Genomic DNA, 136,498 nt, shown 5'->3' with positions numbered 1-136,498 from the left:
AGACCAATGGCAGATATTCCAGAACACTCAGTAAAATTTTATTCCAGTCAAAAAGAAGGACTCAATGAGAAGGATGAACTAACCATGGTTAACAAAGATGGTCAAGGGCAGTATCCAAACATAAACTAAATTCTAAGTGGCAAAAACTTGTGATGAACCAGAAGATTGGGAATATTTTTCAGAACCAGCAGTGGTTGACTGAAGAGCGAATAATAAGGGAGAAAATTGATTATGGAAGTAAATTGGCAAGCAATATAAAAATAAACAGCAAGAGCTTCGGGGACTAAATAAATAGAAAAAGGAGGGCTCAGAGGCTACAACTGAGGAAGTAATAATGGGGAACAGGAAAATGACAGACAGCTAAACCAATATTTTGCACTGGTGTTCATACTAGAAAAACTATTAATACCTCAAATGAAGCAAGGTATTAATGTGAGGAAAGATCTTGGGTGGAATCTTATTGGGGCATGAATGTGATAAGCTATGGTTAGAAATGTGGCAAAAATGCATGAGAAGTCTAGCAAGGCTGAAGGTATTAAACAACTCACTGCATCTTTAAGTTAAGTTCCAGGCATCAAAGTGAGATTCCTGCTAAGCAGTGATGAGTTGTCCAGAAAGGGACATTATTGCTTGTGAATGGCCTTAATAACTGCATAATCACCTTATTAACATACAGCTTCCTGTCCTACCACTGACTGTGAACAACACCAAGTGTTTACCTGGTGACTTCAGCTTACCACTGGCTGCGAAGGGCCTCCATGTTTGTCATCAAGCAACAGCATTTCAGGACACAATCCATGGGCACCAGCCACACACATTATTCATCCAAGTGCATTCATCCAGTTGCCAGGGTACTGGTCCCTGCATGATTTAAGTGAAGCCCCAGCCAAGGGACTGCTCGGTCTCTCTTGTTCTATAGCTATAGTTCTTTCTTACATTCTGATGTATTAACAAGGGCATTGTCATTTGTTAGTTGCCAACACTTCAACATCCTGTTGGCATCTCTCACAGCCACCTGCAGATCATTTAGAAAGCACAGACCTTCATTCAAAGGGATATCAGTAATGAGCATGGAAAGGCTGTGATAGGGACACTTTGCACACAGCAGCAGACATCCAGGTTAGGGATTGAACCTGCCATTTTCAGTTTTACTCTCATTGACCCTTACAGTTTCTCTCCAAAAACTAAATTGTTGCAAATGAGAAATTCATGCTGGCTCTTCCTAAACATCCCTTTTTTTTTCCCCATGTGGCTTCTAATTCTTTCTTAAATAATTGTTTCGCCCAACCATTGACGCTACTCTGACTGGTTTGAAATTACCCTTACAACTTCTTTTGATCAAGGATGTAATGTCTGCATTTTTTAGTTCTCTAATATCTCCCTTGAATCGAGGGAACCCTCAAGGATTATATCCATTGCCTTTGCAATTTCCAGTGTCACCTCCTTCAATATCCTTGAATTCATTTCATCTGGTCCTGATTTCTTGTCAGCTTTATTTATCAATACCTCATCCTCCTTAACAAGTCTGGACCCTTCCAGTAACAGAGCGTCCTCTTCTGTTACCATTGCCTGGGCAGTATTTACTTCCTTGCTAAAGACAAATGCAAAGCATTCATTTAACATCCCAGCCATGTCTCTTACCCACAAGTGTAAATCTCTTTTTGGTCTTTAATCTACTGTCTCCTCATTTTACTACTCCTTATTTCCCTATTAATGTGCATACAGAAGATTAAGGTCAAGGGGCAAAACAAATTGTGGCTCTTGGGGAACTCAAATCCAGAGGCTGCAAAATATGTACATTTTTAATTTGTAACAAGTTTCAATGAAGAAGATTGCAGGTTAGTCATTGCTGTTTTCAATGAAAATCCAACATGACTATATCCGATGCGCGGGTATTTTTAAACAGACACAATTGATTTGTGAGTCATAAAATTCCTACAGTGGAAACAGGTCATTTGGCCCATTGAGCCCACACCAATACTCCAAACAGCAACCCACCCAGACCTACACACCTACCCTATATTTCCCATGGCTGCACATCTCTGGACACAATGGGCAACTTAGCATGTCCAATCACTTGGCCTACACACCTTTGGACAGTGGGAGGAAATCAGAGCACCTGGAGGAAAGCCACACAGACGCAGGGAGAATGTGCAAACTCCACACAGACAGTCATCTGAGGTTGGAATTGAGCCAAGGTCCCTGGCGTTGTGAGGCAGCAATGCTAACAGCTGAGCCACCGTGCCTTGCAGCAGTTGACAAAGTTAACATTTGAAGGCAGCAGCAGAGGAATTGGGAGTAAACTTGAAAGTAGGGACAAAGAGGGCAGAGGTTTTTGAAGTATTGGCTCAGCATTCAAACATTAAGGAGGAACACTGACTTAATTGAGAGTGTAAGAGAGCATGTCAAGCACAGCACCAGGGATATTTGAAAATGAAGTGTCAACCTAGTAAAGCTACCACACAGAATTATTTGCATGCCAAGCAGTATAACCAGTATGCAAATATCAGAACTGAGTGATCAGACAGCCAATGGACCAGATCTAAGCTCTGCAATTGTGTCATATCTGATTGTGAATGGTGGTGGACAATTAAAGAATTCACTGGAAGAGGAGGAGCCACAAATATCCCCAACCTTAATGATGTGGAAGCCGAGCACATCAGTCCAAGAGACAAGGCTGAAAAATAAATTCTCACTCAACTGCCTCTTCACGATGGCTCAGTGGTCAGCACTACTGCCTCACAGTACCGATGTCCCAGGTTTGATTCCAGCCTCGGGTGACTGTCTGTGTGGAGTCATTTATGGGAATCCTCATTGAATCACAATGGCATATTTGCATGGCTCAAATCTAGCTTCATGATTAACAGGTCCTCTGCAGTTTTGCATACAAGTCCTCGATGTGATGGATCAATTATTTATCTGGCTTCAAATATTGTGTCATCTTTTCTTTAAAATTTCCACAAAGGTGAAGAGACCAATAATGTGTATGAACAATGGTGCTCCGAAGGTAAACTATAGTTGTTTGATGATCGCTTAGCTTTCCAGGCTCTTAATTTGTGCCTCTATTTTTCTACAAGGCAAATGGCCTGCTTTCACACTGTAGAGGTTCTGTCAACCCCTGGGACTCTCTGTTCGAAAACACTTCATGGGCCTACCATTAAATGTGAAGGTATTGCCATGTTCCTTTTACCAAAATGCAAAACTTTGTATTTATCAAAATTAAACTTCACCTGCCACTCCTCACAAACCACAAACCAAAATTCTTGACATAAATGACAAATGGCATTGGACCAGTAGCAGATCCTGTACTTGTCATGTGCCTCCAGTTTGAAAAACGACCCTTACTGCTTACAATAGACTTTCCCAGAACAAGCACAGCACCATGACATACACTCTGTACTTTCAAACCAGAAACTAAAGCTGCTTTCACTTTGTTGCACAAACAAAACTATTTATGGGCGGCATGGTGGCTCAGTGGCTAGCACTGCAGCCTCAGAGCACCAGGATCCCAGGTTTGGTTCCAGCCTTGGGTGACTGTCTGTGTGCAGTTTGCATGTTCTCCCTGTGTCTATGAGGGATTTCCTCCCCCAGGCCAGGTGAATTGGTCATGCTAAATTGCCCACAGTGGTAGGTGCATCAGTCAGAGGGAAAGGGGTCTAGGTGGGTTACTCTTCAGAGGGTTGGGTCAAATGGCCTGTTTCCACACTGTAGGGGATGTAATCTTCAGGACAGATTAATTCTAGGTGTAATGATTGTTTCTCTTCTGTTAAATATTCAAATTGTAACATTTAATAATTTTCATTGTACTTTTTTAACTTATTTATTTAAATAATTGACATTATTACTTAATTCTAATTGTAACAAACTGAAACGTACTTGTGTTTATACATTGGATTACATTACCTACAGTGTGGAAATAGGCCCTTCAGCCCAGCAAGTCCATACCAACTCTCCAAAGAATTACCCACCTAGACCCCATTCCCCTGACTAATAGACCTAAACTACGGGCAATCTAGCATAGCTAATTCACCTGGCCTGCACATTTTGGATTGTGGGAGGAAACCTGAGCACCCAGAGGAAACCCACGCAGACACAGGGAGAATGTGCAAACTCCACACAGGCAATGGCCCAAGGTAGGAATCAAACCCAGGTCCCTGGCACTGTGAGGCAGCAGTGCTGACCACTGAGCCACCACTTGTATGTAGGAAAGAGCAGATCTTTTTTTTGATCATGAGGGATATTTTTGAATCTCTTAATTACTTTGTGTTATGGTCCTTATTAATTGTAATATTGATCACTACATTTGACCACACACTATGTTTTGTTGCACTCAACTAAATTTATTTTTGTACTATTTATTTACGCCATTATTTAAATGTGCACTGTCCCATTTCAGATTTCCTGCCTATTTGCACTTTATGCTATGCACCAATAGTTTTCTTACACTATTTAAATTTTTACTACTCTGATGCCCAAATAAAAATTTTGCAGTTGTCTTTGTAAAGTTGCGTGGAAAATTTTGCTCAAATAGAAGTAATGGCAATGACATACAAAGTCTTAAATACTTTACAGCATTTTGATGAATACCTGGAGTCTTGGTGTAATACAACAGTGCATCTTGCAGGTGGTACTCAGAGCTATTACAGTGAAGGGATTGGATATTGAATGTAGTGAATGGGGGCAAATCAAGCAGATTGCTTTCTCCTGAATGGCGTCGAGCTTAACGAGTGTTGTTGGAGCTACACTCATACAGGCAACTTTCTTTTTACTTTGTATTTTCATGGAATATGGCTTTGCTTGCTGGTGCAGTACTCATTGCCCATCCCCAGTTGATGAGCTACAATCTGTCTCATAGAGTCATAGAGATGTACAGCATGGAAACAGATCCTTCGGTCCAACCCAGTCATGCCGACCAGATATTCCAACCCAATCTAGTCCCACCTGCCAGCACCTGGCCCTTATCCCTCCAAACCCTTCCTATTCATATACCCATCCAAACGTTGCAATTGTACCAGCCTCCACCACATCCTCTGGCTGCTCATTCCATATGCGTACCACCCTCTGCGTGAAAAGGTTTCCCGTAGGTCTCTTTTATATCTTTCACCTCTCACCGTAAACCTATGCCCCCTGATTCTGGACTCACTGACCCCAGGGAAAAGACTTTGCCTATTTACGCTACACATGGCCCTCATAATTTTGTAAACCACTATAAGATCACCCCTATGCCTCCGACACTCGAGGGAAAACAGCCCCAGCCTGTTCAGCTTCTCCCTTTAGCTCAAATCCTCCAACCCTGGCAACATCCTTGTAAATCTTTTCTGAACCCTTTCAAGTTTCACAACATCTTTCTGATAGGAAGGAGACCAGAATTGCGTGCAATATTCCAACAGTGGCCTAACCAATGTCCTGTACAGCTGCAACATGACCTCCCAACTCCTGTACTCAGTACTCTGACCAATAAAGGAAAGCATACCAAACGCCTTCTTCACTATCCTATCTACCTGTGACTCCACTTTCAAGGAGCTATGAACCTGCATTCCAAGGTCTCTTTGTTCAACAACAGTTGCTAGGACCTTACCATTAAGTGTATATGTCCTGCTAAGATTTGCTTTCCCAAAATGCAGCACCTCGCATTTATCTGATTTAAACTCCATCTGTCACTTCTCAGCCCATTGGCCCATCTGGTCAAGATCCTGTTGTAATCTGAGGTAGCCCTCTTCGTTGTCCACTACACCTCCAATTTTAGTGTCATCTGCAAACTTACTAATTGTACCTCTTATGCTCGCATCCAAATCATTTATGTAAATGACAAAAAGTAGAGGACCCAGCACCGATCCTTGTAGCATTCCACTGGTCACAGGCCTCCAGTCTGAAAAACAACCTTCCACCACCACACTCTGTCTTCCACCTTTGAGCTAGTTCTGTATCCAAATGGCCAGTTCTCCCTGTATTCCATGAGATCTAACCTTGCTAATCAGTCTCCCATGGGGAACCTTGTCGAATGCCTTACTGAAGTCCTGCCCTCATCAATCCTCTTTGTTACTTGCTCAAAAACTCAATCAAGTTTGTGAGACATGATTTCCCACGCACAAAACCATGTTGACTATCCCTAAACAGTCCTTGCCTTTCCAAATACATGTACACCCTGCCCCTCAGGATTCCCTCCAACAACTTGCCCACTACCAACATCAGGCTCACTGGTCTATAGTTCCCCGACTTGTCCTTACCACCCTTCTTAAACAGTGGCACCACGTTAGCCAACCTCCAGTCTTCAGGCACCTCACCTGTGACTATCAATGATAGAAATATCTCAGCAAGAGGCCCAGCAATCACTTCTCTAGCTTCCCACAGAGTTCTAGGGTACACCTGATCAGGTCCTGGAGGGTTATCCACCTTTATGCAGTTCAAGACATCCAGCACTTCCTCCTCTGTAATATGTACATTTTGCAAGATGTCACCATCTATTTCCCTACAGTCCATATCTTCCATATCCTTTTCCACAGTAAATACTGATGCAAAATTCTCATTTAGTATCTCCCCCATTTTCTGCAGCTCCACACAAAGGCAGCTTTGCTGATCTTTGAGGGGCCCTATTCTCTCCCTAGTTACCCTTTTGTCCTTAATATATTTGTAAAAATTGTTTGGATTCTCCTTAATTCTATTTGCCAAAGCTATCTCATGCCCCCTTTTTGCCCACCTTATTTCCCTCTTAAGTATACTCCTACATCCTTTATACTCATCTAAGGATTCACTCGATCTATCCTGTCTGTACCTGACATATGCTTCCTTCTTTTTCTCAACCAAACCCTCAATTTCTGTAGTCATCCAGTATTCCCTATACCTACCAGCCTTCCTTTCACCCTGACAGGAATATACTTTCTCTGGATTCTCGTTATCTCATTTCTGAAGACTTCCCATTTTCCAGCCACCCATTTATCTGCGAACATCTGCCCTCAATCAGCTTTCAAAAAATCTTGCCTAATACCATCAAAATTGGCCTTTCGCGAATTTAGAACTTCAACTTTTAGATCTGGTCTATCTTTTTCCATCATTATTTTAAATCTAACAGAATTATGGTTGCTAGCCCCAAAGTGCTCCTCACTGACACCTCAGTCACCTGCCCTGCCTTATTTCCCAAAAGTAGGTCAAGTTTTGCACCTTCTCTGGTAGATACAGCCACATACTGAATCAGAAAATTGTATTGTTCACACTTAACAAATTCCTCTTAATCTAAATCCTTAACACTATGGCAGTCCCAGTCTATGTTTGGAAAGTTAAAATCCCCTACCATAACCACCCTCTTATTCTTTCAGATCGCTAAGATCTCCTTACAAGTTTGTTTCTCAATTTCCCTCTGACTATTGGGGGGTCTGTAATACAATCCCAGTAAGGTTATCATCCCTTTCTTATTTCTCAGCTCCACCCAAATAACTTACCTGGATGTATTTCCGTGAATATCCTCCCTCAGTACAGCTGTAATGCTATCCCTTATCAAAAACGCCACTCCCCCTCCTCTCTTGACTCCCTTTCTATCCTTCCTGTAGCATTTGTATCCTGGACCATTCAGCTGCCAGTCCTTCCCATCCCTGAGCCATGTTTCTGTAATTGCTATGATATCCCAGTCCCATGTTCCTAGCCATGCCCTGAGTTCATCTGCCTTCCCTGTTAGGCCCCTTGCATTGAAACAAATGCTGTTTAATTTATTAGTCCTACCTTGTCCCTGCCTGTTGTGACTTTTTGATTCACTTCTGTTCTCAACTTGTACCAGTCTCAGATTGATCTCTTTCCTCACTATCTCCTTGGGTCCCAACACCACCCCCCACCTTACTAGTTTAAATCCTCCCGAGCTGGTCTAGCAAATCTCCCTGTCAGTATATTAGTCCACTTCCAATTTAGGTGCAATCCGTCCTTCTTGTACAGGTCACTTCTAACCCAAAAGAGATTCCAATGATCCAAAAATGTGAATCTTTCCTCCGTACACCAGCTCCTCAGCCATACATTCAACTGCTCTATTCTCCTATTCTTGCCCTCACTAGCTTGTAGCACCGGGAGTAATCCAGATATTACTACTCTCGAGGACCTCCTTTTTAAATTTCTGCCTAACTCTCTGTAATCTCCCTTCAGAATCTCAACCATTTCCCTTCCTATATCGTTGGTTCCAATGTGGACAATGACCTCTTGCTGCCCCCTCTCCCCCGTGAGAACATTCTGCACCCTCTCTGAAACATCCTTGATCCTGCACCAGGGAAGCAACACACCATTCCGCTTTTTTAGCTGCTGGCCACTAAAATGTTTGTCTGTACCTCGAACTCGAGAATCCTCTAGCACAATTGATCTCTTGGAATCCAACATACCCCTTGTTGCATTAGAGCCAGACTCCATACCAGAAACTTGGCTGTTCGTGGTACATTCCCCTGAGAATCCATCACCCCTACATTTTCCAAAACAGCATACCTGTTTGAAATGGGTATTTCCACAAAAGACTCCTCCACTAGCTGCCTACCTCTCTTACCTTTCCTTTAGTTAACCCATCTATGTGATTGTATCTGAAACTTACCCCCCTTCCTATAACTGCCATCCATCACATACTGCTGCTGTTGCAAATTCCTCATTGCTTCTAACTGTCTCTCCAACTGATTCATTCAATCCGATACTTTCGCAGCCAGCAGCATTTATGGCAGATATAATCCGCAGTAACCCTTAAATTCTCGTTAAATTCCCACATCTGACAAGAAGTACATATCACTCTATTAAAGGCCATTTTTGCTCCTTTACAATCTCCAGACCCAGAAAATAACACCGCCTTATTCCTCTACAAACACTGCCCCAGGTTAAAGTAATAGTTATGGCTTATATTTTAAGTTTAATCAAGAGACATATCTCCGATAACATATAATCAAGAAAGAACCTACTCTACTCACTACTGCAGATTCTCTGTTGGCCACTCTTAAAACAACAATTAACTTACCTGATTCTGTGATGTGAACTTCACCCAACAGTTCCTCCAAGATCAGGTGTGAATTTTACTGTTTGATCATTTTCCCAGATGCACTTCAATGTCCAGTGATACTCGAATTCAAACATCAAAGGCAGTAACTGTGCAGTTTTTTTTCTCTCTCTCCTGCACTGACCTCACCATGTGCTTCCTTTGTCTGTTCTTCTCCCTTTTAAAACTGCTGTTGTTTTGACTTTTTTCCCCGAAGTTCCAAAACAATGCAACAGCATATAAAACAGTAATTGCTGCTCCTGCAATTCGAGGAAATCACCTCGAGCACCTAAAATACCTAAACAAAGGAGCAGCTGTTACAGCCAGAAATTTTTCCTGTGCTCCATCTTGGATTACCCAGAATTCATTGTTGTATGTACAACCAAAGCGCCATACTGACTATGGTTTTGATGGAGCTCGTTGAAGCCATATTCTGTTCGAATGTTGTTTTAATGGGAAAAGGCAGATAGTCTCACTTCACAGCTGGAGTTCAGCTCTTTTTTTATACTTGGATCAATGTAGTAATGAGATCAGGAGCTGACTGTCCCTGGCAGAACAGAAAATGAGCATCGGTGAGTGGGTTAATTCTTTGTAAGTGCTGTTTGATAACATTGTGAATAACCCCTGCCAAGAATGAGCTGGTAGTCGTAATTGGCAGGGTTGCCCTGTAGTTTTTGAATAAAGTAATTTATTGTTAGTATATTTATGAAAACAAAGTACAATGTGTATAGGTCGCCATCACCCAGCGCTATTTTAAGTACACAAATTATTAAAGAATTGAATCATACAAAGGTAGGCCAAATTTCATTTCTGTTGTTCCATCCATGACTCCTTGTTTTCCTAAGTGGCTATGGGATGCTGCCACACTCCATAGCAGCTAAGCTGTCCCTCAGACCATAGCATCAAGGAGGAAGCACGCTGAAGCAGCCCCCACCACCAGACCCAGATAATCGCTTCTGCCAATAGTCCAGCCGCCGCCATCGCCAGAAAACTGTCCCAACTCTTGAAAACCATGGCCCATCTCGATCTCCGAGAACCAACCGACTATCCACATCAACTCCTGGAGGACCGAGAGATCATTCACTCCATCGCAATAGCCACCAAAATATCAGAGGAAAAGAACAGACCCCAATCCATCGACACTGGAACAGTTGTTCAAGCTGTAATCGCCATGGCCACAAGAAATGGACCGAATCCGTTCCCCAGCAGCTTCCCAAACCTCTCTTCACTACTGCAGCAGCAAAAGGAAGAAAGTTGCAGGGCATAAATTGGAACTTGCCACATTGTCAAGTTCAGTGTTATAGATGCACTGAAACAGTTGTCTGGAGATGCGGCTTATCTGAAGAACAAATCTTCAGTATTGTTGCTGGATTGTTGTAAGGCTCCACAGTCTTTGAAGTATCTAGTGCTTCTAATATTTGACTTGTGGAAAGTTTGCAACTTCCAGGGGCATTGATTGTACTTGCACTCCAGTGTTATTGATCCTACACATAGAATTGGTCAACCATTTTACATTCATCGGTTTTGTCATGATCCCCATGATTGTGGGTACAGGTTTATTTCAGAATTCACATAGTTACTACATTGTCTCTTGTCAATCTTAGCCAATAATGAATAGTCACTAGTTTGCTTAGGACAGATTATTTGAATATTTGCAAACACTCCAAATAGTGTGATGGCATCTATGTTTTGCATGGGAAATTGTCTCAACATGTACATCATCAGATTTTGGTTTGTCAATAATTTCATGTTCACACCTCTGGCAGGATACCTGTCAGACTTTACTTTAACTTGGAAATACTCCTTGTGCACTGTCCATAACTGATTAGCTTTTGTTCTGGTGCACTGTCTCAGTCAAAGGCCATTTCACCCACATACCACACAGAATCAATGGAAGTCTGGGCATTTCCTTGTTGCATGTGGAAGGACACATCTTGCACATATTTTGATATGTTTGTGGTTCTGGTGATTCTGTCAACTCTCAAATAGAGGTTCAGAGGTTGGGTAAACTTCGGTGACACACAATGATCACTTCTTACTTACATGCATCCTCCAGCAAATATTTCTCAAAGGTTCAAAGGGGGCAGATGTGATCACTAACTTAACAACTCTATTTGCTAACTCCACATTTGAAATATCACATAAATGAACCCCTTTACCCTGCATTTACTTATGAGGTAATCTATGGATTCTGTAGGTTTTTGTCTAACTGAAATAGAATCATAGAATTGCCACAGTGTGGAAGCAGGTCATTTGGCCTATTGGGTCCACACTAGCCCTCTGAAAAGGAGCATCCCATCCAGACCAACCTCCTGCCCTACATATCCTTGGACACTGTGGGTAATTTAACATGGCCAATCCACTTAATTTGTTTGTCTTTGGACTGTGGGAGGAAACCGGAGCACCTGGAGGAAATCTATACATACACGTGAAGAATGTGCAAACTTCACACAGACAGGTGTGGGTGGCACGGTGGCACAGTGGTTAGCACTGTTGCCTCACAGTGCCAGAGACCCAGGTTCAATTCCCACCTGTCTGTGTGGAGTTTACATATTCTCCCTGTGTCTGCATGGGTTTCCTCCCACAGTCCAAAGATGCTAAATTGCCTGTCGTGTTAGGTGTAGGGGAATGGGTCTGGGTGGGTTGCTCTTCACAGGGTTGGTGTGGACTTGTTGGGCCGAAGGGCCTGTTTCCACACTAGTAAGTAATCTAATCTTAAATAAAAAGTTGCTGGCGACTGGAATTGAACACGGTTACTGTGAGGCAGCATTGCTAACCACTGTGCCTCCCCTGTGAATGGCAGTCGATGAATATGGAAGTTTAATCTGACTCTGAGTTGGTCTTCCCATTGGTTTGAGATCTGTTTGTGTTTCAGATGTTAATCTTGGCCATTGGTACTAATTGTTAAGCAGATCTTAATTGATTGATTTTTTTTGCATCAGACACATTCAAAGCTAGAAACCATAACTCCAAATACCACTTAAACATTTAAATTCTGATAGGAGGCTTGCTGTATTTCAATTTAAACTAGGGAATTTTCTGGACCTCCTGACAATATGTCCTTGACTTTTCCTTGCGTGCTCTCATTCTGTCATATACTCCACTCACTTGTTTTTCTCAAATGAATCCAGCCTTTCAATAAGGATTTTTCAACTTACCAGCAAACTGCATTTTCAAACTTTTCCCATGTAGTAATAAACAAAGACAAGAAGGTCATGTCAAGCTCTTTAGCATAATTTATTGTCAATCATGTATTTCTCCTGTAGATAAACTGATTTGATATCTGTTCAAGCATGATAAATGTTCATTAGCACAGTATTTTCCAACAGTTTATTTAAATGTTAATCGTTTTAATAATCATTCACTCATTAGGAATTGAATGACTCAGTGAATTAGTTCATTTAAAAACAAAAAACATATGATAAGATATAAAGCAGATATCACAGTAAACCAACTGATCACTGTACATGCAACTCGCAGGTGAACAGATCACTAACCATCAGGCAAAATTGAGATTTTTCATTTACAAAAAAGTGAACTTACTTAAAGGTAAGGTACACATACAATGCCTAGGATACAGCAGGGCACCTATATTTGATTAAATCTGTATGTGTTACAAATTTCATCAAATAGTTTATTAACTTGGTCTGATGTACTTGATTTTACCAGGACAATATCTCCTAGCATTTTTCTGCTTCACCACATTACATTCCCAACTGACGGGGTTATCATCAGTAATCACTCACTAATGAGTATGATTGTCCATTTGGGAAATTCTGTGTCGTGGGTTCTGTGGGTCATTAAGTGGCTGGTGAGAGCTCCAGGAGGTGGAACTAGTTCTTGGCCTGGAGATGGGTTGGCATTCCTTTCTTTGTTGCCTTGCCCCTACTACCTCCTGCCAACCAGTGTTCTGAAGGAATCGTCTCCCTTCTTACAGAAGCTTCCAAGTTGATACTTTTCTGAATGAGAGTCTCCCAGGCATTGACATCCATGTTGTAATTCTTGAGCGATGCCTCCAGGGAGTCTCTGAAATGTTTCCCTTGTCCTTCTCTCATTTGAGTATCTTCCTTGAGCTGGATGAAGATGATTTGCCTTTGCAATTATAACTCAGGCATCCTAAACAGGTAGCTGGCCGAACAGAGCTGGTTTCAGATGATCATGGCTCAATGCTAATGCCATTAGCTGCTTTAAGGACACAGTTGTTAGTATGCCTGTCCTCCCAGCTAATGTGAATACAGGTCTAGTCAGATCTTAGAGACTAATCTGGCTTGACAGGTCATAAGGTTTATTTTTGCAGTTTGTTTATGATGATTGGTCACTGAACATATTCAAATGAGGCTGTCAGTATTCTTTTAAAAATAACACACATCCGCTAACAAAAGAAAAGCAATATTATCTACAAAAGGAAATTTAAAAATATCTTAACATAAACAGCAAAAAGAAAGATTCAACCCCTTGCAGTCATTCAAACCCAATGAAGTGTCACTCCAATCTCAAGTCTAGCTTCTTACTCAAATTACATTTTTCAGCCTTCTCCATGGACTACTGAAGTAGTTTAAGACTTCTTTTTAGCTCTGATGTTTTGAAAACTTCTTCCGACTCTGATGGCCTGGAGACTTCTTACTAATTCTGACAGCCTAGAAATTTCTAACAATTTTCTCACCACCTGACAACTTCTACAAACTCAAAAACTGCCTTTCTGCTGGTATGATCTCTTTTAAAGTCAACCTACTAGTGGTCCTCGATCATCTGCTTATGCATTACTGTATGTAACTCAGCTTTATAAATATTCAGTAATTAACCTTATAGGTGGCTGATCAAGTCATTTAACTCTTCATGCTTGCTTTGCAAAGCTATCTTTGAATTAGAGTGGTGCTGGAAAAGTACAGCAGGTCAGGCAGCTCCAAGGAGCAGAAAAGTCAACGTTTCGGGCAAAAGCCCTTCATCAATGATTGTATAAAGTATATCTACCAAACCTTCCTACAGTATCTGGGCGTATTTACACTCTGCATTAAGCAAAGTCCTGGGATATGCACGTTTTTGGGCATTCCTCTCCATTGGGCCACCTGTGAGGAAACACTAACCTAATGCAGGCAAGGCATCACATGTCAATGTCAGATCTCACCTGGATCATAGTGTGCCAATGCCTGAGAGGATGATAGCTGTTCTTCACTTCCCTTATGACTATGGCTTGGCTACATGGCCATTTCTAAGGTTGACCCATTTCTAGGAATTGATGCAAAGGTGCCAGGATGGAGGCCAGGTTATGTATGAACTTGCCATAAGATTTCACCAGCCAAAGAAAGACCAAAGTAGACGCCCATCTGGGTGCAATGCTTAAGCACTATGTCTAAGTTTTCTAAGTGCTCCTTATTAGTCTTTCTGGTTATTAACACATTGTCAGGATAAATGGCAACCTGGAGATCTTTTCCGTTTTTTCAGGTTAGGGGTTTCATCCAGAAGAAGACTATGTTTCTCACTAAGCCCTATAAGCCCGATACAGAGAGGTTGTTGCTACGTTCCACCAGCACCCTCTCGGTTAGTGCCCTCTATCACCTGCTGGGTGGCAGAGTCTGGCAAGATATTAACAGGTCTGGGAGCAAGAGCTATGAGTGGAGATCTCTTCTAAAACATGGGAGAACATGTGGGAGAATACGTGAAAGATCTCAGTCTGTAATAGGACATGTGCCACACAGTTAAAAGTTCTGCACAGGGCTCATCTGGCACTAGACCGTTTGGCCAAGTTTAAAAAAAGGGCATCTTCAGAGCGCCCCAAATATAAAATAAGTGGAGGTACTCTTACCCATTGCTTCTGGACATGCCACAGGCTCCGTGTTTATTGGAGCGCTGTGACAGGAGAGATAGGGAGGGTATTGAGGACCGAAGTTAAAGTAGACCCGATATCTCTCCTCTTAGTCTATCGAATTTACCTTGTTTAGATGGGCATGGGAAGAAACTATTTACTATTCTTACTTATTGTGCATGGAAGAATATTCTGATGAATTGGGTTTCTGAAAACCCACTGGGTTTGCTGGGATGGCGGAAATTAATTATGGAGCACATTCCCTTGCATTTTTTTTGCAAACATGGTGCACCACACAATAAACCATTTTTAAAGACAGCCCTACTTGAGTTATTTGGATATAGATTTGCCAGCTAAAATAACTAGGGTGCAATTTTAACCAGGATGGTTAAATTTGTTGAGGCCTGGGCCCTGGAGGGGGAACTCCTGAGTCAATATGGGTATATATACAACGTGCCCATTCTTTTGTTTGAGAGCATTGCACCAAGCATAGCTATTTTGTTTTTAGTTTATGTTTTCTTTTGCTTTTCTTTCTTTTTTTGATCTATTAGTCACTTACTTATTTATTGGTGTTGTTTTGCACAGCGTTAGGTTTTGTTTTGTATTATAGGGTAGGTTAGCAGTTAGTAGATAGTAGTTGTATTGTAATTTGTGTTTTTTTTCTCAATTTTACTGGTATTTGTTATTGGTTGTATTTTCAAAAACTTTATATTTTTGTAAAGTCAAAAAAAATGTTTTTTGCCAATAAATATATTTACAAAAAACATGGCAACCTGGGGTAAACCTTGCAAAATGTTCTCCACCTTCCATTCAAAATTGCACATACTGACAATACCCCAAATGACAGTCTCATATGTTGGTACAAACCATTATGGGTATTAATTGTAACATAATTTTGGGATTCCTCATCTAACTGCAATTGCAAGTATGCATGGCTTATGTCAGCTTTGTGAAGGACAGCACCCTAACAGGCAGCTTGAGGGCTCAGTGGTTAGCACTGCTGCCTCACAGCACCAGGGTCCCATGTTCGATACCAGCCTTGGGTGACTGTCTGTGTGGAGTTTGCACATTCTCCCTGTGTCTGCGTGGATTTCGTCCGGGTACTCAGGTTTCCTCCCATAGTCCAAAGATGTGTAGGTCAGGTGAGTTGGCTATGCTAAATTGTCCATAGTGTTAGAGGCATTAGTCAGAGGGAAATTGGTCTGGGTGGGTTACTCTTCAGAGGGTCGGTATACACTGGTTGGGCTGAAGGGCCTGTTTCCACACTGTAGGGAATCTAATCTAATCTAAGTTTGCGTATATGTCCTCCATACAAGGGATTAGGCATATATCCAGCTGCAAAATGTGGTTCATCATTTGTTTAAATTCCCCACAAAGACGAATCGATCCATCAGGACTTACAATTGGTATGACCGGTGCTGGCCCTTCTGCAAACTGGACTGGTCTAAATGATTCCTTCACTTTCCAGCCTCCTGATTTCTGCCCCTATTTTTGCCTATAAGGCAAATAGCTCTGAGCTGGTCTGGCAGAATCATGGAATTGCTTCCTATCAACATGCAAGATGGCCTTGACTCATCTGATGGCCCCCAGACGTTCCTGAGAAACCTCTGGGTATTTAAATAGGGCTTCACTCTGGCAGCAATTTGCGAATTGAAAAATGTTCAGTCAATCGAGGTGAATCTTTCTCACCCACTTTTGACCCATCAGGCTTGGGCCCAAGCCTTTTACCACAATCAGTGGTAACTGAACCAGCTGCTTCTCGTAAGAGACCAGAACCAAAGTTGTACCCTTAATCTGTAAAGATCTCCCTTACAGGTTCTCAGTCTAGACAAAAGATCTTGCACAAACATAAGGTTTGGAGTCCAGAGCAAATTTTGCTACAGACTATTTCTGTGATCACTGAAATGGCTGCACCAGTATTGACTTCAATTAGAACCAGGTGACCATTTAATCAGATGATTATTTTGGTTGGTTCTGATTTGGATGTTGCTCAGCGCTTTAACTGTTCCAAACCAGATGGAGGTGGACTTTCCAGGGTGTACACTCTCCTGGACACCAGCCTCTGAGTTCTCTTACTCAATTTAGGTCCAATAGGACTCTTTTGCTTCCTCAAGTCCACATACTGGCAGCAACTACAATGGTTTGCTGGCCCAGATGCTGAAGAACATTGTGACCATTTGGCCGAGGCTAGGCTTTGTTTTGAAGTTTTGTTGTGGCTGACCTAGAGTCCCTTTGTTCAGAATATGTCATGCGTATGTCTATACAATTACCTTTACTCAAGTGCTGTTACCCAAGTTCAATCGGACTGGTGAGAATGTCCACTTCCATCGGAATACCATGCAGTTCGATGGTCTACTTGTTGCATTTTCCAATGATAAAGCCAGTTGTAGTGCCTGTTTGAAGTCCAGGTGGGTTTCAGTTCTAGTCTCTTTTTCATGGTTACATCATTAATTCCACATACCAACAGTCTCTCAGCATTCAGGATTAAACTAAATTCATACACCTCTGCCAGTTGTCTTAACCTCATCAAAAATATCGATGTGGATTCTCCTGGTTCTCAAATTGCCAAATAAAAAATGACAGCGTCTCAGAATTAAAGGAGGTTTGGAGTTGTAATATTCCTGAACTAAATCCATCAACTCTCGAAAGATTTTAGTTCCTGGTGCCTCAGGGAAAGTTAGGCTCCTCATAACTGAAAAAGCTATGGGTCCACAAGCTGTCAGGAGAATTACTCATTGCTTTTCATCTGCCCCACTGTCATTTGCCTGGAAAAGATAACACATTCCTTCCACATATAGGTTGTTCTGCTACAAAGTGAGTTTTGTTAACACAAATTTGCTATAACACAATCGACGAATTGGGGATACTGTTTCAAAAGTGCAAACTTATTAAAACGTGTGTTGGCTGTAATGCGATTACATTGCCAACACTTTAAGCACTGTTTTTAAAAAAAAAGCATTATTTTTCTATAATGCGGGGGTTGCTCGAGAACACAACCAAGGCATTATGGAAGAACTACCTATACCGAGCCCAGTCCTCGATGGCAGCGTTGAATGAGTCAAGCTTCCCAAATAATGGCATGATGCCAGAAATGTTTACCACAATGCAAAGATGCCGGTCGTAAGCAAATTTCTTCAAGAATATGTTTTTCTCTTATTGCCACTGAAATAACTCCACAGAGACTGGTATTCTGCCACCAAGTTACCCTTTATTTACACGTGGCGAGTCATTGACATTAGTCCAGTTCTCAGTGTTTAGATGTCTGATACTCCTTTCTTTATCCATCGGCCAGGGCTCCCTGATTGTACCAGAGTAACAGACCCAATCAGGGAACTCATATTCTGTGATGTCCACCTGGATGATGGCATTACAATCACTACAGTTGTAGCTTGTAAGCTTATCCCATCTGATAAAACGTTATGTAAGTACTTCACTGGAAAGAGATTGGTTGTTTTAGAGGATGGGGGGGGGGGGGGGGGGTTGGACTGTCACCAGAACAAAGGGAAACAACTGGATCCATGTTTATGCTAAACAAATGCTTGGGACAACTATCCCCTTCCAGTTCCCCTCTAAGATATGTACATATCATGACGTGGACATATATCACTGTTCCTTCACGGAACTCACAAATCAAATCTATGAGTACCTAAACCACAAAATTGCAGCAGCTCAAGAAGAAACCACCCCTTCAAAGCCAATTAAGTATAGGCAAAAAAACTGGTCTAATCTGCAACACCCACATCCCAGGGATGGACATTGACAAAAAGCAGTGAGTGCAATATGTTAACTGATACTGAACAGTGTTTAGTACAGATTTTCTTTCAGACCTATTAGCATGGTTTTGAAAGCATTAGGATTTCACTCAGCATTGCCCAGGATTGTCCATGTATGGAACCTCCTTTGCCAATGAGAATCCAGAGACAAATTCTCCATTCTCTGGACTGATATATGTGTAAAAAATTAGTTGGTTGTGGTTAAAAAATTTAATTGAAGTTCATCTCAGCCTCGAGACATCAGTGCATGAGTTCTACAGGACAATGTTTGAGGTTCAACCAACTGCTTCAGCAATGATCTTCTGTCCTTCACAAGGTCATTGATGATTGCACAGTTATACTTTCCGTTCATGACTCCACAGATAAGCAGGAATGTTCATGAAGTTTATGTCCACATGCAGCAAGATGTGCTTCAGGATTTGGGCTGGTGAGTGATATTTAGCATTTGATCTAGCCAAGTATCAGGCAAAGATCATCTCCAAAATCAAAGATTCAAATTACCTCCCTTTGACATTCAAAGGGACGATCATCAATGAACCACCACTATCAACCTCCCAAGGTTCATTGTTCAACAGAAATTTAACTGCGCCCTCCAGAAAAATAAACATGTGGGTTACAAGAACAGGTCCATAATTGGGGTTTCCTTCCAGCAGCAGAGACATGGGAACAAGACAATGCCATTTAGCACATTGAGTCCATTCCACTATTCAATGTAATGATGACTGATTGATCAAAACATGATGTGATATTAGGTTAACAATGTGCTTTAATACATTTGGTTAAGAAATGCAATCTCATATTTCAAATGAACAATAAATTGAGCTTAAATTGTCATTTGGAGGATTAGAGTTTCAAACTTAAACCATTTGGTCAAATTCCTGGCTTCCCTACCTACCTACACCAATGTATCTGTACAACATGATCCGCTGTGGGCCAAAAAGGTAACTCATCACTTATTTCTCCAGAGCATTAACAAATGGACAATAAATGCTGGCCTAGCCAGTGCCATTCATTCCCATGCATGAATTTTTTAAAAAAATTAGCTTGTTGAATTGATCTCTGTGTAGTTGAGTTAGAGTTCTACCAAAAATCCTTCTTTTTAGAAAAAATTGTAACTTTTTTTTTAGAGATGTTATTGCACACCTCTGGAGCAGATGGAACTTTAAATCAGAGCTTCTAGCTCAGAAATAGCGACATTACCACTGTAGAACAAAAGCACTCTATCCTCCCTTTAATGCTGAGTCTGAAGGCCCATCTATTTACTGATGATAGAAGATAGACCACAGGGGAATTTTACTAAGAAAAGGCACTTGATTTATTACATGATAGCAAATGATACAAATTTGACTAGTTAGTGATAGTTATGCAAGACCATCAGGAATCAAGGATGATACATCTGTCTCAATTGGGACCTTGGGCTAGATTGCCTGATACTCGTCCCAAAGGTGTGACATCATCATTGGATGCAGCTTAATTGGAATTCAACATTAACTCTTGCAGAACCATTACCTTCATCAACATCTCTCCCCAAGCTTTTCTTCCCATAATTTTACACATTAATGTATATTACTATTTTTACATTTGTCACATCTCTATCTCCCACCTAGTCATCAACTTCAAAACTGTAGGGTCTCTGGAAGTTGAACATTCTTCCAAAATGCATTATCTTCTAATTTGCAAGATTGGTTGGTCTTTGACATGAGAACTATTGACATAAATTCTGATATTGACCTTTGGTCTGGGAGCAATTTCACTGCTGGAGCATCTTTTACCTCTTGGACATCCTCTGCAAAAGGATGTTCTCCTGTTAATGCCAGTTAATGGTCCATTGCCTTATCTGAAGGACTCTCAATATCAATCTGCTAAATTTCCTTTGCAAAGAATGTCTTACCTGCAAATCATGTGACATTTGGCATTTTGAGCCCTGGACAGTCCTGAATCTGAAGCAAATGCCCAATTAAATATGGCCATTCACAAATCTCCTTGTTTAAGGATGCATCATCAACTAAAAGCCAATAGAATTCCAGCCAGCCTATATCTTAGTACTGGGGTGACTATTGGAAGCTTTGAAACTCAATGTGAATTGATTTTCCATTGCATATTGATAATTTCCTTCATCCAAACTAGACTGGATGAATTTTAAAGTGTCAAACAACAGAGTAGGATGATCAGAACTAATTATTTGATTCGGAAAAGAAATTTGAATTTATGGATATTACATGCAAGGAGGAATCATTTTTGTTGACTGCCTTGAAATCAGCAGAAACTGCTTGCAGTTAGAGGGAATTCCACTGAAAATCAACGAAGCAGCTAGATGTTAAAGGTGGGATGCCTTCAACCTGTTTCAGGTTCAAATACACCCAAGGACCAATCTACTGGACATTCAATTGCAAGAAATCTTGCCACTTAGAGGTTACTTTTTGTTTTCCAAGATTTTCACTTCAAATTTAAAGCATTACTTTTATCAAAGAAGCTGGTTACGAAAATGCCAGAGCTATAGGTGGTAACTTCTTTTAAAAAAACTGTTTTCATTGCAAATTGAAAACATCTCACTAAATGAGATATAGCACTTAAAATCCAGGGTAAGGGTGTGATAACAAATCATCTTTCTGTCAAAACTGATATTTGCAGCTGGAATTATTTATTTGGCACATCCTCGGAGGGTAGAAAAACTCAAAAGCAACACATTTTTGATACTGGGGAAATCAGTAACTGGTAAAACCATTGAATTTAAGTCTTTCTTCTAGGTTGGGATCACAGACATGGCATTAGTGGACTGGTGCACTTTGGTGATAATTTAGTGGCAGCACAGTGGCTCAGTGGTTAGCACTGCTGCCTCACAGTCCCAGCTTCAATTCCAACCTTGCGTGAGTCTGTGTGGAGTTTGCACATTCTCCCTGTCTGTATTGTGTGGGTTTCCTCCCATAATCCAAAGGTGCAGGGCAGATGAATTGCCTGCCCATAGTGTTAGGTCTGTTGCTGGAAAAGCGCAGCAGGTCAGGCAGCATCCAAACAGCAGGAGTATCGACGTTTTGGGCATGAGCCCTTCTTCAGGAATCAGTCAGAGGGGAAATGGGTCTGGGCGGGTTATGCTTTGGAGGGTTGGTTTGGGCTGAAGGGCCTGTTTCCACACTGTAGGTAATCAAAAATAATGTCAAGATACACTATCAGGGCCGAAATCATTCACTTCAGCTTTGATATTCAAGATTGTATTATGCTAACCACTGAACCTGGAAGAGACTATTCACAAGAGTTTTCTGTGCTCTTCCAGTAGAGCCTGCCTTCTTCATTGCTAGAACTATTTGTGGTGCTTGTGTCCGCAAGATTAATTTTTTCGATGAGTATCCCCAGCCACAGTCTACACCTACGGTCTTTAATCTCGACCAAGCATCGGTGGGGACAGCATTGTAATGACTGAGGGTAGTTGACTCTCGGGCGATGGTGGGTGGGGCCAGTTTGTCTCCGGCTAATTGGAGCACACTGCGTTCAGCCGATTCTTTTTTTCGTTTTGTTCTGCTGTTTGGGAGATTAACTGCAACAACCCGCCACACCCTGAACCTCCAACAGCATTTCAGCTGGAACTACAGTTGTCAAGACTAATGTTAATTCTTCGCTCTTGTGCTGTTACAACCGGCGCTTCCTGAATATAAAACTAAGTCGACTGTTTGGACAGCTATCCTTACAGACATCACACAAGCTGTCTGTCCTCTCACGGATCTATTTCCACTGGTGAGTAATTGCATCTCTTATAATATTAGGATTTCCATGTATCGATTTGGAAACAGCTTAAGCTTTGTTCTAATCCACTGTTCCTTGGAACACTACAGAAAGAACAGGATTTAAAATAATACCAAACACACGGAAGATAAGTCTTCTACAACCTCAATGCTGTTTTTCAAACTTGTCTTCTTCACCAGTGTTTCTAAGCTATAATGAGTTGAAGCTGTTAGTCAAATCACAAAATAAGATTGGATGTTAAAATAATTAGAATGTTGGTTTCATGAAAAGCAACAGGGCTGGTTGGCTGGTGTGTTTATTAGTGGTTATTGGCCTTATGGATTGTGTATACACTGGACACAGACTTGAGAACTGCCAGGACCTTGGGAGTCATCTGATGTGAAAATGTGTTGCTGGAAAAGTGCAGCAGGTCAGGCAGCATCCAAGGAGCAGGAGAGTCGACATTTTGGGCATGAGCCCTTCTTCAGGAATCTCGATTCTCCTGCTCCTTGGATGCTGCCTGACCTGCTGCGCTTTTCCAGCAACATATTTTCAGCTCTGATCTCCAGTCCTCACTTTCTCCTCTTTAGTCATCTGATGTGGTCAATTTACAATCTTCTGTAAAGCTTGATGGGACGGCACACCTTTACCAAGGTCAGAATTCAAGTTCTAAAAGACTGTGGCAGAGATAAAATCCATTAATATTAATTGTCAATGGCCTCTAGTAATGAAGAATGCAGACTGGCAGTCTCCCATCAAAATTTCTTCCAGACGGGTGAATGTGCCTCTCCCTGCCGGACTCATAGGGACGGTGGAACACTTGTCTGTATGTTTGATAAGTTATAGTCTATGACTAATCTGGATGGTCATAATCTTTTCAAGGCTTTGCTCAACAGGTTCGGGACCTGTCTGTACGTGAGGACACCTGTTGAGTGTCACTCTTGTGCAGTAATTTTGCAGAGTCAAATTCTGTCCTTTTTTTTGCGGGCGGGGATGTCGGGAGATGAGTGACTCCCCATGGGATACCCAGCTCATCTACTCTTGAATTATAACGAGGGTTGAGACTGAAATAGAATAAACAATTGCAGCTGATAGAACAGGTGAATAATGTCATGCAGGATCCATTTGATTTAAATAAAAAAACAAGGCTTACAAACCGATCTGTTTCACTGCAGTTTTTTTTCCCTCGTTATAAAATATCAAACTGAAACTGAATTCTTCTAAGCCAGTTTGTGTTTGCCACCAAAAAAAATGAGCTCCAATGATGAGTGATAAACTGAAAAGTGCCAAACTTTTTCCCCCTAGATTGAGTGCCAAGGGGGAAAATGTTTGAACCAAGCAAAAATTTCAATTATAACATAATTGTATGCACGCATTAAACATGCAATTGCAGACCAACCACCTAAACCAGACCAGAGAAACTGAAACAGGTTCCAATTCAGTGAACAACATGAGACATACACAAATGAAAATGAGACAATCTTCACTTCAGGGAAAAGACTGTCTATTTACTCTGTTGAAGTTGGCTTTTATGTAGCTTCTGCCTTGACTCTTGTTCCCAACCCCACCCCTGAGGCTGCAAGTCCCTAACAGCCTACCTTCAATTCTCAACCTCTAATCTCACACTTTCACTCTTTGTGCTTATTCATCCCTCACTCCTCGTTCCTCTCAGGCACCTTCCCTGTCACACACTTAACACACAGATGAAGTGATTGCTGTGTTATTAATTTTCTTTTTCTCTTTGAAAGAAAATTTACAGCCCAGGAACAGGCTTTTCGGCCCTCCAAGCCTGAGCCGATCCAAATCTACTGTCTTAAACCTGTCGGTCAATTCCTAAGCATCCTTATCCCTCTGCTCCCCACCTACTCATGCATCTGTCCAGACGCATCTACTGTGCCTGCCTCTACCATCTCTGCTGGCAACGCATTCCAGACACCCACCATCCTCTGTGTGAAGTACTTACCGCGTATATCCCCCTTAAACTTTCCACCTTTCACTTTGAAAGCGTGACCTCTTGTTATTGAATCCTTCACCCTGGGAAAAAGCTGGTCTCTATCCACCCTGTGTATACCCTTCATGATTTTCTAAACCTCAATCAGGTCCCCCTCTCAATCTCCTTTTTTCTAATGAAAATAAACCTAACCTACTTGACCTCTCTTCATAGCTAGCACCTTCCATACCAGGCAATATCCTCGTAAACCTTCTCTGCACCCTCTCCAAAGCATCCACATTCTTTTGGCAATGTGGCGACCAGTATTCCAAATGTGGCCAAACCAATGTCTTGTATAACTTTAACATGACTTGCCAGCTCTTATACTCAATACCCCATCCAGTGAAGGCAAGCCAAATGCTGCCTTGACCACTCTATCCACCTGTGCAGCAACCTTCAAGGTACAATGGACCTGCAAACCCAGATCTCTCTGCCCATCAACTTTCCCAAGGCTCTTCCATTCACTGTATAATTCACTCTAGAATTAGACTTGCCTAAATGCATCACCTCATATTTTTCTGGATTGAAATCCATCTGCCACTTTTCCGCTCAACTCTCCAGTCTATCTATATCCTTCTGTGTTCTTTGATAGTCCCTTATTCTTTCTGCTACTCCACCAATCTTCGTGTCATCTGCAAACTTGCTGATCATACCAACATTGCTCTCTTCCAGATCATTTATGTATATCACAAACAACAGTGGCCCCAATACTGACCCCTGTGGAACACCACTGGTCACCTTTCTCCATTTCAAGAAACTCCCTTCAACTACTTCTTTGTCTCCTGTTACTCAACCAGTTCTTTATCCACCTAGCTAGAACACCCTGCACACCATGTGACTTCACTTTCTCCATTAGTCTACCATGGGGAACCTTATCAAACACGTTAAAGTCCATGTATATGACATTAACAGCCCTTCCTTCATCTATCAACTTTGTCACTTCCTCAAAGAACTCTATTAAGTTGGTAAGCCACGATCTCCCTCACACAAAACCATGTTGCCTATCACTGATAAGCCCATTCTTTTCTAAATATAAATAGATCCTATCCCTCAGTACTCCCTCCAGCAACTTTCCCACCACCGACGTCAGGCTCACTGGCCTGTAGGGATTGGCACGCAAGTTCCACTTTGCATATCTATCCCTAATACTTGAACAATTACAAAAGTGTTTTGAGTTAAATAACATAAATTGTGATGATGGCAAAGATGTAACTCCATAAGACCAAACTACATAGGAGTTAAAGTAGATTATTCAGTCCATCCAGTCCCCTCTGTCATTCAATGAATTCCTGACTAATCTGGTAATCCTTTAATTCCACTTTTCTGCTTTTATTCCCCACTCCCTCGATTCCATTACTGATTAAAAATTTCTCTATCTCAATGATGAATAAATTAATTACCCAGTCTTTACAGCTTTCTGTAGTAAAGAATTTTCTGGATTTACTGCCCTCTCAGAGAAAAATCCCTCCTCCATCTGTCTTAAATGGATGACACTCTTACTCTAAGTTTATGCCCTGTGGTCTTAAACTCTCCTACAAAGGGAAATAACCTTTCTGCATCCATCCTGTCAAACCCCTAAGAATCTTGTGTGTGTCAATAAGGTCACCTTTAAGATTTCACAACTCCAATGAATACAGACCCAAACTACTCAATTCTCTCATAAATTAATCCCCTCCATACTCAATCAACTGAGTTAACCCTTTCTGGACTGCCTCTAATACTGGTATATCTTTGCTTAGGTCAGGGAACCAAGCTGCTGCTAGTATTCTAGGTGTGGTCTGACTGGTACCTTGCATAGCTTTACTCATACTTCCCTATTTTTGTAGAATCATAGAATTTTACAGTACAGAAGGAGGCCATTCATCCCATTGAAATATGTGCTTAGTCCCAAAAGAGTTACCCAGCTAGTCCCATTCTCCAGCCCTATCTCTGTAGCCAATACTCAGTTTTTTTTTAATTTCAAAGGAAATTAACATTCTACTTGCCTTTCCTGTCACCTGTATTAACATGGATGCTAGCTTGTTTTTCCAAAACTTTGTCACAATTGTATTATGCCATTTCTCACGAAGATTAGAAGAATGAGAGGCAACCTTATTGAAATTCGTAAGATTCTTTACGTCGACAGGGTAACTGCAGAGAGGATGTTTTCCCCTTGTGGGAGAGTACAGCACCAGAGAGCATAATCTCAGACCAAGGGGTCACTCACTTATGACAGAGATAAAGAGGGATAGTTTTCTGAGGGTGAGTTAATCTGGAATTCTTTACTGCAAAGAGCTGTTGAGTTTGGTTTATTGTCTATCTCAGCCTTGAATACACTTACTTTTAATCAGTAACGGAATCAAGAGTTATAGGAAAGAGGCAGAAAAATGGAGTTGAGAGTTTTCAGATTATGATGTTGTGGGTTCAGTGGGATGTAATGACATACTGAGTTAAGTGATACTAATTAATAGATTGATTGGTAGTTTTATACATAGCAGTGATGAATATATTAAGTGGTAAATTAATATATTGAAATTTAGTATGCACATTAAGTAGTTAATGTGTGTGTGTATAGCAGTCAATGTATATTAAGCAGTAATCCACTTTCAATATATTAGAAACACATGTAAACTAACAAGTGCTGAAGCTAATTTAGACATATTTAACAAAGCGTCTCACTGCTCCCTGCCCACTTTACAATGGCTGGTCTGGAGGACTCTGGGTTCCTAGCAATGTTCGCAATCCCGGTCCAAGGTGAAGTTACCTGAAAAGGGCAAAGTCCCCGATATTAATACCATTCTGACTTTAAGATTACATGCTGTATCATCATCCTGTGGTACTTTCAGCACTTTTTCAGAATTCCTTTATGCTGACACAACATATCCAGGTGGTCCCCTTTAATGGGGCAGTTCAAGACAGCTCTCGCCGAAGGGATCATACCACATGCCAATTTTTCAGTCCAAATAGGCTGTTTTCACATTAGGGCTTTTTTCCAGTATTTTTCCACTTTATTTCAATTTCTAATTGTCATGTCCAATTAACCCTTAATGGTCTGTGTAGTTAAGCCTACCACTATCCAGATCAATTATGAGCTCATTGAATGGTAGAATAGACACTATGAGCCAAATGGCTTACATCTGCTTCCACACCTACAATCTTACAGTTGAAAATACACCACAACACAAAAGTTTGCATCAAAAGAAAGGGATGACAACAGATAGTGGGTGTACAAAAGGTAATGATGGTACACTAATTTTAAAATGGAAGCAGGAACAAAAAAAAGGAGAAAATATGTATGAATTATATGATCGTACAAACTGAAGGAGTCTTCAAGATATAGATGCAAAAAGTACTGATATCAGCAGTAACGAAAACTTCAAAAGTGATGATTATCATTATCCATTTGCTTATCCAAGGATTCTTTAAGTCTCCCTAATGTGGCTGAGTTAACTACATTGGCAGGTAGAGCATTCCATTCCCTTACCACTCTCTCTGAGTAAAGAACCTGCCTCTGACATCTATCACCCCTCAATTTGTAGTTATGCCCTCTCATACAAGTTGATGTCATAATCCTAGGAAAAAGACTTTCACTGTCTACCCCATAATCCTCTGATCATCTTGTATGTCTCTGTCAAATCCCCTCTTAGCTGCCTTCTTGCCAATGAGAACAGACCTAAGTCTCTCAGCCTTTCCTCATAAGACCTTCCCTCCAGACCACGTAAATCCTAGTAAATCTCCTCTGCACCTTTTCCAATGCTTCCACATCCTTCCCAAAATATGGCGACCAGAACTGTACACAATATTCCAAGTGAGGCTGCACTAGTGTTTTGTACAATTGCAGCATGATATTGTGGTTCAGGAATTCCATCCCTCTACCAATGAAATCTAACACACCATATGCCTTCTTAACAGCACTATCAACCTGGGTGGCAACTTTCAGGGATCAATGTACGTGGACTCCAAGATCCCTTTGCACATCCACACTACCAAGAATCTTTCCGTTGACCCAGTACTCTGCCTTCACTTTACATTAAGCTGCATTGAACTCCATTTGACACCTCTCAGCCTACTTCTGCAGTTTATCCAAGTGCCCCTGCAACCTGTAACATTCTTCCAAACTGTCCACTACTCCACTGATTTTAGTGTCATTTGCAAATTTACTAATCCATCCACCTATGCCTGCGTCTAAGTCATTTATAAGAATGACAAACAGCAGTGGTCCCAAAACAGGTCATTGTAGGACACCACTAGTAACCGGACTCCAGGCTGAATATTTCCATCAACAACCTCTCGCTTCCTTCTTTCAGAAAGCCAGTTTCTAATCCAAACTGCTAAATCACCCTCAATCCCATGCCTCTGCAGTTTCTCCAACAACCTACTATGTGGAACCTTATCAAAGGCTTTACTGAAGTCCATGTATACCACATCAACTGCCCTACCCTCAACCAAATGCTTGGTCACCTTTCTCAAAAGGCTCAATGAGGTTTGTGAGACATGACCTGCCCTTGACAAAACCATGTTGACTATCTGAAATCAAATTGTTGCTTGCTAAATGATGATAAATCTTATCTCTTATAATCCTTTCCTACAACAGAAGTAAGGTTCACAGTCTATAATTACCTGGGTCATCTCTACTGTCCTCCTTGAACAAGGGCACAACATTTGCAATCCTCCAGTCTTCTGGTACTAAACCTGTAGACAATGACGACTCAAATATCAAAGCCAAAGACTCTGCTATCTCCTTCCTACCTTCCCAGAGAATCCTCTGGTAAATTCCATCCGGCCCAGGGGACTTATCTACTTTCACACCGTCTAGAATTGATAAAATCTCCTCCTTACTAACCTCAGTCCTTTCAAGTCTAATAGCCCACATCTCAGACTTCTCCTCCACAATATTCTCTTTTTCCTGATTGAAAACAGATGAGAAATGTTTGTTTAGCCCCTCTCCGATCTCCACAGGGTCCACACTCGACTTCCCTCTTCTGTCTTTGGCTCTGTTCCTACCCTAGCTATCCTTTTATTCCTCACATATCTATAAAAAGTTGTAGGGTTCTTCTTTATTCTATTTGCTAAAGACTGCTCGTGTCCTCTGTTTGCTCTTCTTAACTCTCTCTTTAAATCCTTCCTAGCTGATCTGTAAATCTCCCTCGCCTCATCTGAACCATCTTGCCTCATCAACACATAAGCCTCCTTCTTCACTTAACAAGACATGCAATTTCTGTAGTAAACCAAGGTTCCCTTACCTTATCACTTCCTCCCTGCCTGACAGGGACACACACATCAAGGCCACACAATATCTGTTCCTTAAACCAGCTCCACAATTCCATTGTCAGCATCCCTTGCATTTTGCTACCCTATTTTATGCATCCTAATTGCATTATAATTGCCCTTGCCCCATCAATAACTCTTGACCTGTGGCATGTACCTATCCATTTCCATCACTGAACTAAATGTAACTGAATTATGGTCACTCTCTCCAAAGTGCTCACCTACAACTAAATCAAACAGCTGGCCTGGTTTATTACCAAGCACCAGATCCAGTGTGGCCTTCCCTCTTGTCGGCCCTTTGACAGACTGTGTCAGGAAACCCTCCTGTACATATTGGTCAAAATCTGATCCATCCGACGTACTAAAGTTATTGACTGGAAATGCTATGTTGGGGAAGTTAAAGTCTCCCATAATGACCATCCTGTTCCTTTCACTCCTATCCAGGATAATTTTGCCAATCCTCTCTTCTACCTCCCTAGAACTGTCTGGAGGCCTACAAAAAACTCCAAGCAGTGTGACCTCTCCTCTCCTGTTTCTAACCTCAATTAGAAGAGGCCATACAGAACAATATAGATCACTTGACATCTAGATGTATAGAAAATGGATTGCAGATAAGCATCATTTTTTTAAAAAAAAATCAAAGCAAGGTAGTTAGAATGAATATCTTCCAGAGGAAATGGCCTGTCAAGTTCTTCAACAGTGATTTCACACAGTGCTCTTGAAGAAGAGAGATCAGATGTCCTAAAGTGCTTTGGCTGAGATGAAGCGCTCCTGTGTTGAAGTGACCTGACAATGTTTATACACCATTATGAAGATTTGTGAACTGCAATATTAATTTAGTGTCACTGATTGGACATTGGTCTCTATCTCAGGTTTTATAGAAAGGAAAAGGTTGCATTTTCAAGGAAGGTACCACCTCAATTGAAGTCATTGAATTTGTTATACTTCCAGAGTGAGGTTATATAACTGAGTTTGTGGGGTAATAAAGCTATTGAATTTGAACACAGCAGTATTTAGTTTTCTGGATCTCTTTTCCAGTTATCATCCCCTTGGTCAAAATTCCACATTGAGGATGTTTTGCTCAGTCTGCTGTTTGGAGTTCTGTGACATACGACAGCTGTATAGCCAGTTCTATTTATTTTCCACTTGTAAGAGTATGCCTCAGATCTCCACTTTCTAACATATTGAATTGATTCGTCTGTTGTTTGGGCTGAGTTCATGCATCTTTTAGCAGAGACAATTAGCTTTCCAAATATTGCAGTTAGTAATGTGAATGCATCTTACCTTTTATCTGTTGAGGCAAGAATCACTTTTTGCATCTTTGAGAATGAACCCTGCACAGCGCAACCCAAAGTTTCCCTTTAGTGATTTGAGATGGATACCGTTCAATAAGCTTTGAAATATTCCACTGTATCATCTACGGCTTGCTGGGGTCTGCTAAGTGAAAAGACCATGTTTAACTTAATTTGCAAAGCATTGATTTTTAGAAACCGAAATGTCTCTCTAACACGATTTTTCTTGTATCAGATATGTTTCTAACACCTTTTCAATTTTAATTAACTCATTTATTAGATGATATGGTCATGTAGTAATGATGCCTCCTGAATTTGCCTCAACAAGTGGCATGTTTGGATTCTTGAAGAAACAGAATTAGAAGAATTCATCAATATTCTCAATAATTATCAACCCTCCATTAAAATTGAAGCTGCAGCACACAATTTAACTCCATAACAAATGATTCAGGATAACGAGCTTCAGACAACAACAAAAATTTTCTTTCAAAATTACTGACACATCTCTACAAAAAAAGTCATTGATTTTAATGCATCTTTTACAGACTGTGGAGGTCATAACCAATACATTTCCAAGAGATGTACATGAAGTTGGAAAATTTTAACTAGGCAGTTACCACCTTTTTTTTTACCACAGCTCAGATCTCAAACTCCAATTTAAACTGAACAGTTGACAGTGCCAATTAGAAAAGCATCCATGACATTTAGTCAACCCCATCCATCAGCTTGAACATTCACTCCATTCACTACTGACCTACAGTGGCTGCAGTGCATACCGTGCAAAAGATGGACTGCATCAAAGAGTGTGCTGCTGGAACAGCATAGCCGGTCAGGCAGTATCTGAGGAGCAGGAGAGTTGATATTTCAGCCATCAGCTCTCCTGCTGCTCGGATGCTGTCTGACCTGCTCTGCTTTTCCAGCACCTCACTCTTCAACTCTGATCTCCAGCATCTGCAGTCCTCACTTTCTCCTAAAAGATAGACTGCAGTAACTCACACAGGCTCTTCCAACAGCACTGTTCAAACCACTGATCTTGACTTCAAGGAAGAAAAAGACAGCAGCTACATGTAAACGCTACCACCTGCAAACTCCTCTCCAAGCCACATATTATTGTCATTTGGAACTACATGACCATTCCTTCACACAAGTGTCTAGTCCTGAAATCCTGGAATTCCCTTCATAATAGTGGCCCAAGAAATGCAGAAGTTCAATTTACCATGGCTTCTCCGGGGCAGTAAGGGATGGCTAATAAATGGTGGCCTTGCCAGTGATATTCATAGCTTCGACGTTTCGGGCATAAGCCCTTCTTCAGGAATTCCTGAAGAAGGCTTATGCTTGAAACGTTGAATCTCCTGTTCCTTGGATGCTGTCTGACCTGCTGCGCTTTTCCAGCAACACATTTTCAGCTCTGATCTCCAGCATCTGCAGTCCTCACTTTCTCCCCAGTGGTATACATATCCTATTGTTATGACATGGCAGTGAATCCCTCTGTTAATTAAGCTAAACATCCAGAAAAGCTCCCCTCCTCTCGTAATCTGTTAAAATATCAGTGACAGAACTCCCAAATTCCACTTTTAAAAATAAATCAATTTATTCTTTAACCCTAAAAGTGAACATTAAACAACAACTATTCACAACTCTACACCCTCTTTATCCTAACTGCTTATTACCTGTCTCCAACTCTATATCAATGTACTGTTCCAACAAAGCACTTATTAAAATTACATCAACTTAATTTCAAAACCATACAATGGCTGTCGTCTTCAGTGTCTGTCTTCTTTTGGCTGAAAATCTCCTTGGGTTGTTGTCTGTCTTTTTATTGTGAAGATTTTTCAAATGAAAAAGGTACCTTTTTTGATAGAGAGAGTTTCAATATCTTGGGTCTTCCTCAATGGCAGTTACTCTGACTTTCAAACTGACTGTCTTGTTTATACCACAACATCAGATGGGCTCATTGGTTTGACGTTGGCAAAGTAATAAATTCAAATTCAATTGGGTTTTAGTATCCTGGAGCATAATTTAAACTGGTTTAAACTTGAATTGTCAAAACAGCAACTAACTCTGGTATCTATTTCACAGCCAAATGTTACATATTTTCAATTTTCCAGTATGCTCTGAGATTGCTAGCTAGTCATATGACTGTTCCTTGTAAGCTCCCAGTGCAGAACGGCATTCACTCTCTCTCTCTTTTAAAGGTACATTGCATGCCTTCAACTTCATAATGCTATGATTTTGTTTAGAAAAGAAGTTCCTGAATCAATATAGGTTTGACTAGCTGATAGATTCTACATTCACTTGCAAGGAATTCATTACCTTAGTGATTTCAGATTTTCCTGGACATTTAAGCATCACTTTGATTGTAATAAAACTATTTTTATTCTTTGGCAGCCTCGCAATTCCTCCCAACACCCCTCTACTCTATAAAGTTTGCAGCCTACCTCTTCCTTGGCAGTTCTCCTTTCCCATTTGGTGAGCAAACAGGTTTAGAAAACCCTGATGGAGCCAAGCTGTTGCCATCCTACAAAAGATTCTGGACTGAGGTAATGTGTTTATTTTAGTGGAAACCTAGAATTTACGGACAGTTCCTGGAGAAGTTTGCAAGGACAGATCTTGTTCTTGCTAACAGTGATAAAGAGAAACAAATTGACCATTTACCGTCATTGAATAAGCTACTTACATTTTGGTTTGTTTCATAAGCAGTGAGGCATGAATTCCAGTGCATTCTCCCATAACTGCAGTGACTAAATTATTGAACTTAAGATCAATGACATTTGTATGGACTTCCAGAAGGTATTTGATAAGGGTTCACGTAAGTGCTCTCCTTGTTATTTTAGACATGTCTAGTCTTGTTAAGACTTGTTAGTAGTCTTTCCTCTACTATTAATAGTTAGACAGGACCTTGGATTTGGCCTCACTAAACTGCAACCACAAGTTCCAATCATTGGTAACCCAGAAGCAAGTATGACAAATGGTTTCCTGCAAAGATTTATAAAACAAGTACTAAATGCATAGGTCTGTTTCTCTTTCAAATGCTTTCTTTGCATCACCCACTTTATTCGTTGAAGAGAATGATTTGGCATTAATTTGTGGAGGGAATAAATTTAGTTATTGTAATTTATGAAGAAGTTCATAAGCATTATTATCAGAGTGCCTTATTGCTAATCAAATTCTTCATTTCTGTTTCACAGGAGCTTTTGAAGAAACATTCAAACTCTACATCATGTTTTCAATGTATAAAGGGTGTCTGTTTGTAGGCACAATTATGATTTGTGGAATATTGTACATATTTGGTAGTCTGCATAACTACGAATATATTAAAAACTTCTTCAGACCTTCCCCATCCTGGATAAAGAATTACAGAAATGTATCAAATATAATTGTAGAATCTGGGATTATGTTTGTGGAGACATCTGATAAGGTTGAGCCAACACCATTGACAGTGTGTTCAGTGGAGTCTGCTGCCCGGTTAAATCCAGAAAAGCGTATCTATTTCTTCATGAAGGAATTCAGTGGCAATTTAACACAGTATCCACAACCTGACTATGCTGGCATCCCTTTGCTCTCCTCACTTAGTAATGTTGATGTTCTACCCTTGAATCCCACTGAATTGTTTGAAGATACTCCCCTGATTGCCTGGTATCAAAAGGTAATTAATTCATAAAAGTAATGCTAAAGAAAACATTTTGTTCTGATAAACTAGTAACATTGCTCATTTTAAAAAAAGCAAATATCATTTAAGATAAATGCAAAGATAGGAACTAAAATTTTCTATTTAGCCCTTGAACTTGTTTGCCATCCAGTGATATTGTGGCTAATCTACAATATGTCTAGGCAGCACAGTGGCTTAGTTATTATTACTGCTGACTCATGGTGCCAGGGACCCAGTTTCGATTCCACTCTTGGGTGACTGCCTATCTGTGTGGAGTTTGCATATTCTCCCTGTATCTGTGTGGGTTTCCTCCGGGGTACTCCAATTTCCTCCTGCAGTCCAAAGCTGTGCAGGTTAGATGGATTGGCAATACTAAGTTGCCCATAATGTTCAGGATGTGTAGGTTAGGTGAATTAGCCAGGGGAAATCTAGGGTTATTGGGATAGAGTTGGGGTGGGGTGGGATGATCGTGGAGGGTCTGAGTGAGGTGCTGTTCAGAAGCTTGTTGCAGACACATTGGGCCGAATGGCCTACTTTTGCACTGCAGGAATTCTATAACCAATTGTACCTATGCATCTTTGTTCCACCAATACCGTTGCTTAAAGAAACTATTCATCTCCGAGTTAACGTTTTCAATATATCCAGCATCAATTGATGTTTGCAGAACACTGCAAATAATTTCGTGTTTCAATATTTCTCTCAATTTAAAGTCAGACCTTTCAAGAATTGAAGTTTAAAAAACATCCAAGTCGAAGTCTTGACAAATGGGAAAAATAATTTCTTTCAAAGTTCAGTCAACCATGAGTGACCTTTATCAAATTCCTTTTTAAAGTCCTTTAAAATATCCTTCATAATTTCCTGTCCATATATCAGTTACCTCTTGACCTCAACCAGCTTCATTTGACATGACTCATCTTTTATAATTTCTTTTAAATGTTGGATAGGAACTGTCTGATCCTGGAACTTCTCACTCTGTAATGCCATTATGTTATTCATTATTGTTTGCTCATTTTTGATGAGTGTCTGTCCCTGATTTAGTACCATCCATCATTCAACATTGGTGCAGCCTCCAATGTAGAAGCTAAAATTATCAAACAGGTTTGTCATTCTTTATTTCCTTTGGTGCCATCTTTCTCAGCTTTCAAAGATCTAACCGTTCTCTTGACCTCATCTTTTCTTAATCCAAGGGTGGATTTTTTTTACGTTTTGTTTGCCCAATACCCGGCAAACTTTAGTTTTATAAAATTTTTGTGGTTCTGAGATCTATTTTGTCAACCATTCCTGACCTTTGCATCTCTTTTCCTTGCCATACATTTAATACAACACTTCGCTGCCATCTGATAACTATATCAACAAAAACAAATGACCAAATATCTGTTTCCCAATTTGGCCCTATTATAAATGATTGGTTGAGCCTCAGTAATGGATTTGCTCAGCAGATTTTGTTTTTCCCAGACCGAAATGAAATAGTTTTGCCTTGACTTTTCATGTGGTTAAAGTTTTGGGACTTGACCAAGATTAAGGGCTGAAAATGTGTTGCTGGTTAAAGCACAGCAGGTCAGGCAGCATCCAAGCAACAGGAAATTCGACGTTTCGGGCATAAGCCCTTCATCAGGAATCAGATGTGAAATAGAATAGTTGTCTTTAGCTTCAAGGGGCGCCACAAACACTAGAGAAAGAATAGATTTAAATCTGCTGAAAATGAACTTTCGGAATGACACTTCATCCTTTCTGTTGAACTACAGGTAAATCCAAATGCGGAAAGATATTGGACCCATGTACTTGCTGATGGCTGCAGGTTAGCCTTGCTCTGGAAATATGGTGGGATCTACCTAGATACTGACATTATATCACTGAAGCCATTACCATTTGCTAACTTTACCTGCTTAGAAGGTGGACGTTTCTTCAATAATGCAGCTTTAGGATTTCATTATATCCACCATAATTTTTTGTTGGACTGCATGAAAGATTTTGTTGCCAATTATCTTGGACATGTTTGGGGCCAGCAAGGCCCAAGACTGATAACACGTATTTTGAAGCAGTGGTGTCAGTCCGATAACCCAAGTGCCTTCACTGGAAAAGAATGCAATGGAATCTCTTTATGGGTCACAAGGCGGTTCTATCCAATCCCCTTTTCAAACTGGGGGAGCTACTTTGACCACTGGAAAAAGGAGGATATAGAGAGCTACTTCTCAGATACTTACGGAGCTCACATCTGGAACTATATGAATTCCGGCAGAAAGAGAAAAGTAACTGCTGGAAGTGGATCATTACTTGAATATCTTTTTCAGAAGCACTGTCCGATTACTTACAAAACTTTAGTTCGATGAGTTGAAACTCCCCGTATATCCTGAGGTTTTGGGGACTTGAGGTCACTAAATGTACAGATGATCCAAAATAGTGTTACGGTTTGGAAAAACAAGCTGTGAATCCCACCGTCACCTTTATCATTTGACTTGATAACATTTGCTCCAATTGAGTTCCATTGTAAATGCTCGATAAGGCAACACAAAGATGGCCATTTGCTCCATAAGGAGCATTAAAAATCTCCATTTAAAAAGGGCCAGAATTTTCTCCTTCCTCAGATGGTGAGAAGGGGAGATAATCAGGCCAATTAAGAGGCACACCTTGAGATGAGCGAGAAAGGTGACCAGTTACCTGATTGGGGTTTGTGGAGAGCCTTCATTTACCTCACATACTGGGGGCAATGGAGGTGAGGCTGGGGACATTTGAAGCTCATCCCCCGCCCTTGTCTCCAAATCCCCTGACAACCATCACCCAACAAACCCTGCCATTCCCAACCTTCGATTGGCCAGCAGCATCTGGAAACACAGGATGCCAGTGTTGAGACCTGTGACAGGGTGTGATCCCTGCCCACACATGCTTATTGTCTCTTCATGAGCGGACTGGCACAGAATATGGAGAGTTATCTTATCAGTGGGGTTAGTGTATAAATTGCCACCAAACATACTCAGCCCAATACTTCAGGAAAATACGGAGAAAATTGCACCTGTAGTGTTAAGGTTCTATTGTGGAATGTGTGGTTTGAATTCTATCTTCAGGAGTTTGATTTCAAAGCATATTGTTTGGGTTCCTCTTGTGGTAATGCTTATTTTGTTCAGTGTCAATCCTACCTGGGAATGCTTGATGCCAACTAATTCAATCTTTTCTCTAGAGTTCAAAAGTAGGGGATATAATTTTATGGAGAGGAGAAAGATGTAAAAATGACCTGAAGGGCAACATTTTCACCTCCAGGCTAGTTTGTATGTGAAATGAAGTGGTAAATGCACATACAGTTACACCATTTTAGAGACATTTGGATAGGTGCATGAATAGGAAAAGTTCCGAAGGAAATAGCCCATGTGCAGGTATAAGGGACTACTTTAGTATGGGAAACTTAGTCGGCATGGATGAGTTGGACCAAAGGGTCTGATCCATGCTATATAACTCTATGGCCGGTTACTTTAAACCTGCAGCCTCTGGCTGTCCAGTCATTTTGTGAGTGAGAACATTTTCTCCACGTCTACTCCTTCCAAATTGATTTTGCAACTTTGAATTCCTTCATCAGATTTCCTCTTAGCCATTTTTTCCAAGCGCAACAGACAAACTTCTCCATCCTATCCTGATAATCATTCCTCATCCCTGGAGCCATTCTCTCAAATATTTTGTACACTTTTTCTCTTAAAAACCTTCATATCCTTCCTAAAGTACAGCACTTACAACTGAGCGCGGTGAATCGGTGTCTTGTATAACTTCATTATAACCTCCTTACTCTATATCCCTATCAACAAAATTTGGGATACAGCACATGCCACATTACCCACATTCTCAAACTGTCCTGCCTCCTTTAAAATAATTCTGCATGTATACACACAGGCCCCTCTGGTCCAGCAGCCCTTTGAAAATAGATCCATTTATGTTATATTTTCTGAGTTCTTCCTACCCAAAATGAATGATTTAAAATGTTTTAATTCCAGTGTAGACTGTGTTATTTTTGAACTCAACATTTATGAAAGATGTTTATAAAATACTGTATTAAAAAATAATATAAATGAGGAACTTAAAAAAAAATAAGTTAATTGAGTGTTTGCCCATTTGAGTGCACTGGCAATCTAAAACTATACAGAATAAGTTTTGCTCCATTTACTTCCGTATGTAATGCTAAGTGTTGCTGAAGGGAACATGCCTTAACAATAGGAACAGTGGGTTACAGTGGTACCTGCTCTACAGCCAATTCGGTGTAGAAGAGAAATTCCAGCAATTTACACACTGCTGCTGCTGCTTGTAGCAAATCTGTTGCTGTGGAATATCACATTTGTTTGTGTTGTTATCCTCTTACATCCCATGGCTCATCTGCAACTGCTCCTGCATACCTGTCATCCAACTATACCAAGGTCTGCCCCTCCATCTTGCCATCTAGAAGAGATCTCCAGAGATTTTCAGCTCTGATCAAATGGCCAAAATATTGACATTTTCTTATCTGGATGTCTCATTTTGCTCTTCTGAGAATTATTTTTTATTTCTGTTCCAATTTTAAACAATTTTTGTCTTGGTCTGTGTATGGAATCCTTAACCTAATTCTTAGCATCCAAATATCTAAAGCCTCCAATATGTTTCCACAAATATTTAGTTATTGTCCAGGTTCTGAGACATACAAAAAAAAAGTGGGTAGAATGTAGCATGTTATGAGTTTTTTTTCCTCCTGTTTTAGAGTTTTCTTTTTGTGCACACACTGGTTAATGTTCACAAAATAACTTCTGGCGATTTCCTATCCTCCTCCTGACTATAGTATTGCACCTTGCGTCTGCTGTTATCCTAAATAGACAAACTTGTGTTGTGGTGGATACAATCTTCATTCTAACTTCTTCTAATGTGTATGTCATGACTGCCTTAATTTTTTTATCTTTTTGATGTTCACTTCAATCCATATCCAAAGATTTGAGATTTTACTTGGACAATATTTAGTGGGTTTTTTTCTGATTTGACAGGTGGCAGTGTATTGCAAATTTATTATCCATGTTTCATCCATTTTCCATCTAAATTTGAAGAATGTTTGTGTACAGACTGAATAATATTACAACAGTACACTGCCTTGTCATATTCACTTCTTCACTTCAAACAAGGTTGATTGTCTCTCTTCTGCCTAATGCTCACTAAATGCCTCACAAATAGCTTCTGGATAAATCTCATCCCCTACTTCTGCTGTCAATTTTACATTTTATCTATTTTGATGAAACACATGGTCAAATGATTTTTCTAATTGGCTGTGAAGTATATGTAAGTGCAGTTGTCTACTTTGAGATACATTTATTAAATGATGCTCTCAGGAATAAGAGAGGGAATATTTAGCCTATCAAGATATAAATCCAGACACTGTTTCACCAATTTCTGCTCTAAATGCGTTGTTACTTCTCTTTGATTATGATTTTCAAGGTCACTTTGTAATAACACAATAAGCTTATGGTTCTAAAATGATTGCTTTAAATTTCTTAGCTAACTTGACAAATAGGAAAAAGTCTCTAGTCACTAAGACTGTATCTTTTGGTATGTATTTGATCACCAATTTCTGTTATCACTTCTAATTCTGTTCTCCTTGGAGAATCATTAATATCATGGCTGGGATCGTGCAAGCTTAATCTCTTCTATATATCTGCTGCGAGCATATATCTCATTACTATTCCCCTCTGTTTGTTTGTGGATAAAATGCTGCCGTTAAAAGCCAGAGATGGCACTCAAATCTGTCTTGCGCAGGCAGGTGGCCTAATGTGTTGTTGGTAACTGAAACTGGAGAACAAATCAGGCTGATACAGTTCTACAATTCAAAGTTCGAGAACATAGCCTTTTTTTTAAAAAGAGCGATCAGCTTCTGACGCTTAACTGTGAAATCAGTATAAAGCATGAATGTGAATATTTAAAGGATACAATTAGTAACACTTTGACCTATTCTGGGGAAATTAGAAACCCTATCAAAACAACTGCTGTCAAATGGAAGAAGTATAAAGATTTCAACAGTGCAGGGGAATGCAAAATATTTAATGATTGCAGTCCATAAAAATCAATGAAATTATAACACAAAGGGAGATGGAGAGAGCTTCAAAGAAACTTTGTAGAGTGCTTGGCCATTGATTAAATGGCATTTGAATAACATTTGAAGGAGCCTTTAATTTGTGAGGATTATTTTAAGAAGCATTGGGGTAGAGGTTAGTCTCTCATGAATAGGCTGCAGTACATACCATAGCCTGCTTGATAATCCATCTCATTGAAGTCAGAGTTTAAAATCTGTTTCTCCTTGAACTTTGTGGAAGTAAAAAAAAATAACTCATTGATGCATTTGTGAGTATTTTCTTAATATTTGTCACCAGTTAGAAGTATTTAGTCATGAAGAAAGATGTCTTGCTTAATGTGATTTGGAGATGCCGATGTTGGACTGGGGTGTACAAAGTTAAAAATCACAACAGCAGGTTATAATCCAACCGGTTTAATTGGAAGCACTAGCTTTCAGAGCGCTGCTCCTTCATCAGGTGGTTGTGGAGGACACAATTGTAAAACAAAGAATTTACAGCAAAAGTTCACAGTGTGATGTAACTGAAATTATACATTGAAAAATACCTTGATTGTTTGTTAAGTCTCTCATCTGTTAGAATGACCATGATAGAGTTACATATGAAAGAAATGAAACTTTTTTTTAAAAAAAAAGTTACATTCTCAGGTTAACTGTAACAATTAGTGTCAGCCAGATAAGATGTTGAAGGTGTTAGCCCCCTGTGTTCTGTTGTCTGTGCCATAATGTTTAGGCTGATTCTAATCTAAAAAGTTAGTCTTACATGGATTCATGCAGTTTTTGAGCAAAGCACAAGTAACTCTGCAAGTATAAATTCACCCCACAAACACACGTGCATATGGGCTTTTGTGTGTGTGTGTGTGTGTTTGTCTGGAGTGAGGGGTCGTGAGTGTGTGTGAGTGTGTATATGTGTAAAGGGGTCTAAGCCTGTGAGATGGTGCATGTGAATTTAGGAATGTGTGTGCGTCTATGTATATTGCAGTGGGGTCACCTGCAGTGTGACATGAACCCAAGGTCCCGGGTGAGGCCCTTCCTATGCGTACCGAACTTAGCTATCAGCCTCTGTTTGGCCACGGCCTGTCCCGAAGTGTGCCTTGGAGGATGGTCACCTGAAAGTCCGAGGTCGAGTTTCCAACTGGAGGGAACGCTCTTGTCTGTTGATTGTGTGGTGCCCATTCATCCATTGCTGTAGCCTCTGCTTAGTTCCACCAATGTACCATGCCTCAGGGCATCCTTGCCTGCAGAGTATAAGATAGACAAGTACCTGCCACATACACGGTGGGAGGTGACCCTGCGCATAATGGTGGTATCTATGTCCACACCCTGACATACCTTGCAGCATCTACCATGACAAGGTTGTATGGAGTTGCCCTGAAAGATGGGCAGTTTGCTATGAACATTGATCTGTTTGGAAATTGGTGGTTGTTTAAAGGCGATAATCTGCTCAGATGAGGAGGAACGTGATGGGCACCTGGAAGTATTCAAGGATGTCTTCAAAAGAACAGGGTATGATGCTCAACTCATCGGCCGCCAGTTCCGACGTGCCTCAACAAGGAACCGTAACGACCTCCTCAGGAGACAGACCCATGCTGCAACCGCCAGGGTACCCTTCGTTGTCCAGTACTTCCCAGGAGCTGAAAAACTACGCCATGTTCTTCGTGACCTGCAACACATTATCAATGAGGATGAGCACCTCGCCAAAACCTTCCCACAACTCCATTGCTCGCCTTTAAACAACTGCCAATTTTCAAACAGATCATTATTCGTAGCAAGCTGCCTGGCTCTCAGGACAACTCCATACAACCCTGTCATGGTAGGTGCTGCAAGACGTGTCAGATTTTGGACATAAATACCACCATAGATACCTCACACCATGTACATGGCAGGTACTCATGTGACTCAGCCAACATTGTCTATCTTCTACGTTGCATGGAAGGATGCCCCGAGGCATGGTACATTGGGGAATCTGAGCAGAGACTATGACAACGGATGAATGGGCACCGTACGACAATCAACAGATAGGAGTATTCCCTCTCAGTTGGGAAATACTTCAGCGGTCCAGGACATTTGATCTTGGACCCTTGAGTGACCATCCTCCAAGGCAGACTTCGGGACAGGCAGCAGAGAAAGGTGGCCGAGCAGAGGCTGATAGCTAAGTTCGGTACCCATAGGGAGGGCCTCAACTAGGACATTGGGTTCATGTCACATTACAGGTGACCACCATTGCACTACACACACACACCCTTTGTGGGGTGAATTTGTATTTGCAGAGTTACATTGTACTTTGCTCAAAAACTACATGAATCCATGTAAGACTCTGTTAACTCATTTTTTAGATTAGAATCAGTCTAAACATTATGGCACAGACAGGGAACATGGGGGCTAACACCTTCAACATCTTATCTGGCCAATTGTTACAATAAACCTGAGAATGTAATTTTTAAAAAAAAAAGTTTTGTGATTTACATATGAAATAAGTGAAACTAACATGGTTATTCTAAAAGATGTTTGTTAAATCTCTCAATCAAGGTATTTTTCAATGTATAATTTCAGTTACATCACACTAAACTTTTGCTATAGATTCTGTGTCTTACAATTGTGTCCTCCACAGCCACCTGATTTGAAGGAGTAGCGTTCTGACAGCTAGTACTTCCAATTAAACCTGTTGGACTATAACCTGGTGTTGTGTGACTTTTAACTTTGCTTAATGTGAATTGGCTTCCTTTACGATGGATAATTCAACCAAAGATTAATAGTTTATCTTAGACTCATGGAGACATTCAGCACAGAAAAAAAAATCCCTTGGCCGAAGGTGTCCATGCTGGCCATCTAACAATTCTAATCCCATTTTTCTAGTACTTGGCCTATAACTTTGCGTACTTTGGCATCACAAGTGCACATCAAAATACTGAAATGTTATGAAGGTTTTTGCCTCCACCACCCTCAGACAGTAAGTCCCAGATTCCCAGTTTTAACTTGCATCTCCTCGAAACACTCTGCCTTTACCTTAAATCTAAGCCCTAGGATCCAAGATGGCGGCGTCCTGCTAGGATCATGTTTGCTGTGCTCTGTGCTGCAACACCGACCCGACAGAGCCGGAACCCATCCCAAACATTTGACTGTGAGTAAAAATACAGTAAAGGAGCTTGAAACCTGGAAAAAAAATTGGTTTACCTTTGTCCTTGCAGCTGGAGGTTGCCGAAGAAAGGAGGAAGCTTGCCCGGGGCAGGGGGCCATGGTCCAGCCCTCTGAAGCAGCAGGCTTGCTTACTAACCAGACCCTGGCTGAGGAGCTGGCTAAATCTCCTGGGGAACCAAATTCAGGAAAAAAAATCAAGGAGAAGCTGGCTCCTGTATCTGCTATGCTGCAAGACCTGGGACAAAGGACTGATGAGCACGAGTGGTGGGCTGCAAGGGTAGAAGCAGACACTTGCTCCTCCAAGAGCAGGACTGAAGCCCTGGAAGCATAGGTCTGTGGTCTAATGTATCTGGTGGATGATCTTGAAAACAGGGGCAGAAGAAAGAACCTGCGCATTGTTGGCACACCAGAGGGGACAGAAGGTGAGTGGCCGGTGGAGTTCTTTGAGAAGTCGTTCCCGGAATTCCTTGGTTTGGAGGTTGAATGAAAAGATAACAATTGAGAGAGCCCACCAGATCGAGGCATGAAAGCCAGGTGCAGATCAGTGTCCACACCCTGTCCTGGTAAGGTTCCATCATTCTAAAGACGAACAGAGGGTCATCAAGCCTCTAGAGCCCAAGAGAGGGATCAAGGGTGTTGGTGTGTGGCTGCTCTAGTGTCATGTTTTTTTTTCAAGACTTCTCCAGCAGCAGTGGTCTGGAAAAGGAAGTCCTACAATGTCGTCAAGAGGAGATTGAGAGACCTTGGGATCCAATATTCTTTAAGATGTCCAGTGGTGCTTCAGACCAATCATTCTGGATCCATACGTTTGTTTGACTCACCAGAGAAAGCGAAGACATTTGTGGACATGTTGACTTAAGTCGAACGGCTGAATAGGTAGAGAGGACAGCTGTTCGGGTTTGCTTTTCTTTAAAAAGGACTTGGTGGAGTCTCCTTTCTGGTATTAAGTTGTGTGAAATGATGTTCAGGATGGATAGAGTATTTATCTTTTAATCTCTAAGTTATATTAAGGAATGGGTGACATTTTATTTTTAGTTTACGTGTCTATAGTACTAACCTTGCTCTTGAGTTTTTTTTTCTCTACCAGATGGTCAGTGTATGTGGTGTGACCCTAGCTGGTAGGAGTTGAGAGGGCATTTGGGCTAGTTAGTAGGGTGGTAGGCTGTCTTAATCCCCCTTTTGAAGGGGGGTGGGGGTAAATTCTTCTAATCAGTGCCTTTAGCGATCTTCTGTTTTTTTGTAAGTTTTGCAGATTTGTTGGTTGTACTTATTTTAGTCTGTGTAGTTTTTGGATTTTGTGGACTCCTTTGCATTAAAGCTCAACGATCTATAGTTCAGGTTCGTCCTCTCTGGAGTTGAGATGTTGCTATGGAAGATTTTAGCTAAGGATGTGATTTAACTATTGCACCTGGAATATTAAAGGGAGTCATTCACCTGTCAAGAGGAAGATGGTACTTTCCAGCCTTAAAAGGGAGAGGGTGGATGTTGCCTTATTACAAGAAATACACTTGGATGATGCAGAGCACTTGAACCTATAACAGAATGGGAATGACCAGGTTTATTTTTCATCTTTCAATAGGAGGAGTAGAGGCTGGCCGTTTTTCGCTAGGAAGAATCTCCCATTTAAGGTATTAGAGTGTATTAAAGATATACATGGGAAATTTGTAATCCTTAAAGCTTGAACTTGGGGATCTTAAATGTTTACTGTCCCCGGCCCACCCCCTTAAATTCTTGAAAGATGCACTTTCTAGACTGGTTAACCTTGCATCTCAACATATCATTGTAGGAGGGGATTTCAGTTGTCTTAGACCCTGCGGTAGACAGATTGCTCAAAGGCCCATTGATATCTTTGCAATCTGAACAATTAAGAGATTTGTATGCTGAATTGGAGTTTGTAGATGTTTGGAGGCACCTTCACCCTACTGGCAGGCTTAGGTGGATTTTTTTAAAGAATTTGGACATTCCGGGAGTGACCCCTGAACAAGAGTCTCTCCTCAATGCCACGTTTTCAGAGCAAGAGGTGCAGGAGGCTGTGAGGCAGCTCCAGATGGAAAGGAGTCGGGTCCCGATGGTCTCGCCAGTGAGTTCGAACCTGCATAAATGCCATACCAGGGTTGATCTTTTTCTGACCTCCGCAGCACATCTGGGCTCGGTGGCATTATGTACAATTGGCAATATCACTATTTCCTATCATGCCCCAGTGTATTTAATGGTTAAGAGTAAGGGTACAATGGTAGGCTCAAGGTTGTGGCGACTGGACCCCTTCATCCTCAAGAATAGCAAGTTTATTGAATTCTTTTCTACAGAGTTCAGGGATTTTTTTAAGATATTAATTCAGGCTCAGCCAGTAGCCCATCCATCCTTAGGGAAACAGCTAAAGCCTATGCTAGGGGTTGTTTATTTCCTACTCAGCAAATAAGAAGCGACGGACGGATGAGCAGCAACGCTTGCTCGAGACACGACTGAAAGTAGCTGAAAAGGCTTTCTTGAGAGGCCCTCACTGGCTAAATTCTGGAGGATCACGGTGCTTTGGTCTACACTGAACTCTATGCTCTCACAGACAGCCAAGAGGGAGCTTACATTTGCAAGTCAAAGGCTGTTTGAGCATGGGAATAAATAGGCCCTAGCATACCTTGCTAGGAAAAAGAGTGCACCCAGGCCACTACCTTGATCAGAGAGGACACTGGAAATTTGACTGATGATTTAAAAGGGTTAATGCAGCACTCTGGAAGTTTTACTCTGAATTATACCAATAATTGAGAGTGGGCGGGTTAAGGTGGAGTCTTTTTTTTTAAGAAGTTTGACCTTCCGGGAGTGACCCCGACCAATGAGGTGCAGGAGGCTGTGAGGCAGCTCGAGAATGGAAAGGCGTCGGGTCCCGACGAGCTCCCAAGTGAGTTCTATAAGGAATTTATAAGTATGCTGTCAGGGCCGATGCTTTAGCATGTTTAACGACTCACATAGACATGGTGGGAGGAGGCCATGACTAAGAGAGACGAACATCTCTCTCATTCTTAAAAAAGGTAAGGCCCCGAAGGACTGTGCTTCCTATAGACCCATTTCACTCCTGAATGTTGACTTCTTCAAAATCAGTATTTTGATGTGACAATCAATCAGTTGTGAAAGTCTTATCTTTGCTTTCCGTCTCCCATGCAGGACCTCATCAAAGGTCTTGCTGAAGTCCAAGTAGACTACAGTAAAAGCATAGCTCTCGTCTACACACCTCTTCACAAAATTCAATCAAGCTGGTCAGACATGACCTCCAACAAAACCATGCAGAGTGTTCTTGATTACTCCATGCTTTTCCAAATGCAGAGTAATTCTGTCTCCAACAGTTGCCCCAACACCAAAGTTAGACTGACTTGCTAGTTTCCTAGTTTATCCCCTTCTCCCTTCTTAAATAATGGTACCATATTGACTGTCCTCCAGTTCTGCAGCACCTGTCCTCTGGCCAGAGAGAAACTGAAAAGTTTTGCAAGTGCCCCTGCTGTTTCCTCTCTTGCTTCACAAAATAACCTGGGCTATGTTTCACCTCGACTTGGAGATTTATCTACTTTCAAGCCTGCTACACCACTGAGAACCTCCTCTCTTCTCTATACTGATCTCTTGAATTATATCACATCTTTGTCCTGATTTCTAGATTCATGTCATCCCCTTTGTTAGTGAACATTGACCCAAAGTGTTCATTTAGAACCTTATCTACATCCTCCGGCTCCATGCACATATTGTAGCCCTCAATGTGTCCTAAACTTTCCCTCGTTATCCTTTTATTGTATCTGTAAAACAATTCAGTTTTCCTTTATTTTAACCTGCCAGTGTCCTTTCGTACCTCCTTTTAGTTTTCCTCATTTCCCTTTTCAATTCCGTCTTGCACATTCAATATTCCTGTAGGATTTCTGCTGTTGTAAGCTCTCGGTATCTGTAATAAGCCTTCCATTTTCTCTTTATCCAATATAGTCCTCAATATCCTGTGTTCTCATGTTGACGATCCCATCTTTTTACTTTATTGGAACATGTTGGCCCTCTACCCTCCATTATTTGTTCCTTGAATGGATCTGTTGTTCTGAAACAGATTGACCTGAAAGTAGTCAGATGAAAAATATGGTGCTGGAAAAACACAGTAGGCCAGGTAGCATCTGAGGAGCAGGAGAATCGATGTTTCGGGCATAAGCCCTTCTTCAGGAATGAGGCTGGTGTGCCAAGCGGGCTGAGATAAAAGGTAGGGGGGAGGGGCGCTGGGAATACGATAGGTGGAAGGAGGTGAGGGTGATAGGCTGGAGAGGGGTTGGGGGCGGAGAGGTCAGGAAGAAGATCGCAGGTCAAGAGGGCGGTTCTGAATCTGAGGGTTGGGACAGAGATAAGGTGGGGGGAGGGGAAATGAGGAAGCTGGAGAAATCTACATTCATCCCATGTGGTTGGAGGGTTCCTAGGCGGAAGATGAGGTGCTCTTCCTCCAGGCGTCGTGTGACCAGGGTCTGGCAATGGAGGAGGCCAAAGACCTGCATGTCATTGGCGGAGTGGGAGGGGGAGTTAAAGTGTTCAACCGTCGGGCAGTTGGGTTGGTTGGTGCAGGTGTCCCAGAGGTGTTCTTTGAAATGTTCTGCAAGTAGGCGGCCTGTCTCCCCAATATAGAGAAGACCACATCGGGTGCAACGGATACAGTAAATGATGTGTGTAGAGGTACAGATGAATTTGCGATGGATGTAGAAGAATCCATTGGGGCCTTAGAGAAGTGGGGGGGGGGGAGGAGAGGTGTGGGTGTAAGTTTTGCACTTCTTGCGGTTGCAGGGGAAGTTGCCGGGAGTGGAGGTTGGATTGGTGGGGCGTGTGGACCTGACGAGGGAGTCGCGGAGGGAGTGGTCTCTCCTGAATGCTGATAGGGGTGGAGAGGGAAATGTATCCCTGGTGGTGGGGTCTGTCTGAAGATGGTGGTAGTAGTCAGTACCTGGTCTACTCTGGCCCAATCATTTCTGATCTTTTCAAGTATCAGCCTTTACCCCAGTTGAGAACTTTGATTCCAGGCCTATCCCTGCCCTTTTCCATGATAATCGTAATCTAACAGAGTTATGATCGCTGTCTGCACCATGCTCCCCCACAGATAATTTGACCATTGCCTAACTTCATTAGGTAACATTAAGTCTAGAGCCGCCCCGCCCCCCCACCCCTGCTCTCTTGAGGGACCTTTGTTACGACCCCCTCAAAATATATTAAAAAGATAGCTGATGCTATGTTCCAGATGCAGTTCAATTGGTCAAACTAATTTGTATTTTAACTATCACAAAATTATAAAGAATTTAAATAACTTAACAGAATAATAGGTTATTTAATTACTAAGTAGCAACTGTTCTAATATATTAACATCCCATAAACACACCCTTGGCAATAGCAAATTCAGTAAATTAGATTATCTCATGTGCAATTCTAGCAGCATAAAGAGAACCTAGCTTTCAGCAGTAACCAGAGGAATAATTACTTCCACATCCAGCTTCAAGAGTTCTTCATTGCTATTTTCAAATTGTTTCAAATTTGAAAAACCAAAACTAGCTGGGCTCAGAGCAGGCAGTTTAAAACACTTGTTTTCTCAAGAAACCTGACAGAACAAATCTTTCTTAAAGGCACATCTTGTAATATCTTTTACGCACTGTCTTTAAAACCTGGATGCATTTTAAAAATTCTTCTGTCTCAAACTTTCACACAAGGACTACCCCAGTTAATGTTGAGGAAGTTGAAATGCCTTGCTATCACTACCCTATTACTTTTACATCCTCCTGAAATTTGCCTAGAGACCTGCTTTATTTCTTTCAGACTATTAGGGGACCTGTAGTGTGCTCCCAGCACTGTGATTGCTCCTTTTGGGTTTTTTGATTTCTACCCAAATAGCTTCATTTGAGGATCATTTTCATACATCATGCCTCCTTACTGTTGGAATAGATTCCCTGATCGAAATTATGACAGTTTTACCTCATTCCCTGTCTTGTCTGAAGTCCTATATCCTGGAATATTGAGCTATAAATTCTGCCCTTTTTTCAACTATTTCTCGGTGACAGCAGTGGCATTAAGCTGCTTTATTGTAATTTGTTTCCACAACTCAACGGTCTTGTTCGTCAGCATTAAAATAAATACCGTCCAAACTTGCCAAATTCCATTGCACTTTAACTGGCCTATAATGTTTATGCCTTCCTGGCTCCCTTTTTGTCTCTTCTAACATTCTCACTGGATCCAGACCCCCTGACAAGTTAGTTTAAACACTCCCCAACAGCACGAGCAAACCTCCCGGGAATGATATTGGACCCATTCTGGTTTAGGTGCAGCCCATCTATCTTGTACAGATCCCACTACTCCCAAAAACAGTCCCAATATCCCAGAAATCCACAACTCTCTCTCTTGCGCCATCCCTCCAGCCAAGTGTGGATCTAGACTAACCTCCTAATTCTACACTCCCTCGCATGTGGCACCAGAACCAATCCAGAGATTCCTACCTTTTTGGTCCTGTTCTTCAATCTCCTAGCTCTAAATTCTGCTTTCAGGACATCATCCAGGGCGACATGGTGGCTCAGTGGTTAGCACTGCTGTCTCATAGCACCAGGGACTTGGGTTCGATTCCACCCTCAAACGACTGTTTGTTTGGAGCTTATACATTCTCCCTCTGTCTGTGTGGGTTTCAACTAGGTGCTCTGATTTCCTCCCACAATCTAAAGATGTGCAGGCTAGGTGGATTGGCCATGCTAAATTGCCCATAGTGTCCAGGGATGTGCAGGCGAGATGGATTAGCCATGAGAAATGAAGGGTTAGAGGAATAGCGTTGGTGGTTGGAGAGGAGGTGGAGGCAACTAATGGAGTCAGCCTTGTGCAGGTGTTGGGATTATAGCTGTCTAACTTCAAGATCAATTTTTTTCAGAAACTGCTGGAAAAACACAGCAGGTCTGGCAGCATCTGGGGAGAAAAAGCAGAGTTAACGTTTCAGATCCAGGGACTCTTCTTCAGAATTGATTGTAGCCAGGGATAGATTTGTATGTTTGCTAGAGAAGAGGTAGGGGAGGGGAAAGAGTAGGTGGAGGTAGAGATGAAACCCAGAAAGAGAGAAAAACAATTAGGCAGACAAAGGAATGGGTAAAGGCCAGTCTGGGAGAATGAATAGTTGCTAATGGGAAGGTAGTGGATGATAATGGGTTGTTTGTGGTCACAGCTCATGTGATGCAAAGGCATGGTATATGGGAGTTGGGGGAAGGAAAAAGGAATCTCTGCCTGGTATATAGTTGTGGTAATTCTCTATCTGTTCACTGGTTATGTATCTCTTTCATTCTTGTCTTTGAAACAGAATGTTCTGTGTCTCAGAATGGTTCAACCAGGTCATTCACACTTGCCTTCTGACCTTGACTTGCGCTGGGAATGGTAATCAACAATGAAATGCAAATATCCTGCTTTATTTCTTTACACTTAGTGACCATTTCTTAGATACTACATACTACATTCTACTAGAAGGTTTGAGATATGGGTCATTTGGCAATTAGTACACATGTCTTTAAATGGTAAGAATATCTTCAAATTTATACCCTAGAGTTGTGCAGATCAGGAGGAACATCTCAGTCTTTGTGTGAGTTGGGTACTCTGCTCAGGGTGTCAGATGTAATCATCCTGGTACCTGATTTATATCTCAATTTAAAGTTATATCCTTGCATAATGGTGACTGATTCCATTGTATCATGTGTATTCTGTCCTGCCATGGTGCATGTTGTTTGAACCTCAAGGATTGTGACTTTATCAGGGTCTGTAAATACTGGTAGACTTGCCACTGCTGGATGATTGGTAACTACTAGGTAGAAGAGTTTGAGAAGCCAAGATGAACTTGTATATTGGCAATGCAGTGTGATTCTGCACATGCACAGAATTGGTGGTCTATGACACACAGTGAACTAATCTCCAATGGGTTGTACACTGGAGCAGAGGTAAATATTTTTCAGGATGTACAGTGATAATATATTGGCCATGTCAATATGTGCTTTGTGTGTATTGTTGTATCTTTTCACAGCATATGATATCAATTGTAGTAAAAGCTTTCAAATACCTTCTACCATCAGCATAGATTAACAATAGTTGACTTGGACCGTCATTGTGGCATTTTCATTTGTGCACTTTTTTAACACCTTCCCTGCTGCCAGTGTTGTGGATTTGCATCATCTTGTTGGTCACCAAAGGTGACCAACAAGATGATGCCGCATGCTTTACAGATATTGAGAAGACCAGGACAGGTTTTAGGTAGATGTGACAGACTGCATATCTGACAGATTTTTAGTTTGGTGCATTTTGCTGATTATAGCAATAGCACTGGCTGCACCTAAATCATGTAATTGTTAGTGACCTGCTAATATGCCCCATTCTTTTGTCATCCTCGAGCACTGCTTCAATGGTATGGGCCTTTCTCTTACACCAAGATCTGTCCTGAAAGCTTTCATTTATGTAGTGGTGGCGATTAACCTGATGAATCTGTTTTGCAATCTCTCTTTGGAAAAGTCACACTCATGCCCTTTGTGTTAAGTATCTTCCAACAAACTGGTCAATAAACGTTGGGTTGTTCTCTGTACAACTTGTGTTGGAATCCGTTAATTTTGAAGTTTACCTTGAGGTGGTCGTCAAGAATCTTTCAGATTTTTTCTGGATTTTTTTTGATCATCCATGGAGAGACCAGATGTGTTAACTTTGTGAAGTCCTTCTTCTCCAATAACAAGAAATATTTTCAAAGCTCTCTTCTTGGATAATCTACCACTTACTCTGTAAAACAGAACAGCATAGGTTATTTGAACAGTTGTAAATCGGTAAGATGTCACTGGATGTCCAGTTCATATTGAGATTTCTGTTTTCTGTGATTCCACCTTTTCAAGTCTCCAACTTGAAAACTTTTCCTTCTTCAACAACATAAAGTCTGCAGCTCCTGTTATGAAAGACTTTTACATATGTAATGACTGTCAGAAAGAGAGAAACATATTTTTTTCACACTGCACTGTTTGTTTTGCAGCTGAAATGCATATTGCAACTGTTTACTTTTTAAAATCTTCTTAACCAAAATTTCTAAGATTGCCTTATCTTGAAAGAATTTACATTTATAAACAAAATGCCTCTGTTTTCTTGGACAATATATTATCTACAGTTCTGAACAACTATTGGTACTCACCGAACCTAATACTGTTTAAAAATTCTCTGCTGACGAACCTGTTGATCTTCAAATAGCTTTCCAAATATTTAACACCAAGAAATTGCAGTCTTTTATACTGGAGTTATCATGGTCTAAATTGATTACTATAACATAAGCAACTGAGCATATATATTGGATATTGAAGAATCTAGTAGACGTTTATGATTAATTATTATATAGAAACATAATGGGGTGTAGGTTTGCTCACTGAGCTGTAGGTTTGATATCCAGACGTTTCATTACCTGGCTAGGTAACATCATCAGTGGCGACCTCCAAGTGAAACGAAGCTGTTGTCTCCTGCTTTCTATTTATATCTTTCTCCTGGATGGGGTTCCTGGGGTTTGTGATGATGTCGTTTCCTGTTCGTTTTCTGAGGGGTTGATAGATGGTATTTAGATCTGTGTTTGTTTATGGCGTTGTGGTTGGAGTGCCAGGCCTCTAGGAATTTTCTGGCATGTCTTTGCTTAGCCTGTCCCAGGATAGATGTGTTGTCCCAGTCGAATTGGTAATTTTTTTTTCATCCGTGTGTAGGGCTACAAGGGAGAGAGGGTCGTGTCTTTTTGTGGCTAGCTGGTATTCGTGTATCCGGGTGGCTAACTTTCTTCCTGTCTGTCCTACATAGTGTTTGCGGCAGTCCTTGCATGGAATTTTGTAGATGATGTTGGTTCTGTCCATGGGTTGTACTGGGTCTTTTAAGTTTGTTAGTTTTTGTTTGAGAGTGTTGGTGGGTTTGTGTGCTACTAGTACTCCGAGGGGTCTTAGTAGTCTGGCTGTCATTTCTGAAACTTCTTTGTATGGTAAGGTGGTTAGGGTTTCTGGTTGTGTTTGGTCTGCTTGTTGTGGTTTGTTCTTGAGGAATCTGCAGACTGTATTTTTTGAGTATCCATTCTTCTTGAATACGTTGTATAGGTGGTTCTCCTCTGTTTTCCGAAGTTCGTCTGTGCTGCAGTGTGTGGTGGCTCTTTGGAATAGCGTTCTGATACAGCTTCGTTTGTGTGTGTTGGGATGGTTGCTGGTGTAGTTAAGTATTTGGTCAGTGTTTGTCGGTTTTCTGTATACGCACATTTGTAGTTCTCCGTTGTCCGTCCTTTTGACTGTGACGTCCAGGAATACGAATTTGTCGGTTTCTTCCTCCTTGGTGAACTTGATGTCTGTGAGGGTGTTGTTGATTATGTTAAATGCCTCTTCTATCTTGTTTCATTTTGTGATGACAGAGGTGTCATTTATGTAGTGGACCCAGATTTTTGGTTTGATGGTTGGTAGGGCTGTTTGTTCTCGTCTTTGCATTACCGCTTCCGCTATGAATCCTGATAGCAGAGATCCCATGGGTGTGCCGTTGGTTCGTTCATAGATTATGTTGTTGAAGGTGAAGTGGGTGGTGAGGTACAGGTCCACTAGCTTCATGATGTTTTCATTGGTAATATGATTGGTGGTTGGGGTGTGTGTGATGGTCTCTTTTAAAAGTATGGTAATTGTTTCCTTTGCCAGGTTGAGGTTGGAGGTGAACAGTGCCGTTATGAGATCATTGTTTCGTCTTCCTCTATTTTGGTGTTTGATTTTTAGGAAATCCTGGGTGGATGGATGGAGTGCTATGACTCTTCTACTAGGTATTTCAGTCTTGCGTGTAGTTCTTTGGCCAGTCTGTAAGTTGGTATTCTGGGTAGTGAGACTATGGGTCTTGGGGGGAGGGGGGGGGGGGGTGGGCTCCTGGTTTATGGATTCCCTCCCCCAGGAGAGGGAAGCACTAAAAGCACTAAGAAACGATAAGAACATAATCATACTACCAGCAGACAAAGGCAGAATGACGGTCATCCTGGACAAAGCAGAGTACGTCCAAAAAACGCAACAACTACTTGCAGATACCAACACCTACCAAAAGAGGGAGTTTGACCCCACCCCACAACTCACCAACAGGATAAACAACACGCTGAGGAACCTACAAAAAAATGGACAGATAACCAGGTTTGACCTACAGAGAATGAAACCTGAAAGCAACAACACCCCCAGATTCTATGGACTACCTAAAGTGCACAAACCAGACATTCCACTCAGACCCATAGTATCACTACCGGGAACACCATCACACAAACTGGCTAAAGAACTACAGCAGAAACTGAAACACCTGTTCAGCGGATCCAGACTCTTTATACAGTCAACCTGCTGGACATACAGAACAGACAACAGGACGTTGAACCTACCAACAAAGGTGGCATACTCAAACTACTGGACCTATGCCTCACAACACACTTCACATTCAACAACCAAATATATGAACAAATCAACGGCACACCCATGGGCTCACCCATTTCTGGACTCCTAGCAGAAGTGGTAATGCAAAGATTAGAACAAACAGTCTTACCGCAAATTCAACCCAAACTCTGGGTCAGATATGTGGATGACACCTTTGTAATCATTAAAAACACAGAAATAGAGAACACACACCAGATCATCAACACCACACTCACAGGAATCCGATTCATGAGAGAGGAAGAAAAGGACAACCAACTCCCATTCCTAGACGTGATGGTACAGAGAACACCGAACGGAGAATTCACCACAAAGGTATACAGGAAAGCCACACACACAGACCAAGTCCTGAACTACGAAAGCAACCACCCCAACACACACAAAAGTTGCATCAAGACACTGTTCAAAAGGGCTACAACACACTGCAGTACACCAGAACTGCAAAAGGAGGAAGAAGAACACCCTTACAATGTATTCGCCAAAAACAGAAACCCCCGCAATTTCATCAATAGATGCCCAAGGGAAAGACAACGGAATGAGGACGTGCCACAACCCAAAGGACTAGCCACTCTACCCTACTTCAGAAACATTTCTGAACTGACAGCAACCACTAGGATTCGTAACAGCACACAAACCAACAGCCACTCTCAGACAACAACTCACCAGAACGAAGGACCCAATACCCAGCATGAGCAAAACCAATGTAGTGTACAAAATCCCATGCAAGGACTGCACAAAACACTACATAGGACAAACAGAAAGACAGCTAATGATCTGCATCCATGAACACCAACTAGCCACGCAACGACATGACCAGCTATCCTTAGTAGCCACACACGCAGGTGACAATCAACATGAATTCGACTGGGACAACACTACTATTTATAGGACAAGCCAAACAGAGAACAGCCAGGGAATTCCTAGAGGCATGGCATTCATCCACAGATTCAATCAATAAGCACATCGACCTGGACCCGATATACCGACCACTACAGCGGACAGCTGGAACTGACAACTGGAAGCGGCAGATACAAATCACTATAAATGCCGGAGGAAACATCACAGAAGCGCTTTACATGAGGCTCCCAAGCACTGAGGATGTCACCTAGACAGGGGACGAAACATCTGCAACACAAAGTCCCAGCTCGGTGAACAGAACCACAACAATGAGCCCCCGAGCTACAAATCTTCTCCCAAACTTTGAATAGCTGATAAACCATAAGGTTTAAATCCTGATAGCAACACCTCTAATCTAACCTTTTAATGTTAGTTGGCAAAATTCACATGAATTTATTTTAACAACAATTCCTTTGCAGTTTTTACCTCACCCACCACTTTGTTGAGGTCTGAATTAAGCAGAACTGACTGCACTGAGTATGGTGAATATGTTGAGTTTATTTGGAGTTTAACTGTGACGAGTGGTGAGTGCTAGACATGACTGAACAGAATGACTGACAGACTTGCACAGTTCTTCTTTTCCTGAAATAAAACAACTACAGATACTGAAGATTTGAAACAAAAACAAACTTTGCTGGAGAAACTCAGCAAATCTGGCAGCATTTGTGGACAGAAAGCAGAAGGTTCACTGGTCACAAAGTAAATTCCGTTTTTCTCTCTCACAGATGCAGCCAGATCTATAAGCATTTCCAGCAAGTTCTATTCTTCCTTTCCTTTACTTACAACAAGATGCATTAAGTAAAATTAATTGAGACTCAAGTTTAAAGCAAGTCAAAGCACAGTTTATTATGCAAAAGCTTTGGGAGATGCGAGGTCACCTTAAGAGTGGGATTCCAACCAGGCAATCTCCCCGACTACAGAGATCATCAGTCTTTTATATCTTTGACCTAGGTAAAGTACATAGTTTCGATTATGTGAACGCTTCTCCTCTGGGAGGTCTGCAGAATGTTTCAGGCCATGGTCCATCGTAAAATGTTTCCACTATTATCACACCACTTTGGTCAATAGCAGGAACAGATTCTGCAGATACTCGCAGAATCTATGTTTGCACAGTGTTTGTTCATTTCCTGCAGTTAGTTTTGCTATCGTTCATGTTACACACAGTTTAGGGCCGCAAGCCAAGCTAACGCTGTCAACAAACAAATTTGGCCAAGTATCCCAGCATGCACTCAACATTAGTATTGTTCCCATAATATCCGACTTCATTCTTGAAGACTTCTAAGCTACCCGAGAATATTAGACCGAGTTCATCATGTATTTGCTCTCAACAGCGCACATTCTTATTGTCTGGTGCAACTTTTCAAACATTATTCATTTATGCCTTGGGTTAAAGCATGAACCATTTTCATGACTGACAATGAGTCATTGATCCCATTTAATTGAAGGTACCCAATAGAATGTTCAGTCTTTCCTTCAAACAATGGACAAAAGACAACAATTAACCTGCCCCCTTCCATGCTAAAGATTGCAATACTTTTGTTTTCATTTTGTGCTCTTTATTCAATTTCATAATTTCCTTAGAAGGGCTCAAATTTACTTAATTGACATCCCTTTCATTTAGCAAAGGAGATATTACCAGATATTTTCTTTGAGCTGCTCACACACCAGCTGTCCATTCTGCAGCTTACAGTTGCACCATCTGGCTCTGCTCTTTCTCCAGGGTTGCTGGTTCCCTCCACCTGAGGTAATTGTTATATATCAAATATTTCTATTGAAATGAATTTTAAAGCAACAATCTAACCTCCAATTCAGTAAAAAGCAAGTTTTTTGTTTGATGTATATTCCTGATTTTTTAAAAAGAGTAATCTTACTGTAACCACCATGTAACTCAGGTTAAATCATGCAGTTCAGAGACTAGGAATCCTGCAGTGAGATTAACTCACTTCCTGACTCCCCGAAGCCTGCCTGTCATCTACAAGGCACGAGCCAGGAGTGTGATAGCATATCCACACCTGCCTGGACAATTGCAGCAGCAACACCATTCAAGAGGCTTGACATGATCCAGGACAAACAACAAACTTCTAGGAACAGCAGTAATTCATGAAGCCCCTTGGGGCCTGTTCTGCCTTTCAATGAAATCAAGGTTGATCTGTGACCTAACTCCATATATCTGTCTTTGGTCTGTATCCCATAATACATTTGCTGAACAAAATTATCTATTTTAGATTTAAAATGAACAACAGATCTAGCACTAACTGCAATATGTGGAAGAGAGTCCCTAACTGCTGCCAGACATTGTGTGCAGAAGTGTTTCCTGATCGATTGGTTTTATATCCACACTGATGTATGGAAAATGTAACATGGTTTCTGAACAATCAATTCACCTCTAGCAAAATGAACATCATGTACACACAGGTAAGGTTTACTTCAATACCTGGAGTGGCTTAGTGGTGAGCAATGCTGCCTCACAGCGCCAGGGACCCAGGCTTAATTCTACCGAGGGTGACTGTCTGGGTGGAGTTTGCACATTTTCCCCGTGTCTGTGTGGGTTTCCTCCGGGTGCTCCGGTTTCCTCCCACAGTCCAAAGGTGTGGTCAGGTGGACTGGCCGTGGTGAATTGCCCATAGTGTCAAGGGACCTGTAGGCTAGATGGATTAGTCATGGGAAATACAAGTTTATGGGGATAGGGGTGAGTCTGGGTGGGACGCTCTTCAGAGGATCGGTGTGGACTCGATGGGCTAATGGCCTGTTTCCCTACTGTAGGGATTCTATAATGAGATTCAACCTGGTGAGGTTTACTTAAGTCTTTACACAACGCTATTCTTTTGGAAATAGTCAACATTTATTTATTCTATATGCATGTATGATTAATATTCTACAAATCAAAGTTTTATTTGTCTGTGATTCAAAGGTTCCCATGTCTTGGAATAACCGTATAATCTTGGTCAGAATCCAATCAATAAACCAACAAGTTTAAACAGATGTAAATATTCTGCTTATTTTGATGTCTTTTGCTGTGAAATTACATCATTTTCCTTCCTGCTTAAAATATCATTTCCACACTAACATTTTGTCAAAGTCTTGCTCATTTATTAGAGAAAAACATCACCTTGTGAGTGACCATGAATATGCTGTTGCCAAGCTACAATCTGCATTTGTTTTTCAAAGTGATAAACATCGCAGGTTTTTTTCCATTAGAAACTGTAATTTTGGCCCCCTTTCAACTGTGTGCTGAAATCAAACGAAACAAGAACAAAATCGGGAGTGGCTGACAAAGTGATCAGCTGACACAGCTGATGATCACTTGTGTACAAAATTTTTTGTGTCGTATAAATCAGAAATTTTTATCCAAATCTGTTTCGGAGTGATTCGTTGGGAGCTGTACCTTGGAACACCAGATGTTATGACATCATGCAAGCAGTGTTTTTATTTTAGCAAATTGATTAGATCTTTCACTGTAGCAAAAAAAAAGGAAAAATACAAATGTTTTGTTACTTTTGTTTCAGTGCCGTTTATTAACAGCTGTCTCTAACATCTCTTTCTGTGTCATGCATAGATGGTCAAACAAGGAATTGGAGTAAGCCATTTGGCCGTTCAAGCCTTCATCATTCAATAAGATCGTGGCTGATATTCATAAAACTTCTAAAGGTACTTTACAGAATCATTCAAATTTGGCATTGCATAAAGTGTATTGCAGATCACTTTCTCTCAATACAGTATACAACACTTGCCATTAAAATTTCTAATCAAACATTGTCTGGTAGATACAGCCCAAGGGTGTTTTACACAAGTTTCAGTAAAAAGTGAGGTCCGCAGATGCTGGAGATCAGAGCTGAAAATGTGTTGCTGGTTAAAGCACAGCAGGTTAGGCAGCATCCAAGGAACAGGAAATTCGACATTTCGGGCCAGAGCCCTTCATCAGGAACTTTTGATGAAGGGCTCTGGCCCGAAACGTCGAATTTCCTGTTCCTTGGATGCTGCCTAACCTGCTGTGCTTTAACCAGCAACACATTTTCAGCTTACACAAGTTCCACCCCATTGGTTTCCTTTGGTGGGAGGGCCTGAGACTGTAGCTTTTCTTCATTGAGCCTTTGATCAGTTGACTCAAGCTTTTGTGCTAAATGTTGTTTATAGTGACACTTTGTATTTGTGTCTGAAAGTGGTTCAGAGGATGACCGCAGAATTGGGTTAGATTTTTCTTTCACCCTTAATATAGAAATAAGTACATCATGTCCTCGTAGACACAGACCACTTTCAGTCTCCAGATTGATTAGAAGATGGCAGAAGTGATCAGTTTAGTGCAGGATCTGTGTAAGGGCCCAACCCTGCACTTCCACCACACAGAGTGAGACAAGGACCTTCGTGTGCCTAATAATAAGGTTTTTACTCAAACCACAGAACGACTTGTCACTCCCAAATGCTCAGTTTCTATTTCATTATGGTTACATGTTCCTTCCATTTTTTTTGGTGCAGTCCTTCTGAACTTAGCTCCAACACTTTTAATCAATCCCTAAAAGATATATCCATTACCAATTAAGCATAGAATCCCTATAGTGTGGAACAGGCCCCGGATCCAGACCAACCCTCCAAAGAGCATCCCACCCAGACCCATCCCCCTACCACATTCCTGGTATCCAGCATTTCCCATGGCTAATCCACCTAGCATGCACATCCATTGACACTGTGGGCAATTTAGCCTGGCCAATCCATCAACCCTGCACATCTTTAGACTGTGGGAGGAAACCCATGCACCCACGAGGAGAACATGCAAACTCCATATAGACAGTCACCCAAGAGTGGGGTCGGACCCAGGTCCCTGGCACTGTGAGGCAGCAGTGTTAATCACTGAGTCACCATAAACAGTGAGACCAAGGTATTCTTGTACCTAATAGCAAGGTTCTTACTCATACTGGACAGTGATCATCACTCCTACATGTCCAGTTTCTGGTTCACTATGGCTAGATGCGGCTTCCCTTTCTTGATACAGCCCCTCTGAACTTGGCCCTAACACTGTCGAATCACATGAGCTGATGGTGAAGTGAGTAAAGAGATTGCTAGACACTGTTGGACATGAGAAAATAAACATTTTTGAACAGAGTTTTGTGCCACTCAATTAGCCACGCTTGATAAAACTCACACCCCATTGAGTACTACTTCGTTACATTTAATTCAAACCCAATCAATCCCTAAATAATATATCCATTACCTATTTAATTATAGAATCCCTGCAGGTGGAAGCAGGCCATTTGACCATCAAGTCCACACTGACCCTCAAAGAGCATCCCACCCAGACCCAACCACCTATCCATGTAACCCTGCATTTTCCATGGCTAATCCACCTAATCTAAACATCCTTGGAAAATATGGGCAATTTAGCACGGTCAATCCACCAACTTGGACTGTGGGTGGAAATCAGAGCTCCTGGAGGAAACCCACGCAGAAGCAGGGAGAACATGCAAACTCCACACAGCCAGAGGCCCGGGTGTAGAATCAAATCCAGGTCCCTGCTGCTGTGAGGCTGCAGTGCTAACCACTGAGCCACTGCACCACCCTGTTACCTGTTCCCTTCTTGTATTGGGTCTCAGGATTCCCTTCAGACCATAATTAGTACAATAGGTTGATAAGTCCAGTGATGGGCTCCGTCCTAGGATATTGAAGCAAGTAGCAACAGAGCAACATTCCCTCCAATTTTACTTAAACTATGTAGATCGCCAAGGTCCATGCATAGTAGCAACTTTTTGGAGTCTGACGTCAAGCCATCAGCTCAGCAAGAGGCACACTCACACCATGCATGGAATCGCTGAGAACATAGAGGGAACACTGTAACAGAGAACATGGTGGTAATCTTCCAAGAATCCTGAGATTCTAGAAAAGCCCCAGAGGACTGGAAAACTGCTAATGTCAAACCTTTATTCATAAAAGGGACAGAAACGAAAAAAATCATGTCATTGGGAAAATATTAGAGTCTAAGTTAACTGACCCATAGTTACAAGTGTTATTATAAAAGATGTAATAGTGGAGCATTTAGATAATCAAGTCGACAGATTATAATATAATCAAGTGGAATCAGCATGGCTTTATGAAGGGTAAATCATGCTGGATTAATAGAAATCTTTGAAAAAGTTTAAAGCAGGATCAATAAAGAGGAAGCAGTAGAGTTAATACATTTGGATTTCCAAAAGATGTTCAATAAGGTACCACATATAAGGCTACTTACTAAGATCAAAGCCCATTAGCATTTACAGTCAGTTCTGCTATAACACAATAGTTCCATTATCGTGCAATCCTGTGTTATAAGAAAATCACATAAAATCATCATTTAAACAAATGGAGATTTAATCACGTTATAACCAATACACGCTTTAAAAGTACACATTATAGAAACGGTGTCCCCAATTCATCAATCGCATCATAGCAAATTCACGTTAACGAAACACACTTCGATTGACCTGGGCAATGAATCGGCGAACTAACAGAAAGTTGGGATAAGGTAGCATTTTCAGGATGCTACCTATAACTAGTAGAGTGCCATAGTGCTGGGGTCACTGTTCTTTACAATATACATGAACGCCTTGGAAGAGGGAAATGAACTTACCATTTCCAAGTTTGTAAATAACAAAAATACGTGGGAAAGAAAGTGGTGAAGATTACACAAAGTCTCGATAGGGACATAGACATGTTTAGATAAAGGCCAAAACTTGTCAGTTGGAATATAGAGTGGGAAAATGTGAGGTTATGCATTTTGGCAGATGAATAGAGGAGTTATGGAATGAGCTGCCAGATGAAGTGGTGGAGACTGGTACAATTACAACATTTACAAGGCATATGGATGGGTTTCCATGAATCGGAAGGGTTTAGAGGGATATGGGCTAAGTGCTGGCAAATGGGACTAGATTAGGTTAAGATATCTGGTCAGCATAGACGAGTTGGGTTTGTTTCCATGCTACACATCTTTATGACTCTACAACTATCAACCGCTGGCTTTCAACGGCATTACTGTCACTGAATCCCCAACTATTCCTAGGGGTAATCATTGATTAAAAGCTGAACTGGACTAGCCATTTCAATATGATGAAAACAAGAGCAGGTCAGAGGCTAGGAATCCTGCAGCAAATAACTGAATTCCTTACTGCCCAAAGTCTGTCCACCATCAGCAGGGCACAAGTCAAGAGTGTGGTGGAATACTTGCCTGGATGAGTGCTGTTCCAATAGGCCTAAGAAGCTTCGCACCAAGAAGCCCGCTTGATTGGCACCACATCCATAAACATTCACTCCTTTCGCCATCAATGTATGGAGGTTAAAGTTATATTACATTTGGTTATCTCCATCAAGTTCTTAGATGATGTAATGGAAAGGGTTGATGAGGGTAGTGAAGTTAATGAGTATGCAAAAGTCATTTGCAAAGTACTGATAATATATTTATTAGCAAAATTAACAGCAGTCAAATTCTGGGGATAAGGCTTAAAAGGAATTTAAAGTAGTGATTCAGCCATGATCTCATTAAATGGGTGAACAGGTTTGTGGAGTGATTTAGCCTACTCCTGTTCCTGATTCAACAAAGATGATGGGACCTGACAATATCCCTAATAATACTAAGGACATGTGTTGCAAAACTGACCAAAGCCCTAGAGCAGCTACAACACTGTCATTGATTCAACTAAGTGGAAAATTACCCAGGGTCACCTAGCATTAACTGAGGCACCAGTAATGACAATGCCAAAAGCAGCCCTGTCAATTCTGCAAAGTCCTGCTTATTAATACCTCAACGATAGTGCCAAACCTGGGAGATTTGTCGCTCAGACTAGTCAACTAACAGCCTGATATAGTCATACTCATGAAATAACACCTCACACACAAGGTACCAGATAAAATCACCATCATCCCTGAACATGGCCTAACCCACGGTCAATTTTAACTAGTCAGATCTTATGACTTATTTGAATTTGAATCACAAACTTGAAAAGAAGGCATGTTTAATTTGAGACTAATTAATCATTTTAAATACAACCTTGCAGTAACATTTCAGCTTCAGGTACAGAATGATTCTGTGCTTAAGATAAAAAGCAGGAATCTGTTCTCAGCTAAAGTTATTCTAAAGCTAACATTCTGACACAATCTATTGGGAAGCCATTTTATGGTTAAAAGTTTGTCCTCCTTGCTAAGAAGCCATTTCGTAAAACAGTGATATCAGACATGCAAGCTGAGCAAGGTTACCTTATGACATCTCCCACATTTTTATCGGAACTTATCTCGCTGCAGACGCCTAACTTGGTTGGATTTCTTTTTCCCACCTGATGGATAGTTCAAGGCCTGTAGGAGTGATCAGTCAAGCGCACACAGACCTGTCAATTCACTTTTCTTCCTTACGAATTATTGTCTTTCACTGTTATCTGTCTAATTAATATCATGCAATGTTTTTGTAAACTTTTGTATGAAGGAAGTCACTGTGTATCAGTACATTGGAGTCGCCTGCTGGGACACTTTAAGAGTTGGTACCCTACTCTCCTAGGTTATTAGAACCTAGTTAATTTAGCTTGTAGGTATCAGTGTTATGTTGTAACAGTAATGCTATTAGTGAATAAAGGGGATGACTAAGATTAAACTAAACTGTCTGTAAGAGACTTTTATTCCACACTTCCAAAGAGTACGATCTCCAGGACGAACCGAGAGAGGCTTTACAGGTCTGAGTCGACAAGGGATTCCCTGGGCCATCTCAAATCTATACTTTAACACAATGACATTCAAGAAATAGTTGGAGGCATTGGATACTGCAAAGATTATGGGCTCTGACAACATTCTAGCAATAATACCGGAGATTTGTGCACCAAAACTTGCTGCAACTCTTGCATCATTGTTCCTGTACAGCTACAACACATGCATCTACCTAACATGTAAAAAATTGCCTAGGCATGTCTTGTGCAAAAAAAAGTCAAAACATTGGCCAACTCAGCCAATTACCACCCCATCAGTCTATTGTTGATGATCAGTAAAGTGATGGTTATCAAGCAGCACCTGCTCAGCAATAACCTGCTCAATAATGCTCAGTTTGGGGTCCACCAGGGCCATTCAACTCCTGACCTCAATACAGCCTTGGTTTAAACATGGGCAAAAGAGCTGAATTCCAGAGGGTAGATGAGAGTGACTGTTCTTGACACAGTGGCTGCATTTGACTGAGGCGTCAAGGACTCCTAGCATAACTGGAATCAATGGGAATCAGGAGAAAACTCTCTGCTGGTTAAAGTCTTACCTGACACATAGGAAGATGGTTGTGGTAGTTGGAAAGTCTGCCATCTCAGCTTCAGGACAGCTCTGCACGAGTTCCTCAGGATAGTATCCTAGCCCCAACTATCTTCAGCTGCTTCATCAACACTTTGCCTCCATCATAAGGTCAGAAAAAGGAATGCTCATTTGTTTAGCACTATTTGTGACTCCTTTCTGTTATTGAAACAGTCCATATCCAAATGAAACAGGGCCTGGGCAATATCCAGACCTGGGCTGAAAAATATCATGTAACATTCGCACCACACAAATGGCATGCAAAGGGCAACTCAATCAAGAGACAATCTGATCATTCCCCTCGACATTCAATAGTGTTACCATCACTGAAGTCCCCAATGTCAACATCCCAGTAGTTATCACTGACCAGAAACTGAACTGACCATATAAATACAGCGGTTCCAAGAGATGAGAAGTTAGGAATCCTGCAACGAGTAACTCACTTCCTCACTTCCTGAAACCTGTCCGCAATCTACAAGGCACAATTCAGGAGTCTGATCAAATTCTTCTCTCTTTCCTGGATTGCAAATGCCAGGCAATGACCATCTCCAATAAGAGACAATCTACACACCACCCCATGACATTCTATGGTGTTACCATCACTGAATCGCCCACTGTCAACATCCTGGGGTCAGCATTAATCAGAAACTCACCATATAAATACAATGGCTACAAGACCAGGCCAGAGGCTAGAAACACTGCAGCAAGTAACTCACCTCCTGACTTCCCAAAGCTTGTCCTTCATCTGTAAGGCCTATGTTGGAATACTCCCCACTTGTCTGGATGAGTGCACCTTCAGCAACACCTAAAAAGCTTGACACTATCCAAGACAAGGCAGCCTGCTTGACTGGCCTCACATCCACAAGCATACTGAACATCTGTGGTGGAGGGAGTGTAACAGCAGTGTGTACCAGCTATAAGATGCATGGTAGAAAATCACCAAAGGTCCCGAGACAGCACCCTCCAAACTCACGACCATCTAGAAAGCAGCAAATTCATTGGATCTCCACCACCTGAAAAGCCCCCTCTAAGCTCAATCACCATTCTGACTTAGAAATATATGGTCATTCTTTCAGTATTGTTGGATCAGAATCCTGGAATTCCCTCCCTACCAGCATTGTGCGTCGACCAACAACTGTGCAGTGGTTCAAGCAATCAGCTCACAACACCTTCTTGGAGGAAACTAGGAATGAGCAATAAATGCTGACCCAGTCAACGACGCCCACCCATGAGGGAATGCTAAAAACGGTGCTGTGCCTAAAAAGCAAGTAAAGCTCAAACCAGTCCATTATGGTCCCACGAACCTGCTTTCAGTCATCAGTAAAGTGCTACTGTTATGACCTCAGCTGATGTTACTACTAAGCAGATCAGATCCCATACAAAAACCTGCTGGATACATCATATTTGTTTAATTTATTTTGGTTTTAACGAAGTGATCTTCCACTGAAACATAAGCACATAATGAAGCAGATTCTGTCTTAACACTAAAATGAAGTTTTTTTAACAAAATAAACAAAGATAAAGTTGAATAAACTGAAACTTCAACCTCTCATACAAATTCAAAGATTCTTTAAACACACAGTGAAAGTAAAGCCCCATTAATTCCAGTGTGCATTGAAATGAAAATAAACACCCAAATCACACCACTGGGACAATTCTAAAACACTACTCATACAATACTCATAAGAAATTATTTCTCCGACACTTTGTTAAGTTTAAGTCTTTGCTGACATCAACTTTTAGTCAGGAATTGCAGGTAACTTTTATTGATCCGTTACACTCCTGAACTTAAAAGTATTCAACTTTAAGTCCTGTCTTTATTGTTTTATTCCTAGAATTGTGGTCTGGAACAAATGCTAGCTCTTCACCCTAAGAACATCGAGTCCAATTTATCTCCTTCCCTCCTCAATCATCCTATTCTAAGGATTTCACTGGACTGCTCAACACTCAAAATAAAATGAAAATGATAAGTCAGTTTCTCTAAGTTATGTGTGTTTCCCTTATGCTTAGAAAACACAAGTCCAGAAATCTCTAATAAACCTTGAAACTCCATTATTTGCCTTGCAGGGTTGCAAAATAATCTAGAATAAACATGAATTTTGGTTGTGATTCACAAAAATCCATTTGCTCTAAAGCTAGGCCTCATACACTGTTTTAAATGAAATCAGCATGGCTACCATAATTTGGAGATGCCGGTGTTGGACTGGGGTGTACAAAGTTAAAAATCACACAACACCAGGTTATAGTCCAACAGGTTTATTTGGAAGCACTAGCTTTTGGAGCGCTGCTCCTTCATCAGGTGATTGTGGCAGAAGTACTTGTAAGTTACTTATTAACTTCGGATCAAAACACAAAAACCCAAGCTCTCAATATACTTATGTATAAATCATACCCTTTACATCACGCTATCAAGCAGCACTTACTTCACAAGAACCTGCTTGGGTTTCACCAGAGTCACACTTGGCTAAATGACCTTGTTAATACCTTGGTCAAATTTGGACAAAAGAAGTGCTAGAATCATTGATTGCACAATCAGCAGTAATTCTGACTGACCATGCTAAGAAATAAAACCTGACCTTTTTTTGTCAGTTAACAGCAAGAAGTTTGTTTTAATAAAAACCTTTTATTATCTTAACTTCATTGAAATTTCTAAAAAAAAGTTCTTTTTAACAAATATTGACCACTCAATAAGTGCCGCTGGAAAATATCTTGGACAAATCACTTTGGGTTTTGAAGTAACTACACAAAGGCTGGTGTCCTGTCACCCTTTATTTACTCGTGCAAATACTATTATAAGATATGGATGTACTGTACATTTAAGAGAGTTAAAAGCCAACAAAAACGACCTGACAGCACCAAGTGTTCTGGAAAAAGATATAATGTAACATTTGGTCAAACAGCTTGATTAGCCGATTGCCTGAGGTTAAAACAAATTTGAATTCGGCCAATCAGTTTAAATTATACTCCAAAATACCCACCTCCAATCAAGTTTGAATTGAATATATTGACAATCTTAAAAGCCAATGACACAGTCCGACGCTTTGGGACTGTAACACTGTATTCCACATTACCCTGATGTACTTATGTGAGGTATGATTTAATTGGTTAGCCACAAAACGTTATTTTTCACTGTATCTTGGTTCATGTAACAACAGCAAGTCAAATCAAACATCCACATACCTATCCAAATGTCTTTTAAATGATGCAAGTGTACCCTCCTCTACCACTTCCTCTGGCAGCTCGTTCCCAGTTATTTCAAGACAGGTTTTCATTACTAATGACATCAAGGCATGGTGGGAATATTGTGGGATTATGGCATTGAGATTGGTGATCACCTTGAGCTAGAATGGCAGAGTGGGCTCAAGGGGCTGAACGGCTTCCACCCGAATTCCCACGTCAGTTATACAATAGTCTTTAGTGGGAACCTCAGCTAAACGTAATCGTCAAGACGTATTACTGTTCAGCTATATCAGATGTCGCACTAAAACAAACCAAACAAAACTTGTGTCTAGTTAGCACCTCCCAGAAATAAATCCTTTACATCTTGATGGGTGTATGATGCCAGTTAACCCATTCAGGTGTTCATTGCCTTATGCCACAATTCCATCCTCCAGTGCCCAAGACACACCCCTTTCTCTCTAAAGTGACTGACAAAATATGTTTCCTTTGGTTTTGTGATCTGGAACCAGGGAACAAAGTATCAGAATAAAAGGTAAACCATTTAAGCCTGAGATGAGGAGGAACTTCTTCAATCAAGCGATGGTGAATTTTTGAAATCCTCCACCAACAGGGCTACAGAAGCCCAGACAAAGAGTCATACAGGCTGGAAACAGACATTCAGTCCAACATGTCCATGTCTCCTTCACTGAACTGGTCCCATTTGCTTGCATTTGGCCTATATTCCTCTAAGCCCTCCCAACGTTCCTTCTAATGACTGTCTAGACTTCCTGCTGCCTCAAGAAAGCATCAAAGAACCCTCCCCACCCCAGTTATGCTTTCATCCATTGAGGCAGAAGGTACAAAAGTTTGAAAACATATACTCACATATTTAAAAACAGCTTCTTCCCAGCTGTCATCAGACTAATGAATGAACCTTTCGTATATTTGAGTTATTCTTCCTCTGCACCTTCTCTTTAACTGTAACACTATATTCTGCATTCCATTCTATTACCCTGATGTACTTATGTGAGGTATGATTTAGATGGTTAGCACACAGAACAATAATTTTCACTTTATCTTGGTTCATGTAACAACAAAAAATCAAATCAAACATCCATGTTCCTGTCCAAATGTCTTTTAAATATTGTAAGTGGGCGGCACGGTGGCACAGTGGTTAGCACTGTTACCTCACAGCGCCTGAGACCTGGGTTCAATTCCCGACTCATGCGACTGACTGTGTGGAGTTTGCACATTCTCCCCGTGTCTGCGTGGGTTTCCTCCGGGTGCTCCGGTTTCCTCCTACAGTCCAAAGATGTGTGGGTCAGGTGAATTGGCTATGCTAAATTGCCCGTAGTGTTAGGTAAGGGGTATGGGTGGGCTGCGCTTCGGCGGGTCGGTGTGGACTTGTTGGGCTGAAGGGCCTGTTTCCACACTGTAAGTAATCTAATCTAATCTAAGTGTACTCCCCTCTACCACTTCCTCTGGCAGCTCATTCCCAGTTGTTTCATGACAGGTTGTCATTTACTAATTTTCATTACTAAGGACATTAAGGGATGATGGAAATAATGTGGGATTATGGCACTGAGATCGGAGATCACCTTGATCTAGTTTGGCAGAGTGGGCTCAAGGGGCTGAATGGCTTCCACCTGAGTTCAATTCTGAGTTACACCCTAGTCTTTGATGAGGCCTTCAGCTAAACTTCATCGTCAAGACATATGACTGTTTAGCCACATCAGATGTCGCACTAGGACAAGTCAAACCCAACCTGAGACTAGTTAGCACCTCCCAGAAATAAATCCTTTACATCTTGATGGGTGTATGATGCCAGTTAACCCATTGAGGTGCTCATTGTCAATCCCATCCTCCAGTGCCCAACACACACCCCTTTTGTCACCAACCCTGGCCTCCCCTCTTCCTACTTCCCACTGCACCATTGGCAGTTGTTCACACTGTTGGCCCTCCTCTCCCCACCCTGCCGGCCTCTTGTAATTCCACTCCTCCGGTGCCGGTGGCGCTGTGACTGGAGGCTCTGATTTGGGAGCCGGCGCCGGCAGAGCCGCGCGCACCCTAGCGGCTGGGAGGACGCACTTGCGGCTCGGCGGGGAGCAGGAGGGGAAAGGTGAACCGCTCGCCGTCGGTCGTTACGTCCGCAAAGATCGGAGCGCCTTCTGGTCGGCAGGAATCTCAGGGGAGTAGCTGCTTCACCCTCTGGTGAGGAGATGAGGGGTTAAAGTAAAAATAAAGGAAGCGGGGAGGGGGTGGGCGGTAATAAGCGGGGCGTGTGTCGGTCTGCATTGGGTAGGCCCGAGGGTTGTCATGGCAGCCAGGGCTAAGCCAGGCTGGGGTTCCTATCACCGTCCCCCCTCTCTCTCCCACTTGAAACACACTGCAAAATAAACTGAACCCCGCCTATTAAAGCGAGCTGCTGCAATGAAAGTTAGTCTTGAGTGTGGTGCTGGAAAAGCACAGCAGGTCAGGCAGCATCCGAGGGGTAGACATATCTCTCGACTCTAGTCATAGATGTACAGCACGGAAACAGACCCTTCGGTCCAACCCGTCCATGCCGACCAGATATCCCAACCCAATCTAGTCCCACCTGCCAGCACCCGGCCCATATCCCTCCAAACCCTTCCTATTCATATACCCATCCAAATGCCTCTTAAATGTTGTAATTGTACCAGCCTCCACCACATCCTCTGGCAGCTCATTCCATACCACCCTCTGCATGTAAAAGTTGCTCCTTAGATCTCTTTTATATCTTTCCCCTTTCACCCTAAACCTATGCCCTCTAGTTCTGGACTCCCTGACCCCAGGGAAAAGACTTTGTCTATTTATCCTATCCATGTCCCTCATAATTTTGTAAACCTCTATAAGGCCACCCCTCAGCCTTCGACACTCCAGGGAAAACAGCCCCAGCCTATTCAGCCTCTCCCAGTTTGGTTTGGTTTGTTGTCTAGAGTGACATCTGATGAAGCCTGCAGCCTCTCTCCAAGACTATTCCAGTTTCAGCTCAAGAAGAAACGTCAAGCTAGATTAGTGGACGGCACGGTGGCACAGTGGCTAGCACTGCTGCCTCACAGCGCCAGAGACCCGACTCAGGCGACTGGCTGTGTGGAGTTTGCACATTCTCCCCGTGTCTGCATGGGTTTCCTCCCACAGTCGAAAGATGTGCAGGTCAGGTGAATTGGCCCGTAGCGTTAGGTCAAGGGGTAAATGTTGGGAATGGGTGGGTTGCGCTTCGGCCGAAGGGCCTATTTCCATACTAAGTAATCTAATCTATAAAATTTATGGGCCAGGCAAAGGAAGATTTTGTTTCCTTGAGCATAATTGTAAATAGACAATTTTCTTCTTAAGTGTGGAATTCTGATAACAAAGCAGAAGTGCACAGAATAGTCCTGACCAAGCATCTTTGCTCAAAATATTAGTCTGTTCTTGACTGTTTTCACGTATGGATGGAGACAAAAGCAAACTGCAGATTCTGGAATCCAAGGTAGACAAGTAGGAGAACTGGAAGAACACAGCAAGCCAGGCAGCATCAGGATGTGGAGAAGTCGAAGTTTTGGATATAATCCTTCAGGACTGGGGGTGGGGATGGAGCTGCTGTCAGGATCTTGGCAAAGATTGCTCTAGTTTCAGTAGCTGTAGCAAGTGATTGTAGTGAGACAACTTTTCTGCTCTTGATTTTGGAGGTTGGGGAGGGAGACAGGGAAAGAAAAGTTGCCCTTCTTTCAGGGAATAAATTCCATCTCTTTCCAAGGTACAGTACATATAGTCAATTATTTTCCAACAGGCATTGACATCTGTCATGGAAACTGATTCAAAGGTACAAACACTATAATCAAACAATGATTTCAGAATCCATTTTAAGTTTGTTACTTTTTAAAAATGTTTTCCGCAGTTTTAATTGTGGAAAAAATGGGAAAAGGGCTGTTTTTTTAAAAAAAGCAAGGATTGCAAACTGGATTGCTGCACTCTTGGAAAGGAATCTGCATGACACTCATTGTAAATGTTTTTTATTCAAGAACAGAGGGAGCTTACTGCAGATGAGGTGGGTCTCTGTATGAAGGGAGATTTGGCTAGTAACAATTAGCTCATTGGTCTGAGAACTGGTGACCTGTTGTTAGTACCTACCAACAGCACTATTTTTGGCTTGCAGGTAGCTGAACATCTTGTAGATGTTTGGTCAGACTTTTGAAAAGGAAGGAACTTCTGTTTCCATTAAAAAAACCTCACGTCTGAAATGACATGTTATTTCTCCTTACCAGTTGCTATAGGTTATGGCTTTTAACTGTTAAGTCAGAAGTGTAATAAATGTGAATAGTTACTCTGAGCCTCCTGTAAGCATAAGTACCTGGAGAAGGAAGATGAAGGAGGACCAAGTCCTGACAAGCTAAAAGGATCATCTCAGCAAATCCTATGGATAGGAACTGCCTTCTGTCTGCCTGTAACACCCGTGTTTGTTTTATCTTTGTGTATAAGATAAGTTTTATAAAGGGGTTAGAGATTTAACTCGTAGAGTTGCATATCAACAGTTCTAGTTGAGTGCAGCAGCTGTCCTGGTCAAAACTTTTATGATCCAACATAGTGTTAGACTGAACTTTATAAAATGCATAATTTAAACACCAACAAGGAATCTATTGGTTCACATGATGTTTCAATTTATCAGATAGTAGGTCATCCAAAAGCCTGTACCCAAGGTACTGGGCATTTAAGGTACTGGGTTTGGATGTCTGATGTGTAGTAGCAAGCATTCACCTTCCACTTAATCTCTCATTTTATCACTCATTTTATTTAAGCAGCTCAAATAGTTAAGTATAATGAAGAAATGCAGTGACCAGGTCACAATAACGGATCTTAGCTTGCACTTATCAGGAGTTTTTGTGGCATGTTTTGAATCTTTATAAAGGAGTTTGTTGCATTCAAGTTATGTAATCTGCTATTCTCTGGCTTGACCATGAACTCGTTTTATTTTTGAGACAAGGTTGGGGTTACACAGTATTTAATAATGTTAATTGCTGAGAGTTGGTGAGGAATTTGGAGTATACAAAATGGTCATTAAACCCAACCAGTCGTCTTGGTGGTTAAATTCCAGAAAGCATCCTTCTTTCTAACTGTTTTAACACATCCTTCTGTTCTTTTCGCTCTCAAAAATGTACTTTATTCATAAAAAGTCTCTTTGTATATATACATTGTCACAAATGCAGCCTGCCTCTCCCTATCTCAGTTCTTTTCTCTCATAAGCTGAGCCATTTCCTTAGATTTTGTTTTTGTAGGCAGCTAACATTTTCTGATTAAAGACAGTTAAGGTAAATGATCACTTGATGTCATATGGCTCTTTTATAAAAGTTTGTAAAGTTGTAACTCCATCTCTCATTCAAAGCCCTCACCATCACATTATCCCTTTGACGGCTGTGATACACTTAAAATGTGAATTTGGTATTTTATTTATAATTTTAAGGGTTCTTCGAGGATTGTATCAGCTGCAAAGTAGGCAATGGAGAAGAATGCTTGCATTACTACCACTGATGGGCCTCCAGTTACTCAAAGTAATCAGAAAGCGACAGTAATAATGGGAAAAAATGACTCTTCATCTGACTGGTAAGTGAGCTTACTGAGTGCTGAAACAATTTTGCCTTTGTACAATAGTGATAGCAGATGACAGTGAATTGTCAGACCTGCTCCAAGAATGAAACCACAGAATACTAAACCAATAAAATATCTTAGAACAGTTACAGCACAGGAGGAGGCCAATTAGCAATCATATCTAAGATAACTCTCTGTAAGACCAACTTAGCTTGTTCAACTCTTCTGTATTCCTGGAGATTTTTTTTTCTCTTATCTGATTCAATTTTCTTTGGAGGCTACAGTTGAACGCACCTACCTTCGAACAGCGCATTCTTAATTAGTTGCTACATAGTGTTTCCTCATGTCACCTACGTTCTTTTGTTGATGGCTGCCTCATCCTTCAATATGTTTTAATGTAGTGAGATTCAATTTATCCACATTTGATCCTTTGGAGCCTCATCACTCTAAATAAATTTGGATCCAGTTTTTAGAAGGAAAGGTGGCTGCCAAGAACATTGCTCCAAAACTTTTACCATAATTTTCCTTTCACAGTGGCATGCCTTGTATGTGATGCAAACCTTAATTTTAGGTACCCACTGAAAATTAAGGCCAGTACATTTTTAGGAAGGGGAAATATACAAATAAAGTTAAAATAATACTTTGCATTTGAAACAGCATTTACATGGATTACAATGCCACAACGCCTATGGACGCTGAGGTTATTCAAACTGTTCTTGAAGCCATGCAGGAAGCATGGGGAAACCCTAGCAGTTCTTATACTCCAGGTATGTGATGAGTAGACTCACAGGTGTGTGACTTCCAACAGCTCCTCTCTCTACTTACTGTGTCACCACAGAAATTCGGCATCTTAACTTTTTATTGCAGGTAGAGATCTCTGTGCATGCATGGGTACTTACACAAGATCTTGCTCAATAGAATTCCTGAATAGAAGTAACATTATATTCCCTAGTTGGATCTCATACTGCAGCTGCTGACCTCAAACTGGTAGTAGCTGTTCAAATGCAGCTGTAAAGCACAGAGTTTGCAGGCAATAATCTCATGACCTGGCATTTTTGTTGAAAGACCCCATAGCTGGGATTAGCTGCTCTTCTTGTAAGCCTTTCTACACTGGCAGAATGTAATACGGAGCAGAGAGACAGTATACTGTTGAATGTGAATTATGAGAGCTATTTCCAATTTAGAGAGGACTCTTGCTTTTCTTAATTTTTCATTAAATGCAAATTCCTCCTTTTTTATTACTCTCTCACCAGTGTTAAAAGTGGAAATGCTTGTATAGAATTGTTCTATAGCAAATAATGACAAATGCTGCCTTCTGTATTTTTTGTGTAACTAATTTATGATTAGGTAAGAAAGCCAAGGAGTTGATAGATTGGTCAAGACAGAGTGTGGCTCAGATGGTTGGAGGCCGACCAGAAGATATCATTTTCACCTCTGGTGGAACTGAAGTAAGAAGAATCCAAAATAAATCTGATTTTAAGTCCCTGTTGTGGTTACTGCCTTTATTATATGCTCACATGTCAGACAACCCCACCCCTAATTCCACCCAACTCTCTACCATCCCTCTCACCACTCCATAATCAATAGCCATTATACAAGGCAAGAACCAACATTGTAAATTTGCATAACATTCAGCTCTGGGTGTATTAATGTTTTCCTTGGGTGACTGATAACTTGTACCAAATTACAAACTGTTCCTTGTAATAGTGCATTTCAAGAATTGGGCTATTATTCATTTCATTCCGGGTGGAGGGTACTTCTAGCTAGGGGAGAGAGAAAATTGTGGAGACTTTCAAATACAACTGTTTAGTTGAACAGTTTAGAAGTAGATTTCTTATATATCTCATCCACACAGTACCTGACCCAATAACCCATAATCTGACTGATCCAAGACTTAAATCACTTCTGATGTGTGATAAAAGATAGCTTGTTTCAATGCACCTATTGGTGCAGGTTACTTGGCACTGAGCGCAAACGAAACACAGCACTGACACTGAATCCGAAATGCCCTTGTTCTGTATGTCACCCTTCCCGACATAATTTCCTGGAGTTTTATATTGCTAGCTTTGCACAAAGGCAGAATATATGAGTATCAGCTAACAATTGTTTTCCAGGCTAACAATCTAGTCTTTCACACGGCAATCAAGTACTATTGGGACCACCAGCGGCAACAGACACACAATTCTGGAAGTATGGATACTGATCCAACAGCTAGGCCATTACCTCACATCATTACATCAAACATTGAGCATGATTCAGTGCAACTCGTGGTGGACAATCTGATCAAAGAGGAGAAAGCAGGTGAGATGTTATTGCTCTGCCTTATACCCAATTGTATAAAACTTAACTATAAAGATACATATGTAAAGTTCTGCTATTGTATTATAAATATGCATATATTTAGTGTCTTGGCAATGAATTTCCAGTAGATTGTCATCTGAGGTGAACAGGTGAAATTTTGTTTATAGAGGGTAGGAACAGATTATCAGTGTCCCTACTTTAAAAGAACACTGATGGTTGATCATCTATATTCGACACTCCCAGTCACTAGAGGAGCTAGCTGTGACCTTGATATCCTCTTCCAAAAATATTTTTTTGCGCATGGTGCCATACAACCTGCACCAATAGATGCATTGAAAACAACTACCTTCTATCACACATAGAGGTGGTTAAGTCTTAGACTAATCTTACTTGCCTGCCTCTGAGTTAGATTATGGGTTATTGGGTCATTTTGAACAAGCCCAAAGCTGAGAACTCAGTATCCTGTTCCTGTTTTTCCTCCTACCCTTTGACCCCATTAGCCTAAAGACTGTATCTAACTCTTTGAAAATATTCAATGTTTTGGCCTCAACAGCTTTTGCATCACATAATTCAGCAGGTTCATCACTTTTAGCATGAAAAATATTCTCCTCATCTTAGTCCTAAAAGGCTTACCATGTACCCTTAAACTATGACCGCTGGTTCTGGACTCCCTGGTCATTAGAACATCCTTTCTGAATTTACCCTGTCTAGCCCTATTAAAATTTTATAAATGTTTGTGAGATTTCCCCTCATTCTTTCAAGCTCCTGTGATGATAGTCCTAACCAATCCAGTCTCTTTTCGTATATCAGTCCTGTTATCCCAGAAATCAGTTTGCTAAATGTTCAACTCACTCCCTCAGATAGCCAGTCTTTCCTCCTTCCAATAAGAAGACCAAAGGCTTGCACACTATTGCAAGTAGAGCCCTTACTACTGCAGCAAGATATCCCTGTTTCTGTGCTCGAATTCTATTTGTGAAGGCCAAAATACCATTTGCTGCCTTCACTGCCTGCTGCACCTTCATGCCAACATTTTGCAGTGGGTGTACAAGGATAGTCAAGAGTCTCGTTTCACCTCCCCCTTTCCCAATCTATTGCCATTGAAACATCAATCACCCTTTCTGTTTTTGCTACCAAAATGGAAAACTTCGCATTTATCCAAATTGTGTTTCTGGCGTGCATTTGATCACTCAACTTGTCCAAATCACATCCTCTTCACGTTTCCCCTCCCCAAGCTTTGTGCAATGAAAGGAAAATAAAAACTCATCCAGTGAAATTAAGTTAGAGAAAATGTTGAAAGAAATAAAGACTTTCCTTATGAAACAGCATTTGGGGTATTGAGGCAGAGATCATACATCTTTTTTAAAGGAGAACATTTGAAGAAGAGGGGGGTTTCGGAAATAGCAGGGTCAGAAGTCAGACAACAACAGGTTTATTTGAAATCACGTGCTTTTGGAACGTTGCCTCTTCGTCAGATGAAGTGAGAGAGAAGCACACAAGTACAGAATTTATCGGCAGAGAGATCAAAAGATCATATATGTGGTGTGAGTGGAGTGTCCACCCGCCGAATAACAGGTCTCAGCAAGTGGTCAAGAATGTCAGATAGAGTGAGTAAAATGTCAACAGCTGAATAACAAGCGAAGGAATGGCCTATAATCTCATTAAATGGGGCAGAGATAATTACAAAAATTAAAAATAAAAAGTGATGCTGGGGACAAATCAAATGACTCGAATAACGTAATAGCTTTAAGTCGTGTGCCAAGGGTCCAACTAAAGTAATAAGTGATCCAAAACTGTACAAATTACTAAGGTAGAGAGGTTACAACAATTTTTTAAGGTGATGGTGTCAAAACAGGACAGTTAGGAAGATTTTACAAATACAGAGCAGTGTGATAGTTCAACATGAACCCAAAATCATGGTTGAGCTGTCTTCGTGGGTATAGAAGGTAGGGATGATCATATGATCTCTCTATCTTAATTTAATTTGTACAGTTTTGGATTTGTTACTGTGGTTCGATTCCCGACATGCAACTCATACCTATTATGTTATCCCAGTCATTTGGTTTGTCTCCAGCGCCACCTTATTTCTAATTTTTTGTAATTATCTCTCCGCTTCATTTAATCATATTACAAATGATCCCTTCACTTGTTATTCATCTGTTGATACTTCACTCACTCTATCTGACAATGTTGACTATTTGCAGAGATCTATTATTCGGCCTCCAATTAGATTCGATTAGATTACCTACAGTATAAAAACAGGCCCTTCGACCCTACAGGTCCACACCGACCCTCCAAAGAGTAATCCACCCAGACCCATTTCCCAGCCCTATATACACCCCTGACTAATGCGCCTAACACTATGGGCAATTTATCCTGGCCAATTCACCTAACCTGCACATCTTTGCACTGTGGGAGGAAACCGGAGCGCCCGAAGGAAGCCCACGCAGACACGGGGAGAATGTGCACACTGCACACAGACATCAGGTGTGAATCGAATCCAGGCTCTTGGCGCTGTGAGGCAACAGTGCTAACCACTGAACCACTCCACTCATAACATTCATCTGATCTTTTGATCTCCCAGCCTATAAGTTCTGTGCCTGAGTGCTTTTCTCTCACTTGACCAGGTGAAGCGGCAATGCTGAAAAGGTTTGATTTCAAATAAATCTGTTGGAATATAACCTGGTGTCATCTGACTTCTGACCTTGTCCATCTCAGTCCAACATTGACGCCTCACATCAGGGAAATAGCAGGACACTGAGATTATTGGATTCTTCTGTCAAAAAGCCGAGTGAAAATGTATGTGGATATCTTGCTGTACTTTGCAGGACAGAGATCCCTTAATATATTTCCATCAGCGGGAAGAGCATGTGAAATTTTTTTCATTGTATTTCAAACCTTTGAATTCAAAACTCAACCCATATTCCAACTATAATTGCTGTTAACTGGATCCCACTTGACGTTTGCAATGTTGCTCTGGTTGAATTTTTTTTAGCATTAATAGTGGATCTCCTGTGGAACTGTTTGTGATAAATTGAATCTTGCGCTGGACTGTTAGACATTACAAAGCACAATATGGTTTTGCTGCTCAGATTGAGCTGCATTTTAAGTGTTTTTCTCCTCAAGGCCATAGCAATGCTTTCTGATGTCATTAGAAGCCTCTTCTGCTGAAATTTCAGTTCTTTTTGAGTTTTTTTAGCTGCTTCTACATCTGCAGATCCTCCATGAAGATGGCAAACTCAAGAGTATGTCATCTTTTTAATTTCTTTTAAGTTGGTTGAGTTATGTTTTGTTCTATAAATGTTATGTAAAACAACCAGAAGACTTGCTGTTACACAGATAGATATGTGACAGTTCCTAACCTGGCTGGTGTTTGCCTTTTTACTGGCTAAGATTGGATTAAACAGTTCCAGTATGTGTGGAGCTCAGAGTGTAGGGGTATTTTGGGAGTTATATGAACTTTGTTGGGAATTGGAACATTGCTTGGGAGTACTTGGCCAGTACAAGAAAATACACCTTGGCCAGAGACAGGGCAGTTGCTAAAAATTGGTGAAAAACTCCTTAGCTGGTTGCAAATTGAATGGTTTTGAACTTTATGATAAACGTTGATAAATGTTTTAAAGCATTAACATTTAAGGAGCATTTAACTGAAGGGATCATTGTTTTTCTCCATTTCAGAAGCTACGTTTTTATCTGTTTCCAAGGTAACTGGATGCGTTGAAGTGGGTGACGTAATAGCTGCTGTCAGGCCAACCACCTGCCTTGTTTCTCTTATGCTTGCTAACAATGAGACAGGCATTCTGATGGTAATCATGCTTTTATTTTACTCTCATGAAGTGAATGTCAAGGCTACAATTCCTTGCCTGTATCTCTCTTAGAACGTAGTATTGGCCCTTATTTTTGACACAACTGTGGCTTGTTCGGCCACGACAGAGAACAATTGAAAGTCAATTACTCTAGAGTGGACCTGAACACTCTTGAAGGCCAGGCTAAGTAAGAATCATGGACTTAATTCCCTTAGGACATTAGTGAACCAGTTGGGTTGAATGACAATCTGGCAGTTCTGTGCTGACTTTAGCGGTTACCATTTTTTAAAATATTATTTTCAGATTTGGTTTTTAAACTGACCTCAAAGTCTCAACTGTTATAGTGGGGTTTGACTTTGCTTTTTTTTGTGATTTCAAATCCAGGAACACAATCTGGATTACAGAAATATTCCAGTTAAAAATGGACATTTTCATTTTCTTTCCCAACTTAACTCCTTTCCTCTCTTAGATAGGAGTGCCTAGTATTTACTGAGTTATTTAGCTTTATACCACAGTGGAACCTTGTGGGTCACCATATGAAATTTAAGTCTTGATTCTTTGACATCCAAGATACAAGCATTTGGCTTTATCCACCAGTCAACCAACTTTGCGAGATAAACTATTGAGTTAAAAACATAAGTGCAAATTTGAGTTAATGCCACATTAAAAGCAAAATACTGGAAATCTGAAATAAAAACAAAAGGTGCTGGAGATACACGAAGTCTGGCAGCATTTGTGAAGAGAGAAGCAGGTGAATGTTTCAAATTAAATGGTTCTTCTTCAAAACTTAGACTGTTATGGAGTGATAATAGACTTGAACTGTTGACTCTGTATCTTTCTTCACAGATGCTGTCAGACCTGCTGAGTTTCTACAGTACTTTGTATTTATTTGGCCACATTGTTGTGCTAGCTGCCTTTTGCTAGTGGCCATATATTAGATGCTCTATTCAATAGTCTCAGTTGAACAGAGAATTGATATAATTCCCATTTTCATATTTAAATAATATTGTATTTACTGTACGGTGCAGTAGCATATTCCTGATGAAGTTGTTGGATAAAATGATTTAAGTGACCGCCTCAGTTGTATTTTGCAATTATATATATTTTGCATTGCATCCTGACTACAAACACTTTAACAAATTTCAATGGAATTTGCTCGATTACAGCCCATTGCAAAGGTTTGTCAACGAGTGAAATCTTTAAATCAACAAAGAGGCCCAGAAATACCCCGAATTTTGCTGCACACAGACGCAGCTCAGGCAGTTGGCAAGCTGCAGCTCGATATACTGGATCTTGGTGTCGATTATCTCACAATCGTAGGACACAAGGTAAAGTATGTGTATGAGCCCAATTGTACATGCCAGGCTGGTGAACTAGACTTGTTGAGAAGGAGAATTGTTTTCTCTGAGGATTACTTGACTTTGGAACACACTGCTTCAGAGGGTGTTGGAGGTGGAATCATTGATTTTTTTTAAGTCAGAAGAAGATGGACCCTTGTTATTGACAATAGATAGGAATGTGGAATTTGGAACAAAACTGATAAACATGACCTTATTGAATGGAGGCTCAGACCTGAAGGACCAAATGGAATGCTTTTACTTCTAATTTGTATTGTTTAAAACAGACCCACCATGAGGAAAGAAAAAGAATCAGAAGCACCATCTGGCACCAGTCCACATCTCAAGATGTCAGTCTGTTGTTTTCCTCCTAATTTCTTTTGGTTCCTTCTGATTCTTTAATGATGCAACGTTCTGGATGTACCGATTCTCAGTGTTTCATTTACTGGTTGAAGATTTGCCCCTTTCAGAGTCTGTTAAAGGTAGTTTTTTTTTCCCCCTTTTCTTCTTCCAAGAAGGAAATTTGCAGAGAAAGTAGTTTACAGGGAAATAGTGAGTGAAAGCAGCCCCCATGAGATTTTCTATTGTTCTCCAAAGAGGAAGGACAGGAAGAAATTTGGGTACTTTCATTTTGCAAGCTAAGAGCATCTGTTTTATTGACCCCACACAGTGATGGTCAACTGTCCATGTGCCAATTAAAAGGTTGTTGACAGGCAGTTGTCTTCTAGTTCAGCAACTCACTGGCTGTCACTTTGTAGGACAAGGCAGTATTACATCTTCAGGCTGAATACTCTTGGGATGGCCAATTACCTTCCCTGAGGGGTGTTAATGAGCCAGATGGGTCTTTATAATAATCAACACAGGATATGTGGTCACAATTAGGGCATTTTGTTTCAGAATTTTATTGAATTTAAATTTCATTATCTGCCCTGGTAGGATTTGAATCCATATCACCAGAACATTAATGTGATCATCTGGATTACTAGTCCAGTGACATTACCAATGCCTTATTTTAAACACCTCCATTGACTTAATTTCAACTCCTTTAAATTAAAAGAGAATACAGAAGAATCTAATTTACTCTGTACAGCCTCCAAGGCCAACATCATGCCTGAGGTTTGTTGTTCAAGGAATAGACTCTGACCTAGGATGTGTGTACAAGTGAGGTTCCTCAATTTGCATCCTAATCTCTTGGTGAAGAAGGCTGACATATTGTTATACGTTGTACCTATCAAATAGCTGATTGATCACCAATTCCACTTGCTTCTACACAACTCTTAATGTCTCCATTAATATGATAAAATGCATTTTACCCTGATGAACATGTTGGATTAATTCAGCAAATGCCCAACATGAACTTGCTTCACATACACAGTCACTGTGGTTTTCAGTTATCAGATTATTCCTCTATAATCTTACAGTCCTTTTTAAATAATTTATAGACCTTCAATGCATATAATGCCCCAGTGATAGAGTCTACATTGTTGAGTAGGTACTGGAACTGTGTAAAAGTCGTCAATGGTGAATCTCTGCATTTAACACGCAAAGTTAGAGATCACAAATTTATTGGAATTTGCAATGAAAACAAAATATAATCACCATGACAATGAAGAACCTGTACTGTCAGGTTTCAGAATGTTTGTATGGCTGGGAATTAAGTTATTTATGTTTAAGACCATGAGATGTAAGAGAAGAGGTGAGCCATTTAGTTCATTAAGTCTGCTTCACCATTCAATGAGGTCATGGCAGATTTGATAATCCTCAACTCCATTTTCCTACCTTTTCACTATTGCCCTTGGTTCCTTTACTGATTAAAAATCTGTAAATATTCCTAATGCCCCAGCCTCAACAGCCCTCTGCAGTAAAGAATTCCACAGATTCACTGCCTTCTGACAGAAGAAATTTATCTTTATTCTTCATCTCCATCTTAAATGTCTGACTCCTTTGTTATGTGATTATGCCTGCTGGACCTTGATTGACCAACATGGAGAAGCAATCTCTCCATATCTACTCTGTCAAGTCCTCTTAGGATCTTGTATGCTTGAATAACTTGATTCTTCTAAATTCCCCTGAGTGCAGGATCAGTTGACTCATTCTCTCCTCATAAGACAGGCTGATATTAGTATGAAGAGACTAATGAGCCTCTATGAACTGCCTCCAATGCCAGTAAATTGTTCATTAGCTTAGGGGTCCAAGCTGTTTAGTGTATTCCAGCTGCAGTCTATCTAGTGCCTTGCATAATTTTAACAAAACCTCCCTATATTTGTACTCTGTTTCCTTTGAAATAAAGGCCAACATTTCACTTGCCTTCCTTATTACCCATTGAACCATGATGCTAGTTTTTATGATATATAGACAAGGACTTAAAAAATCCCCTGTTATGCCGCTTTGTGTAGTTTTTCTTCAACTTAAATAAGATTGAGCTTCTCTATTCTTCCTACCTAAGTTATATTCCATCTGCCAAGTTTTTGCCCACTTGATTAACCTGTTCATATCCCTCTGTAGATTCTTCATGTCATCATCACTATTTGCTTCTATGTTTGTGTCATTCCAAGCTTGGCAATAATAAATTTGCTTTCCTCATCCCAAGTCATCAATATATTGATATTGATTTCCCGCCTCAGACGACTGACTGTGTAGAGTTTGCACGTTCTCCCCGTGTCTGCGTGGGTTTCCTCCGGGTGCTCCGGTTTCCTCCCACAGTCCAAAGATGTGCGGGTCTGATGAATTGGCCAAACTAAATTGCCCATAGTGTTAGGTAAGGGGTAAATGTAGGGGTATGGGAGGGTTGCGCTTTGGCGGGTCGGTGTGGACTTGTTGGGCCGAAGGGCTTGTTTCCACACTGTAAGTAATCTAATCTATATTCTGTTAATAATGTTGCCCCCAACACTGATCCCTATGGCACTCCACATATCACAGATTGCCATCCTCAAAATGTCCCCCTTAACCTAACTGTCTTCTATTAGTTAGGACTTGAGGAACCAGTGTTGGACTGGGATGGACAAAGTGAAAAATCATATAACACCAGGTTTATTTGGAAGCATTAGCTTTTGGAGCACCGATCCTTTATCAGGTAGTTGTGGAAAATAAGATCATGCTCACAGAATTTATAGCCAAAAGAGTCCAGTGTCGTACAGATGTGATACAGTAAACAATTTTAGATTAAATCTTTCATCTTTTTAGAATGGGATATGCGGGTTTCTGTTCTTTGATGTGTAAAACCCAGAACTTCTTTTAAATTATATTCTCACGATAGCTCAGCTTTTCTAACAATAGGTATTAAGTCTGTCTGTGTCCCAATGTTGAGTCAGACTGACTAGCCCTGAGACAGACTGACAAGTCCTCTGCATGGTTTTACATGGATTCATGCAGTTTTTGAGCAAAATATATTGTAATTCTACAAAAACAAATTGACCCCATAAACTTGTATGTGCGTGCATGTAGGAGCGACAGAGTCAGTGTGTGGGTGTGAGTGCACTTGATTGTGTGTGTGTGTGTGTGTGTCAGCTTGGTTATGTGTCTGTGAGAGGATGTGTATGTGGGTGTGAGTGCGAGGGATGTATGTGTGTCATCTGAGTCAACGTGGTATATGTGGTCTATCTCATAGGCTGCAGGCAAGGATGCCCTGAGGCATGGTACATTGGCGAGACCTAGCAGACGCCATGACAACAGATGAATGGACACCGTGCAACAGTCACCAGGCAGGAGTGTTCCCTCCCAGTCAGTGAACACTTCAGCGGTGCAGGACGTTCGACCTTGGACCTTTGTGTGACCATCCTCCAAGGCGAACTTTGGGACAAGCAACAATGCAGAGAGGCTGAGCAGAAACTGATAGCAAAGTTCGGTACCCATGGGAATGGCCTCAACCAGGACCTTGGGTTAATTCCACACTGCAGGTGAATCCACGACATAATATACTTTCTCTTTCTCTCTCTCTCTCTCTCTCTCTCTCTGTGTGTCTCTCTCTCTGTGTCTCTCTCTCTCTCTGTGTCTCTCTCTCTCTGTGTCTGTGTGTGTGTGTCTCTGTATCTCTCTCTCTCTGTGTCTCTCTCTCTCGTCGTCTCTCTCTCTCGTTCTTTCTTTCTCTCTCTCGTTCTTTCTTTTTTTCTCTCTCTCTTTCTCTCTATCTCTCTCTCTCTCTCCCCTCTTACTCACCCACGCAGACCCTCTCTCCTACACAAGCTGTCACTCATGCACACACATGCACCCTGTCTCAGACACATACCCTATCATACTCAGGCAACACACATATACACTCATTTGCACTCACACCCACACACACGCACACACTCACATACTGACTCTGCAACTTCTACACGCACACATACATGTTTATGGGGTGAATTTGTTTTTGCAGAATTGCTGTATATTTTCTTCAAAAACTGCACGAATCCACTACGCAGTGGGCTTGTAGTCTGACGCAACATTGGGACACAGACAGAATTAATACCTATTGTTACAAAAGCTGAGCCATTTTGAGAATGTAATTCAAAAGAAGTTCTGGGATTTCCACATCAAAGAACAGAAACCAGCATATCCCATTCCAAAATGAAAGATTTAATCTAAAATTGTTTAATGTATCAAATCTCCATGACACTGGACTCCTTTGGCTATAAATTCTGTGAGCATGATCTTATTTTCTACGCCACCTGATGAAGGAGTGGCGCTCCGAAAGCTAATGCTTCCAAATAAACGAATTGGATGATAACATGGTGTTGTTGTGATTTTTAGCTTCTATTATTTCGCCAAACCTTTATCCATGCTGATTGACTACCTCCAATACCATGGTGATATCTTAAGTAGCCCAATGCATGATACTTTAATTAAATGCCATCTGAAAATCCAAACATTTTAAATTCACTCTTGCACCTTTATCTATCCTAAAGTTCTAATAAATTTTGTAAGGTATGATTACTCCTACATGAAGCCATGCTGGTTCTGCTGGATCATATTATTTAATTCTTAATACTTTGCTATTGCATCCATTATTGTCAGCTTAAACATTTTCCAAATATCAAGCTAACTGGCCAAAAGTTTCCTGTTTTTTTTTCTCCTTCCCTTTTTAAATAAGGATTGACATTTTTCCAATTCTCTAGGACTTTTCCAGAATTGCAAGATTGCTACCAATGCATCCACTACCTCTGTAACTACTTCCTTTAATATCCTAGTGTGCATCCATTAGATCCAATTATCGATCTATAGCTCCATTGGTTTCTCTAGCACTTTGTTTTCTATGATTTTTGTAATGATTTGCAGTCCTTTTGCCCTTGAATATTTTGTAATTTTGAGATGCTACTAGTGTCTTATACCGTGAAGACTCTGAAAAGTATTTATTAATTTCCTCTGCCTGATTCCCAGTTACTATTTCCTCAGCCGCATGGGACCAGTGTGAACTTTGGCTTCTGTCTTCCTTTATGCTTAAAGAAGTAAGATAGAATTACGAATTCTTTGTATTTATCATAGAATCCCTACAGTGTGGAAACGGGCCATTTGGCCCAACAAGGCCAACACAAAACCTCCAAAGAATATTCTACCCAGACCCATTCCCCTACCCTATTACTTTACATGTCCCCTGACTAATATACCTAACCTACACATCAGGGCGGCATGGTGGCTCAGTGGTTAGCACTGCTGCCCCACAGTACGAGGGACCTGGGTTGAATTCCAGCCTCGGGCAACTGTCTGTGTGGAGTTTTCACATTCTCCCTGTATCTGCACGGTGTTCCTCCGAATGCTCCCGTTTCCTCCTGTAATCCGAAGATGTGCAGGTTAGGTGAATTGGCCATGCTAAATTGCCCATTGTGTTCAGGGATGTGTAGACCAGGTGCATTAGTCAGGGGTAAATGTACAGCAATAGGTTCAGGAAATGGGTCTGGGTGGGTTACTCTTCGGAGTGTCGGTGTGGACTTGCTGGGCTGAAGGGTCTGTTTCCATACTGTAGGGATTCTGTAAATTCTATAAGCTTTAGCTATCTGTGTTTGTCTCACCCATGTAGTTCTACGGCCCACGGATCGGAGCCCTGTATGTATCAGGACCAGGCAAGAACTCGCCTTTATACCCGATGTTCTTTGGTGGTGGCCAAGAAAGGAAATTCAGGCCAGGGTACGTTCTGTGGAAAAGCGCAGAAGAATTAATTCCACTTTTGACCCTAGATTATTCTTGAGCAATGTATGGAGCTGATTTATAACTGAGTTTAACAATGAATTGCAGATAGAATTGAATACATATCTTCAATCTCAAACTTCTTGGAGTTAAGGAGTGAAGTAATGTTTACTACCTTTTAATCCGCCTGGCTTATTCCTGAATCTATAGAATTTTAGAACATAATCACTAGTGTACTACTATCTTTGCAGCCATGTCCTTCAGCACTCTGGGATGTAGAATATCAGGTCCAGGAAATTTATCTACTTTCAACCCATTAATTTCTCCAGTACAACCTTCTCACTAATATTAATTTCCTTCAACTCCTCATCCTCCCTACCCATTTATATATTATCTGGGAGTTTACTTCTATCTTCCTCACTTAACACAGAGACAAAGTAATAATTTAGCCTTTCTGCCATTTTTCTATTCCTGAACATAAATTCTCCTGATTTTGACTTCAATGGACCCATGTTTGTTTTAGTCAAAAGTTTCCTTTTCAAACATCTGTACAAGCTTTTACGATGTATTTTTATGATTTTTGCATTATTTCATTCAGATGTTATTCTCTGTTTTCTTATCAAGTTCTTAGTTCTTTTCTAAGTGTCTTCTAAGAACCTGCCAATCTTCAGATTTAAAGCTATTTCCGGCATCTTTTGATTTTATTCAACGGTAAACTTCCTTTGTTAGCCACAGTTGACTGATTTCATTTTGAATTTACTACCACGTTTTCATGCAAAGACTTTAAAAAATTACTTTTAACGCCCCCCCCCCCCCCGCTTTGATGTTCCTTCCGTCCTACCATGTAGCACCTAGTGTTCTTCCCCTCTTCCATAAAGCATGTGGGATTTTTAATCATAACTTCTGCTCTAAAGAGATTTCACAACCCTTTTGACGACCCTCAATGATCATGAAGCAGCAATATTTGGTTTCACCTCCTGCAGTATATCCATCCTCTTACCCTTTTCCTTGATCTGGCATTTTGCAACTCAAGCCCAGAGATTTTTTAAAATCTAGTTCTCCCACTGGTCAGTTCACTGTCGTGATGTTGCCTAAAATCTCTGTGGTCACTTTGACAATCCAGCTATTTACTGACCCTATTAGGCAGGTTGATATGACCATAATGACAGATTTGGTTCTAATTCAAAAGATGAGGTCTGATTCAATTTTGGTCTTTTTTTTTCACCCAAAAATTGAAATTTAAAATTTCCCTCACTCTCTTGGTAGGACTTGAGAATAACGTGACTGATTTGAATAGACTACATATGTTTTAGTGAGCACATAAATTGTAAAACCAGTAATTAACTTTGCTGTTTGTATTGCAATCTCTTCCCAGAACAGAAAACACACCAATGATCGCAGGACTTGGGAAGGTAAATATTTTGCCCATACTATCTGATCATAGGACAGCCACTATTTTAGCTCAGCAGGTGCTATTCTGTAGGCTGAATCGTGCTAATATGAAGATGAGCTGAACTCTCTCAGTCATCGCAAAAGTACCAGAAATGATCTTCTCTGGTGTTATGTCTGTATTCACCTCCTATAGAGAGACACCCATTCTTCATGCTTTCCATTCTAATTGGAATCATATATTTGAACCACTGACCCTAAAGTATAACTAAAGGCTTTCATCCCTAATACCAATGTGGTAAATTTCATCTACACCCAGTGCGAGACTTTGACTGGCTTCTTAAATGTGATGCTTAGAATTATGCTCAATAATGTAGCTGGAAGCAAACCATTACATTACGAAGATTTAGCACCACTTCCTTCCTTTCATACTCTGACCCTGTTGATTAAGCTAAGTATCCCATATTGCTTTAACAGTCTTTTCAAACTTATACCACTTTCAAAGACCTACATTCATGCAGCCAAAAGTATAATTTGATTTTTATTACCTCATTAAAATATAGCACTCTCCATTCAGTGCATTGGATGCAAACTGTCTTATATCTGTCCGTTTCATCAGTTTGTGTACACCTGTCTGAGTTGTGCCTTCCTCATTGTTCCTATGTTTCCAAGTTTAGCAACTTCTGCAACTTAGAAATTGTGCCCTGTACATCCAATGTCATTGTGATACAATCAAGAACATGATGTAGAGTTGGACTGGGGTGGACAAAGTTAAAAATCTCTCAACACCAGGTTATAATGCAACAAGTTTATTTGGAAGCACTAGCATTCAGAGCGACGGTCTCCATCAGGTGGTTGCAGTTGAGAAGGAGAGTCCTTAACGGTGATCTCAGTCAGCATGGGCATTGAACCAGTACTGTTGGCATCAGTCTGTGTCCAGTCAACTGAGCTAAACCAACCCCAAAATAAACTGTACAGTGTAGGAGTCATTTGAAAACCACCTGATGAAGTAGCGGCACTCTGAAAGCTAGTGCTTCCAAATAAACCTGTTGAACTATAATCTGGTGTGTGTGATTTTTAACTTAATCAAGAACAGTACCTAAGATTGGTACCAGCAAAATCTTAGGGGATACCCTTCAGTCTGAAAAATAACTTCACTAATACTATTGACATATCACCTCTTCACCAATTTTGTGTACACTTACGCATTATCTCTCTATTATGACAGCCTTCAATTTTGCTCTTCCAGGGGGTTTTTGGGTGGTGGTGGGGGTGGAATTCAAACTCCACTTCAATGTTTCTGTACATATCAACCACACGTCCTACATTCCTTTTCTCCATTCTGTACATGACATAGCAAATGTCCATCACGATTTGAATAAGTGAAACTCTGTGCAATGCATCGTGGATAGTCCTTACTGTGCAGAGTTAATGGAAACTGATTAAATGGTAAATAATCCTTTCTCTGCTAAATAAACAACCTGGTTTAAAAAAACTAAAATAACTTATGATTGATGGACTTCAACTTCATTTTACTGATCTCTTTCGTCAGGCTGCTGAATTGGTGGTCAGGAATCTCGAAGCATATGCCAGTCACATGCAAGAAGTGAGGGATTACATGGAAGAGAAACTGTTGGTATGTGTGAACGTTTAGAAGTAACAAAATAATATTTTAAAGTAAAGTCACTATGGTCTTACCAGACCATAGGGCTGCTCTTCCAACAGAGAGATGACTTAGTAGTCGTTTAACCTGAGGGTCACTGTGCCTCAGGCAAGGAGAGTCCTTCACGGTAACGTCAGTCACTATGGGCATTGAACCAATGCTGTTGGCATCAGTCTATGTCTGTCCAGCCAACTGAGCTAAACCAACCCCAAAATAGACTGTACAGTGTAGGAGTTATTTGGAAAAAGATGTGGAGTATCCATAACCATTTAGGAAGGTATTGGATCTATATTTCACAGTATTGGAGGTTTACCTCTTCTAATCCCTGTATTGTTTATATACTAATTGATTGATGATTGATTGCAGTGAATAGTTAGCAACTCCTTTATTGTACCTTGTGAATCGAAAAGATAGTGAAAGGTGAACTGGACTAACTTTGATGATCTTTTATCTAGCAATGTTTACGTTCATATGAACATTTGTGGTGAATGTTTTACATGCGTGTTGTATTATTGGAGACTGACTATCCAAGTGTGTAGTTCAATTGTTAGAATATAGCACAGGTGTACTAATAGTTTTCTAGGTAAGATACTGCCCAGTGAAACAATAAATTATACAGACCAGTGATCCCACTTTGAATCCTGTTCTTTACTGAGCGAGCCGATCAGAATCGAGCTGCTGCAACTCTCAGGGTGAGGGGATAAAATATCACTGAGGTTTCTTCCCGATTATTAACCAGCGACTGCTTTGATGTGCATCAGTTGAGGATAACTAAAGGAACCTGATTTAAAAATAAGAAATATCCCATTTAAGATGGCGGCAAAGCATATTTTGTTCTGAGTGTTGAGAGCTTTTAGATCTCTATTCTGCAGAAAGTGGTGGAAGAATAGTCATTGAATACTTGAAGGCAGAGTTTGATAGATTCTTGATTGATTAGGATTATCAGGGGTAGGCAGGATCATGATATTGAGGCCACAATCAATTTGGCCATGATCTTATTGATTGACTGAGCAGGCTCAAGAGGCTGAATAACATACTCCTAAATCTAATACGTGCGTTGGTTTGTAGAGATAGGATAAAGCTGGGGCCCTCTGGTTGAACAATATGATATCCACTGACTGGACTTGCAGACAGAAAACATCCATTTGGATAATATTCAGAGTGCTGCTATTATTCTTGGATCATTAACCCAACAAGTGTTAGTACTAATGGAAGAGAAGAGAGGAATAAAAACTCAAGGTGAATTTCTCTTTTGTGTTCGGACATTCAGTGCCATCTTCCAGAACTGAGAATGTTTGGGGAGACTTCTGTGCACTTTCAAGGGGTATGCAGAAAAAGTATGCAGGTACAACATGCCATTAGGAAGGCAGTAATATATTTGCTGTTACTGCAGTGTGTTTGGAATACAGGATGATGGAAATCTTGTTATAATTTCTACAGGACTTTGGTGAGACCACAGTTGGAGTGCTATGCGCAGTTTTGATTTCCCTGTTTAAGGAAGGATAAGTTTGTTTTGGAAATGGTACAACAAAGATTCATTCGATTAATTAATGAAATGAAAGAATTGGCCTGTGATTAGAAGCTGAGTAAATTGAACCTTAATCCACTGGGGGGGGTCAGACAAATGAGAGGTGATCTAATAGAAGCATACAAGATTCTGAAAGGTCTTGAATGTTGGACGTGGGGTAGTTTCCCCTGGTTGAGGAATCTAAAACACAGGGCAGAGCTCGGACTAAGGAATTTAAATATTGAGGGCTGAGATGTAGTGTAACTTCTTCACTTATGGATTGTGAATCTCTGGAATGGCCTATCCCTGAGGTTATTGATGCTCAGCCACTGAATATGTTCAAGTTGGGACAGATCTATTTTAAATCTCTCTAGGAAAGGGATTTGAGGAGCAGGCAAAGGTCAGCCATAATCATACTGAATGTTAGAGCAGGCTTGAGGGGCCACGTGGTCAACTCCAATTTCTTAGATTCTGTCCTGATAGATACTGAATATTGCAATGTTGTAAGACTTGGATAGAAAGTCAGAGGCAGTCCATCCAATTCTAGTGCAAAGAGAACACTGGCTGCCTTTGTAAATAGGGTCATACTCTCAACAGCTGAAAAATGTGTTGCTGGAAAAGCGCAGCAGGTCAGGCAGCATCCAAGGAGCAGGAGAATCGACGTTTCGGGCATAAGCCCTTCTTCATGATTCTCCTGCTCCTTGGATGCTGCCTGACCTGCTGCACTTTTCCAGCAACACATTTTTCAGCTCTGATCTCCAGCATCTGCAGTTCTCACTTTCTCATACTCTCAACAAACAGTATTTTAACACCGTCTCAAACATCAAAAACTGTAAGTACAACAAACTTTTATCTACCACCTCCATAACCAGCACTCCTCAAACATTCCAGAAACCCGAAACGTCGATTTTCCTGCTCCTCGGATGCTGCCTGAACTGCTGTGCTTTTCCAGCACCACTCTAATCAGGAATCTGGTTTCCAGCATCTGCGGCCCTTGTTTTTACCCTGTCTTTGTAAATAAACAGGTGGTCACAATGTATCACTTCTTTAAGTTGTCAGGCTGTGCACATCACAGTGTGCTGAGGTGATTGCAGGATGGGCTTAGTCCATTAGATTGTGTATCTGGATGCATAAAGTGGTTTCATCACAGGAAGTTGACTAAGACATGATTACTCTATTAAGATTGTATTGAAGAGAATTGTTGAATCTATTATTTATGTTATTGCTGTATGTTACATGATTAATGAGTAAAATTTATATTTTGATCTTTTTCTGTTCTTATTGCAGACTGACTTTGGGAAAGATAGACTACGTTTCAACAGCCACTTTGAGGGCTCAGAGAGATTGCCTAACACCTGCAACGTGTCTATTCTTGGACCTAACCTGCAAGGTACTGGCAGAACTGTACTCTTAGTCTCAGTAAATCAGATATTCAATGTAATTAATAAACACCCAAAAAGCACAAGGTTGGGGAATGTTTGAGTCACTACTGTGAATGTGTTATGCCACAGTAACTATTCCATTGTGTGCCAGGTCGGACAGTGCTGCTACATTGTCGAAGGCTGTTGGCTAGTGTCGGAGCTGCTTGCCATTCAGACAAAGGCAATAGGTAAGAGGTCCCCAAGTTCACTCCTGTGATTCTGGAATAGGTGACAGAATAATCTTAAATATCATTATGTCATCACCACTATCCTCAGACACATTGCTTGTTCCTCTCTATAGTAAGATTGAATTGTAACAGAATTATCACAATTGTATTTACAGAATGTAGGTTTGCTCACTGAGCTGGAAGGTTCATGTTCAGATGTTTCATCACCATACTAGGTAACATCTTCAACCTCTGGATGAAGCATTGCTGATGATTCCTGCTTTCTATTTTTATATTTGGTTTGGTGATGTTATTTCCTGTGGTGATATAATTTCCGATGGTGATGTCATGTCCTGTTCTTTTTCTTAGGGGTGGGAAATGGGATCCAAGCCAATGTATTTGTTGATAGAGTTCTGGTTGGAATGCGATGCTTTTAGGAATTATCGTGCGTGTCTCTGTTTGGCTCGTCCTAGGATGGATGTGTTGTCCCAGTCAAAGTGGTGTCCTTCCTTATCTCTATGTAAGGATATTAGTGAGAGAGGTTCATGTCGTTTTGTGGCTGGTTGATGTTCATGTATTCTGGTGGCTAGTTTTTTGCCCGTTTGTCCAATATAGTGTTTGTTACAGTTCTTGCAAGGTATTTTGTAAATGACATTAGTTTTGCTGGTTGTCTGTATAGGGTCTTTCAGGTTAATTAGCTGCTGTTTTAGTGTGTTGGTGGGTTTGTGGGCTACCATGATGTCAAGGGGTCTGAGCAGTCTGGCAGTCATTTCCGAGATGTCTTTGATGTATGGGAGAATGGCTTGGGTTTCTGGATGTGTTTTGTCTACTTGTTTAGGTTTGTTGCTGAGAAATCTCTAGACTGTGTTCATTGGGTACCTGTTCTTTATGAATACACTGTATAAGTGATTTTTCTCTGCTATGCGTAGTTCCTGTGGATCATCCATCCTAGGACAAGTCAAACAGAGACACGCACGAGAATTCCTAGAAGCAAGGCATTCCAACTGGAACTCTATCAACAAACAGATTGACTTGGACCTGATTTACCACCCCTGAGAAAAAGAACAGGAAATGACATAACCAACCCAAACATATCAATAGAAAGCAGGAATCGTTAGCTATGCTTTGTTCGGAGGCTCACTGAAGACGTTACCTAGTACGGTGATGAAATGTCTGAACCTGAATCTTCCAGCTCAGCAAGCAAACCTACATCCAGAATCTCAACCTGAGCTCAAAATCTTCTCAATACTCGCTAATTGTATTTACAATTAAGATTAGGTTTTCAACTATTTTCTGGATGTAGATGGTATCCATTTTTAAAAACTGGGAGGGTTAATAGTCCTGATTCAATAATATCTTCCTTGCCATTTCACATTTAATCACCTCACTGCTTGATTTAAAATAAATAGTAATGGGGAATAGTTTAAAAAATAGAAAGTTACTGTTTAGTTAAAGACCATTTTGTATTTTCAGCACTATGACCTATTTTCATTTTAATTATAAGCATATAATGTCGGGTTTCAGCCACTTAACTGCTGCCCACTGTCCCTTCCACACTGCTGAAGGATGTTAATGTTCTCCCTAAGTTCCCTCCCTGATGTATCATGTTGGAAACTGAAGGTGCGCAGCTGATCAGTGCATGTCGCAGTAAAGACTGCTATTTTAAAATCTGTGGGCAGAATCTTCCCAGCCTTGAATGACATAGGGAATGGCAAGAAAATTGGGAGAATCATATGAAGTAGCCAATGGGAAGCTTCCCAGAGTTGAGAGCAGAAAATCCCATTTTCAAACCAACTTGTTGAGTGGAGAGACAGGATTTTCAAGAGTAATCGGAGAGAAGCAATTTCCCACATGAAAGTTGGAGCAGTGAGCTCGTGACTCCAGCTTACTACTTACTCCTGCAGGCCTCCATCAACCACCTACATCTCAGAGTACACTCCATGTACAGCCACTGCACAACCAACCTGCCAAACCCAAGTCAAGAATGAAATACAGGATCAGAATCAGAACTGGATTTCCCCTCAGGATAGTAGAATCTGGGCAGAGAAACCTTGCAGAGAAGTGGCTAGATTTAGCTGGGGTAGATGGGACCGGAATTGGTCATTTATTTTTCATCGTTGTAGAAACCTGATCATCCAAAAATTGAATTGATGGCAAGTCTGGAGAAAACAAAATGAATTTCCTCCAGAGAAATGAAAATAGCTGTCAGACAAGCATGTACCTTGTTGGTGAAACCCCTTCAAAGGGCACCTGAATAATATCTGGTTAGGAATTGGATTAAAGGTTTCAAGCAAATATACAGGTAGAGGGAATTAGTTGCCCCCTTCATGCTTGTCTGACAGCTATTTTCATTTCTCTGGAGGAAATTCATTTGGTGGGCTGAATGCATTTATTTTCTTTCTCCCTCTCACATCCTGTGACCACCAATCTTGCTTTTCTAGGCCTTCCCATGTTTTGCTAAACAGTGGCATTCCCTATGAGGTGGCAGAGAACGCACTTCGCCTGAGTGTGGGACGTGCAACATCAAAGGAGGATGTAGATGCCATCATAGAAGATCTGAAACAAGCTGTTAGTGAAATTGAAATGTGTGCTGCACAGTCTGGGAAGTAGCACACAGCAATGAACTTAATACTGCCAAAAGAAATCCAGGGATAGAAAATAGTAGTAATGAGCGATGCCTCTGATTTCTGCTAGGTTGAGATAATGTTTTCAAAGCAGTTGGAGATGATATTTCTATGATCCTCTGCGTTGGTTTTTAAAACTTAATCCTCGAAACCTACCTCACCAACAACACTGGTTGTACTTCTGGGTTGAAGTAATGGCCATTGTGTATTTATTTAAAGAGGCAGATAAAATTAAATCTGTTTAAACAAAGGCATTGATAGGCAAAATTTAAATTAGTTATTTTTTTAATTTGCCAAGGGACTGACTATTGTGCAGCAAGTAAATGGTACTCTGCATTTCATGTTAATCATTTTTAATTAAATAACGCCGGGTTACTCCCAGTGCTGGATTATACACTTAATATAAATATGTATTTTTCATGATAAACTCATTCGGATGAAAGCAATAAAACATATGTCGCTGAGAAATATTTTCTCATAATTTTGGACTGAATATAGCAACAGCCTTTTTCAAGGGACATCTGAACTTATTTTTCTACTGCCTCCCTATACCAGTTAAGAGTCTCCAGTTATTTCTAGTCACAGACTCTCTATCCACTAGTTCTGATGAGTGGTAAATTGCAGTGGTTTCAGTTCAAGTGGCTTAGCAAGTACTGGTGTTCTGTAGCATCTGACTCCTTCAGTGACATTCTGACCTGTGACTCAAACCTAGGTATTCTTCATTATAGTGGCTTGAAAGTGATGGACAGTTAATTATAGTGACTTCTACTCTTCAGGCCATATTTTGAAACCACATCTTTCCCATGATTTTCCATCTGAGATCATATGTTTATGGATACTGTCCTCTTGCTTGACAGTGTTAATGAAATTCTTCATTTCCTCTGGCTCAAACATGTCAACTGCAAAAGCCAATAAATCTCTTAAGGAAATGGATTCAAAGCTAACAGTTCATTTAGTAACCAGTTTGATTCACAAACAAAAATTTATGGGCACCACTATTACTTTTATAGCAATAAGTTAACTATGGTCTATTGTGAGATTTTTCACCGGTGTCTTCAGGGATTTAATTTCATGTTGACCCTTGCCTCATAGTATTGGAAGCAATTTTCTTTGAAAGCTGTTGTGGTTCTGTTCACCACGCTGGGAATTTGTGTTGGAGACATTTCGCCCCTGTCTCAGGAACATCCTCAGTGCTCGGGAGCCTCCTGTGAAGCGCTTCTGTGTTGTTTCCTCCTGCATTTATAGTGGTTGTCAGTTCCAGCTGTCCGTTGCAGTGGCTGGTATATTGGGTCCAGGTCGATGTGTTTGTGTTTGTTGATAGAATCTGTGGATGAGTGCCATGCCTCTAAGAATTCCCTGGCTGTTCTGTTTGGCTTGTCCTATAATAGTAGTGTTGTCCCAGTCGAACTCATGTTGCTTGTCATCTGCGTGTGTGGCTACTAAGGATAACACCAACTAGCGATGAAACGACACGACCAGCTATCCTTAGCTTCACAGGAGGCTCCCAAGCACTGAAGATGTCCCCTAGACAGGGGACGAAATGTCTGCAACACAAATTCCTAGCTCGGCGAACAGAACCACAACAACGAGCACCCGATCTACAAATCTTCTCACAAACTTCTTTAAAAGCCTTAAACACAATAAATAGCCTCCAAAATTTTCAGAATGAAATCAGCCTGGAGTGCTTGTTCGCAAGTGCCGAAAGCTGAGCTGGGCCAGTGCACTTAAAACACAACCGTTTCCCAGGCAAATGCATAATTGTATCACTATGTTCAGTCCACAAAGAGGAGTTCAAAATCAGTTCAGCTAGTTATCCCCCACCAGGCTACATTCAAATATTAGGTAAATGTAAGAGGTTATATCATCAAGTAACACCTAAGCAACAATTTGGATTTTGCCACAATCACTTAGTTCCAGATCTTATAGCAGCCTTGGACTAATAAAGGACAAAAAGAGTAAATTTCAAGAGATGAGGTGAGAGTATCTGCCTTCAGCATCAAGGCACCATTTGACGGAGTGTGACAGCTAGGATCCCTGATAAAATTGAAGTCAATAGGAATCTGGGGAAAAAGAACTTGCCATTGTCTGATGTCATTTTGAAAATACAGAATTAGGATGATGATTGTTGGACACCCACCATCTTCAGCTGCTTCATCAATGGTCCTCGCTCAAAATAAGGTCAGAAATGAAGTTGCTCATTGAGTTCACAACATTTGCTTTTATTCACAGCTCCTTATTGAAAAGAACTGTCTAGCTGCCTGCAGCAATAGTAGTTCAGTGGCTAGCCCTGCTGGCTTACAGTGCCAGGGACCTGGGTCTGATTCCACCCTCAGGTGACCCTGTGGAATTTGTACGTTCTCCCTGTGTTTGCGTGGGTTTCCTCCAAGTGCTCCAGTTTCCTCCTCTAGTCCAAAGATGATTAAATGAATTGCCCATAGTGTCCAGGCATGTGTGGGTTAAGTGGGTTAGCAATGGTAAATGCATGGTTACAGGTATAGGATGTGAATGTGGGTAGGATGCCCTTCAAAGGTCGGTGTGGACTCGATGCACCAAATGGCTTGCATCCACTGTAGAGATTCTATGATTCTAAGCGCTAGACAAAGTCCAGCCTTGGGCTGAAAAGTTTCAACTTAATTGCTCAAAACAAACCAAACCTTGACCACCACCACCCCATCCCAAACCTCCCTATTCTTCCCAAGTCCATTAATGTTCTGTCATCTTTGAAATATGTACACCACTTTCCCAGGCTTGCATATCTGATTCCTTGCATCAGGTTCTAGGCCTGTTGCAGTACAGAGATAGTTTTTAATAAATTATCAAATGACATTGTACGTGACAGTGACAAAGGTAGGCTTCCCCTCCTTGACCTTTTTGAACTTGCTGCAGCCTGACAGTTGATGACACAGTTTTCCTCCAACATCAGCCTAGTGCTGTACTGCTGGATGGGATTGCTGTCCTAGGGGGTTTCAATTTTGCCTTTCTAATTGTATTCAGACCATCACTTGCAGTAACTTCTCTTACAACTCATGCAACATTACCCTGACGTCCTACAAAAATTGGTCTTTTGTTCCTTGCTGTTTATTGTTTTCCATGCCGCCCCTTGACAACATCATGTGAAAGCACAGCTTTAACTTTCACATGGGCCCTGACCACATCCAGCTCTACCTCACCATCATTTGAGTTGACTTTAAGTGATCAAGTATTTTTCTAACAGAGTACCGAAGGAGCAGAAATATCCTTCAACTAAATGTTGAGACAACTGAAGCCATTTTTTTCAAGTGATCAAACTAGCTGACACAGCTGCCTATTCTGGCTCTATTCCTGGCAACACCCAGAGATTAACCCACAGAGTTTGCGATTGTGAAATTGCATTTCACCCAGAGTTCCTGCTACTTCCAACGTATATTTATCCCATCTCTTAAGACCATTTATTTCCACATTACGTGATCCACCTCAGATTATCTGCTGTTCGAACCCTCATTCTTGCCTTTGTTACCTCCGGATTTATCAATTTAAACATATTAGATTAGATTACTTACAGTGTGGAAACAGGCCCTTTGGCCCAACAAGTCCACACCGCCAAGCCGAAGCGCAACCCACCCATACCCCTACATTTACCCCTTACCTAACACTACGGGCAATTCACCTGACCCGCACATCTTTGAACAGTGGGAGGAAACCAGAGCACCCAGAGGAAACACACGCAGACACAGGGAGAACGTGCAAACTCCACACAGTCAGTCGTCTGAGGCGGGAATTGAACCCGGGTCTCTGGCGCTGTGAGGCAGCAGTGCTAACCACTGTGCCATCGTGCCGCCCACCAGTATTACTTACTGGTCTTTCACACTCTTTCATCTGTGGCTGAGGTCATCCATAACTCTGCTACTTGTGTCTTAATTTGCAGCAAGTCCCATTCATTAATCACCCTATGCTCACTGATTTGCATGGCTTCTCAGTCAAACGAGGTTTTAATTTTAAGGCTCCTGTCAAATTGTGTTTGTGCTTGTGTTACGTTTGATCAATATTTGTTGAGATAAAGATTCAGTACATTTAATGGCCATGAATCACCTCATTTTGATATAGAATATGAAACAATAATATTTCTCTTGGATACCTGCTAAAACGATGCTGTAGTGAGAGGAGTTATCATGTATGTTGAGAGAGGAATATTGGCCAGGACATCAGGTCAGTGCCCCACACCTCTAAAAGTTCTGCCTGGGAAGTTGGGAACTTTCACATTCATTTCAATAGCTAGTGTAATGTCATATCAGAAGGCTGTGACATTTGACACTGCAGCACTCCTCAACACTGTCCTGGAGTATCAAACTAAAGTAGAAATCTAAAGTGTTGAAGGATAGATGGGGGAAAAAGAAGTAAGCAATTTAAGGTTGGAATTACAGAATGCATCTGAATGTGTAACTGATCGCATGTCTAATGAACTGGTTGAACTGGCAGAGCAATTTAAAAATTAATTCAAGAACATACCATTGAAATTTGTTTATTCAGTAGATACATGGATGTGGGGGTCCGTTGAATTTTACACTGTAATGTATTAAATTCATACAACACAGTTGTTATAGTTATATATTGAGGTCTCCCATCTCCATAATGCCTCAATTTTTCAGAGTATCCAAAAAGCAGTCTCTACAATAAACTCCCTTTCCTGTTTCAGTCACATAATTGCACTAACCTGATTGGAAGGGTGAGATTTTGTCATTTAATTTGTTTATTGCTTGATTTATGTCATTGTGTAGTAGTTACAATAGATAATTATGACCCATGGCCCAACTCCATTCCTCGCCCTCATCCTCTGACATCTGAACCTATCAGGGGACTTTGCTAAAGCTGAGATAAATAGAAAAATGAAGTTCTTTGGTATGTTTGTTTGCCAAGCACAGAGAGAATTAAGATTGGTGACTGATACTAGGACAATGTTCAAATACACACCAGCTTCCAAAATATTTTGTTGCAAATTCAGATACGATTGAATTTAATAGTGCTCTTCAGTATAATGTAATAGATCCTTTGTATTTATATGGTAATACATATCACAAAGCAAAACAACATTTGGCCTTTTGAGTTTCATTTTCTAATCGCTAGGATTCAGTACAGTTGGAAGTATGTTCTGATTTATTATACCAAAGGCAAAGTAATTCAGGTTTTGTTATTGAAGGATTAGCTTCCTGTTCGGTCAGCTGGTTGTTAGATCCCAGAACCATTCCATACCTTCAGCCTTGGCTCAGTGCTTGCTTTTCTTGCACTGTGCAAGGGCATCCTTCAGAGCTCTGAGCACAAGGTCTGCATTTGCTTTTGTACAGTTGATGCCCATTAATCCAATCCGCAAAACCTAAGATCAGGAAATAAATTGATTTAGTTATAGATTGCTTAGAAATGTTAGTCTAAATCCATTAATCCCACGTTCCAAATGGAATATGTGATCATTGAAATTGAAGTGGTTTAAGTCAAAGAGAATAAGTGTTGTAGCTCTACTTTCAACCTACCTTTGGGCATGTTCAGGAGTTAATAAAGAATTAACTTCTTTACACCTTAGAATGTTAGAATCCCAATAAATACAGGACAGGAAAACATTGCTTGCCTTCTACTTTTAATGTCTTAATTTGACATTAAGAAATCAGTGCACAAAAAATTCCTGGAATGGAGGGATTACCTTACACTGAAAGACTGAAACGACTGGGCTTGTATACCTTGAGTTTAGAAGACTGAGAGGGGATCTGATTGAGACATATAAGATTATGAAAGGATTGGACACTCTGGCAGCAGGAAACATGTTTCCGCTGACGGGTAAGTGCCGAACCAGAGGACACAGTTTAAAAATACGGGGTAGACCATTTAGGACAGAGATGGGGAGAAACTTCTTCACCCAGAGAGTGGTGGCAGTGTGGAATGTTCTGCCCCAGAGGGCAGTGGAGGCCCAGTCTCTGGATTCATTTAAGAGAGAGTTGGATAGAGCTCTCAAAGATAGTGGAATCAAGGGTTATGGAGATAAGGCAGGAAGCGGATACTGATTAGGAATGATCAGCCATGATCATATTGAATGGCGGTGCAGGCTCGAAGGGCTGAATGGCCTACTCCTGCACCTATTCTTTGTTGTCTAAAATGGTAACAATAATGTTGTTAACCATGAATGATTGTAGTTTAACTTTTCTGGCTAATGTACAAAACAGAGAAATAGAACCACTAGCTGTCGAAAGATAATAGATACTAATATCAGCTCTTTCAAAGATTAAAGAACAGGTAAGGCAGGAAATCTTGCGTGAGGGAAGTAGTTCTGTAACAACTATAACAGGATGTATGACTGGACTGTATAAGGAATTCATGAATCAGCACCTAATGAAGTTTTATCTGTGATGTCTACTGTTGATACAGGTGAAATACGGTGAAGGAGCATGGTTTTCAACAGTTTTTCAGAGATTTTGAAAGATAGAACTAGAAACCAAAACCCACATGTTGTACAATGTTGCTGTGCGTGGGTGACTAATCTATTGAGTTTATCCCATATATTTATCTATGTATCTTGTGGTCTCAGAATAATATTAAGCCCAACACTCTCCCTGTGTCGCCATGCCATCCTGCCAGAAATACAGGAGTAAGGAATTTGCCCTAAAATTATATACCGGTCCCACAAGGGTGAACTATATGACTCCTTCCTCCAGCAGCTTGGCCTAAAATATAAGCCCTTGGAATCCTCTTCTGCACAAACTTAAATCTTAGAAGTATTTTCTCTGTCGGTCCTTCTGAAGATAGCCTCTGGCAGTCATCTGCTAACATAGTTTAAAACTGAACACCTACCAGAGAGCTGAAATGACCTACAAATGAGATGTATGCAATTGTTTCTACACAGCTACCGCAGTAAGATTAGGACGTTGCTATGTATGCAATCCCAAGTGAATAGAATAGTTTAATCAAAGATTTGTTTTTGTTCAGGCAGAATAAAGTGAACAATGCAGGTGAGTAGAAACAAAGTGAAAGATGCATCAAAGACTTGTTGTGTTAAAGTCAGAATAATCAACAGTCCCTTCCCCATGCACACGACCCAGCTCTTTGCCCAAGACCTTAGCTATGCTCTAATACCTTCAGGCAATGTTTATTTCACCACCACATTAACCCCTTTACATAATTTACCATGTGTAAAGTTCATCAGCTGCGTGTGTAGACCTCACCCTGTTTTAGTTAAATTGTTCCTGCAAAATGTACAGATAAATGGATAACATGAACATCAGTACATGCCTTTAATCAATATACCAGGTTATTTTCCCTGTAGGTGGACCTCACGTACCTTTCCAATAGTAGGCCCCAGACCCCCAGTGATTTCAATCTGATATTTATTCATGATGAAATCAGTGATGTCTTTCCACTCATAGCCTTCTGGTACTGCAATTGTCGTAACTGTGGGCAATCTAATGGCCTGAAAAATGAAAAACAAACTATTTTAATGTCTTTCTTTCCTTATTTAAACCACCCCATTTTCATTAATGCCCTGTTTTCTTTCAGGACTAGACATTGAAGGCCTTGAGTTTATATGCTGCACATTAGCAGGAGGCAAATTTCTTCTAGTTTGTCTTTGGGTTTAATTGCCATTTCATGAAGGGTTTCTTAATGATCTCAGCATTTTGCCATATGTCAGTGACTTGAACAAAGACTTGAGGTTGTATGTGCAAGTTTACAAATGGTACAAAGATAGTTCTCAGATTAATTTGTGTAGTTGGGGCAAGGAAGTTACAAGAATACATAGATTAATTTGGTGGGCCAGTTGAATTTAATATGGGGAATTCTGAGATTATCTCTTTTTATTCACTTGTAGGGCATGGGTGTACCCATCCTTAAGTGCCCCTGAGAAAGTATCATGAGCTGCCTCTTGAACCACTTTGGTCCATATTTGTCAGTAGGCCCCTCAATGCTGTTAGGGAGGGAAATCCAAGATTTTCACCTCGTGACAGCAAAAGCGTGGTGATATATTTTGAAATCCGGATCAGGGTGGTGAGTGGCTTGGGGGGGACCTTTGTAAGTGGTGATGTTCCTGGGTATCTGCTTCTCTTGTCCTTATAGAACCAGTCATGAATTTTGCAGGTGTTGTCTAAGGCTCTTTGGTAAATTTCTGCAGTGCATCTTGTAGATAGTAGCAGCAAATGTACTACGCATCAGTGGTGGAGGGAGTGGATGTTTGTGGACGCGGTGCCAGTCAAATGGGATGTTTTGTTCCGAATGGTGTCAAGCTTCTTGAATGTTGTAGGAGCTACACCCATCCACGTGAGTGGGGAGTATTCCATCACATTCTTGACTTTTGCCTTGTACATGGTGGACAGGCTTTGGGGAGTCAGGAGATGAGTTACTCACTTTGGTTTGGAAGCCAAATCACCAATATTAATGGGAAGAGAGAAAGAACTGAGGAAGAAGACAGGTATTATTTGGGTCCCCAGGTATACATGTCACTGCAGGGACTTGGTAAGTTTATTATTCAGCTGCTCCTAATCAGAGCTCCTACCAGTGTTTTATCTCTTCAAAAGAATGCTATTTTTTTCAGTGTTCCTTATCTCCTGCTCAAGCACCCATGCCTCCCTCTCACATTACCCTACCCTCTTCCATCCCATAGTTTCTTCATCGCTCTCAGCCAATGGACAACTGTAATATCACTTGAGACTGGTTACATCTTAACCGTGCCCTTCACATGAAACACCTATGATGTTATCTCATACATTTCCTTTATAGTGAGTGTGTGTGTACTAGTGCTTTACAGTTCATTCATGGGTGTGTTGCTATCTAGACCTGCATTTATTGCCTACCACTAGTCACCCTGTAAAAGGTGGTGATGAGTTGCCTTCTTAATCCACTGCAGTCCATATGTGAAGGAACACCCACAATTCTGTTAGGGAGGGAGTTCCAGGATTTTGTTTCAGTGACACTGCAAGAACAATTACACAGGTCCGCATTGTTATGGTGTGGCTTTGGAGGGTAACTTGCTGGTGATGGTGATCCCTGCAGGTGATGGAGATGGTGATCCCTGCAACTGGTGCCCTGATCCTTCTGGATGGTAGATTGTGATACTGAAAGGTGATGTTAAAAGAAAAATTGGTGGGGGGGATCCAAGATGGCGGCGACCCAGCAAGACTGAGTCCACAGTGCTCTACCCAAAACTTGGGAAAAGTGGGCTATCCACCCCCACCACACTCTCTAAACCATTTATAATAGTTGTTAACCTTAAATAGTTACGTATTAGTACATTTAAATAGTCTAATACTAGCTGGAAAATGAGTAAAGGGAAGGGAACAGGCGGCTCTAAGAAAGCAGGGACCCCTCCCCCACCCTCTCCCTCTTCAGCTGCAACAAAGGTGTCTTCAGCTGCTTCAGGAGATTTACCAATGAAGATGAGCTTTGAGGAGATGTTTGCCAGGTGGGAGGCGAAGATTGATGCTTTTATCGATGAGTCTCGGCAGAGCAGAGAAGCACTATCAGCCGAGCTGCAGAAGCAGGGCAGAGACATTCAGGAATTGGAGTGCCGAGTCAGAGAGGTGGAGTCGAAGGCCGCAGCCTCAGAGACTGCGATAAAATCAACAGCCGACCACATCCGTTTTCTCGAGAATCGAGTCCAGAACCTAGAAAACCACATTGATGACCTCGAAAATCGATGTCGTAGAAAATATATTCGGTTGTTGGGCCTGCCCGAGCAGGAAGAGGGAGGTCAGCTGACAGCATTCTTAGAGCATTGGCTGCCACAACTTTTAAATCTGCATAATGGATCAGGCCAGGTAAGGGTAGAATGGGCCTACCGGGTCACAGTACGTGGGCCCGGCTCAACCCAGCGCCCACGCCCGGTCCTGTTCCAGCTGCAGAGCTATAGGGAGAGGCAGATGCTCCTGGAAGCCTCAAGAAATCTGGGAAAAGATCCCCAAGCTATGACCCACAAAGGACCCATGCTGTTCCAGGACTTCTCCCCAGCTTTGGTCCGAAAGAGGAAGGCATTCGATGAGGCGAAGAAGCGTTTAAGGGACTTAAATATCCAGTACTCCTTACGATATCCAGCGACGCTACGCCTTAGCCACGAAGGATCCATATATAACTTCGGATCACCGGAGAAGGCTAAGGAATTCTTGGACTCTCTTAAATAAACTGTAAGAGATTGTGGACGCTGGTCTGCCTTTCCCATTATTTTGGTTTACATCCCTTCATCTTTTCTTATCTTTCCCCCTATGTGTGTATGTATATATATATATATATATGTTGGGGCGTTTGGTTAATGTTGATGGGGAGAGGTGGTTACCTTATTCTATTTTACTTCTGTTTTTAGGAGCGGGGTTGTTTTTCTTTCCCCTGTTATTTTGTGGTATTATATTTAAGTATTACATGTTGAGATTGTAATCTTATAGTTATATATGGTATTAATATTCCCAAATATATTTAGATGTGGGTGTGGGTGGGGGTGGGGTGTTCACTGTTAACTCTAGCTTTATATTATATTTGAATTCTCCTCATTTTATTGAGGAACACCTGGGTCAAGGGTGGGGCACTGGTTGGAAGAGGGTAAGATGGACTGTGGGAGAGGAAGTGACGCTCCCTGGGAACAAGGGAGAAAATCTCCAATTCGGAATGTTTTATATTTTTTATACTTAGAAAGAGTTTTTTGTTATATTGTTTTGAGTGTATCAGAGAGTCTTTACTTTTGTAAATCTTGTATGCTCCATGCTCGGGATGTTCTAGATAGGGTTTCCCCTCCCGAGGGGTCTCGGATCTGTCCAGATGATTATGGCTGAACAGTCGGTTAAGTGGTGCACCTGGAATGTCAGGGGGAGTAATTCGCCAGTTAAAAGGAAGAAAATATTATCAAATCTTAAGAAGGAGAGAGTTGATATAGCTCTCCTACAGGAGACACACCTGTCGGATAAAGAACACTTAAAATTACGACAGGGCGGATTTGATCAGGCCTTTTTTCCCTCTTTTAATTCAAAAAGCAGGGGAGTCGTTATCCTTGTCCGGAAGAACTTCCCTTTGAAAATTCTAAATCAGATAAAAGACGAATCTGGACGATATATTTTGATTAAAGCCCTCATAAATGGAGAGGAATATGGGATCTTAAATGTGTACTGCCCCCCGGCACACCCCTTTAAATTCATAACGGAAGCTTTTTCAAAACTGATGGCCTTTGGTGCCCGTCATACAATTACAGGGGGAGACTTTAATTGTATTATGGATCCGGAAATAGACAGGATTCCCAAGAGTGCCGCTGGAGTATCTCCCAGATCTAGACAACTGGCGGACCTGAATAAAGAATTAGGATTGGTAGATGTATGGAGATGTCTCCATCCACAGGGTAGAGATTTTTCTTTCTACTCTAATCCACATAAATGTCACACAAGAATTGATATGTTTTTTGCCCCATCGATTTTTCTAAACTCTATAGCAACCTGTAAAATAGGTACTATAGCAATCTCTGACCATGCCGCTGTATACATGGAAACTAAGGTAAAGAACAATGGGACATTTGCTCGGCATTGGCGTATGGACCCCTTCCTGATAAAAGATAGCAAATTTTTAAAGTACTTCTCCCAAGAACTTAAAACTTTTTTAGAAATTAATACTGGTACGGCTAGCAATCCGTCAATGATGTGGGAGACCATCAAAGCTTATGCACGAGGTTTGATCATCTCCTATTCAGCGACCCAGAGGAAAATGAAGGGAGAGCAACAGCGTCTGCTCGAAGCTCGCCTAAAAGCAGCCAAAACAGCATACGCTGATAGACCTTCTATCACAAAATTGCAGAGGATTACAGCTCTTAGGACAGCTTTAAACACCGCGCTTACTCAAACGGCTAAAAGGGAAATATTATTTGCGAAACAAAGATTATATGAATATGGCGACAAACCGGGTAGATACTTAGCATTTCTTGCAAAGAAAAAGAAAGCCCCTCAAACTATTCCGACCATCAAGGAAAGTACAGGTACCCTGACTCATGATCATAAAAAGATCAATGCGACCTTTAAAGAATTTTATTCTGAACTATATAGATCGCAGGATCGTGAAGATAGGATTAGGAGGATGCAGTCATTTTTTAAAAATTTGACCTTCCCGGGCCTGACTCCGGAACAGGTGTCGGCCCTAAATACCCCTTTAACAGTCCAAGAAATACTTGAGGCAATTAGGCAACTTCAGAGTGGAAAAGCACCGGGCCCGGATGGTTTTCAAGCTGAATTCTATAAAGAATTTACAGGAATATTGGTTGACCCACTTATGGATATGTATAATTTTGCGCATAGTCAGGTCTGTCTCCCGCCCACGCTGAAAGAAGCAAATATTTCTCTTATCCTCAAAAAAGGAAAAGACCCAGAAGACTGTGCATCTTACAGACCAATATCCTTACTAAATGTAGACTTTAAAATTCTCTCAAAAATGTTAGCACTAAGGCTAGAAAGGGTACTGCCATATATTATAAAGGAGGACCAGACGGGATTTATTAAGGGCCGCAGATCATCCAATAATATCAGAAGGGTCTTGAATATGATCCAAGCCTGTCATCAGGGAAAGATACCAGGAGTAGTAATTTCATTGGATGCGGAAAAGGCATTTGATAGGGTTGAATGGTCATATTTATTTTACACATTGGAAAGGTTTGGTGTTGGACAGGTGTTTACCAAATGGGTCTCAACATTGTATAATGACCCCAAAGCAGCTGTTATTACTAATGGGTTAAGATCGGATGGCTTCAGTGTGGGTAGGGGCTGCCGTCAAGGATGTCCTCTCTCACCATTGTTGTTTACACTGATAATCGAACCATTAGCAGAAGCCATCCGGACTGATCCTAATATAACGGCCCCGAGGATTGGTACAGGCAAACACAAAATTACCCTCTATGCAGATGACGTTCTCTTATTCCTCAGTAATCCTTTAATGTCAGTGCCTCATCTAATTCAAGTTATTAATACATTTAGTGCATTCTCAGGCTATAAAATTAATTTTTCAAAATCGGAAGCCATGCCAATGGGTGGTCTGGCTATGATACCCCACTTAATGGACGGATCCCCTTTTCCCTTCCGTTGGTCCCTGGAGGGCTTCTTATATTTAGGTATTTTTATCACGCCAGTATTTGATCAGCTGTATAGGGCTAATTTTGTACAATTAATGGAAAGGATAAGGCAGGACCTCCAGAGATGGAGAGACCTTCCGATTTCCTGGCTAGGGAGAATAGCATTAATTAAAATGAATGTTCTGCCCCGTCTCTTATATCCTATGAGAATGCTCCCGCTGATGCTGCCAAGGCTAGCCCTACGTAAATTATATGGCTGGTTGGGCTCCTTTATTTGGAACCATAGACGGCCCCTTATTAAGCTGAAGAAGCTACAGCTTCCACAGGCAAGGGGAGGACTGGACTTCCCAGACTTTAGGAAATATCAGTTAAGCTCCCTACTAAGTTACATAGCTGATTGGGTTTCATCTGATCCACAATCAATTTGGCTGGATATCGAAGCCTCCCAAGTAAAATACCCACTTATTAACCTTTTATTTTCAGATAAGAGGAAAATCATTACAGACCACTGTAAAAATCCCATAATATTAAACACAATTAAGGCCTGGAATATAATGCGGCAAAATGAGGGTAACTCACATAAAACATCCCCCCATGCACCAATAGTAGGCGCATGGGGATTCCAACCGGGGATTACAGATGCCACCTTTAAACTCTGGAGATCCAGGGGCATCTCATGCTTAGGGGACCTATTTAAAGATGGGATCCTGATGTCCTTTGAGCAGCTGCGTCTGAAATTCGGAATACCTAATGGGGATCTCTTTCGATACTTCCAAGTTCGAGATTATATACAGAGGAAGACTACATTAATAGATAGTCTTTATAAATCAGACAGAGAACGTAATGTCTTACGACCAGCGGGAGCATCCTCCGTTAGTACTATATACCATTTGCTACATGATGGAGTCTCAGGAGACATGGATGACCTGCTTAAAACATGGGAGCAGGACTTGGGGCTAGAAATCTCTGAGGATATGTGGAATGACATTTGGGAAAATGCTAGAAGAATTGCTATCTGTAACAGAACTCAGGCTATCCAACTAAAGATACTTCATAGGGCCCATATAGCTCCGGCTCGACTGGCAAAATTTAAGGCAGGAGCATCTCCAATGTGTCCTAAATGCAAAATAGAGGTGGGTACTCTTGTACATTGTCTGTGGACTTGTCAGAAAATCCGCAGATACTGGACTAAAGTGGCAAATACCCTGACAGAAATTTTAGGAACGGAAATTAGGGTGGACCCTGTATCTCTCCTTTTGGGCTTTTCGAACCTCTCATCTCTGGATATGCATGGGAAGAGACTATTTTCTATTCTCTCTTTCTGTGCAAGGAAAAATATTTTGGTGAACTGGGTGGCTGAGGGCCCCCCTGGACTTTCAAATTGGCACAGATTAATTATGGAATATATCCCCCTTGACTTCCTCACAAATATGGTGCACCGAAAGACTGAATTATTTTATAAAATATGGCAGCCCTTTTTGAATTATATAAATGCAGATATTTCGGCTATCCTAACAAGGGCTTTTATTTAGTGAAGATTTCAGACCGGGCTGCTCCGGGGCCCCTTGGGAGAGGAATCCTGCGCGAATACGGGTTTTATTATATTTGATGTTTATACATTCCGAGCATGTAAGAGACTTAGGTGTACACTCTGGTTAGTTATAGGTTAGATTAGTAGAAAGTTGAGTTTTTTTTTCTTTCTTTTTTCGTTTCTTTTTCTTCTTTTTTTTGTTTTCTTTCTTTCTCTTTTCTTTGTTAAATTATGACTATTGTATATATGATTTAATTGTACATCAATGTTTGTATTTGAGAGTTTTGTTTATTTTTATAAATTTGCAAAAATGTTAAATTTCAATAAAAATATCTACAAAAAAAAAGAAAAATTGGTGAATTACCCCTATGCGTTTCGAAGATGGTACAGACCGATGCCAATGTGTATTAATGGTGGAAGGAGTGAAATGTGCTGGTGTATGGGGTTGCTAATTAAGTGTGATGCTTTGTCCTGGATTGCATCAGCTTTTTGAGTACCACTGGAGATGCACTATTCCAGACAAGTGGGGAGTATTCCATCACACTGCTGACTGGAACCTTGTAGATGACAGACTTTAAATAGACAGATGGCCAGTTATTCATCCCAGAATTCCTAGGTTCTAACCTATTACAGCCACGATAGATATATGGCTACTCCAGTTCAACTTCGAGACAATGGTAACCTTCAGAATTTTGTAATTGGGGGATTCAATGATGGTGATGCTGTTGAACATCAAGGGATTTTGGTTAGATTCCCTTGTTTGTAGGAGATGGTCATTGCCTGGTGCTTGTATGCTGCAAATGTTAATTGCTATTTATAAGTACAGGCCTGGATGTTGGACATGTCTTGCTGCAGTTGGACAAGGACTGCTACAGAATCTGAGGACTTGCAAATTGTGCTGAACATAATACAATCGTCAGTGAACATTGACTCCTGTTCTGCTCAGTCAAATACTGCCTTGATGTCAAGGGCAGCCACTCTAACCTCATCTCTGGAATTTCGGTCTTTTGTCCTTATTAGAACCAAGACTGTAATAAAGTCAGGAGCTGGGTGGCCCTGATAGAATCCAAACTGAGTATCAGTGAGGGTTGTTAAGCAAGTGCTGCTTGATAGCACTGTTGATGACACCTTCTGTCACTTTTCTGTTCATTGAGAGTAGACTGATGTGGCTGTAATTAGCTAGATGTGACTTATCCTACATTTTTGTGGACAAGGCATACTGAGAAATTTTTCACGTTGAATAGATGCCAGTATTGTAGATGCATTGAAATTTATATGGCAAGGTGTGCAGCAAGTTCTGGAGCACAAGTCTTCAGTCCTATAACTAGAATGTTGTCAGGGCCCGTAGCATTTGCAGTATCCAGTACATTCGGCTGATAATAATATATGGAGTTGAACTGGCTGAAGACTACCATTTGGTAATGTTGAGAGCCTCAGGTAAAGGCCACGATGGACCATCTTCTTAGTACTTTTTGGACTAATATGCAGGGCTCCCATGATTGAGGATGGGAATATTTTATTTTCTACCTCCATTCACAAACGAATGTTGCAACAGTACAGAGCTTAGCTCTGTTTATTGTGGCATTATTTACCTCTGTCTATCGCATGCTTCTCCTGCTTGGCTTGCATGCAGTCCTATGTTGTTGCTTGACCAGATAGAGGTCATTTTTCATTATGCCTAGTGCTGCTCCTGCTATACCTTCCTGCACTCTTCACTGAGGCAGGGTTGAACTCACAGCTTGATGCCAATAGTAGGCAGCAGGATCAACCCAGACAAGAGATTGCAGGTTGTGGTTAAGTCTGCTGCTGCTGGTGGCCCACAGTGTCTTAATGAGACCCAGTTTCAAGTTGCTAGATGTGTTCAAAGGTTGTAGTTTTTTCAACAAGGTGGTAGTGCTACACTACGCAGACAGTATCACTATATACTGCTACATTTCGTGGATTGGTCGTGTGGTGAAACAGGAAATATGCAGTCTCTTCAATGGCATCAGAGATTTTATCTGTAAGATATTCTTTGATGATCCCTATATCATGTTGCTTGGTGAGTCTGTGAGATAGTTGTCCCAGTTTGGGCACATGATGGTGTCAAGGAGGACAACAGAGTTGGTCTTGGCACTAAGTTTTCCCTAAATCAATGCCAGGTGACTGTTCAGTTTCATTCCATTGTATAGCTGGAGTCACACACAGGTCAGATCAGATAAAGTCAACAAATTTCCTTTCCTCCAGAGACATCAGTGGACTAAACAACTGTGTTTTAATTTCAGATATTTTCCTTCTCTATGGTGGGATTTGACCCCACAACGTCAGTCTGTGGATCTGGATTACTAGTCCAGTGATATTCCTGTTATGCCACTGCCTCCTGTTTGCATTTTCAACTCCTCACTTTTTACAATGTATAATATATAAGTGGCCTGGCGCCAACCTAGCTGCTGTGCTGCTCATTACCTTGTCCTTTACGAAGAGTTTTAATCCCAAGTCCTCTATCCCTTTGTGCAGGTACTCCGCATTCTCCTGGTGAAGTTTCCAGTATTCCTCAAGGCCCTGTATAGCAAAGAATAAGGCTGCAAAATCAAAAAAATAAATCCCCATTTCCAACACTAAAAAATGAAACAGCTACAGGCAGGATGCAGAATCATGTGGGCAGCGATCAGGACAACAGGCAGGATGCTGTGTAATTGGCAGAAGTTGACGTTCTGGGGTTAGGGATTAAAATCATGACCTCCAGCACTTTTTTTTTGCTCTATTTCTCAGAAAGTGTGAAGACCGATTTAACAGTCATTTTACACTTTGTGAAGAAACTAAGGGACAGTTTGAAGCCCAGTGCGTTTCAGGCAAGCAGCCCATGTCGGTTTCATTTTCAGGCCCAAGTATTTTGGCTTCCAGTATTCTCCTGTCAACTGCAGGTTGTCCACCTAAATCGGGTGAACAGCACAGGGTGAGGAGCTGGGGGGAGTTTAAGAACTCACGAGTCCACTAACTGACACCAAAGCAAAACTCACTAGTGAGAAACGAGGCACTGACAGGAATTTGGGAGGTATTGTGGTTGAGATTAGAGAGGGATACTCCAGTACAGCGGCCCTCGCAGCTTTGCATTGCAGAATCCTACCCAACAATAAAAGACGTTTGCTTACTGAGGACAGCTTCCTCGCCCTACTCTTCAAAGCTCCTTTCTGAGGCACCTGATCAAATCAATCCTGTACTGCCAACTGGCTTATGCCTCAGCCATTGAAATAATAGCCAGTGGGATTCCAATGAGAATGGGATGGTGAATGAGGAAGGAGAGAAATTTTAAAAGCCCTCCGCTCTTGAGCACCATAGAGTAAATTTCTCCCCTCTGGCAACGGAGGCAGATTTATAGGGTTATGTTCCACAACTTGCCCTTGTTTTTGGCAGGTGAGGAGCATGTAAAATATGATGAATGCTTTAGACCATGGGAAGCCCATCCCCTGTCCTTGTCCCCAACATATGGTAGGTGGACACTAGCATCGCCAGCCAAAATGCAATTTATTAACAATCATTAACAGGCACCAGAGATCATTAACGTTTGTTTTGAGGGCGAATGTAACACTGTCCATATCATGGGGACCTGCCATAATCTCCTACTATCACAAGATTTCATTTCTCAGGCAGCACGGTGGCACAATGGTTAGCACTGCTGCCTCACAGCGCCAGAGACCTGGGTTCAATTCCCGCCTCAGGCGACTGTCTGTGTGGAGTTTGCACACTCTCTGTGTCTGCATGTTTTTTTTCCAGGTGCTCCGGTTTCCTCCCACAGTCCAAACATGTGCAGGTTAGGTGAATTGGCTATGCTAAATTGCCTGTCGTGTTAGGTGAAGGGATAAATGTAGGGGAATGGGTCTGGGTGGGTTGCTCTTCTGAGGGTCAGTGTGGCTTGTTTCCACACTAAGTAATCTAATCTTCTCCTTTGTTACCTCCAACCTGGCCAGGGAAGCACACGCTCAGTGCTCTCTGCCTTCCCCAATGTCTCCCCATTCTAGATGTCTAGGGCTTACTTGTGTCCTAGCAGCATCCATTACTGAATCCTCTCACTGCTGGGACCGTGGTTGACCAGAGGGTAAAACATGTTCCCAAGAAGGGGTGTTAAATCTTACCCTCACCTCCTTCAGACCATCCAGAGCATGTTATCAAAGCAGGAGCGGCCTTGTTTAATGTATGTCCAACTTAAAACCATCTTTTCTTCTTAAATGGAGTGGGTTAGGGATTGCGGACATCAAGAACCCTTGTGAAATTCAACTCACACTCTGCATCTCTTGTGTTACAATCAACCAGCGACCCTGCGACTATTGTTGCATTGAAGATAAGTCTTCAGTCACGAATACTGGAATGAGAACACTATCAGTATGGCTAGGCTGTTCCCAGTGCAACATGAGGGTCAGGCAGGAAGAATAACCAGCTGGGCATACAGATAATTTCCAGTGCCCTTGCTTGTACTTAGGAAGAAACCAACATCTCAAGAGAAATGGGAGAAATTTAGAGAGTACAATAAGTACCTATGGATAATAAGTATTGTCCTGGGAGAGGAGTAAAGTTAGATATTGTACTGAGTCTACAGTAAGCTGTGCTGTCCTGAAAAGGAGATGAGTTCAGTTAGATCCAGTCCTGACAAAAGGCTGCTCTTAGTTGCCAACCAATTGTTATTATCCCGGGAATCTACATGGTGCTTTGCAAGGCATGAAATGTGTGTGTACCATTAAAGCAACATTCAGAAAGCAAGCAGTCCTCACCTGTTCTGCAAGAATTGCAAGCGCCTCTCTCAATGCAAAAAGGCCCGTGATGGGGGTCGTATGATGGTATCTGTAAAAAGAGTGAGAGTGCTCAATTCTCAGCTCAGTCAGGTTCACCATTCTCACAAACCATAGTGGGCCTGGAATTCTGCTCTTTTCCAGCAAAGTCTATTGAAAGCATTGTTTCTTGGTGAGTTCTGCCTCTCTGGAACATCTGAGTGAAGAAAGATTCACAGATCCAAACGTGCTGGAAAAGTGACTCAATCACTCTGGGAATATCTGAAGGTATGTTTTGAATGGATGTCATATTGTAAGAGGCCTTTTGGAGCCAGTGATTTAGTTTGTTTAATTTTAAACCAATGGCAAGAACATCTATTAAGTTCGGAATACAAGTTGTCATTTGGTAGTAAAAGACTTGACAATTGCTGAAAAAAGACACATTGTGTCAAAACATTTCATCCTTAACTTTTGTCACAAGAAAACCAATTCAAGGGAAAAGCCAACATTTATGCCTTTCTGAAAAAGAGCTATTGGACTTGAAACAGTAACTGTTTCTTCCTCCACAGATGGTGCCAGACCTGATGAGTTTCTCTGACAGTGTGCTGACAGTTTGTTTTCATTTCAGATCTCTGTGTACTTTGCTATTACTCAACATTTATGCTGCTAGGGTTAGGATTAAACAATGGAATCACATCATGGCATGATAACTGTGTTTGTTCGAGGTACAAGCTGAGGTCCTTGAGTAAGTGACACTCAGGCATTCCTTCCCTCTCCTGAACAACTCCTTTCCCCCTGCTCCTTTCCCTTCCCTGCCAATCTGTCCTAGAGATCTCCCTCCCTTGCACCTGTTCCTTCCAACTTGCATGTTCATTCCTCATTCCCACACCCCCTTTTCTTCCCCCTCCATTGGGCTCCTGCCCACGTTCACCTGCTCCCTGTCCACGCCCAACTGCTTTGCACTCCGCCAGTGCCCACCCCTCTTTAATCCTTCACCCATCCTCTCCTTCCTCCCCCGCCAGCCCCATTTCTACCTCCCCTCTCCCAGTTGCTCTGAAACTCTTCCACCACCCTGTTTCCCTCTTCTCTCCCCTCCCATATCCTTCAGAAGCTCTCCCACAAATTGCTTCCTCAACCCTACCCATGCCTCTGCTCCCTCCTCTCCCCTTCCTTCCCAACATTTCCTGACTCTCGCTTATTTGCAACAATGAAGGAAGAGCAGAACTCTATCGTACTTTCTTGGGCTCCCATCACAGCCCCAGATGTTAGAGAGCCAACTCATATCGAGGTACAGAGAAGTAGGTTTCTTCCTCCGATTAAATATTTTCTGGCTGTGGAAACAAAAGCACACAAAGGCCACGTTTGAATTTATGAAGAAAACTCTTGAAAGGGGAACATTTTGAGATTGATGTTGAATATTTTGTAAAAAGAATTCACGTTCTGTTCTGCGCTTTTAGGACATTCTGGTGATTTACATCACTTGCAGGCACGAGCTGAAAATGTGTTGCTGGTTAAAGTGCAGCAGGTCAGGCAGCATCCAAGGAACAGGAAATTCGACGTTTCGGGCATAAGCCCTTCATCCTGATGAAGGCTTATGCCCGAAACGTCGAATTTCTTGTTCCTTGGATGCTGCCTGACCTGCTGCGCTTTAACCAGCAACACATTTTCAGCTCTGATCATCAGCATCTGCAGACCTCACTTTCTCATCACTTGCAGGCATTCTGACACGTGCAGAGATGCCAAGCCGCACTGATGTCTCTGATCTACACAGAGTGGAAAGGAGAGCTCAAACAAGTTAAAAGCTAACTTGTGGAAGCAATGTGGAATGTTGGCATGGCATATTCATCAATGTCTGACCAAGAGTTCTGTAAACTGTTGGATTCACGGAATTTATTGGAAACATTGAATTGTTGCTCGTGATTATTAAATGTGATTAAATAAACCCAGCAGTTTTATTGGGCCAAAGTCAAACAGGGGCTTAAAAAACCAGGAAGAGCTTGTGCATAGCAATTGGCAAGGCTAACATTGACTCATCAGCTGGGACACCATCATTTGGTGTCACCTGGGACACCTGTGGGCAGCACAGTGGCTCAGTGGTTAGCACTGCTGTCTCACAGTGCCAGAGACCCAGGTTCGATTCCAACCTTGGGCAACTGACTGTGTGGAGTTTGCACAAGCTCCCTGTACCTGCGTGGGTTTCCTCCGGGTGCTCCGGTTTCCTCCTACAGTCCGAAGACATGCAGCTTAAGTGAATTGGCCATACTAAACTGTCCATATTGTTCAGGGACCTGTAGGTCATTGGTCAGGCGAAATGTCGAGTAATAGGGTATGGGAATGCGTCTGGGTGGGTTACTCTTCAGGGGTTGGCATGGACTTGTTGGGCCAAATGGCCTGTTTCCACGCGAGGGATACTATGAAATTATCACCTTGCCACTGACTCCACTAATTCCTGTTGTTTTAAACTGTCTTCTCAGTTTTTAAGAAGTGATAACAGTGTGGAGATATAACACTTGGAGGAGTGAAACAGATGCAGATCTTTGGGAATTGTATCATTGCTGGTTTATGGTTTACCCACTGGAGCTGGATTTGGTTAGATTAGATTAAATCAATTTAATTAAATTAGATTTCGGTCTTTTTGGACAATGTAAACTTTTCTACAATTTAGAGATGTATAGTCGTCTTCAGTATCACTGGCAAGGTGAGCATTTGTTGTTCATCCCTAATTCCCCTTGAACGAAGTGACCATCAGATGATTTTAGAAGCAGCTGAGAGCTGACCACATTAACGTAATGCTGGTGTAGCATGTTGGCCAGATCAGGTAAGGATATGGGTCTGGGTACACTATAAGTATGTAGTGATTCAAGAAGTCAACTCAAGCAATAAATGATAGCCCAACAAATGAACAGTATGTAAAAAAAAATTAAATTCCACAAGCCACTGAGGTGAGTTTGAACCTGTGTCCTCAGAGCATTAACCTGGGCTTCTGGATTACTCATTCATACAGTGACATTGCCAATACTTGGGTTTACATGGAGCCTGTCATAAGTTCAAGAAGTCCAAATGCTTCACAACACTAAGTAATTTTGAAATGTACCCACAAAATGTAGGAACACAACAGCCAAGTTACAGACTGCAAGATACCTCGACTACATGATCAAAATAACTCAGCAGTTTCACCTTCAGTTCTACGTGATTACCTTCAGGCTGCCATGGCTTTTCCTCAGTAATGTTATCTATATACAGATAGTTTTATTAGACGTTCTGTTAACACCTTCATCCTGTCCTCACCCAGATTGCATTCTACAACTCCTGTCCTTCTCACCTGATGCCAAACGATGGATGAGCCAGAGTATCCTTCAACCAAACATCTGGAAAACCAAATGCTTCTGCCAAAGAGTCTACATCCGTGTCCCAGATTCCATGTCCATTGCCAGCCTCCTCCTTTCACCAAGACGAACAGCCTGCAACCTTTGTGTCTGATTCATTCCCAAGTTTCACTTTAAGAAACCGTATTCCGGTTGATCAACAAGACAATGAACCTCTAACCCTACAAGTTTGTCCACCTCGATCCTTTATTCTCCACCAGCCACTGAGACCGAAATCCACATTCTCATTATCTACAGCTTCTTTTCCCTCAACTACCCTCTCAGTTCTGACTTAAAGATCCCAATTAATGCAAAATTCTGTCATCTCTTTCTTTGCTGATATTATTTGATACACCCTCTTTCTCAATAGAAAGTTTTTAATCTTCATTTGCAAATCGCCTCAAGGAACCTGTAATAGTTCTGCAGCTTTCCTTCTGATCCTACCTTTGGTTTACTTTTCCACGATGATCTGCTCCATAATGGTCAACTTTCAGCAGATGTGGTCCTTCTTTCTGGAACGTTGGCTCCTTTCTCCCTCTCGATCTTTAACGAAAAGTCTCCTCAAAATAAATCCTTTGAACCATCCTTTCATCCTACCTCCCTCATCTTTCAATACTCAGTGCTGGTTTCAGGGATGTTTGGTTAAGCAAAAAGAGACTTTGTAAAGGGTGATGCTGTAGGTTCCAAGATGAGCAAGGAAGGAAAGTCAGAAGCCTGGGGAACTGAACCTGTGCTGGATGCTTACTCTCTGAAGGAATAAACAGAGGAGGACAATGCAGGTGTTTCATAAATTATTTCTTGGCAGTGGCAAGATTCAAGGGTCTCACCGAACTGCAAATGGCCTGATGTCATGTGCATATACACATTCTGATGGAAACAGTGAGAGCAAACACAGCTTCTTGCAGATCCCTGTGATCACTACATTGCTGAGCAGATGTGCAGTTACATACCAGGCTTTGTCATTAAACGAAAGTGGTGCAGTTCCAGGAGGACAGTTGAGGACTTTCTGGGATCCTGAGTAAAGGATGTCAATATCTGAATGGAGAAAAATGGCTGTGTCAGTTGAGCACAATGAACTAAATACTCAGCGATGCATTAAAATTGACCTAAGCTGTTATCAATAAGGTATTTTTTACAGATAGTTCTCCAATAATGCCGTAGTTACGTTCCAGCAAAATCTCACTTCATAGAAAATCGAGCAATAGAAATGATGGGGCCTATGGGAAAAATGGAGGAAGGGGCAGATCAGCAGAAAATGTCACTCACAATTGCTCAAAAATCACTCAAATGTCTAACACAAAGTATCACACAGCCTGAATAAAGGTTGAAATCGTATTTCTTAAAGCAAAAGTAAATTTAACACAGTACATTTAAAAAAAGGTAAGAAAGCTGCTCTCTATACAGTACCTCTCACAGAAAGCTGCTCTGTCGGCAGCTGACATCGGAGCATGTGCAGTATGTCACAAAGACTGGCGCTGACATCGCAAATGCGCAGAACAGCACAGATGCACATCAGCGCATGCACAGAACATAGCACGTGAACCAATTCCTGCTGAACTCGCGCTTTTGCATACAGAGGTTAGCATTCTCGAAAGTACTGTTCCTTAATTCTTCAGCGACGTTATAGCCAAATCGCGCTGCCAAAACAGGCGTTATCCCAGAACTGCCTGTACTTCATATACTTGAATAAATCTGCTGATTTAGTGGGAAGGAGCAACCGTGTGAGTAGATAGGTGGAGGGGGAGCCCAGAGGGAGAGAGACAAAGAAAAGGGAGAAATTCTGTTCCACTCTGAAACATGCAGTGAAACATGATTCCTGAAACCATCATCATTGACCCTGTGCCAAATAATGGGGACAAAACAGGGTCACGTAAAAACAAACCGTGAACATGGATAGAAGTAATAGAGGTACCTGACCGTCAGCTAGCAGGTAAATCAAAGCAGCACCATCCCACAACAATAAGGCTCCAGCAGGACCAAATGCAAAAAGCTGCAAACGTCTTACAATATTTCTCAAAGAGGAAATAGCCACTTTTAGAAAGAGAATTAATTTCTTCTGGAATCCACAATGTACAGTTTATACCCATTGTCTCAAAACAGGAATTAAAGGATCAAGGGTGACAGCAGGATTAATGGCCTACTCTTGAGAAGAATATCAGACAAATACATACCCTGCTTATCCATGTAGAGAGGGACCCCTCCAAGAGAAGCAACAGAATCAACCAGCAGCAAACAGTTATGCCTGGACAGAAATGAAACAACATTAGAGACATGTAGAAAAATGGCAATTATATTGTCACTCTATCCCTGTATCGTCAATTTCAAGAATAAAAAGAAATCTAGCAATCACTGCCTTGAGCATACTCAATGATTGAATATCTGGGGTACAGAATTCTGGAAATTCACTATTGTATGAGTGAGGAATGTCCTATTCATCTCAGTCCCACAATGTTTGCCTCTTGTTCTGAGACTTTGTCCTCTGGGACAAGAATCCCAGCCAAGCAAAAACACCCTTTCTTCATTCACCTGCTCAATCCCTTTAAGAAATTTCTTATTTCCAATTAGACCACTTCTCATTCTTTTAGATTTTAATACTCTCTCCTTTCAATAATCTCTCCTCATAGGACAGTCTTGCCATCCCAGGGATCTGTCAGGTAAATCCATGTTTTAATCTTTTAAAACAAGTGTACACTTCCTTAAGTAGGGACTAAAACTGCACAATACTTCAGATGCTATCTTACCAATGATTAATATCATTGAAGCAAGACCTCTTTAATCCTGTATTCAAATCTTCTTGCGATAAAGGCTAACAAATCATTTGTCATCTTAATTCTTGCTGTATTTGCAGTCAGCTTTCAGTGACTCATGAACAGGGACATTTAGGTCTATTTGGACATCAACATTTCCCAATCTTTCATCATTTAATAAATATCCTGCATCGCCATTTCTCTGACCAAGTGGACAACCTCACTTATCCACATTAAATTCTATTTAGCATTCACTTGCATATTCAGCCTTTCCAAATCCACTTTATGCTTTTTAGTATCAACCTTATAACACATTCCAAACTAGCTTTGTGGCATCTGTATGCTTGGAAATATTACATTTAGTCCCCACATCTAAATCCTTGAGCTAGATTGTGAACAGCCGCATTGATCCTGTGGTACCCCACTAGCTGCAGCCTACCAACCTGAGAATGAACCATTTAGAAGTACTGTTTTGTTTTCTTTCCTTTAGTTCATCCCCCCATGCCAGCATATTACCCCCTATCCCGGTACTCTAGCTTTGTTTCTTAATCTGTGTAGGAAAATATTTAAAGTGTTTGAAAATTTTCTGGCTCCCCGCTTATCTACTTGGCTAGTTACATCATCAAAAACATTTAATAGGTTTGTCAGAAATATTCCCTTTCATAAAACTTTGTTATTTTTGCCAGATCAGATCATTATTATCCAAGAGTCTAGTTATCATATCCTTTATATATCTTGATATACTATTCCCACAATGGATGTCAGGCAAACAGGATTGTAATTCCCCATTCTTTTCTGTCCCTCCTTTTTTAAATACTGGAGTTATATTTTTGCCCTGCCAATTGCAGGCGCTGTCCAGAATCTATACAGTGTTGAAATGTGATCACTATTTCAACATTCTGGAATGTTCAATCATTGGGCCCCTGGGATTTGTAAACTTTCAACTCTTCTGAAGGAATGGAGTGGGAGACAGGCAGCAAGTTTTTTGGAACCTCCGAATTAATTAATAAATGGAACGTGAGCCACTGACTAAAGTATGGATGTGAGCATTAATTAGATGGTCTCATGCAATATGATGGCAATAAATCGCAAGTCAAGGTCAGAATTGTTCTAGATTATATTATATGTAAGGCGGCCTACATATTGGACCAAAATGGCAAGTTAGCGGTAGCTTTGATAAGCTCAAACAGTAACAATGGAGAAGGGGAATAATTAGAAAGTTACAAAAGGTGTTGAGTGTACATAAGTAAATTTCTAATGAAGTTGGAAAGTGGAATGCCAGTGGCAGAACCTGAAGAGATGTCAGACTGCAGCATTAAGGTTTGAGGCACATATTTTAGGAGTGGAGGTCTGATTGGAACTCTGCTGATGAAGAACTGAGCTGTCTTAATAGGAAAAATGATCTCACTACCATAAAGCATAATGGAGCAACAGAAAAAGGATATTGATCAACATTTCTGATCTGAATGTTAAAGAAGTGAAAGGTGATGTAAAGTTTGCAGAGTTTCAAGTTTGGGGAGGAGTGGAAATGAAGATTTATATGATTTTTAGAAGGTAACTTTGAAGAGGGGATAAATTGACCAGCTATTGCTGGGAAAAGACAAGAGCAGGAAGGATTTATTTTTTAGTAACTGACAGCAATCTTGTAGTCTTTTAATATTAATGGAAGGAGTCAACAGAAAATGAAGGTTATAGGTCACCTGTGGTGGAGTTGAGCCTGCATTGAGTGATTGACACATACTCACTTATGACAGAGAGGTCCTATCCCATCCATTTCCTGAACTACACCTGAGGAGGACTCCCCGTGCGTGATGAAAAACAAAATTGGCTTGTGCTGCACCAGAGCCTGTGAAGCAAAACAGATCTTTTACATGGCACCTGCTTACAGCTGACAGCAAAAACAGATCAACTTTCAGATCTACGCATGGCCATTGGAGTTGCCTATGTCTCCTGCCCATTTTGTGAAGTTGAACATGAGTAATGTATCCCCATTCAATGCACTGGATTACCCTGAATCAGAAACAGAGTTTTCACCCTGTGAGCAAACAGGCTCAGCGTGATGACAAATCATCAGTCACTGAACTTGCCATCACAAAGCCGCTTCACACTCTGTTATTGGAAGTTATTATAATGACTGCCCCAATAATGCACCTTCTACCATTCCCTAACCAAATTGGGAGTGCAAATGTCAGGCATGAGACATCAGTGGAGTCTGGGAACCAAGAGAGGAAAATACTTTAGAGGCTCAGCCAATATCAGAGCTGAACATGGAATAATCACCCTAAAGAGAATCTCAGAGATCAAAATACATGACTGGTTCCAGGAGTGTACTGGCACACCTCTGCATCCGATTTTCAATAACCCACGCACAATGAAATACTAAAGTCTCTCTACTCATATAAGCTTACAAGTTAGGAACAGATGTGGACCAATTGGGTGCTCCAGCCTGCTCAACCATTTAATAAGATCATGGCCAATCGGATTGTAATCTCAACTCCACATTGCCAACTACTCCGCCCTCACTCCCTGGAAACCTTTTGCTTCCCAAGAGTTTAAGCACAATTCATAGACTTTGGTTTGACTGCCTTGTGAGGATAACACTTCTAAAAACTCTCAAATCTTTGAGGGACAAAAAAAAATCCTCATCTCTCTTAGTTGGACAAACCATTTCTTTTAAAACAGTGACTAGTGATTCATGGATTAAAGTTTGAGACCATCATAGAATTCCTACAGTGTGGAAACAGGCCATATCAAGTGAACACCAACCTTCCAAAGAGCACCTCACCCAGGCCCACTCTATGTTTCCCATTTCCCACCTCAGCCACACCTTGCTGGACACTATGGCCAATCCTAATAACTTGCACATCCTAGGACTCCAGGAGGAAACCCACACAGACGATCACCTAAGGGTGGAATTGAACTCAGGTTGTGAACTAGTGCTGTGAGGCAGCAGCGCTAACCACTGAGCCAGCGTGCTGCATCAGATGAGAGTGAAAGACCATCCAAGATTCTCTTAATTTGCCCAACATTGTTGAGTGACCTCAGAAACTAACTACTCACATCAAAATGCATGTGCTTTGATGAAGTAGAAATTCTAAGGCCAAACAATGAGAGCTCAGGGTCCTTTGCTGCTTTGGTCTGGGTGCACTAACACATTGACCAGTAGGTGGTGCCATAGTGTTCTGTCCAACTCTTGCCCCCACCCGCCCCCACAAACCGCTCTGACTTTTGAATCAGAAACCAAATCAATAGAGACCTTAATTTATTCTGATTGAGGTTCCAACCCTTACAAATGACAGTCAATTATTTAGAGGACTACAATCTTTATTTTTATGACTGTCACTAAGTTTCCACTAATTGAAGGAGGGAGAAGAGGCATAACCCCAAGACATACACACGGACACGTCCATGCACACATGCAAGTAGATGATCTAAGACAAACCTGCTCAATTTCTTGCAAGGTGAACATTTCACCCGGAGGTTTAACAAATCTCCTGACATCGCCACCTTAAATACAAAGTGACAGGATAACATCACTGTGGTGTCAAGTCTTCATCTGGATCTATTTCAACATAATGTTCTGGTTACCACTAAGTTAACAGAAAACTCAATATTTTTGCAAGTTGAAAGTCTTAATTGCTGTTATACTCAAGGGGTCAGATGGCCTCTTTGGTACGCAGCAGCACCATATCAGATTGTGAGCTTTTCCAGTGAATAACTTTGCTGACAATAAAAGATCTGAGGAGTTGTCCTTTGATTGAAGCCTCCATGACAGCTACAAGTACTCATCTGATTCTGTTGCATTTATCTGGGAACGTTGACCAGATAATTGATTTCAATGTGGAGCATGAGCAGGCTGGGGCATGAGCCTGCAGCATGTTATTATTGTGCGGGAAAACCTTGAAGATACCCAGATCAGAGCAGCAGAGATGGAGCAATATCTGTATCAGAGAGAGAGAGAGAGAACGCGAGAGAGAGAGAGAGAGAGAGACAGCATGACCCAAATCAGGGCAGGAGAGCGAAAGAGAGAGCATGACACAGGAAAACCTTGAGAACACCAGGGAGACAGAGAGAAAATAGAGTAGCTATCGGGAAGTCCACAGCACAGAGCTTAAGATTATAAAATGTGGGAGCTAAAGCAGACCATTCAGCCCTTCAATTCTCCTGTCCATTCAATGATATCATGGCTGATCTTATAACCTTCAATACCTTTTTTGCCCAATAACTCTTGTTTCCCTCACTCATTAAAAATCTGTCTATCTCAGCTTAAACTCTGCTTAACAACCCAGTCTCTACAGCCGCTGTTGTTGAGGTCTATAAAGCTTACATAAAAGTATGCCTTCACATTTTTTCAGGGTAAATATTTAAGACCCGTAACCCCTGCAGAATAACTATCTGGATGGAGGGCTGATCAGAACAGTATAACATTCAGAATGCCCTCTCAGTGCAAACCACTGTTTTGACTGAACAAAGAACAGTACAACACAGGACCAGACCCTTCGGCCCACCAAGACTATACCGACACATGATGCCTTTCTAAACTAAAAGTCGTTTGCCTCTACGTGGTCCATATCCCTTTATTCTCTGCCTATTCATTTATCTGTAAAGATGCCTCTCAAATGGTGCTATTGTATCTGCCTCCACCATCTCCTCTGGCAGTGCATTCCTGGTACTTACCACCCTCTCTGTAAAAACACTTGCCTCTCATCTCCTGTAAATTTATCCTCTATTGCCCTAAACCAATGTCCCTAAGTAATAGATATTTCTACCCTATGAAAAAGACTCCCGACTGTCCATTCTATCCATGTCTCTCATAATTTTGTAAACTTCTATCAGGTCATCCCTCATTCTGAAATGTTCAATTGAAAACAATCCCAAGTTTGTCCAATCTCTCCTCATAGCATCGAAACTAGGCAACATCCTGGTAAACCATTCTTGTACCTTCTCCAAAGCCTCTCCACCATTCTAGTAGTGTGGTGACTGGAATGGTACACAATATTGTAAATGTGGGCAAAAGTGAGTACTCCAGATGCTGGAGACCAGTGTCAAGATTAGAGTGGTGCTGGAAAAGCTGGAGGGCATCATCAACGATGTGGGAGGGGAAATTGTGATCTTTAAAGAAGGAGGTCATCTGGTTTGTTCCGTGGTGGAACTGGTCCTTCTTTAAAGACCTCACTTTCCCCTTCCAGGTGCCCTCCAGCACATCTCATCCACGTCCCACATCTCTGCCCATGAACCACACCCGTCCAACCGCAACAAGGACAGAACTGCACAGTCCTCACCTTCCACCCCACCAACCTCCGCATATATTTCCCTCCCCACCCCTAACGCTTTCCGTAAAGACCATTCCCTCCACGTCCCTTAACAGTCCACCCTCCCGTCCTGGCACCTTCCCCTGCCACCGCAGGAATTGCAAAACCAGCGCCCAAACCTCACCCTCACCTCCATCCAAGGCCCCAAAGGAACCTTCCACATCCATCCAAGTTTCACCTGCACTTCCACACATTTACTGTATCCATTGCTCCCGATGCGGTCTCCTCTACATTGGGGAGACTGGGTGCCTATATGCAGAGTGCTTCAGAGAAAATCTCCGGGACACCCGCACCAATCAACCCCACTGCCCCATGGCCGAACATTCAACTCCCCTTTCCACTCAGCCGAGGACATGCAGGTCCTGAGCCTCCTCCATCACCACTCCCTCACCACCCGATGCCTGGAGGAAGAACGCCTCATCTTCCACCTCAGGACCCAGGGTATCAATGTGAACTTCACCAGTTTCCTCATTTCCCCTCCCCAACCTTACCCCAGTTCCAACCTTCCAGTTCAGCACTGTCCTCATGACCTGTCCCATCTGTCAATCTTCCTTCCCACCTCTCTGCTCCAGCCTCCTCTCCAACCTATCACCTTCACCCCCACCTCCATCCACCTATTGCACTCTCATCTATCTTGCCCCCAGCTGCCCCCCCCCCATTTGTCTCTCCACTCCTGTCTCCCAGCCCCATTCCTGATGCCCAAAATGTTGATTTTCCTGTCCATTGGATGCTGCCTGGCCTGCTGTGCTTTTCCAGCGCCACTCGAATCTTGATAACATTCTAAATGTGGCCTAGTTAAAGTTATGTATGCTAGAATTTTTTTCATTGCTTTGCATCAATTTTTTAATTCAGTCATGGGAGGTAGGGATTTCTGCTGGTCCAACATTTATTGCTTATCCCTAATTGCCCTGGAGAATTTCACTGTTGGTGTTTCTTCACTGTTGTTGTTTCCATAGCATAGGTCGGCTTAGTTTTCCTTTTAGGATTTGTAGCATTTTGATCCAACTAAATGATTTCCTTTCCAGTTAGGAGACCACCACACTGGTGTGGGGATGAAGTCACACATAGAGCAGGTAAGGATAGAAGATTTCCTCCCTAACGTGAGTGAGACATGATTTGGAGATGCCGGTGTTGGACTGGGGTGTACAAAGTTAAAAATCACACAACACCAGGTTATAGTCCAACAGGTTTAATTGGAAGCACACTAGCTTTCGGAGCAAAGCTCCTTCATCAAGTGATAGTGGAGGGCTCGATCGTAACACAGAATTTATAGCAAAAATTTACAGTGTGATGTAACTGAAATTATACATTGAAAAATTGATTGTCTGTTAAGCCTTTCATCTGTTAGAATACCATGTGTACCAATACACATTCTTTCATGTGTAAATCACAAAACCTTTTTTTAAAAAAAGTTGCATTTTTGGGTTAGCTGTTAACAATGGTGTTAGCTAGACAATATGTTGAAGGTGTTGGCTCCCTGTGTTCTCTGTCTATGCCATGATGTTTAGATTGATTCTAATCTAAAAAGTGAGAAAACAGAGTTTTACATAAATTCATGCAGTTTTTGAGCTCAGCGTTCTACATGAATGCATGCAGTTTTTGAGCAAAGTACAAGTTAGATTAGAATCAATCTAAACACCATGGCATAGACAGAGAACACAGGGGGCCAACACCTTCAACATATTGTCTAGCTATCACTATTGTTAACAGCTAACCCGAGAATGCAACTTTTAAAAAAAGGTTTTGTGATTTACACATGAAAGAAGTGAAACTATCACTGTATTCTAACAGTTGAAAGGCTTAACAGACAATCAATTTTTCAATGTATAATTTCAGTTACATCACACTGCAAATTTTTGCTATAAATTCTGTGTTACGATCGAGCCCTCCACAATCACCTGATGAAGGAGCGTCGCTCCGAAAGCTAGTGTGCTTCCAATTAAACCTGTTGGACTATAACCTGGTGTTGTGTGATTTTTAAATGAGTGAGATAGGTTTTTACAATTCCAGATTTTATTGAATTCAAATTTTATCGTGTGTGCTGTTGTGCAAATTGAACACATGTCCCCAGAACATTGGATTGGGGTTTTGGATTATTCATAATATTGCCATTACATTACCAGCTCCCCTGCAAAGTTACTTAGGCTCATTGATCAATAGACATTTCTAAGGTTCCAAGGTCTCTTTCTACCTCATCCATCCTTACTTTAACAGTGCTGGCGGAGCACATTACATTTCCATTGCTTATGAAATACATTAGCTGCCCACTTACTTACTTTGACCACATTCATTGTGAAGGAGGCTGAGCTGCTCTTTCTACTATTCGCACATTATGTCAGTACCATTTGGAAATTTGACCTGCTTGCATTGCTTGTCAGTCAGCAAGCCAGTGATCCCAATTCTATGCTCAGTCCTTCGATCTCACTTGGACACTGCTCCCCTAACCAGACAACGCCATTGGCTTTTTTTCACCCCTCAGCCCATTCTTGACCCATTTCCTGGTCTCACGTGAATCACCACAGCTTTGAGTTTAACCTGTTGCCATTATCAGGCATCCACCTCATCTGTTCATTCTTGTTGCTAACGATAGGCACACCGGTGGAGACCTGCCATCAGCCCTTACACTCAGAGACAATGCTTGAAAGGAAGTGTGGAAGAGCAGGTGAAACTTTGATGGATGTGAGGCCTTGGATGGGGGTGAGGGGGGAGGTGTGGATGCAGGGTGTCCTGCGGTTGCAGGGGAAGGTGCCAGGAGGGGTTGTTGGGGAGCGTGGACCTGACCAAGTAGTCACGGAGGGAACCGGTCCTCCACAGAACACACCAGATGGCCTCCTTCTTTAAAGACCACAATTTCCCCTCCCATGTGGTTGATGATGCCCTCCGGCGCATCTCATCCTTTCCAGAAAGGAGGAAGGAAATAATTGATAATTGTCTCAATATTTTACTACGTAAAATCCATTACTTGTCAACAGACTGTTGAGAAGCTATCCAGTTGTTTAAGTGACAGCACATTTCTTTAAGGAGGGAGAAAACTCAAAGTCGGAAGCGCTCAATATTATGAAGTAAGGAAAGTGTAAAATTCGTACCAATTCTCTCAGCAATGTCTGCTGCCCTTTCACCCCACACACCGTGAATTCCAATCAGCACCACATCGCCTGGTTCCACCACGTTAACTAAGGCTGCTTCCATCGCTGCGTGGCCAGAGCCACTGATTGCCAGAGTCATGCTGTTTGTGGTCTGAAAGGCATATTGTATTCCAGCTTTTATCGTGTCCATAATCTGCCAAGAGGAGAAAACGGTCATAGACTGGAGAATCAGAAACAGATCAGAAGATACTCTCAGCTAGATTTTTGTTTTAGTTGGAAGCTGTACTCAAAATAAAAATGGAAGTGGAAATGTGGAGAATCTTTAAACAAAAAGTAGTAATTCCTCATGTATCATTGGAAAGAGGAGTTCTGATATTCCATCAACAGTCATGGATGTAACTTATAGATCTAGGTCAGGAAAGATTCTTTAGGTTATGTTATACAAAGCTGAAAATATGTTGCTGGAAAAGCGCAGCAGGTCAGGCAGCATCCAAGGAGCAGGAGAATCAACGTTTCGGGCATGAGCCCTTCTTCAGGAACCGAAACGTCGATTCTCCTGCTCCTTGGATGCTGCCTGACCTGCTGCGCTTTTCCAGCAACACATTTTCAGCTCTGATCTCCAGCATCTGCAGTCCTCACTTTCTCCTTATGTTATACAAAGCCCTGCTCAGACCACATCTGGAGTTATCCTAGCAGACTGTGTGTCATACCTCAAAGGATATGTTGACCTTGAAGAGAGTGTAGTCTAGATTTAGATGCATAACCATAGAAAATAGGAGCAGGAGTCGGCCGTTTATTACTGCAAGCCTTCATCAGCACTCAATATGATTATGTCGGATCATCCAAATCATCACCTTGTTTCTGTTTACTCATCATTCCCTTTGATCCCTTTAGTCGAAAGAATTATTTCTAACTCCTTCTTGAAAACATTCAATATTTTGGCCTGAACTGCTTTCTGTGGTAGTGAATTCCATAGGCTCACCACTCTTTGAGTGATGAAATTTCTCCTCATTTCTGTCCTAAATGCCGACTTCCTATGTGTAAACTTACAGTAAGATGGCAGTGAGGCTGGCCCCCGAGTTCGTCAGTTCTGTCTGCTTCTCTTTTTTTCTGTCTTCTCTCTTTTTTTTGATCCTCTTCTGTTTTATTTTACTTGCTTCTTGATGAAGAGCTCCGTGGCGACGGTGGTATTGGTGGTGATCGGGCCCAGCAGCACAAACTCATGATGGTGGCACCGGAGACAAGTTTGGCTTCCTGGTGGCTGCTGCATCATCGAGGTGTTCTTGGTGTCAACTCATGGCTGCGGCTGTGGAGTTGGGCTTGTGTACCCGACAGTACCTGCTTTCAGCGCAGTTTCATGGAGGCGACAGCGAAGGCAAGTTTAGGCCCAGTATGAGACCTGTTGGCATCGGCAGCAGCTGCTTTGGCAAAGTGGGTCCAGCACTGGGCAGTAGTGGACTTAAGTTTGGGCCTGTTTGGTACCCATTGGCATCATTGGCATCTGCATTGGCGAGGTCCAGCAAACACCCATAGTGGCGAGAGTGTCAGTGCAGGCAAGATGGCATCGAAGAGTGGTGACCTCCATTCCAATGGCAAATGGGATTCATGCCTGGCGAATAGCCCATAACCCATGACAGAGCACTTAACAAGAAGTTAGACACTTTATTTCTTCATTTTTCCTCCTTAGTATTCTATTATTTGGTTTGTTTTTCTGTGTTTTAAGATGGTGGCAGAGAGTGGCAACACCACAAAACACTTTTCACTGTATTTTTGGAACAAAATAGATGTGACAATAAATAAATCAAACTGTGATCCCTGGGTTCTGGACTCACCAGTCATTGGGAACATCCTTCCTGCCCTGTTTAGTCCAGTTAGAACTTTACTCAGGTAAAGGATTTTTATAGGATTTACAAGGTTACTTCAGGTTCAGATAGTAGGAGGGAATACATAAAATAAGGGTTGTATTCTCAAGATTCGTGGAATTTGGAAGGTTGAGAAATCACTTGATCAAAGGTTTTAACATATTAAAAGCAAGAGTTAGAACAGATTAGCAAAAATGATTTCCGCTAGTTGGGAATCAAGAACTAGAGGATGTGGTCTAAAAGAGCTTACAGGAGTGAAAGTAAGAGGTATTTTGTCAAAGAATGGTAAAAGTTTTAAATTCTTCTGTAATAGAAATTGACACTAAAATAGTTGTTAATTTTAAAACTGAGATTGATATTTTTAAAATTTGAGGATTAAAGGATAAAATAGAACATGAGAGCAAACTAGATACATACAAATACAAATTAAATATGCAGATTCAGAATCATTGAATCTCTACACTGTGGAAGCAAGCCATTCAGCCCATCAAGTCTACACCAACTCTCCCACCAAGACTCATCACATCCTGTAATCATGCATTGCCCATGGCTAACCCATCTAATCTGCAAATACCTGGACTTTATGGGCAATTTAACGTGGTCAATCCTGCACATCTTGGGAGGAAACCAGAGCACCCAACGAATTATTAAAAGCAGCCTGCAATTTAAAAAGACTCTGCTATGTATCTATTAGCTTGTAAAGGTTTAGAATTGCAAACAGTGTGCAATTTCAACATTAAAAAAAAAGAATGTGTTGTACAACATCAAAGCGCATTCAAGGTTGGGAAGGACAAGTTTAGAATAGACATCAGAAAGGATCTCTTTACAGAGGTAGTGATCACCAACAGAATCTATACCAGGATCATGTGACTAAATTATTGGGGCCATTTTGCTAAATAACTTGACCCTCAAAGCTGAGAGACTGACTGTAGCATGAATAGCCTAGAGGGATAAGTTCAAAAGGAAGGGAAGGAGTTTAAACTTATCGCTGATTCCTTTAAATTGAGGATTTAGGTCTGAGGAGCTCTGTGCATCTTATTGACAAATTATAATGGTTGTAAAAGGAAAGAACATGCTTGCTGGATAACAAAACTGAAAATAGAAAACAATGGAACTGCACAAAGGATCAGCAAACATCACCAAGAGAAAAGACAGCCTCTCATTTTGGAGTTAAGCTGAAATCATGCAGGAAATATCTCTTCCTTCAAATGGATCATATGGTTAGGTTGGGTAGTGATGTCATTTTAGATTAATGTGTGTGAGAAGATACCCACATGATTGGGCAGAGATCTACTTTTATACCTAGTCTCTATGTTCCTTTCAACTGACTCGAGTGGACAGTCAATTCAACTAGGATGCAAAACCATCATAGCACCCAATCCCATCAATTTCCCAACTGGATGGGGAAGGGGGATGTTTTAGTAATAAACTTACAGCTCCCTCCACCACACCTCCCCTCTCCCCTCCCAATCCCAAACCCCTTCCCCCCACCGAACCTCTTAACTGGCAGCCAGCATATGTGTAAGCCAGTGAAGTGGTGGTGAGGGAGAACTGAGTAGATGAGAATTGAAAACTTATCCAGGTAAAAGTCCATCTTGGATGGAAATGTAAAAACAGGACTGTCAGATGGGCTGCATGTTCTGCTCACTGGCTAACATCCAATTCCATTAACAGGACGGGTGATACAAGTGGTCTCTCTCTAATGCTGCCTGTTTTGTAGGACTTCCCCACCAATCCCTCCTCAATCCCCACACAGTCCTCCAGTCCCCTACCAAAACAAATTTGAGACAAAGTTTAAAAAATTGGAAGACAACTTCAACAACACTCTGTGCCTGAGTTCAAAATGATTCCTTGAACGTCTGTATGGCTGTAATCAGGTGCAAAACAAATTTTAGCTTTTTGACTTCAAAGAACACAGATACATTTAGTTTTAAATGAGCTGAAAATGTGTTGCTGGAAAAGCGCAGTAGGTCAGGAAGCATCCAAAGAATCGAGGTTTCGGGCATGAGCCCTTCTTCAGGAATTTCCTGAAGAAGGGCTCATGCGTGAAACGTTGAATCTCCTGCTCCTTGGATGCTGCCTGACCTGCTGCGCTTTTCCAGCAATACATTTTCAGCTCTGATCTCCAGCATCTGCAGTCCTCACTTTCTCCTCGTTAGTTTTAAATGACCCAACTTGACAGACATTGCCACTTTCTTCGTGTGAACTCTCTACTTATGCTGCTATTTAACAAAGATTATTATTTCTGAAGCAGTTTCTCACATCCTCAGAAACATCTATGCTTTGCATTGGTTGGAGGGCAGATGCACCTTTGAAAGAAAAGTGACCAAGTAGACGAAAATAGAATGAAAGGGGCTTACCTCAAACATTTCGACGTGCATGTGCCCAATTATTTGCTTGCCACCCGCCTCTTGGACACGAGTGGAGATGTTCGAGGGTCCGGGTCCCAGCAGTAGTTTTTTGGGGACAACAAGAGGTTGCAGGAGGGCCGGGGGTGGAGGAATTGTGAGCTCAGCATTAGCGTACATACTGCGGCTGAACGACCTGCACCAGGAGCCCAGTTGCGCCAGGGGAGCAGAACCTCGTTCAACCTGCGCCAGGAAGCTACAGCCTGTCAGATGCGCCAGGAGAGGTCTTCGAAGCACGACCCGTGACATTGTTACAAACCTTCCACGGCACCACAATCAGCAATCACCCATTCAATTAGACCTTTGATAATTGTCTGACGGCTTCTCCGTTTATTTGCGAAGAGAGAAAGGTCTATGGCCCCTTGAACACTGACCAGCACTGCCTGACCTTCCAGTTACAGTGCATGCAGAAAATTTCCAAAAACCTTCCAATCTACCCTGTTCCCTCAGCTCCGACGAGCTCTATGCACTTAAACTGAAATCGAGTGAGGAAATGCAACTCATCAGGTCACCAAGAAAACAATCAGCTGCAGCACTTGTCAATAAGTAACCGGAATTGAAAAAAACATTTGTATTATTGGTTAATTATTCAAACAAATCCAGTTATACATTTTTAGCCAATAAATTAGGCTGGCTTCTTCAAGAGGCACTTTCTGTGTTCCCCACTCCCCCCACCCACCCCACCCCCTTCCAAATATTACTGCCTGCAATGTCAGGAATGGGTTAATTTATCAAAGCTGTTTGTATTATCACAGAGTACGTTCAAAGATAACTTGCATGTTTTTCCTGTAAGTCAAGTGGTGAGGTGTTTGCTTGTCATGTCGGTCACCAACTAGCAGAAGGAGGTGGTGAGCTGTCTACTGCAACTGACTGGCTGCTGAGCATTAGGAGGGGAGTGGGGTCAATGTACTGGAACAAGGTTCAGGGAGAATATCATCAGCTCCTCAGCGCCATGGCAAATTAGTGCTGGAGCCAGAAGATTGAGTTGGATCTATCTCTGATTTCTTTTTTACTCTTAATAGCTCACTTTGGAGGCCTGGCTGGAGACACCTCATCCCCATTGAACCAAAAGGGGCAAAGTTTCTCCTCATGCTATGTAAATATATGCTAAATGCATATCATTTGTGTCACAATGCCCACTACATCATTTGCCTATGTGATCATCATTCATCCAGCCAAGTCAAGATAGTTAAGCTTAAAACTCTATCAAAAGGGATAATGAGATCCCGGGTTTTATGCAAAGGAACAGTGATTGCAAAAGAATGTTGTACGCAATTAACAGCTCGCTTTTCAGCTAAAGCCTTAACCAGGCCAAAACGGAGCGTTCTTTATCAGCATCATCGGATGGATTTTCAAGCCATGGAAAGCGTACCGCCTTGTTGGATGAGAATGATACTGGGACTGAGAGTTCATGAGCACAAAGGCAGTCTCAAAAATTAAAGTGTTTTCCTTCACTGAAACAAAGAAGGTTAAGGATAATGGTGATTCTAATAAAGGTTCCAAAATTATCATGAAATTGACAGGATGAAGATATGAAATATCATTCCGATATTTGGAAAATTGGGAATTATTGGATAGACAGTGGGGGGATTGTTTTATCCACATGGTGGATCAATAGAACTTGGAATGTTTTATCACAAGCTTATGATGTGGCATTCATTTTAGAACTGATTATACATCAAGCAAGATGGTATTTTACCATTCAGTACCATCCCATGAGAATTTTTTTTGATAGTCTTCAAGCTTATCCATGGGAGTTATTACAGTCTTCAGTCAATGTTAGAGGATCTCTTTTGTTTATTGGAGGTTTCACCTTTCTTGTTTCAGATATTATCGCAGCGGACTGAGAGAATCCTCAATGATTTTGTGATTCAAAGTTTTATGAAGCGTATGCTTTTCCAATATTTGTAAAATCACACTTCACAGCTCAACACACTAAAGATTCATTTCTAAGGACTCTACGATCATAACTCACATATGAACAGAAAGACCCACTTGCCAGCCTGAATTCAAGCTACAGCTGGTCAACTATTGGCCACCTTTAGCTTTCCCAGTTCCTCAGCAGCTGTCAACAACAGCTCATGACTTG

The 136,498-nt window shown here is 41.4% G+C and overlaps 3 protein-coding genes and 1 long non-coding RNA gene across 5 annotated transcripts; 3 read left to right on the top strand and 1 right to left on the bottom strand.

Annotated features, from left to right (window-relative positions):
- The first annotated feature begins 22,236 nt into the window (after positions 1 to 22,236).
- LOC132821623 (uncharacterized) lies at positions 22,237 to 34,049 on the top strand. The gene is made up of 3 exons (XR_009645338.1): positions 22,237 to 22,291; positions 33,197 to 33,348; positions 33,997 to 34,049. It is a non-coding gene; the product is annotated as an uncharacterized LOC132821623 (long non-coding RNA).
- A 21-nt stretch (positions 34,050 to 34,070) lies between these two features.
- On the top strand, positions 34,071 to 38,407 carry LOC132821369 (alpha-1,4-N-acetylglucosaminyltransferase-like). The gene is made up of 2 exons (XM_060833952.1): positions 34,071 to 34,454; positions 36,203 to 38,407. Exons 1-2 carry the CDS (start codon positions 34,071 to 34,073, stop codon positions 36,785 to 36,787), a joined length of 969 nt encoding a protein of 322 aa, XP_060689935.1. The 3' UTR covers positions 36,788 to 38,407.
- A 32,046-nt stretch (positions 38,408 to 70,453) lies between these two features.
- Positions 70,454 to 96,798, top strand: scly (selenocysteine lyase). Of its 2 annotated transcripts, XM_060834327.1 has the most exons (13): positions 70,454 to 70,637; positions 73,885 to 74,024; positions 74,667 to 74,776; positions 75,357 to 75,457; positions 76,124 to 76,310; positions 79,986 to 80,113; positions 81,280 to 81,441; positions 87,446 to 87,552; positions 88,928 to 88,964; positions 90,494 to 90,577; positions 93,399 to 93,501; positions 93,645 to 93,720; positions 96,141 to 96,798. In XM_060834327.1, exons 2-13 carry the CDS (start codon positions 73,921 to 73,923, stop codon positions 96,307 to 96,309), a joined length of 1,368 nt encoding a protein of 455 aa, XP_060690310.1. In that variant the 5' UTR covers positions 70,454 to 70,637; positions 73,885 to 73,920; the 3' UTR covers positions 96,310 to 96,798. The 2 variants fall into 2 exon arrangements, with proteins under 2 accessions (XP_060690310.1, XP_060690312.1); XM_060834329.1 differs by lacking the exons at positions 70,454 to 70,637; positions 74,667 to 74,776 and having other exon boundaries at positions 73,904 to 74,024.
- A 4,764-nt stretch (positions 96,799 to 101,562) lies between these two features.
- LOC132821368 (alanine--glyoxylate aminotransferase-like) lies at positions 101,563 to 134,658 on the bottom strand. Its single transcript, XM_060833950.1, has 11 exons — positions 134,362 to 134,658; positions 130,140 to 130,332; positions 125,184 to 125,248; positions 123,487 to 123,587; positions 121,166 to 121,236; positions 119,945 to 120,029; positions 116,865 to 116,960; positions 115,633 to 115,702; positions 113,333 to 113,428; positions 103,621 to 103,749; positions 101,563 to 101,670 (listed from the first exon to the last, which is right to left on the bottom strand). Exons 1-11 carry the CDS (start codon positions 134,656 to 134,658, stop codon positions 101,563 to 101,565), a joined length of 1,311 nt encoding a protein of 436 aa, XP_060689933.1.
- Positions 134,659 to 136,498: the final 1,840 nt, after the last annotated feature.

Source organism: Hemiscyllium ocellatum, chromosome 13, assembly GCF_020745735.1.
Source record: "Hemiscyllium ocellatum isolate sHemOce1 chromosome 13, sHemOce1.pat.X.cur, whole genome shotgun sequence".
Taxonomy (NCBI): Eukaryota; Metazoa; Chordata; class Chondrichthyes; order Orectolobiformes; family Hemiscylliidae; genus Hemiscyllium; species Hemiscyllium ocellatum.
This window is presented reverse-complemented; position numbering and strand designations above follow the sequence as displayed.

Bases quoted from the DNA above. Each gene is read 5' to 3' on its own strand.
- LOC132821369 (XM_060833952.1), top strand. From the start codon at position 34,071: ATGATTTGTGGAATATTGTACATATTTGGTAGTCTGCATAACTACGAA. The intron at 34,455-36,202 runs GTAATTAATTCA...GTTGAACTACAG, and splicing joins TGATTGCCTGGTATCAAAAG to GTAAATCCAAATGCGGAAAG.
- scly (XM_060834327.1), top strand. From the start codon at position 73,921: ATGGAGAAGAATGCTTGCATTACTACCACTGATGGGCCTCCAGTTACT. The intron at 75,458-76,123 runs GTAAGAAGAATC...ATTGTTTTCCAG, and splicing joins TCACCTCTGGTGGAACTGAA to GCTAACAATCTAGTCTTTCA. The intron at 80,114-81,279 runs GTAATCATGCTT...GCTCGATTACAG, and splicing joins ATGAGACAGGCATTCTGATG to CCCATTGCAAAGGTTTGTCA.
- LOC132821368 (XM_060833950.1), bottom strand. From the start codon at position 134,658: ATGTCACGGGTCGTGCTTCGAAGACCTCTCCTGGCGCATCTGACAGGC. The intron at 121,237-123,486 runs GTGAGTATGTGT...ATTTCTGTCCAG, and splicing joins ATAGGACCTCTCTGTCATAA to GCATAACTGTTTGCTGCTGG. The intron at 120,030-121,165 runs GTATGTATTTGT...TTCTCCATTCAG, and splicing joins TCTCTACATGGATAAGCAGG to ATATTGACATCCTTTACTCA.